This window comes from Rissa tridactyla, chromosome 1 (assembly GCF_028500815.1).
Source record: "Rissa tridactyla isolate bRisTri1 chromosome 1, bRisTri1.patW.cur.20221130, whole genome shotgun sequence".
In the NCBI taxonomy this organism is placed as follows: Eukaryota; Metazoa; Chordata; class Aves; order Charadriiformes; family Laridae; genus Rissa; species Rissa tridactyla.
In genome coordinates, this window is record NC_071466.1 from 174,506,241 (window position 1) to 174,650,419 (window position 144,179).

The following is a 144,179-nucleotide window of genomic DNA, read 5'->3' on the forward strand; positions in this document are numbered from 1 at the left end:
TCTCCTTAACTGTATAAGTCTGTTTCTAATTGAAGCTGGTATTAAAATAAAGCGATTTCTTTTCCTTAATGTCATTTCATGCAGTGCATTAGTATTCTCAAACATCTTTGCTTGTACAGTAGCATTGTCAATAGGTAACAGAACAGCTGTAAGGACAATATTTCTTAGCATCCCGGCTTGCAACCAGCACTACACCATAAGAATAATCTCCAAACTCGTGCGTACAGTGTGATCCTTTAGTGAAGAACAGGTTGAGCTCAGTATTTTGTAGACTTTCTAAAAATGAAAAGATTTTATCTAGTAGACGACTTGGTAATAGAAAGTACATTAGAACATCAATAAATCACACTGATGGATGGAACCTTGTCATTTAACTTGTACTAAAGTTAAATCCAATTTAACTGTGTGTATAGACAAGGTTTGAGAGACCAGCTGTGAATCACCAAATATTGGTCACAATTCTCTAATGTAGCGAGTCACCTTCATTTACATTCAAGTCAATATGAGTCAAGAATATTTAACTCTTTGCAGAATTGAATGATAAGATAAAGGATTATTATATTAGGAAAGAAAATTAACTGTTGCATAATAGCCAGATATAGGAGTTTCAGGGGTTTAAAACTCATGAGTCTTTTCAAGAAGATTCAATACCGCCTTGCATCTTCACTATAACCCCTTTGATTAGGACATATTCCTATAAAAAAAAAATCTTTATTTACCGTCAGAGACATAAAAACACTCCTTTCCTAAATCCAAATCAAGGGTGAGGAACAGCAACTCTTTTAGTCATTGCTGCTGAGTACTATAAGATTATGGATCAAAAGATTATGGCCATTCTGGCATCCTTATATAAAGAAATAGAGAAACAACTGTGGAGCAACTGTGGAGCTTGGTACGATAAACAAGCCAAAAAAATCTCTTTGCAAGGCATCTTTACATATATGAAAGAACCACAGCAGAGTCTATTTCTTTTTGAGATGAAGACTGACAAACTAGAATCATTCAAGGTTTCTTCTTGCAAAAGATGTCTGTCACACAGCAGTCCTACAGCAGTCAGGGAGCATCAGCTCCAGTCTCATAAAGCCAATTGCAAGCTTATGATTAATTAAGCTAAACTGTAATGTGGGTTTTCAGGTTGGGAGGGAGAGAGGGTGCAAATACAGAAAAAGAGGAAGGATACAACAAAATTGCGTAGGGGGAATGTTGGATGGGCAGCAATTTTCTAGACTGAAGTTTGCAACAGAAGTTAGCAAATTTCCAGTGTAAGTATAAGAGTGCAACATAGACATAAAATCTCATTTCCTTTATTCAAAATCCTCCCAGCTGATTCGACACTTTTCTTCTTATTTATTTAATTAGAAGGAAAAAAAATTAGACTACCAATAGCAATGAAACAGTTTAGCAACCTAAACAAGTTCTACTTTACCTGAGAGAATGAGATTTTTTTTGTTCAAGAAAAGTATTTCATTCCAGAATATAACAGAAGCAGCAAGTGGTAAAAAATAACAAGGTTCAAAAAGTATTAGGACAGGCTGTAAATGATTTGTTATTTTACACTGAGCAATGACAGGTTTCTCAAAAGCTTTGAGAACTTCCCAGTAAATGAAAGCCAAGTATCACGCACACAGAAACCAATGTACTGTAACTTATCCCTCTCAGCCACTACATGCTTCAAACCATGGATGGAGTCAATTTAGCAGAATTTCTGAAAGACTGAAACAACATCTTCCTGAGACTTTATGTACACCGCACACTTCTAGGGTAGCACATGGTTAAATTATAAAATGTCTCGGTGTTACCCATTTCTTTGAGAAACAGTGCTAGAAGGAATGTGGTACGTTTCCATTGTAAAGGCTCAAGAATCTCTTTGGTTTTTTTTACTTTGCTGAAAGGACAGTCCTCACCCTCACTGTGGGACTGTGGGACCCAGCCTGCAAGGAATGAGTTGCTGTCTCTTCTGCTGTCAAGCCGTCGAAAACCTTCTCTTGGAAGGAAGTCAAAAGTGCAATTGATAAATCAGATAATGTCACGATCTCAGTAGAAATGTAATTGCCAGTCTTCTCTGCTGAGTAAAAAGTCCAGTTTTACCTCCTTACACAAAGACATAGTGAATAGATTCTCCCCTCCATAAACTGGTTTCTCACAGAAGTTCAGCTGAGATTGCTGTAAACTAGAAAAAGTAGCACATTCATTTAGAAATTATTTTTAAATTTCCTCTTGCTTCATTCCCCTTCGCTTCTGTAACATTTCTATTTGCGTGAAAGTCTTTCACCATCTCTTGAGAGCTATTCTTGGGCTTTATCTTTCCAGAAGTGCTTATATCACATGCTAATTGGCTTAATTAACTACAAGTCATAGCTCCAACAAAAGCATTTCCTATCTAGTCAATGTGACCATTAAAAAGTGATTTGCATTACATTTGGAGCAGCAGACATTTAGCTTGTGAAAAGGGCTAATGAAGCATGTGTTCTGGGCACACAAATCAGGTGCTAGAGGTGTAGAAAGCAATACACAATTCCTTTGCAGAAGTAATTTAAAAGACTTTAACTACTTGTTTTCCCATAAAGACTGATATAATTTTTTGCAATGATAAAATAATTAAGAAAAATGGAGAACATCTTCCTCAAGCAATTTGACAATTAGAAGAAAAAACGCAGTTGTTATTTGTAGTAACTCACAGAAGTGATTCGGCGTATACTAGGCCAGAAAGATGCTCTGTAAGTTACATTTTGAAAACAGAATTTGGCAGGGCAAGTGCAGCGTTCAAGTGTTGCTAATGACCTGCAGAGACAAATCTGCACAAACACAGGGCTCTGCTCTTATGTTCAGTAACGATGCAGCACTGCAGACACCAAAAAAGGGCACTGTTTCAAGTGAAATTTAGGTCACGTATAAGTGCCAATATACAAAAATATAATCTTGTAAATCTCTGCACAGCTGCTAACAGACCTTGGACTTGCTTAAGCTCTGTAGGCACTCTTGTTTTCAACACAGACGTTCCATCGATATCTGTAGCTCTTATTCTTGGCATGTGAGTATGTATTTCATGTTGGCAGGGCTGAGCAGCATTGCATGCGCCTGGTGCTAGATCTAAATTAGGATTGGAGGGATGGGATTCAGAGCCCCCGCCCTAGGCTCCGGCACTGGTCTGGGAAGCGTTCTCAGAGCACATCTGAAATGTTTGCACTCCACACAGCATGCAGGTGAAGCAGGAAACTCTTCAGAATATGGCCGGCAGAAAGAAGCGTTTGATTGTCTCTCCCTCCTCTTCTCTTTTTGCCGTTGTTTTGTGGTTGCTGCAGCCCTGCAGATGTGAGAAAAGCTAGACTGAATTCTCCCCAGCTCCTGTGGGACTCAAGCATTCTGGCCACTCACCTTACAAATGGAGACTGCTGTGTCTTCTTCACCTTAGCTTGTATCTGACTTCAGAGTGATCCCTGCTTTGGGGGTTGACCTCCAGAGGTTCTAGCCTAAATTATTACATGATTATGTCATCTGCTACTTGCATTTTGAAAAACAGCAGTAGCCCTTGCTAATTTTCTGCAAGAAAAACTGTACACCTATGTTGGGATGCGTATCCATAATCAATAAGGGGTAAATATGAATAAAGAATAAGAAAGAATAAGGAAAGTAAATCCTGTCCATGGAGTTTTCCCACTGGTGAGATGTAGATTTTTCTCTGTGTAGATGGGTGTATGATTCTGGCACCCCTTAACTTTCTCAGTTACTGCTTTGGCACCCAGACCTCCTAAATTTGTTCACGAGCCAAAATTTCAGTCCCTAAAATTCAGACGTGACACCAAGAGGATTGCCTCTGAGGAAAGGGAACTCCAACTCTGTCTGCTCTGGTACCAGCTAATGCAGCTCCATTTCTCATAGAGGTCCATTATTCAGCAAGTCCTTCTCCAATTTTGCAGTGAAGTCTGGCAGAGTGCTCTTTCACTCCTGCCCCATTTCAAGCCGAGCAGCAAGCCGTGAACCAAGTCCCTGTGCCCAGAGGTTACGGCTCTGGTTATAAAAGAGTTAACTGAAGTTTTAACTTTCCACCTCTCTTCTTCCTCAGTTGAACATAAACTGAAAATCATGTTAATCCAGCAGAAAATTTCAAATTATTGCCCAGCCTACCTGTAAACTATCAGCAGAGTACGACTAGACTGGAGATCATGTCTTTATGAATAGGCGGCAGCAAGAGGATGTAGGTTCGAGCTAAACTCCGAACGAAGCAGCCCTGGCGCGGTGTTAGACTGTGCCAGCCATGATGGTTTCAGGGGCTGCTCAGGGTGTCAGGGTGCAGTGGGACACCCGGGGTCCCAGGGTGGCAGGGCAGGGCCTGGCGCCGGGGCCTGTCACAGCCCCAGCCAGGCTCAGGGCAGCTGGGGGACACCAGGGCACCCGCAGTCCCGGGCCTTGGGCACCTCCATGGTGCTGAGGCCTGGACATGGGCCTGCGGGTGGGCCTGGCTTAGCAGGGCCCATGGCGGGGCAGGGCAGGGCTGTGCGGAGCTGGAGACCGGCCCTGCTGCGGCGCTGGTGGGGCAGGGGCTGACAGCCCTGGGGGGCTGATGTGGGGTCCTGGGATGGGGACAGGGTGAGGGGAGCCCTGGGGAGGTGGTCAGGACCCTGAAGACCCTGAGACAGGGCCATGGACGGTTCCAAATAAGAAAGGATGGGTTGGGGTTGTTTCTTTCAGAGCAGAAGAGAAGTTAGCCTCTGGCTACAGGCTTTCCAAACCTTCTACCCAGGCCCGAGCTCTCCCTTTTCACTAGAATGAAAAATAAACAGACATAGTTTGAGAGATCATGTGGACATGTCCTCTGATAACAGCTGTTGCCTGTTGTAAGTTTACCCCCTCATACATACAAACGGATGATCTTGTCTTAATCATCTTTGGGCAGTTCAAAGGTTTTTGCTCATAGCCTCATAGCACCTTAGGCCAGGGTCTTTAACAGTTTTTCTGACGCATTATTCAGATGTGCCTCTTGCATAGCCACCTCAAACACCATGCTTTTAATCCCTGCAGCTGTAGAGACCAGATTTCCCCTTGGCCATTGGGCATTTCACTTGGCCAGTGTGGCCCAGCTGCAGCCTGGGGTTGGGGCTCTGAGCGCTGAGCAGGCACAGGCTGCCCTGCTGACCCCCACACGCCGCTGGCAGCTACAGGAGACCGATGGCACCTCACAGGGCCTTGCAAGGCTTTACCTCGTTCATTTGTGTGTGCTTTACCCTTCATTCTTTGCTTCTGTTCCTTATGCTCAATTTAAATTGGGGGGTTTTAGATCTGTATCATCTTTGGAACTGTCTGGAACAATACAGAGCTTCTGGTCTTGCTCACATGTTTATTTCTGGCGGCTGAGAGGTCTTGTGTGGATCCCTAACAGTAAGCAGAACTTTGCTGGAGGTGTGAACTGTCAGTTCTGCCAGACCTGGCATGTACTCCTTTGAGAAATACATTATCTCCTGGAAAGCATCCTTAAAATCTTCCTCAATATTTTGTTTCTCACCAGAATGCATCTTCTCGAGAAGATAATTTAAAAGAAGGAAAACTTTTTTTTTTTACAGAAATTGTGAGGTTTCCAAGTTATTTTTACCTTCATACTTAGTTTTCTTCCTTTCTTTATAGGGGAAAGATCATTCCTGTAAAAACCTCAATCTAACCATTTAACTTCTACTAACTGTGGCTTTCCTTTCAGTGATAATATCATGGTTTCTGGCAGCACACAGTCTTGTGCACCTGTGTCCAACTTAAAATGAAAAAATGTTTTGTTGGCTTTTTGACTGGTGGATAATTCATTTTGTGTTGCAATGATGTCCAAAAATTCCTTTTTCTTCATTCTCTCTTCAGACTCTCCTGGTACTGGTAAACTCTTAGAAAGTGATGTAATTACTTACAGTTACTTACTGCATTTTCTTCTGAAGGCTAGGCATTGTTTTGTTTATTGCAATGCATGGAACTATTTCATGTATGCTGATTTTGATCTCCACATGCTTTCCTTCTCCCTTATTGCGGTAATTATGTTGGAGCCCCCAACAAAAGAAGGACATCGACCTGTTAGAGTGAGTCCAGAGGAGGGCCACAAAGATGATCAGGGGGCTGGAACACCTCCCGTAATAAGACAGGCTGAGAGAGTTGGTGTTGTTCAGCCTGGACAAGACAAGGCTCCAGGGAGACCTTATAACAGCCTTCCAGTACTTAAAGGGGCCCTACAGGAGAGATGGGGAGGGACTCTTTGTCAGGGAGTGTAGTGACAGGACAAGAGGTAACAGTTTTAAACTGAAAGAGGGTACATTTAGATATTAAGAAGAAATTCTTTACTGCGAGGGTGGCGAGGCATTGGAACAGGTTGCCCAGGGAAATTGTGGCTGCCCCATCCCTGGAGGTGTTCAAGGCCAGGCTGGATGGGGCTTTGAGTCTCCTGGTCTAGTGGGAGGTGTCCCTGCCCATGGCAGGGGGGTTGAAAGTAGATGATCTTCAAGGTCCCTTCCAACTCTAACCATTCTATGATTTTAATTCATCTTCTTTCGCATCTTCTGCATCAAAATTGCCTTCACTTCTTAGAAGTAAAAATTTGAGTAAATTTTTAAAGAGCTGAAACTGGATCTCCTTTCAATTACTGTCTTCTAATTCGGACTTCAAACCTGATTTTCTCTGTAGAAACTTAACCTCCAAGATTTGAAGTGTTTCAACCCTCTGTAAATCAGAAAGTTTTGTATCTTCTCTTTTCATTCTGTGATTAAGAACACCTCTCATTTCATGTAACATGCAGCAGAGCATTCCTCCAGGTCTGTGGAAGAGTTTCAGAGCCTGCTTTCTCTGTGTCATTGTTTGTGAGGACAGTCAAGTTCTGCTCAAAGTACTCCGCAACTCTCTACGGTTTCAGATATTTTCAAATCATTGTATTTATTATTCAAGCATTTTTTTTCAGTTTGCTTCCCGCCTGGCATCCTGCATCAATTAGGAATCATAAGAATCAAAGCGCTTGACAAATGTCTGGTTTAGGCTGTAATATCTCAGTCATTAACACTTGATCGATGTATTTCCAGATCACCCAGTAATATACTTTTGATCCGGATCAGGTGTGGGCACACAACCACTGTTCCGTAAAATTAGGAGCACACAACTTGGTGTTAATGCTGTCTTTAACACTGCGGGATTTTTGATCTTGCACTGTAGGCTCTAAACCTGGCTTTAATGTGTAGTCAGACCATGACCTCAGCGCCTGAGTTGTAAGCTAACAGCCCGGCGTAACGTGAGCCTCAGCAGAACACAATGCATTCCCTGTGGCTTTCGCAAGGGCACCTGAAGTGTATAACTCCTCACCAGTTTAGGTGAGTTACATGAAGGAACTATGGTCAAAGACGAAGATGTGCAACAGTGCATTTTCGTCCATAGTCAATGATATAGCATCTCCTGATACTAAATTTAAGCCTTTGTTAAATTTTTTGATTTTCTATTATGTTTTTCATCAGTCTGTCAATTTCTTCCCTGCCTACATGTTTCAGAGTCCGAAATCGCATCATCACAATAAGCTTTGGGTCTGAACGCCAATTTAAATATACATTTAATGAATGTCAGTATATATTTTAATTGACTTTCAAACCCAAATACTTGAAATGCACTTTAAATATTACTAATTTACTCTTTCCTATGAGGTATGCCTTTAACTTATACTGTAGCTTTAATCTATGAAGTCACTGTTGTAGACAGGGAGAAGGCTGCAAGTTAACGAAAGAACATTTTACTTCAGAAATCCTGGCATGAAAAGGTGAATGTAATTGTCCTCAAAGATGACATGTTGGAGGAGAGGGCCTATTTCTTCTTTGTCTCTTCTTCGCAGAACAGTTTGTTATATTCGTCTTTATTCTCTTATTTACAAAATAGGTGTGGAAATGTATTTGAATATGCTTAGGGTCAGAATATGGGAGGAAACACCCTATGAGCATATTCTTTATGTCACTGTGAATTCCAGTACTAACCTTATTTCGTAATTTGTGAAAGTCCTCAGTGGTTGATTGGGGGATTGGGAAGATTTGAAAACTGACATTGTGGAAATTGCTGTTTTCAGCTTCGACAAGGGAAGTAAAACTTACGTAAGATGATACACTGGGATAGAGACATAAAAATATGGGTCTGGAAAGACCTTCGAGGGATCATTCAGCCCATTTGTTTCTAGAGGGTGAAGGTCACCTATTAGATTGGATATTGAGCTTACCCGGAGTTATGTCGGCTCTGTGCCAACTTATCACCTTCAGTGCCAGCATTTTTGCGCAAGAGCATCCCAATGCAGGGAAGCCTGAGTGCCCTTGGATGCACAGGCAATGGATTCAGTGGTGGATGAGGATGAAGGAGTGGCAGTCTCATGGGCGGAGGGTAAGTGGCAAGCAGGATGCAGAGACAATGCTGAATTGGAAAAGGGTGAAGTGAGCACTCGTCCCATATTAGTGCTCATCTTCCCACCAGCTTTGTGCTCGTTACTGTATTCATTGAAAGGCTGTATGCTGTGAGTCACTGTGGATAGGGCTGGAAGAAAATCTCATGAAATATGGGAAGGGAGGTGTGGAACCCTGTGCCTTTGGAGCCAGACTGTATATAGAGACATGGAAAGCCTGGGGGGTAGCATAAAAAAAGCTGATTATCTATGATGATCAATGATCTATGACACACATCACTATAAAAATCATTCTTTCCATCCCCTGTTAGATGGTCCTGCAACATCTCCCTTCCATACTCTCAGAGGAGAGCTCTGCCGATTTTCTCTGAACCTTCACAGGTATTCTGCCTGAATTTTGGGGAGAGAATCTGTGGATTTTGAACAGGAAACTTTCAGTTTTGAACTAAATCCAGGGGCAAATACTAAAATTTATATTCTGTGGGGAGCTAAATGGATTTCTGAGGTCTGCAAGCTTAGAAGGCTGGAAAATTGCCAGAAACCTGGCAAGGTGACGTCGTCATCATTCTGCAATTACAGTGGTATAACATAACCTAAGCTTTCTTGAGGGGAAAACAACCCATACTGATCTTGTACAATAAGCCTCTGTCAAGCACTTCCATTTTTGGGAAGCTGCAGTGTAGATGCTGCTTTGAACTGGAGTAAGTCAGGAGGTTAACAGAGGGCTCCATGGAACCTGAGACCATAACTGAACAAATTCCAGTGGACCAAGTGCAACCTCTAGTTCAACACTTTGAATTCATAATTTTCTTTTCCAGTAGGACTTTTAAAGTGCAGGTAGGACTTTAAAAATATATAAAAATACCGCACATGGTTACACGTACATAAGCACAAACGTGAAGTCTGAAAGAAGGGAAACCCAGGAGACAGAATCTAAGCTTCTTTTCCTGGCGCATGCAAGGATTTTACTTTTCTTTTAAGATAACTGTAACATTCCTTAGTTAATATGGAGGGAGTGACTTTAAAAGTTGATGCCTTGAAGGCTTGATGCTCTGACATTCGAAATTTGTTTTATATGGTGAAAAAGAGACTGTGCCAACGGGTTGATTTTGTACTTTCTTCTGCTTATCATGGCAATAAAAGGAGCATTTGTATTAAAAAAAAAAATCCTTAATTTAACTCTATGGGAAAAATGTATGAGAACTCGACTAGATTGTTGATAGTTGTTTGTATTAGAAAATGTGCTGTTGTCCCAGCTACATGCTGTATAAGAGGCATTAAGGAAAATTCCTTATATTTTCCACTGAGTAAAGGAGGTTTTGTTTATACGTCACACAGAGAAGAACTATGTCCTCATCAATTCACTTTTTCCTTTTCCATAGGCTGTACAGGAAATCCTGGACTGGTAGGAATACAGGTCGGAATGCTGATTATTTGGCTGGTAATTAATTTTCATACCAACAAAGGAAAATCTAAAAATATTTCAAGAAAACGCTTAACAAATTCTTAAAGAACAGCATGCACACAAAACTACATGAAATGAACATCTTTCATAAGGTTCAGAAAATCCCCTGCAGGAGGAACCTGAACTGAGGAATTCAACCGCTTGTCTCTGTTTCCCCAAAAAATTGCAAAAATGTTTGTAACTGGTCAAAACTTTGAAACTCACATGTATCTATCATGCATCCTTGGTAGAAGTGGTTATAAAATATTACCACAAAGATTCTTGTCTACAACTTGCTAACATGCAACGCTTCATACATCAGGAAAGTCAAGGTGACTTTCCTGGTGCACAGAAGTTTTTTAGCACAGGAGAAGACAGAGCCAGAGACCCTGTGAACTCCATCCCTTTCTTCCTCTGCCACTGTTTTCTGCATTGAGGTGCAGCACTATGAAATCACATTTGGCAGTTTTCCTTGAAATGCCAGTACTTGCAGTCAGGTGGTTACAAGAAAATCTCTTCTACTTTTTTAACAAGTATTGCCCGACTTAAACAGCGACTGAGCTGAACCATGCAGTTCAGATGCAGAAGATACATTAAAACAAACAAAGAAATAAATAACGTCTTTGTTCTCACCATTAAAATTATTGACTTCTGAATGCCTGATAGTCAGAAAGAGAGGGTAGGATGGAAACAGTCTCTGCTCAGACGTGAGGGGGAACAGCTCCTCCCTGGGTGTTTCACATTGTTGGCGCAGAAGGGCAATATGAAAGGACTCTCGCATGCCCAATAAATACAAAAAAAAAGCATACTCAGATGCTAGCCCTGGATTTGTCACAGGAGTTATTAGGAAAAACAGCAGACAGAAAATACATTTGAAGAAAACCCAACAGGCATTTTCAACACTGCTCCTTCCCTGAGCATTCCAGTATTAAAATAGGCTTGCATAAGGGGATGGGAAATGGGAAGAAAAAGGCTCCTGGCGTTATTATGTAATGACTTTTAGATTCATGTTAATGAGTGATATAATGGATTGAAATTGAGAAGAGATTCCTTGCATGGCAGTATTACCTCATCGCATATTCAATAGAGAGCAGTGGGAATATTTACTAAAACAATGCAAAAAGACAAGGTGACTTTCTTTTCCAGAAATCAAAAAATGAAATTGAAAATGAAAATAGAGAGATGTGGGAAAACTTAATGGAAACATTACTATGACTTTGCCTAAATTGCAACTTTGATCAAATCCTGACATATTTATAAAAGCCATGAAATATACATCTACACACAGTAGAATCAATGACAGAAATTCATCATTCTGTGCTATTCAAAGCGCCGTGCTGCAAGGTATGTATTTATACACCACGACAGTACAAGCACAATAATTTTTGTAAATCAAACAGTTATATTCAAGCAGATTTCAGTCAAACTTGTTTCTTCACATCTTTAACACCCACTGAGTTGGCTTAGAGTTTTCCCATTAGAGATAATTATTTGTAAAACTTTGTGTGTGTTGAGCATACAATGTGTAAAAATAGATACACTAACTGGAAACAATTCTCGTTTCCATTCTGCTCAATTATTTTGGTTTACATTTGCTGTGTTCCAAATGGTCAACATCTTTTTTTCATTAATTAATTAAATTAGTCTTGCTTTTGTTTTCTGTTCTAGCTAAACAAAGTCTAAAAAGTTTCCATTGTTGCTGTTGCTGTGTTTCCAAAACATCCCGTGGTATGTCCAATTCACTATACATTTGGCTATTTTTCGTGCGCTTGCTTTGCATGTTCAGCCTGCATATCATGCAATGTTCTTTCTGGCATCAAATGTCTGAATTTCCTTCCTAGCCTCTCTGCTATTGGTTCATAGCATACTAATTTGATCATGGTATGAATATAAATATTAAATGTGTATATTACACATACCAAATTTATCTTGCAGAGAAGTCTGGGGTAAATATGTTTCAGAAATGTTTACTTTAACTATTGATTTTATTTTTAAAAACATATTTCTTTGGCTTTGTTTGTGCCTATTTTGTGTACATGTTCCATAAATACTTTCCTAAATGATCTTCATTAAACGAGTAGTTACAACTGCTAATTTTGATCAGATGCTCTAATAGTTGCCAGAAATATAGTTCATCATTTATATTCCATTATTAATCCCTCCCTTCGATTTCCCATTCTTGCTGTTCTAGCTCATGATCCTCTAAGATATTCCCCACTTATTTTTCCTACAATGAAGTGCCTCGTGACCCAAACCGGACTGGAGCAGTGAGGCTAAGCAGATGAACCAGTGTCTGCAGGAACAGATCTTGCCTTGCTGCAGAAATTACCCAGTCAGAAAACAAAGCCGTGGAAAATGTAAATAATCATTCCATACCATTTGTGAACCATCTGCAGGCCAACAGTTATTCCCTGAAGAAATTAATGTATATTTCAAGACAACAAATACGAGAGATAAATATGATCTGCTAGTACAATTCACGTCGGGGGGAACTCAGCAGCAAGCAAGGAGACAGAATCAGGTAGGCATCTTGCAGGCTGAGTTTTAACTCTTCAAATAAGGTTTAAATTAGATATAAGTAGTTCATGTATTTTATACCTAGGAGCAGAATTCACATGAACCAAGTAAAAAGTTAAATTAATCAATTAATCTGTCACGATCTTTTTCTGTTCTTCTATGTGGCACATACACACTCAATGAAAAATATTCTTTTTATAAAGAAAGACGACATTCAGTCCAGAAAATGGGAATGCTTTGTATTATTCTTCTGATAGTGTTTACTGAAGCATGCTTGTTTTGTTATGGGAAGCAATTTATTACGTGTGTGCTTTTTAGGGCGTCTTCTTAGCAACAAATTGCAGAGGCAAAAATCCTGGCATTTTAAAACCCCAGACGAAATACAGAATTTTTCAGGAACTGAATGTAAATGCTTCTAAGATCACTTTCAACAGAAGATACATTGATTAGACACAAAAAGGATGGAAAACAACTTCAAAATATTACTAGGGCTGTAGCTAACTTTCATGACAAACATCAGGGATTTCAGGTTTTCATTGGTAAGTTACATCTTACATAAAACTGCCTGTCTAGAATAATCTGCCTCGGATTTTGGGAGAGCAGACCACTGGAATTCGTGTTGCTCAGTACATCACCGGTTTGTTTCTGTAAGCCATACAAATTGAAGGAAGTGACTGCGTACATTGGCATTGGAACTTTGTAAGTCTAAAAATGTTTGTAATAGGCACAGATGTTCTCAGCATCTACAGAAGAAATTTCAGATTTGTTCTCTGCATGAAAGCTTATTTAGATTACTTGAAAATATATGTTGCAAACTTTTACTTCAACTGGAAAATGGTACTTCTCTCCAACACTCCATAATCACGCAACTGAAGAAAATAAATCAAAAAGAACGGGTGAAAAGCCCATGGAAGTTAAATATTAAAGACAAAAATGGCATTTCTAATACAAATGGATAGTTTCATGAGAAGGTGATGCAAGAGCGAAGGTCAATTTTTGAAAAGCACTTTAAAGAACATTTCGTTTTGAAGAGGACTGTCAGAATGCAAAGGTAGTGATAATGCAGATAGTGTACGTCCAAGGTGTTTTTCTGCCAGCAAAGGGGGATGTTTATGATTTATCACACATAATCATACTCACCTGTCAGTACACAAATTGTGTTTATTTATTTATTTTTTGGTTTAATAATGTCCTCTAGGCAACCTGGGAACGATAATGTGCATCGCAATGTTCAACGGCAAGCCTGTGAAGTCGCTGTTCAAGGGAAGCGCTCTAAGTCAATAAGAAAATGCTCAGAACAACCTGGAACAGTTCGCCCCGCTGTGTTGCAAAGCACACTGTCACTTCTCCTAGAAGACAAAGTGAGCCCTGCAACAATATTCTTGGGAAAGAAAATGACAATTAGAGAAAATGAAAAAACATCCATTCTTTGCAGTGAAAACTTAGCAGATTTTAGTCAGTATTTTTAATTTAGCTCCTAGAAGAGGTCCACGCACATAGTTTACTTTTGATAACACATGGTACGTGTGCCTTTCCAGAAAACGTCGTTGCACTTTGCACGTTGAGCTCTGGCTGTCACTGCTGATATGCAGTAGTGCTTATATCCTCCCCCAGCCTTCCATGAAGGCAGAAGAAGAAAGTAAGTAGAAGAAATATGAAGGAAGCAAGAAAAGGAGAATTAATGAGAAACAGTCTCCAAAATGAAAACTGGAATAAGGGTTCTTAGATCCGTATTTCCAAATGGATACACCAAAGCATGTGTATTCAGTCTGAATCCCACCCACTTTTTCCAAGAACAGAATTGTTTTCTGACATAACACTTTGTTTTAGTTTTAGTGATGGAAAAGAGATCTGATACTCATACCTGGAAAGGGTTCTAATTGAAGGTATTTGAGTAAGACAAGGAGCCTTTAGATCAACAGATTTTTTGATTATGGTGTATTGTTGTTTCTGTCTACAGTGTTTAACTATTCTCTCACCAGCTGGACCCAATCACTTGCATAGAGAGAAAATACAGAAAAAAACCCACATTAGCAGGTGAGTATGTGAGGTCCTCAATCTTCAGGACCTTAACAATTGCACGCTAAAACTTTCCTGGAGTTGAAATACACAAGAAACAAATCATCCTCAACACGAGCTGAGGACAAGCATAGCTTGGAGAAGTTCGCTGTAGAAGAGAACGGTTCCCCAAATGACTGACCACTCCACTGGATTAATAAGGCTACACCCTGCAATGACTGGACACGTCAGGTACAAATCAGGCTGACTTCCACAACTGGAATCACCCAACATTTGGTGGCAGCGTCTCCCAGACACTAATGATATGAAACAGCTCTGCAGGGGCCATGCTTGACCTGCTCATCAGCCATAAGCATGCTGCAAGCTACTCATCGCTACCTTTAGACAGTGAGAGAAAACTCTTTGCCCAAAGTGCTTGAAGGCATAACACAAGCAGTGGGTGAGAGAAGAGAAGTAACAAAGCTCTTCCTTCTTATTCCTCTAGACCATGCTCAGACTTGGTGCTCAGCGGATACACGTGCTCCTCCACTGGACTATGCCGGAGCACGGCCGTACCAGGGCAGCACTTCACCGGAGTCAACTGGCGATGCTGCAAAGCATAGAATTCATTTGGGGTAATACCATATTAACAGGCTTATGTGGCCTCTGGGACGCAAGGTAGTAATATTACAGTTTTACATGGTATAAAGTGGATCTGTCTTTCCTTTCCCGAGCTGAAGAACCAGAATGTAAAGCTGGTCCCAAACCTTAACTGACTAAAAAGCAGTGAATTAAGTTGACGTTAACTTCTGATGACAAACTGGTAAAGAAACTAAGTGCTTACTGTGAACCGTAATCTTCTCTTGCATGTATTCAGATTTGTTTTGGCAGCTGTTTTTATGGAGAAACGCTACACTAATTACCATACCACAACACTCCTATTTCATTCAATAAAATTGTAAAATACTAATGTGTAAAAACATGAATGTTCCTAGATTTACTCTTCTGGAAACTTAGGTACAGTTTGCCAAGGAAAAATAAATTAGCAACATATGAAACTGCAATATTTCAATAATACACTAGAAGTGAATGAGTAATTGCGATACATTTTACACTTAATTAATTTATGTTCTCTTAAAGCTAAATGCTAAATCATAACAAACAGGAAAATTTTTTAAAATTATTCCCACTGACAACCTGAAATATTATTTTCATTCTTCACTGAGATCCTACCTCCAGTTACAAAATTGTTACAATATTTTCCTACTGGAAAATATTTTCAATAAAATCACATTTAAAAAATGTTTTCCGTAGAAATCCATTCTGAAAATATATCTTAAATGGAATTGTAAAAATCAATTCAAAATTTATGTCTCTCAGTCTACATTTATAGGTTCTGTATTGAATTCACGGTCTGTGCAGAAAGAGTTACTAATTAACATTGCTTTAACACATAGTTCATGAATAAGGGATGCACTGCCTGGAAAGTGCTGATAGAGATGGTTAATTGGGGAAACATACCATTTATATAAATTCAATTCTTTGTTTTACAATGTTCTATAAAATTTCTGCACAGAGGAAGGGAAGGAAGGGAAACACAGATTTACAGTGAAATCTTGCTCTGAAGATATTCTGTTGAAGTACTGTAACAAAAGTTGCTTTTTGAAGAATTAAGGCTAAATCTTACTTTCCTTATTCATAAAACCAGTTATAATAGAGTTCATGGGAATTTTACCATTGGCTTCAGTGAAAGTACAGGCTGTGACACGAGTTATTTTTAGGAACAATAAGTGCCATTTAACTCCGTATTACTGTAATCAGTGCTCTCATTGTTAAGGAATCAGTGAGTGGAGCAAAGAAAATCCTGAGAGTTTTAATGCATTAAAAACATACTACCTGAAATAAAAAATAAACAAAAAGCCAGTTGAACCTTCTCTTACTATATGTCAGGAAGATTTCAACGATGAACCACTGTTCACAATAATTTCTATACAGTTCCACTTTGATACATATAAATAAAGGAAGTGTAAACAATCTCTTTGCCTTCACAAATGTAAACTTGGAACTGGCTTTGTACAAAAGATATTTGATCATCCACACTGTCTTCAGCAGATGCTTTTGTATCCAAGCCTGCTCCCATGGAAATCAACAGAAATTTGCCAGTGACTCAAATGAAGACACCCCAGGTCTTCACTACGTAAGTGTATGGAACGGACTGTTTCATATTAATATCTGCTAATGTTTTATCTATGGACTTTTTGTATCATGCTGAATGCTTGGAATTGTTCTTCTTTTCTATATAGACAAAATTACAATTATTCAAAGGATGTGGACATCTTTAGAAAAGTGATGATTTCTATTTCAGTGCTATTTAAATGTCTGATTTGAAATGATCTTTTCTCCATAACTCATGATTTCAATAACTGATGTTTAGATAGATGACATTAAACTTGATTCATGTGATTAACTAGTGGAATTGGAGCGGTTATCCAAAGAATCACCTTTTGAATACATTTGCTACATTTTCTCTCACTTCTGCAATACTGTTTGAGGATAAGCATAGGAACAAAGTGGTGCTTCTCAAAGTTTTTTATTTGAATACCTTCTTTTTCTAAATAAACTCAATCAAATTCAGTTTACTAAAAAAAATGTTCAACATCACTACAGAAGTGTAAATTTAAAAAGATGTGTGACTTTTTAAAAAAGCAAATGAGCAATTCTCTAAAGCTCTTGATGGCCAGACAATTTTTACTTAAATCAAGAACCTGTCTAGGGGTAGTCTTAATGATATGCCTTTTCACCACATGACTCTGTTCTGTTACTCATATTCTGAAATTAAAGCTAAAATTTCAGGGAGAGTAAGTGTTTATATTTTTTAATTTGCTTTTATTGACAATTTGAAATCATAAACAACATAGCAACAATTTTGCTGAAATCACTCTTATAACCCTTTCTAGCTACTAACAGTCTGCCCGTAAATAAACACTGAAGAGCCTAAAATTGATAAAACTTGGTTTATGTGCTGTCCATTGAGTATTTTGTGAGTTGTGTTCTGTGAATGGATACCCATGCCTTAGACCATAAAAAGGTTAGCAAATGGCACATTTACCCAAGTCGTGTACAGCTCATTCTACATGTTTTAACATCTGTGTGTCCTCTTGATGACTTCAGCCTTTCTAAGACTAACAAGCGAATTTAGGATTTATAGTTGAGAAACAGCATGGCTGCTTCTGCCGTCAGTCTGTATTCATTACTCTAATAATAGGAGGTGTAATAAACAACATAGATTTACAACTGTACACTTTAATTATTGTTTCTGAAGGTTTACGTAATCAGGAGAGGTGATTGCTGCGCCTTCTTATTTGGAAATTTCGCTTTTGGTGCCAGACACTACTGAGTTATTCAGTAAGCAGGCAGCTTTGCTCTTTTCATCAGTGATTCATGAAAGAGTTGACAGTTGGTGTGTTAAGGCAATCTGAGCTCCAGTCTAACAATCTGATTTGTTGGCTCAGTAGATTTACTGCATCTTGATTTTCTTGATAAATTCCATGTGAAGCCCAATACCAGCTGCCGTGACAACATCTTTATCTCCGTGAATAGGTTCATATCGGTCCAGATGCAAAGAGAACGAGACTTACCTAAAACTGAGAATTTTGTAATGAACACTTAAAAGTTTGCACAGGTTTCACATGCAGAGTTTGTTGATCCCCAGATAAACTGTAGTTAAATTTGGAAGTGATACTTTGCTTTTGGACAGTCTTTGTTAGTTTTAAACAAAGATATTAAATAATTGTATCTTGTTAGCATGTGTTACGTACGAGAGGAAATGGAAAGTCCTTCCTTACTATACATTGACACCGTGACTGTAATTGCAAAAGACTGAAAAGAGAAAATTTATTGATAGACTATTAAAAAAAAAAAAAGCAAGCATAGACCAAAACTATGGACTATACAATAGGCACAAAATAAACGTTGTGTAGAAAATAGCTTGATTTCCTGGGGTGAACAGTATATCAGATTGTTGTCCTAAAAATGTTTTTCACTTTTGCAGCTAGTTCCGAGACTGTTAGGCAAGTTTACAACCTGAATCTCCTGTTTACTTGATGAAAGTTCATGCTTTCCTGCATTTCCATTAAATAAGATAATTACATTTCTTCCTACAGTTTATAAAGAATAGTAATATACTTTATGGTTAACTGCAAATCTTTGAGATATTTTGGCCATATAACCTTGCCTATGTGTTTTATATTTGTGAGTTTAGCAAATTCTGGCCAACAGTGTGCCTCATGATGTAACCTGTAAATACACTGTGCTCTCCTACCCAAGAACACACTTATACAGTACAATCTCAATTTGTTCTAAATTTCATTGGTAATCTAGAAACCGTTTTCTGATTTCCTTCGAATCCACAGTTCTTAGGAAAAGATGGTACATAGTAGGATTCCACTTGGATAAAATAACTTAAAATTACCTTAAAATCCAAAAATAAATAAATCTAGAAGTAGCTCCCACTCATAGCAATTAGTTGAAGTCATTGACTGTTTTGATGAGTAACAAAACTGTGTTATGAGAAAGGTCCACCTGTGGAACACAAACCACAGGACAAAATTTTGTAGACCTATGTAGAACTAATGACAGTCAGTATTAACTGAAGTAACTAACAGACTGAACTGACTGAAGAAGGCTGTTAAATGGATTTCAGTAATGATTTCTGGAGAAATCTTTGAATGTTAGATGTACCCATTCTAAGAGTTCTGTTGCCTTTCAACACATGCAGAGAGCAGAGTGTCATTCTATTGCAGATTTCACAAACAGCATCACTGGGATCACGAGAGAAGTGTCTCTTCCTCTCCAGTCTGATAGAGACATTGCAGACAGCCTTGAGGAGGATGCAGGTGTACGCTGGCATCTTCTAACAGTTTGGGGCAACAGCATGTTCTAACAGTTTGGGGCAAATCTTCATTACATTGGTGGGTTTCCTTGGATGTTTGAGTTTAATGATAACGTCCACTGGAATTTCTGTGAAGAAAATGCCTCAGAGGTCTTAAATCAAAAGAGACTCCTGAAGAGAAGATATTGTGCATATTATTTTTTAATAACTTATGCCTCTCAGGCTGTCTGGTGCTTATTAATCTGTCTGACCATCAGGAACTAATTTTAAGGCTTTAAGGGAGAAAGCAACAAGAAGCATAACTGCAGTGCAACTTCTCTGAGGCATCCTAAATTTCAGAAGGATTTTACTCTTTTTCTTAAAGTACCCTGAAATATGACATTGAAAAAGATAACAACCAGGGATAAGCAAATTCAGAGAAACCAACTTATTCAGCAGTTGCCTGGAGATACAGAATATAGAGCCACCAAACTGAGTTGGTTATTTCAGATGGTGAGGGAACTGCAGCTGGATCCCAGAGAACTAGGCCATGTTCCCATATGGCAGGAAGCACGGGAATTTTGGAAACTGCAAAATTTCAATGGATCTCAGAAAATAAGGAAAATAAAGTCACAGTCCTAAGGGTTAGGTGGCCAATTTAAATGTCTGGGCAACTATACTTCAGTTCTGATCTGATTACGGACACCGAATATTCTTCACGCCTCCCTCGTAGCTTGACATGGATTCCTCTCTTTCAGAGCATATGTATCAGCAAGAAGCAGGACATACATCAGTAAGAAAAAATGCATGGGATAAAAAGATGCAAAGATGCTAACAAAGACTGAGCATTCATCTGCTTCCCAGAGAAAAGGAAGTCTGAAGCACTTATAGCTTATAGAAAGCTTATAGAAGTCTGAAGCACTTATTGCACTAAGCTGGCTATTTCACATTGAGCAGGGAAGACTTTCTTGGTGCTGGTCCTGTTTTACCGCTTGCCCTTAGTATCAGTGGTTTCCGGCAATATAATGACGCAGGACGGTGTTTAGGAAAAAAGTAAAACTGAACCTGCAGCTACTGATAGGAAAGAATGCTCCAGTTAACATGCTTCCCCTGTGCAGATTTTACACCATCGTAGGACATACAGATTTTTGAGTCACAAGATTTTAACTCCATCATGACATAGCAAAAGCATTTTAACTCTAAGCGGATAGTTGTTGTTTTAACGGTAAATTAACGAATAATGTCAATGAAGAAGATAATTTGTAATAAAAAATACTTAATATTTAATCAGAAAAAAACTTGAAACTAAAATTCCAGAAACTAAAACAGCGCAAACTTTTCTTTTTTCTTTTGGGGGCGGGGGGGGGTGTTCCAAGGCATGAATCAGCACTACGGAATTAAAATTTATTGTCACAAAAGCAGGCTTGGAGAGCTTAGGGCTACAACATACTCTTGGATATTAAGGTTGCATACATACCCTGCATATAGTGTTGTTCCTCCATCCAAGAACAGGTTTCAGCCCTAAGAAAAATAAAAATAAATAAACCACTCCAAATCTGCTACTGAATGCATATGTGTGCCACAAAGAGGATCAGGCAAACACCTGAGGGAAGGCAAGTATTTCCCCTGTTCCTTACGGAGCATATCAAGACAGATAGCCCTCCGTCACACTGAAAGAAAATGGAGATTCTTTTCTATCAAAAGACTTGATCATATTTAGGATATGGTTTACATTATGGAAGAACTTCTGGCAATAACCATGAAGAAAATAGTTTTATTCACCCTGATTACTGTCAGGGATTTTTCCATTATGTAAACAATAGCTCATAGGTATTCAGGCATCCAAAGCTTCAAAACAGCTTTGAGAGCAGACAGCAACTGACTCTGCTGAATGTAAACTCGTCATATAAACCTCTTGATAGTTATTATTCTAAGAAGCACATCCCCTCTGTCTTTGCCTGCACAGACTACAAAGTACGTGAAAAGTACTGAGAGACCCTGAGAAGCTGCCGGTGGGGGGGCGGGGGGGGCCGGGCATGCAAATTTATTCAGCCCTTTTTGACTCAGTGGAAAAGCACTTGGGCTAATCCTAGAGATGTGCTTGTTATTCTAAACTGTTGCAAATGTCCTCTTAAGGTAGTCATAAGGATTGAACTTTGAATTTAGATAGCATTACACACATTGAAATATCACGCAAAATTAGCAATAGTCTGTGTACCCTATGCAATTTCAACTGTGTTCAAATTAAACCAGGTGGGGCTTGCTGAAACAAGGATTTTTGGGCCATAACAGGGTACTTTTAAGTACTTGCTTTCAGTAAGAAATTGTGCTTTCTTTTTTTGGACATCTTATATGCCTGGTTTTTAGCGTTTGGTCTGAAAAAGCTGAAGAATCAATTCATGACACAAAAAAGGCAATTTCATCCCCAAGTATATTTTTCCAACAGCATTTAAGATTGGGATGACAACGCTCCAACACTTCACTATTAATTAGTCATCATGTCTCAGCAGAACATAATATAACAAAACCTATTTTTCTAAGACTTTTGATCATCTTTTTTAACATCATGTACTTTAGATTGACTCTTTATTACTGGTTTTTTTTTCTTCCAGATTTCCTTGGAGATTAGGAAAGGATTTTATTTCTTTTGATTCCTCTCCTGGGAAAAGAATCTACCAGCTTGTTAGTTTCCTCAGTACTCTCTATATAACAAAAAGCGGCATATATGGAAGGCCTCATTTTCTTCTTAGCTCTATTCCAAAGATGCTGTGAGCACCTGCAACTTCTGCTGATTTCCTCGGGTACTGCAGGTGTTCAGCAGCTCTAAGGATTGAACGTACTGGGACCAAACAAATGTGAGAAGCTTATACTGGATCCATGGAGCTAATAAGGACTGTGAGTCCTAAAATAGACAGCAGTGAACTTACACCACCAAAAAAAAAGGTATTTCTTCTAAGTGAACATAACAAGAAAGATGTGACTTGTTAGAAAAAGACCTTACTTCTCTTTTCCTGAATGGCCATGTTCACAAGCTCTCATTATATGTTGCAGACTGAAACAGAATAAAATTTGCTCCTACTCACATCTGAATCTCAGCCTGATTCCCATGACTATTACTGTCACTGTATAATTAATACAAAAATATTTTCTGTTATTCTCATCTTCTGCCCACCAAAGTTGCCATTCTCCCCTTTTCGTCTTTAATGTTGCATTTTATTATTTATTTGTTGTACTTTTTTTCTGTGCGCTGGTAGTTAATTATGTTTTATATATGCTGGAAAATTCTAATAAAAGCACTAGGACTAAGAATAGAAACTTTTCTCTTTTTTAATTGATGGAAAATCTGCAAGTTTAATTAGGCAACCCATTGAGATAAATGCATCAACAAATAAATTTCCCACTCATGAATGCAGTACAGCCAACGAGAAACTGCCGAGCAAGTTTCAATTCATTTGGGTACCAAAGTATTTATACCCCACACATTTAGCCAGATAATAGCTTTCTGATACAACTCAAGGATTACAGAGTGAACCCTGGCAGGGCAGCTGACTCTTAAGCACTGGGAAATCTCCCACTGGATTAGAGCACACACATTTTTTTCTTTCAGCATGACAGGCAGACGAGTGCATGCCAGGAACGTTCCTGAAGGAAGAAGGGGTTAATACACAACTGCTCTTTGCAGGTGGTTATTATCTAGGCTCTTCTAGGTTGCTCTATAAATAAGCTGGTCCCGATGACCTGCAGAACAGGGAAGTACAGAGATCCTACTTAGTCTACCAACCTCTTGTTTACGGTGCAGGTTATTTTCCTGTTTCTACTACGCACCATCTCAATCTGGAAAAGGAAAAGGCGAGGCTAGTCTGAGACTGCTGATGCCAGCCGCTGGTAAAAATTGAGAAGGTATGATCTTGTGATTAGAAATATCAAGTGAAGGAGCATTGATACATGGTATAATGCCTTAAAAAGAAGAAGCATAAAAATTATTTTAAAATAATAATCACATAATATCGGTCGTAACTTTTATAATAAAACCAGATGTTCAACATTGTTTAATAACTGACATAAGGAAGCAATGGTATTTATAAAGGAGATATTTATTTCTCATGATTCAAAGAGGCATCGCACTTTCTACTTTTGCAGCTGAAAAGCAAACAGTGTACTTGAGGAATCAATTAAAAATAACAGAATAGAAGTGAGGAAACAGCAGCATCAGTTCAGAGGTTTCAACCTATCTGCAATTTGCTTCCACTTAAGAACATGACTGTTTCTTCAGAGCAATAACTGCATAGCATCTGGGGGATTTCACGGGATCAAATAACTTCACAAGTCCAGACCAGGCAATGTTGTCCTGTAAAATGATATATGAATGAAGTACATAAAAATGTGTTTGACTTAAGAGCTAAGATATGGTAATAGGTCCACATTTTGAAATACAAAATTGAAAAAAAAAATTATCCTTAATGCAAAGCAGGAAAAACACTTATCTAACAAGAAAATCACGGAAAGTTCATTGTGAAAAAAAGGACACATAAAATAGGATGTATTTTAAAGTCATTAAATGATTTCTGGCACTATCAAATGATAGCTTACCACCCCCTTCATCAATAAAGCTTTTTTTCAGTTGAACTAGAGCAGAGATATTAAGGATCAAGTCCTACTCATTTTATGCAGCACATTCTAGTACTGAAGCTAATTAACTGACTTTTCAAATTAATCAGGCCAGCTGGATCTGGTCTTCATGTTGCATATGGCTTTTATCATTTCTGTTTTCTCTTTGTAAACACATTTTGTGAATCAACCAGTACAAGATTAAATCAATGAGTATATTACATTTAGAAAAGGTAAATTAGTGCTAAATGCAGCAAGTCTGATCTCCTGTCTTGGAAATCATACAGATCTCTATGTGATTTATAACTGGTTGGCATTTGGGAAAATACATCATTATTTAAATATTTCAAATTGCCTCTCTGTAAAAATATCAGAACAAAAGCATACATTTACTACAACTCAGTTGTTCCAAGTGTACTGTGGCAGAGAATAAATTGAATTTTTACTTATGATAAAATGGAGCTGTTAAAATGAAAGGTTTATGGTGGAAAACCAGAGCTATTCACATGAATGGCCTTAAAATTTATTTCAAAATTCTATTTTGACTGTGGCCCAGAGCAGAAGCTGGAAGATGCTACTATTTCCTCCTAGCAAATTATTATTTGTCTGGAAAATGTTTACTGGTGCAGAGAAAGTATGACTGCTGCTTCTGAGTTAATCAGGCCAAGCTCAAAATTAGTGTTAGCAGAAACACTGTAATATAAATCATCATGGAGTAAATGTAGTAGCATTTGCTTATTATATCCCAGGTCTACACTTGTAAAATATATCCAGGCTGTATGTTAGTCAAATGTACCTCAGTTGACCCATACAGTTGGAAAAAGTGCACCCTCTCTCATCATTGATCTTAATTAAAAAACAATAAAAGGAAATCATAAACATTCTGGATGTAATTCAAGATTTCTTGAATTATATGTTCTAAAACATATTCATTGGAAGGTCTAGCATGTACAGCACAATGTTTGTTTAGCATTTCCAATATTCTTTTGAATTATTAAGTATCTCAATACGTTGTATAAAATGAGATTTGTTGCATATTTAATTAATTTATTTTTTACTGTCTATTGACTAGTAATTACCATACAATTAAAAGAACATAAACTTTACTGTTGCCGCTTTGCTGAAAATAAAAACATCTGCTGGGCATATGTTTATACTAAATGGCATGAACGCTTATACTTTGGCAAATATGATGAGAATAATAATTCTGCAACAGAGACTTTTGGTCTGCACAGTAATAAATTGGCTGAAATAGTCTCATTTCACTGATGTAGCCTTTAGGTATCATAAAATATAATGCAAAAATACCTGCTCCTTGAGGTAGCAAAGACGATCCAGAAGTATCAAAACTTCTATGCAGGGAGCCAGAACAACCTTCAGCTGAAAGAAAGATTATATGCTATAATGATTTTGGGAAAGAGGGACAATACACTTCCAAATGGCTACGCTTCCACAGAATAATTCCAGGAAGGTCAATCATTTTCTAGCCGTTCTGTTGTACAAATGTCACCTTGCCAATTTTCCCTGTGGGATGGACATCTTCAAAACAGATTATATTAAAGATCAAAAATACATGGAATGCCATAAAGCCAGGAAACTATGTTATTTAGTTGGTTTTGAGACACTGTCCAACAAGAAAATGATATTATTTGAAGCAGAACAATTTTAAAGAGGGAAATAATGAATTTTAACAAAAAGAATTTTTATGAAATAACTGCATGGAGACCAGTCTAGGTTTAAAAGGAGACGGACATTTCATTTTCCAGGGTAATAGTCCCTCTTGAAAAAGAATCTTCCATGTGTTTGCTTTATTATTTTACTGAACACCTAATATAGTTTTGGAATAGGATATGCTCCAAAGTTTGGAAGGGGGAGCTGCTTTGTTTTTGAGATTGCATACCACAGCGTAAGACAGTCCACCGCCACATAAAGCTTAACAGGGCTCTGTTCCACACTAGCACATATATACAAGGTAATAGTATTAATCCTACAACTTTTACCATATTAAATGCTTCAAGCTCATTCATTCTGTGCTTGTATTTTTCATAGTAATCCATTATACAGCTGTCTGGGAGCTGCAAGAGATTAAAAACAAAAAAAAAAGATATCACAGTTATTCTAGTTACTTTTTCAAGAGAACTTTAAAATGAAATATTTTTTTCCTAATTGAAAGTCACACTACAAAATGAAATCCGTGTTTTGTTTTCGAAATTAGCACTTTCCTAAGGTTTATAATAATTTTCCAATAGCTGTTTCTCAGTTCTCATTTACAATAACTGTTCTTCAGACAGCATTTTGCACTGACATGAAATACTGAGACATTCATTATTCAGAAACCTCTAGCCATTCTTAAATGAGTATTACACAGTAAAGTGGAGATAACATTCTCATTTCCATTCCCATATATCTTATCCCCTCCTCACCCCCGTCCCCAGGAGATTTATTTAAATAGCTGAGGAGTGGATTCTGGGGTGAGAGTAACATGCTTCAGTCCAGGCTCCTGGATCTATGGTATTTCACAGTACAAAACCTATTGTCAGGTTATGGAAATAATACTTTGCTTCTCTGTGCCTCAAGTTACCAGTCTTTAAAATAAAACTTTCTCTATTTACTTTGAAGTACTATATGTTCCCCTCTCCTTTTCCCAATCACCTGACGCAACACTGCCAGCACTGCCACTATGACTGTAAATGCTGCGGTTTGGGGCTGAATTTGATACAAAAGCAGCTCAAGAACTTGACTAAGCCAAAAAGCCCTTCCCTTTTCAGCCCTCAGTGGCCAGTGCACCACAGCAGGTAGCTATAGGTTCTCTATACGTCAGCCAGACCACAACATTTTCCAATTTTTAAAGGTCATTATGTCTCTACCCTTCTGCTGTCCACGGTCCCGGACGCTAAACAAGACAGCTGAGCTGGCCACTCAAGGAACCTGTCAGAGGAGTGAGAAGTAGGTTTGCAATGTTATTGGTGATGGAGGCTGCTCGAAAGAGCAGACCTGAAAGAGCCTGATGTACTTCTTCAGTATTGGGAGTCTGCAGTATGGCTACTCTGCTGTGGCTGTGGGAAGAGCTAGTCCACAACTTAGCAGAAAAGTAACGGTACCGACAGACGTGTAGATGTGGCACTTAGGGACATGGCTTAGTGGTGGACTTGGCAGTGTTAGGTTTACAGTTGGACTTGATCGTAAAAGTCTTTTCCAACCTAAATGATTCTACGATTCTATGACAAAAGACCAGTGAAGCTTTAGTGTTTAATACGTTTTTGCTCACTTTTATTAGAAAAGTCATCTGAGAGCATGTGGCTAATCCAGTTGCAAAGAAGTAAAATATCAGCCTAAAATAGGGAAACTAACTAGAGAACATTTTCACAAATATAAAGTTTTCAAATCAGGTATGTATTATCAACTTCATCCTAGGATGGCCAAGAAGGGAATGAAGTGACCTCAAACCATTACTCATTGTTACTGAGAAGTTCTCAAAGATGGTATGTCAGATGGCTAGTCGACATGTCTTTTATTATAGTCAGTTCAAATTCAATGCACTGAAAAAAATGGAACAAATAAAGAATTTAAAAACACTGAAAGATAAGCAGATGAGTAATAGTCAACATGGATTTGTCAAGAACAAATTTCAAGTCAGTCTGCTTCGCTTGTAAGGAGGGTGAAGGGATTCACAACGAAAAACAACTGGTTGCCATGTATTTTGATTTAAGCAAAATTTTTGACACCATTTCACATAAGAATTTTGTAAGCAAATTTAAGAAACAAGGTTTAGATTGAAATATTATAAAGCGAGTGAAAACTGTTTGAATGACCGTAACCAGAAAGTAGCTACTAATGTGCCTTTGAACAACTGAAAAGACCTGCTGACTGGAGGTCCATTACCAAATGCAACACTTTCATTAAGAACTCAAACAATAGAATAGAAACCACATCAATTAAGTCTGCAAATGTGCAGCAGGAAAGCATTGCTAGAACTTAAAATAATTTTCAGAAATTGGAGCATTGCTTAGAAAAGAAGTTTGAAACGCTGTACAGAAAAAGCAGAAGGGACTACGCTCGGGCAGAAATGATCAGCTGTTCAGGATGGGGAACGCCAAATGGCAGTCTGGGAGATAAAGCAGATCACAAGCTGAGCAAGAGTCACAGTTGTGCTACTGCAAAAAAAAGCAATCACCGTTCTGCGACACATATGGGAGAGCAGCCTGCAAAGTGCAGGAAGCAATCCTTCAACTCCCCTTGGCAGTGGGAAAGCTCTAGCTGGAATCCTGCATCCATTTTTGGGCATCAGATTTCAAAGAAAGAAATGAACTGTCTGAAAAAGCCCTGAGAGAGAAAAGAGATCAGAGATCTAGAAAACATGACCTATGAAGAAAGACTCAGAGAATTGGAACTGATCAGGCTAAATTAGAGAAAATTGAGAGTGGGCACAATGACAGTTTTTACAAGGCTATCACCAAGAAGCAGGGAACAGTTTGTTCACTGTGTCTACAGTGGATAGGATAAGAACTAATGGGCTTGCAATGCAACAAAAGAAAATTAATTCAAAACCTTGAAGAAACTTTCTCTCTTTGAGGTTAATTAAGGACTGGGGAGGTTTTCAGTCTCCACCACAGGAAACTTCAAGAAGATTTGACAAATATTTTTCAGGAATGACACAAAATTCTAACGCTGCCTTAAAACAAGGGGATGGGTCAGAAAAACTTTTGTAGTCTTTCAGTCATATTTTTTTAATTTAGAAAGTACTTTTTCACAATTACAGACGCAAGGCTGAGTAGCTGATCTGGCAGTACTAATGTGGACTAATAGGACTTTTTTAGTCTTGTTGCTATTTTATTTCCAATAAAGCTGTGCAAATATCTGAGGGTGGGTTTGTTTTTTTATTTTCTTCCCCTCCAAAGAGTCAAACCAACTAAAACATATCAGTTATGAGATAAACAAAACAAACCTCTGCCCTATAAGCTTTTCATTTCAACTGTGAATTAAAAGGGTTTTAGTATAACGGATTTTTGAAATTACAGGCTATTTGGAATTAAAATACAAAGATCTGTGTTTGTAGAAATGCGATTCTGCTTTTGCTTCCTTCATGTTCTCCATTTTTCAACATGAAGCATTCAAATTAAAAGAAAACAAGTTGTGAAATGTTTGGCAAGTAAAAAGCCAGGTCAAAAACGTCTCTTGGATGTTAACATACTCAAGTACTGAGCCCAAATGCTTTTCTACTCCCTCCTTGCACATTACACATTCCGACTGAATGCATCCTGCTGTCACGGATAGATTAGGTACTATTCCAAACTGTGCCTCAGTTAAAAGTTTGGTGAGTGAACCAATTGAAAGCAACAGCCCAGCTGGAAAAGAGAGAAAGTGTTGATAGAAAAGGGCATGAAAAGGGTAAGTGGTAGCTAGCCAGGTGGTCAACTTACTGGAGGAAGACTAAAAACCGGATAACATTGGCTTTGTCTGAAACTGGACCAGCTTGCCACCTGGCTTCAGTTCTTAAAAGGTACCAACACAATCTTCAGCTGTCCTTCCAAGGTGAAGTAGGAGTAAATTATTGTTTGCATTCTCAGGTACAGAACTGCACTAACACATGCAAAGCAAGCCCCATTTAGCCACTGGAGTTGTCCAGGCAACTGTTCTCTGTGTCTGTGGAGGGTTGACACACATTTGTGTATCCAAAAAAAATTCTTTAAATACATGCAGTGAAGTTTTTTTCTTACATTAAGATGGTGATACTATGAACTTATGGCCTGCGTGAAAACGCACGAAAAAACCCACATACATATATCATATGCTTGTCTTGATAATGATTCTGCACTCAAAGATCTAGCTTATGCTACTGATATTCAAGTAACATTCAATACATACAGAGAGGTTTTGGCCAGTATTTCTTTGCTGATTTAGCTACCATGTTTCCTGGTCTTTATCAGGTTGTGAACAAAAGCACCTCCTCCCTTTGCGCTGTGATGGTGGCGCATGCTTTCTTTCTAACTAATTTCTTTGTGGATTGGTCTGGCCGCTCAAATAACTGAAACAACCAAGAGGAACTAGAGGGTAGGAAGGTCTCCATTGAGCTAGCTATAGCTATCCCACATGCTGGAGGTGGCACTAAAACTATACCACAGGCCAGGCTCATCTGTTGTGAACACCAGGAGGCTGCCAACAGAGCCCGGAGAGCAGGTGAGGTACCACACGCCTGAGCACACCCAAGTTAGGCTGCAATCCCACAAACGCCGGCTGAAAAGCGAACATTCGGGGACAAGGTGTGTGACAATCAAGTGATACCGCACTTAACATTTCTCCAGAGAGCATTTTGTCAGAGTTCTGCCTTTCCCCAGACTAAGAGTATTGTGACTGAACAAAAGTGTCTTTTACTGTCCAACGCTGCACGGGCCCTACGGAGGAGAGACAGAGCCTAAGGATGCTGTTCCACAGCCTGTTTAAACAGATGTAATTCCTTTTTGCTGCCTCCAAGGGACTGCCTTCCCCTGCGCTGACTGCACATTTCCATGTTTCCCCTCTCTTCTTGTACTAGCGTTGTCATGAACGCCAGCATGAGTACAAGAAAGCAAGTAAGGACAACCCTTTCAGCAGAGCAGTGTCTTAGATCAGTTCAAAACACTTGGGAGACCGTACCATACCACAACTTTTTATGATTTTCCCATGACTGAGGTAGTTAAAAATAATGTAATGTAATGCAATACAGTGTAAAATACTGTAAAACAGACAATGAAATTACTGAGGAACTTAAGTTTACCTACAACTTTGTTTAAAGTGCATTTCAAATGAATGCAATCTATATTATTTATATCTAATTGAAATAAAAGTCACATCTCTTAAGATTCCTTGTCAGACTAAGATGTTATGCTACTGCAATTGGGATAGTGTTTTGTCTGTTTGAAAAACAATTATACTTGAAAACAGCATTACGCACATACACTTTATGGGCTGTAATACAAGTGCTACCTGAGCCTTCATTTAGTATTTCCCTAACTAACAAATGAACCGGGAAATCTGTGACCTGAAACTCCTTCTGTCCAAGAAAACAGTTGAGAAAGTCAACTCTCCAACAATTGTAAAATGCATTAGGTGTGTAAATTCATTTACTGCCTTCATTTTTTGACTGTTTAGACTCAGTTAATTGCCATGTTAGAATTCCTGGAAAGCAGCAAGTATTGTTTTGGCTCTGGCTCCATGTTTGCCCAATGGCTATACACAATAAAAAGCATCAAAATTAGAAATAATTAAAGCAAAGACCAGACAAGTTTGAGGTATTCACTCTCATTTAAAGATACAAACACTGAATTTGTGCAGGGTACACATCAAGATTATAACAAATCTCAGGTTAAAAATCCCCCTCTTTACCAATTTTTGCAAAAATTCTCATTTTTAGTTCCCAATATAGTTGTATATATTCAGGTTAGTTCATGTCTTAATGTATTACACAATTCCACTACTGACAGTTCCCCAGCCTTAAGTATGTGTTTTTCAACACTTTTTAAAACAACAGTAAAATTCAGCCACACAATTATATTCTACCTTTTACTTCCCTTCATTTGCCAACTGCATTTTATGATATTCCACTAGTCATTGCTGAGGAGATATTACAAGTCAAGGGACACTCTACGGCAAGCTAAGAGAAGCCCATCATCTCCATTTACCCAATGTCATCTTTTCTGTCTTACTGAAAGAAGTCATTGTAAACCTCAAACAGCCCTGTATGAAACGTTGACCAAAATGATGGCTGCATTTTTTCTCATACAGCAATTCATCATTGGTTCACATTATATCAATATTTTCAGGCCAGCGTGAAAACAGGATGCATTATGTGATCTACAGAAGCTCAGAAAGATCCAGTGCAGATCCCACAGGATAGGTGGCACAATCTTACTGCATCACCAGTTAAAAGATGTATCTTTATCTCTTTCAGTATCCCCCCTGGATGGCTTCCTAGAAGCACTGTGGTTTGGGAGGATTAAAGAGGTGAAGGTTGTAACATATTTAGTCAAGGTGGGCATATTATTAGCTTCATAACAGAACACAGTGCAATGGTGTTTTTAAAAGACACTGATAAATGCCAAAGAAGAGGGGAAGGTGTCTTAAATGTTTCGTTATAGCAAAAGAGACAGTCATACTTTTTTCATAGTAGCAACAGTGTCGTCTACCTTAATAATATTTCACTTCCAAGAAAGTAGCTTCTTGCAATGCAATTTACCTGACAGAAATGAAATAAAAGAAAAAAAGAGGACCATCACAAAGTTCTCAGGAAACATTCTGGTGGCACTTAGCATTCTTCCAATAAAGCTATTTGAAAACGAAATTCGTTTAGTTCATTGGTATCTCAAATAGCATACCACACTAAAACTTAAATTATGAATTTGCCACTAGTAATTCTGTAGTTAAGACTCAATTTTCAGAAAATGAGAAACATTACAGATGAGAAACGAATAATATATTCAGCCATTTGAGCTTAGGAAGAATAAGAAATCCATTTGGCTAAAAAGTTCATATTGGTGCTGAATTTAAACTTAGAAATTCTTCACTCAACCAGTCCTTTTGGATAGATTTAGAGAATCCCATGCTCCTTTGGTCAAAATCTTGTAAGGTCAGTAAATCAGAAATTCATAGGAAAAACTAGTTTTGCCTGCGAAAATTTAAACATATAGTCTATATTAAAAGTCGAAAAAGTAAAGATCAGTCTATTACTTCAGAATGTTCTCACATGGCCATGGAAACCTCATTAAGCATTTTCTAGGAAGGATGGAACTGCCCAAACACCTCCTTTTAAAAAAATGCAGCTCCCTAAATACTGTAATGCAACTTATCCTGACAAGCTCCATGAGGAAAGAGGCTTTTTATCTTGTCCCAGGCTCACTTGTTCATTTAATTACAACATTGCTTGTCAATGATGTGTATAGAGCAGTGTGTCTCTTAATTATATGGTTTAAAATTATGAAAAAACATGCAAAACATTCTGCTCAACGTATTTTGACATAGTTGTGTTCAAGTTCAATGATTCAGAAGAACATCAGAACATCCAAAGCACAGCTGGTGTAGGACCAAACTAGGAAATATACGTGATAATTTGCAAATGGTATTGTACAAGAAGCACAGATGTGGACATGGGAAGGAATATCCTCAAAGCCTACTCACCATTACATGAGTAGAACACGATTAGGGACTAAAACCAGGACAGCTCATGACACAGGTAGGACTGAGAGTCAACATGGGAGGACAGGGCTTCCACCTGCACGTTCCTCAAAAGGACCACAAAGCTTCTAAAGGCTTGTAAGAAGGTTCCTGGTTTGGTCTGGAAAGGGGGAAAATACAACCTTAGGGATGGATCCCAGGAAAATCAAGTGGTGTTTCCAAACATTTCCCCAGCCGCTCACTGTGAAACTATTTGCAAGGTGCATTTACCACTGCATTCTCGCAAAGCATTTATGTGATCAGGACATCTAATTATCTTAGGAGAAGTCTTTGAAAGTCGCGTCTTTCAGTTCTTGGCTTTGCAGTGCTTTAACTAAAGCATTTCCGTCTAATACTATAGGAATCTGAACACAGCAAATTGGAACTATTTTTGTATTAATTTTAAAAAGACCACTATTATGTAAATAAATGCAAGCAAGTACAGTATAATTTATGTCTGCTGAAAATTTATTCAGGACTGAGCCCAATATATTAAATATAGATTTAGCTAACATGAATAACTGCCTCAACTTAAAATAAGAGAAGACATCTCCTTAAACCATGCTCATTCTGCCATCTGAGCAATTATAAAAAGGAAATATATATTAAAAATGCGGTTCTAAACCAGTGATAAATCACTGTAGCTTGTAATACAATCACATATATATGCTCCAAGTGTAAAACCAGTTACTTTTAAAATTAACATGTCCTTATTTTATTTTTAAAAAAGCCAACAGCACCAGTTATTTTATTACTGTCTTACAAAACTCAGGCTTTTGACTTTATTTATTGCTTGATAGTTATAGCACCGAGAGATCACTTAGCTCAGCTACTTAGTTTTTGGGCTTTACATGTATGCTAATGTTATTGTTAGTTGTTTACTTCATCAAAATGAAAGGAAAAAGTCACATATGCATGTTCCTGTGTTTTCTTAAAAAGTGTCACTGTTTTAAAAAAATAACTACTGTTACACAAAACATGTATCAACTATTCACACTAACTATATAAAAAGTATCCAAAGACAAAAGAAAACAAATTTAGTCTGACAAAAAATAACTAATTAGTGAAAAAAATAAAAATTATATTTTCACACAAATTTTCATTTCGGTATTATCTACCAGGTTTACCATCCAAATTAAATATTCTGGAGTTTGCAAAACAAAGCCAATGTAGCACATGAAAACCATTCCAGTAAAACTGAAGTAGCAAGCCCAATGTATTTCAGATCGCTTTGGATTTATTTAATTATATAAAAAATGCAAGCATAATTCTTGTGAGAAAAGGATTATTTTATAAATGAATGATGTGTAATTATTTCAGAAATTCTTATAAAAATAAGACAAAATTACATAAAATTAATTATTAATTCAATATTAATTATAAATAAACAAAAAAGTTTTGGTTGTCATAGAGAAAGAAAGCACTAACACATTTATTTAATTAAATATACTTCTAAATACATAACCTCTGCAGAATATACATGAAGTTATTGCTTATATCTAAATTTAGATCCATAGCTACATCAAGGCTTTGAAATATTTTGAGTCCAACATTGATAGAGATAATATATCAAATATCAAAGTTGTTTAAATTACTTTAGATGATAAATGAGCCTTTTACTGGACATGGATTTCTCTTACTGTGTTATTAATGTAAATGACACTGTGATGGGTACAATTCCAGTCACAGACGGGTCTAGTGCCCTTTACTGACTGGCCCATTGAGACCTGACAGCTGTAAATCTTTTTGGGATGCTCTACCTGAAACATAGGATCAGAAAAAGACAAATGGGCAGCAGCTGTTTTTAAGAAGTCTGGGTTAGAGCAAATGGCGACGGTGGAAACTGAGCATTCACCATCTGCTTGCTGTTGCAGATCTCATCTCAGGTTGTTAGATGGGGCACCAGTGAAATAAATGACTGTTCTTGGGAAGAGCCCCACCAGCTTCATGTTAAGGGCAGACACTTGACTGTTCAAAACTGAAAAACACCAGTCACAGGAGACTTGGAAGCTTGGTTAAACACAACCAAGTAAATCTGCAACAATGCACTCGCTGACAGGCACATAAACTTCTCTTTCTGCATGAAAGCTTGAGGTGACCCTACCTTTGAAATTGCTATTGTAGCTCCCCAGCATATGTCTACATCTGAAAGGGTTAAGTGATTTACGAAGTATTTTGACTAAGACAAAGTAACTACCTTATATGCTATTAGCCCATAGCAGTAACTATAGTGTGAATATAGCAGGAGATGAAATCAAAGTGAATAATAGCTTTTCTTTGCGGATGTGTCAGGAGTGTTTCCAGCCCCGTATATCTTCCTGCAATCGGACGTGGCATTAAATAGCATTCTCCCCTTATTCCCAGACTTCACTTTACATGAATCCTGGCCAACTTCTCTTTGTTAAACAGCTCCACCCGCTGAGGCTCTCACTTACTAGCAGAAATGGTTTCCTAGCTGGGTCACGGATCCCCAGCTCTGCCAGACACACATCCATCCAGGCTTTAACCTTGTAATCGCTTTCCCCTTTTAATTACCTTAGAGTCATACACTATGAAAGACCTTTTGCTAACCTACCCCACTAACTCCAGCACACCAAGCAATTTAAGAAAGTTTTGTGGTTTTTTCTTCAAAAACTCTAGAAATACATAAATGCTTTTGCAAGGACATTTTGCTGTGGCAGTGCCGTTTGCAGCACTTATGGTCTTAAGCAACAGCCATGTGTATTAATAAAGAAGCTTCATTTTAAATCCATCTGCAAGGTGGCTACAAACAGAGCTGAAACACGTTCTGCTGAAGAGGAAGGAGCGATTGCTCTCGCTGTTTGAAAGAGGCAAGGTTAACAAATGTAAGCATGGCCAGCTCCCCTAGGAGAAAGAACAGGGATGAATGCTTCATTCTCTCAAGTGAGAGTCCCACAGTCGTGTTAAATTAGGTAAACAGTGAATAAAAGGGGAAAGAAATCTTCTGATAGAAAGAATTTCTCTCCCATCTGCGTGACACTGAACGCTCTGCCCATACAACATGGAGTGTATAGGAACAGAGTGAGCAAAGGAAACAACCAGGAATAAAATGGTGCCTTGGTGTGCATCCACACCAATGACTGAAGCCCCGTGCAGGGAGCCATGGCCCACAAAGCAATTCCATTAGTTCTGGAGCTAGAAGCAATATAACCTTACCTGTGAAGCATCAAGCTCACGCTAAAAGACCTCTCTCTGCCCTCACAAAATGAGAATATTCTGTCAGACATTCAGTAGTCATGGTGTATGTCTCAGCTTTACTATTGAAGAGATGTGTGAAAGGAACAGTCCAGTAACAAAGTCAGAAGAAAAATAGTTCGTTTGCATCTCCGTGTTTAACCTGGACTTGACAGGTCCTTCCACATTGAAAAGAAACACAATGGAGGAAATTATTTTGGCTAAGGTAATAGGAAACTTCAGTCCCTGAACAGTAACTTGCAACAATGAAGGTGACTGATAAATGTTTTTTCTTTGTAGAAAAACTATTTTACTATTTTGTCTCACTTCTGATTGATTGACAATCTTTTCATAAAGAGTCTGGTTCTTATTTCAAATAAGCAAAGATCTTCACATCTATTTCAAAAATGAAAGAGACAGAGGGGCTTGTTCACATGAAGAATTGGTTAAAGAACAGTACAGATTACTGAAAAACAAGAACAAAAATTAACTTACTGATTGGATATTTATACCTGATAAGAGTCTTCATCAGTTCTATAATTAGCAAAAGGCACGCACTTACATACATTAGTACCAAGGCAGGTTAGGTGTCTTATGCACTTGCACTCTTTATCCTACCTCCACGTATTTCCAGTCTGGAAAATGACTGGATTGCACCAGTGCTACCCCCTGAACAGGAACAGAGGCGTTGGTGTCTATAAAGGAAGCAGCTGTGATGCTCATCATGAACCACAAGTTTGGAAGGACATTTGTGTCCTACAGTCCAGATTTAGCCACAGTGATCAAAACCATCCATGACTTTATCATACACGCCAAGCTCCCAAACCGCGGCAGTGACTCCTAAAAACTTAGCGCCACTACCCCTCTACTTCCCAGTACATTTATTATCATGCAGAGATTAAACTCTCTTCAGTGTTCTCATAAGCACAGTAAAAGACCTGAGACTCGCAGTTTTCTGACTTACGTTTTTTAAAAAATATTTTTCCACACGTAAAACAGAAACTTGTATGCAAACAATTTTTTCTCACACAGTGTTACTAAGTTTTAGCTGTTTTTTTAACGTCACCTAAATAAATTTATGCATGAAGACATTGATTGTCTCCTTTTTTTGTGAATGACAGACACACTTCGGATTATTCTGGAAGAATCCTTCATATATGCTTCCTCTTGCCCTGTATGCCTCCCAAGGCATCAGTTTTTGGCCACTGCCGGAGACAGAGTAGACATTTGGTCTATGCAGTACAGCTGCTCTTTTGTTCATTTTTAAAAAACAGAGCTAAAAATCAAATTCTGCATAAATTTCCCTTTGGTTTTTGTTGTCTTTGAGAGCAAATGTTTAGGCTTCATCACATTTTTAGCTATGTAAGTATTTTTTTTCTGAAGAGAGGAATTTAACACATTCTGCAATATTATGTGGATGTAGTGCTGACTCCACCATGAAAACTGCAGTGTCAGAACCACTGTTGAGGGAGCAGTAACAACTTTCCTCTCAGTAGTATCAAAATAGCACAGTTTTGTGCCGCTGCAAATTTCAACATAGCTGGGAAATAAAAAATAATACCGTTTAGATCAGCATAAAAATCAGTCTTTAGTATGCGGCCAGCTGTGCATAAAAATGAGGAGAAATATAAGCAAAAATGAGCATTTACTTGAATCGGGTCTTTAGCAACCACACAAACATGTGCAGCTTGAAGTAGTGTTGACAGACATCTTTCTCTCAGGGCAACTTGCATTTCTTCAGACCTTTTCTAGCAAAAAGGCGGCCTGTCTAAAATCAGACATATTGACACAAAATTTCTATGCTTACTGGTTTTACAGAAAAGAAAGTATAACTCGCTACCAGCAAAGTTTAATCAATGATTTAGTAAACTGATTATTGCACAAACAACCCGCTATTGCTTTGGGATGACTGCAGACATACTGAGGAAGACACCATTTTAGCAGTTACTTTCAGCTGGGGTTAATGCATGATGTTAGTGCCTTTTTGTACACAGAAGCAAACAGCTAACTCAATTTGCGACAAGTTTTAAAAGACAGTGAACTTCAGGCATAAGTCTTTTTCTTAATGCTTATTTTCTTAAAGCATGATTCCAATGTCATTTGTGTTTACTTGTTTTTTGGGTTTGCATTTTTCTCCTAGTTCATGGTTTGATGTGCCTGGCAAATTTTAAGTGATTTGACATTTTGACTACAGATTTTAAGCACTGCTTTACCATAGACTACTACAACATTTACCTTAAATATTTCACGTACTTGCCACTCCTACTTTTTTGATTTGTACTAATTTTTTTTAATTATCAGTCTAATAATCTCTAACATCGCACAAATTGTTCTCAGAGAGTGGCTGTGACCTTCACACAGTCATATTCCATGCCTAATGCTATGTTGCCATCTGTTGACCAATTTAGCAGTTGTAGTACTAGGACAAGACACTCAAGAATGTAAAAAAATCTCTGGAAGTTTTTATAAGTTTAAATCTCAATTTTTTATTTACTTTTTTTTTGTCTATCTAGGAAAGTTATTTAAAAATCTTGATATTTATCCTTAACATTTATTAATTTAAAGAAAAAAAATAGTATTAAGCCTTCAAAGATCTTCAAAGGCTACTTAAGGAAACTGTCTAAAGACTAAAATAAATTGGAAATACTTTGGGAACTATATTGTAAGGGAAACACACTGCACTGATGGAATTGCCTATCTTGCTATAATGTTACATTTTTCAGTTTCAAAAGGTGTCCAAAGGGATCAAGACAATATTGCTGCAGAAAAAATGAAAATAAAAAGGGGTCAAAGCGTTTACTATGTGATTCATTATTCGTGTTTTCTTGGATCACTTTCAGTTTAAACTTAAGTACAGACAAAAAAGTAACATGTTTGTACAGGATAGTATTTCAGCCAGATTTAAAAGGGTGCAAGAGTTACTTTTATCAGGCTGTACGGTATCAGTACAGGCAAGAAGTTCTTCATGCCTGCTTCACTCAGCATCTCAAACGTCTATTTACCTCTAAATGACAGCATGTATAAAATAAAGTATGTATTACATTTTTTTTGCCTCAAAGGAGATTTGTAGGATTAACTTCAGAAATACTGGAAAGGCTTAAAAAAATTCTGACCATGAGCACCACAAAAAAGGATTTGTTTTATATAAAGTGATTAGAGTAAAGTAATTTTAAAACAAAATCTTTTAAAGAATTTATATATGGAGGTCTATTTTGAAAAAAATGTGAAAAACCACAACTTGGATATGGTTGGGGTTTTTTTTAATACATAAAATAAGTATGGATTTGCTCTATTACTATTAATAAAAATGAGAATGCATTATATTTTTACAGCAATATACAAACTAAAACAACTCAGCAGCTTATACATTGCATTGTGATGCTGACTTCAAGAACTTACATGGATATAAAGATTTCATGCAGTCTCTATTTAGTGACTCACCTTTGAATCATCCAGTTCCAGCTTTTTCAGAGACTTTCTGACATAATCTATGAAGGAGGATGATTTGGAGAAAGTTTTTCCAACGTGTCGATCACTGCAAATAAAGCATTGAGATGCGGGCTTTTATACATCCAACAACATAAATTTACACACTGCTAAATTAACTTTAATTAAATTTTTAATTCAGGACAAACAAATAAGCTACTACTGCCAATTTTGTAACAATTTTCCTTTTTTGCCCTTCTACTTAAAACAAAACAAGCTAGCTAATACTTCAAGAAATTTCTAGATACAGCAGCCGTACAATTGTACTATGGTTATAGAACAGTTATTATTTTACCTAAAAATCGGAGAGTTGAAGGCTTCTTTTTAATTTCTTCCTAATATTTTTATTTCCCTATGAATGACAAAATTCTTATTTCCACTGACAGGTATTTCCCTCTATACTTCTATAATGCTTCTACAATTTACTATTAATGCTGCTGTAATTTATTTACCATTAACCACTGAACTGAGCAAATGCCAAGCTGGAGTAAAAGTTCACTTTCGCTTGCTACCTTTTGTTCTTATCCTCGCAACTTTTATTTCACTAAGTGATGCCAGAATTTTCTCCTGTTTACAACTCAATGGCCTACTTTTGAAGCCAGCCAAAAACGTGGGTTCTTTCAGAAAACATGTTAAAATAATGCACGAAAATTTAAAAGACACATAGGAAGACTGAATCCTAGCAGGCCACTTACATTTGTTCTCTGTGTTTAAAATACCTTGGAAAGACAACACGCAAAGTTTTTGTTAGTCTGAATTCGCTTTCTTGACTGTGTCTTAATGTAATTCCTCTCCCAGCTGTGCAGTGCAGGAGTTACATTTCCAGCCCCAGTAGCTGTTTGTGAGTATTCAATTACTTAAAAGGAAATACACTTTCCCCCCCGTGAAATACTAACTAGAAATATATTTGTTAAAAATTTCCCCCCTCTCTAATTCTTAGTGAACCCCTTTCTCCTTGTGTAAGGATGAGCATTGACATCTACTGAAGTCAACAGAGGGACTTCGCTCAGTGGCAGTTCTAACGCCGTTTAGCTGGCAGGGATCCCCACGCATGGAAAATCAACAGCCACATGTATTTTTAAAGAAAGAATTAGTTTCTGTAGTCATATTTAATGTTCAGATGCATTTAAACATTTAGGCTGATGCAATCTGAAAATCAGTTCACGATAATGCTGTTACGTCCCTCTTTGTAAGACGGGCACCTGCCCTCCTAATCACAAGCTACAGGGGGAAAGATATTGCCTGGGTCTGGCTGGGATGGAGCCAACTTCACAGCAACCCAGGGAGTGCTTTGGATTTGTGACGAAAACAGTGCTGGGAACACACCGATGTTTCAGCTATTGACAAAGAGTGGTTGCACAGCCTCGGCCCCCCAGGGAGTAGGCTGGGGGTGCACAAGAAGTGCAGGGGGACATGGTCGGGACAGCTGACCCAAATGGGCCATAGGGATATTCCACACCACAGCAATGACAGTGTGTTTGTGTGGGGGTAGTCTTTCCAACGTAGCCATTGTGGTTATTTCAGAAGTACAATTACTTAATTATTCCTTCAAATTATGATACCTTTAACAAGGTATCTCACACTCTCACACTTTGTCTTTTTTTTTTTTTTTGCAATGTAGTAGCCATGCTTTTATGTGTTATATTTTATGTAATTTTAACGTAAACAAGAATTTCTGCTTTCAGGAGTTTGACCTTCTGAAAGGTAAGCTGTCTGGCTCTACATTTAGAAAGAGATTTGGGGATATCTGCATTAGCACTTATTTTAGAACAGGAGTGTACTATTGAAGTCAATTTTCTGATTTTGCCCACCTCCCGTGCCTTAGTTCACACTGTGGAATAGGATCAGAGCTCAAAAAAATTGGTTATTTTCAAATTAAATTAAACTGGAAGATGTGCTTCTGGATGTGCTCCAAATGCTAACAGGCATACATCCCACAGAATTAGATAAAATCTAATCCACCTACAACTCCACAAAAGGAGTATAGTGCAGATGTCAGGTCCTCAGCACCAGCTCTCCAAATCACATCCTACAAAGGCGTAGGCACAGGCAGTAAGTAGCTCTTTACAGCCATGATGGCCATTGAGCTTTCAGCAGTTTTTCTCAGGACAAATGGAAATGTCTTTTTGTCTTCTGCAGTATTCAAGCTGCCAGGACCTCTGCAACCCAGGACTGGGTTGACTTTTTCATAGAATCATAGAATAGTTTGGGTTGGAAAAGACCTTTAAAGGTCATCTAGTTGAACCTCCCCTGCAACAAGGAGGGACACCTTCAACTAGATCAGGTTGCCCAGAGCCCCATCCAACCTCACCTTGAAAGTTTCCAGGGATGGCGCATCTACCATCTCTCTAGGCAACCTGTTCCAGTGTTTCACCACCCTCATCATATAAAATTTCCTTATATCTAGTCTAAATCTTCCTTCCTTTTGCAATCGGTTCTCTTGTGAAGATGTGTTTTACCCAGGTATCCAGTACCAAAGAGGACCCATTTCAGAGGACCCACCCCTTCAGTAAAGGAAGCGCAATGCATTTGTGATGTGGATTTAGGATGAACAAATCTATCGTTCATTTTAATACCAATATGTATATACAGTCTGATGAGACTGATTCTTAAGCCCTTCTGCTTTCTAAGAAATACTTTCTCTATAGAATAGACGTGGCAGAAAATCAGAGCTTTGGTTCATATTCTGTGAATTCTGAGCTTCCTACCTTTTGGTGACACCATAAATTTCTTCTATAATAACCTGAAGAACAGCTCGATAAAACAATGATTCTGTAGGCAGCTGCAAAAAAATTTACAACAGCAAGGATTTAAAATTGGCATTGAAATTAAATTCAGAATAACAAAACCAGTATTGGCTTCCTTAACTACTTATTGTCTTGTATTCTTTACAATCAGTCGTAACAGGTTTAAGAGGACAATTTACTAATGTTCTTGCATCTAGTTAAAATTACTTTTTTGGGTTAGATTCTAACATAACCATGAATGCAAGAAAAAAAAAAAAAAAGAAACCCAAACTCTGAAGTAAAAGTTCAAAGGTTGGCAGAGGGAAAAAGAACAGAGCAAAAATGTACTGATCATGATCCAAATTCTACTATACAAAGTAAATATAACAATTTAAATAAACTGCTTTAAAGACAAAAGGAGTATTTCCCTAGTTGAATCCCCATACACTGTATGTCATGCCGAAAGTACTATGCTCACAAAACCAGAATACACTGAAAACTTCGTGTCTTCGTGTATGAAAGATCTGTTTGCATAAAAATTGTTAATACTTGCCAATTAAAAATTCACAGCAAAATGCATTTACAGTAAAAGCCTACTGGGGTCAATAGGCTTATATATGGAAAGAAGAGGTCTCTCAGCCTTGCCTTTTAAATATTTGCACAGTTGGTGTCCACCATCCCTAAAAGGATAACTTGCACAACAATAATCCAAAGTACGCACAGGGAAAAAAAATACAGGGATTAAAAATGATAACGATGATGTTTCTAACAGGTTCAAGCTTTTGTCATAACAATTTCTTTTTTAACATTAGTTGACAAAACACTGGGATAGAGTGATCCAAACCAGGGATATCAGCAGGACATTTGTACTGTATTTATATATTAGCTTAAAGATAGCAAAAAACATTAGGAAGGGTAGTTAAATGCCTTAAATCTTAAGCTGTGCTTTTTTTCCAGACTCTAAATTGTCAAAAGAAAACAGATTCACTAAGTACAATCACAGCAATAAAAATGTGCTTGCATGATGACACATGCTATCTATCAGGATTTGATGTAGTGTATGCTAGTATTTTAGATTCCAGAAATGCAGAAGTTCAATAAAAGGTCACAGATTAAGAGCATTCAAGGGGGAAAACCAAGTTTTATCTTAGAATGGCTAAAGTAAACAATATTACTTACCATTTGGCCAACTGCAACTCGCTCCAAAGCCTGTAAGAGTGAAGGAATTAAATTGCTGATATGTTTATTCTTTATCAGAACATTTTATAAACACATTGTATAAAAGTCAGAGGAGATGACATTTTAAACGATTAATGGTGTGACATAACACGAGCTTGCATGCTTTAAAGTGTTAATACCTTTAGGGACTCATAATCAGCTCGCGCCTGTTATTTTGTTTTATTTATAGGAGAAGGAATGACAACTGGCTGTATGGAAACAGATGCATGCAAAATTTGCTTGTTTTTCTTAGTATTGTAAAAGAGGATTACTTTCTATGAAAGTGCTAAAAAGAAATGCATTTTTCTTGAGTCTGTTCCTACTGAAATACAAACTATTCACTTTGCATATTCAACTCTCTTAAAGTAAATATTAGGTCAATATACAATGTCTTTAAATACTTTTAGTCCCTAGTATTCAGATAAATTGAACTTCCGCATGTAAAGTTAAATAAAATAAAAACTTCACAGAGAGTGCACACTGTGCACTATCTTTCACTAGATTCTTCATACCATAAATCCTGAGGTAGGTGTGAGAGTACTTGATTTTTATGATCCATAGTGACAAGGAATGACAAATAATTAGAACCATGGAATATTTTTCCACAGTTGAAAAGATACTGTGCCTATAAAAATTTCTACCGGGTATTAAAGATCATAGTAGAAATGAAGACAAAAATTCAGTAAATTATCTGACACTAAAAAAAATTAGATAACAGCCAAAAATGCCTCACCATTTATGGGTCATTGTCACCTTTAGTCCCCAAACTCCACTACAGTAAATAAGACCGCTTGTCTCTGAATCATCCACATCTCCTTCTCCTAGTTTTAGAACTGATCTTGTATTTCAGACTGTTCCTCAAACACAGTCCAAGTAGTTGCAGTTCCTCCATTCATGGCTTTGACCAGCTATCAGGTTTGACTTCTGCTGTACAAGCTATAGCTGTCATACCGGCATGTATCTGCTGCTGCTTAGAAGATGGATGTGGGTTCTAACATGTATTGTCAGGGTCTCGAACTGAAACTACCATCCAGAACCTTTAGCCCTTGTCACTTTAACCAATTTGAAACATGTAATAATGAACAGCAGCAATAATGCTGAGTGTCATTGCTCAGTACACTCAGTTTCTCCTAGCCAGCCATTACCATAATAACAGTAGAAATATCTAGAGACACGGGAGAACTCTTTGCCTTTCGTGAATGCTTAAACAAAAGAAGTTTTTAAATGCCAAATTTCTCTGATTTCTGTGAAATCTAAAATAGATATATATGGCACGATCAGTACTGTCTCTTGGGGGTCATTTACTTACAAAATTTATCTTCCTACCATTGTTGAAAAACAGCCCAACCTTTTTCTTTCCAAAAGAAATGGAATGGGAAAGGAAATAGCTAATGTGTCAGCTGAGGAAGAACTGGTATTGTATGACATTGACAAGAAAAAGCAAAAAGGCAAATCCCTTTTGGAAAGCACTTTTTGTGGTAAGTTTTACAGCAACATCTCCAAAATGCACAATTTTTTTCTCATACCTTGCCAAGGGTAACACATTTAAGCCTTATGAATACTAAATGACTGTCCTCCTATACTTTCTCCTGATACCATTTAGTTATCACGTTAGTTCAAATTTACACAACCTTGATACATTAGCCTATACTGAGTCTTTAGCCTATGCTGTTCTCTGTAATGGAGGTACAGCTAGAGGCTAGCCAGAACCTGATGTGATTCATCCTGATACCAGAAATTAAAAATTAATAGAGGAAAGGAATAGTGGTCTTCTAGCTGAAACAGTGGTTGAAATTTTCAGTACCTATCTGTTTTTTCAAATTAGACAACAGTTCATCATCCCGTCTTGATGAGGTTAGGTCTTTAAAAGCACTTAATCTCTCGGTGCAATGTTAAAAAGATGTTTCCAGTCTCTTAAGCCACATGGATTTCAGAGCTCTTCTAGTTTTTGGAATGGCAGGTTTGTTTAGGTTTTAAACAGTCAGAACATTCAATATTATGAATCATGTGGGTGTTGGGGGAGTTACTGATTGCAATCCTTCTACAATTACCTTGTTCCCCGCTAAGTCCTTGGCCAAGAACTATTACCCGGAGGGGTTACCTTGTTTAGGTTTCAACAAAGGTTTGGCCTTTCTGTCCACTCTTAAAATACATTTCTGTCAATACTCATTTTTTCATGCCTTCAGCAAGTATAAAATATATAAAGCTGGAAGGTCAATACTATTTTTTTTAGATATAATTCATCATGCTTACAACATTAATGATGTTATTCTGTAGAGTCTTGGATTAAAGTCATGGCTCTAGGATTAGAAGCCAAAAACAATGAATCCTGTAACATCTGGATAAAGCTCTCAGTAGGAAAAAGAAAAGAAGGGGATTCATACCAAGCATGCTGACATTCTAGCATTGCGACCACAGCACCAGCCCTTGTCCTTCAAGTACTGACACATGGGAAAACCCCACACTTCCTCTGGGGAATCTGCAAAATGGATAAAAAAAAAAAAAATAGGCACAGCTTTCATGGGCTATTTTTCTCTTACTTACAGAATACACAATGTATTGAGCAAGATGAACAGTAGTTAATGGTAGCAGAAATGCTTAAGTGTTCTAGTCCAGTACCAAAAGCCGTGGTAGTGTTATAAAAAAACGTATTTTCCTCATAACAGATGTTTTTGGTTTATGTCGAATTTCTGATAATTTCACATTTTCCAAAACAATTTTAAGTGAGTGTCTTTTACGAAAATCCACTGAAAAAACAATCCAAGGGACAAGAGAAGATTCTGCAGATACTCATGGCACCCCATGCCATGCCATTAGTCACAAGATGTAAGCCAGACAGTCGTTCACTGTAGCAGGACTTCAGTACCGCATCCCATTGGGTTCTTCTTCTATCATAAACATCTATTTAACATCACACAGAACAATGTGTATTTGTTTATTTCAGTTCTGAAGGCCCGTGCTTTGCTGCGAGGCAGAATGTTTGTTTTCCAGAAGAGAGCAGCTGCAAAGGCTCTTGCTGTTTCTTCATAACACCAAGAAGTATTTGCATCACAATCTGTGCTCAGTTTGTTTCACTATCATTAATATTTTGAATAACAACACAATTCTTCATGTTTAACACTCATGCAAATGCGGGAAAACTAAAGTACAGGGATTACTTTATAGATGTTCATAATATACAGTTTTAAATGTAGATGAACTCTACGTTTTGGATTTTCATTAGTGCATTTGTCAGCTGATTTTTTCGAACACTGAATAAGAATTACTACTTTCTTTAAAAAAAAAAAAGCAAATTGGCTAGGATCCTTGCTTTTTAGCATAGAAAGATGACTTGGGCATATTTAAAGATAAATCAATGTAACGGGGTTAAAAAAAGGACAGCAGAAACACGACTCTTCAAATTTACCAGAAGTCTGAGATACATACATGTAAGTAGAATTCATTTTGTGAAAGTTAAGCAAAGAAAAAGGAAATAAGAAACTATAAATGATCCAACCCTCCTCCCCACAGCGAAAGCCCTCAGTTTTCTAGCAGTAGCCCACAGTCTTTGCTGATCTCTAGAGAGTAACAGCAAGCAGGTAATCTTCTGCAGGCAACCTCACATTTTGCTCTCCTTTTAGCCCTGAGAAATGTCAGAGGCTCTTAGGGGATGAATACTGGTTTGGCGACCATGATTGAAGAATAGGATTTTAATTCTGGGTAATTAGCAGAAGGAGAAAGAAAATTCCTTTAGATATAAAGATGAAATCTGACAAACCAGATTGCAACTGGTTTCAGCACTACGATTATACTAAGAATTTGTAAGTGCCTCATGACAAGATATAAAACATTAATTAGCTTCAAGTGTAATTATTGAGTACATGGAATAAAACTGAGTATTTCTACTACAGGGATGGTAGTAAGAACTTACTAAATATATTATCTGCAAAGGAAACAATGACTGCCATGATTCCTATTGTATGATTCATATTAATAAGTCTTTCTAATACATATGTTAAAATATTTCAAAATAAAAATTTGCAAACTGAGTTAGAAAGATTAAATCATTGATTTTTTCAGGTTATCCCTTCTAATTTACACCTTGTCCTCTAGGCAAACTAATCATCCATGCAAGTTAAAGCTGCTACCCACTGAGCTACAATCTCAATATTAGTGCACTATACTCATGCATAATTCTGAAGAATTTATGACACCTTTGAAAAAGATAATCAGGCACAGCACCATCTTCATTTAAATTATCAAAACTGTAAAGGAGGACAAAAAGGGAGGAAAACTTATGCTCTAGCTTAGAATTTTTTGTGTATATCCAAAGTTGACCACATATCTACAATATTGCCTTGAGTTCTATTTATTTTTCCATATCCAGTCCACTCTCAAGCACACTGTTGACTTAAAAAAATAAATAAATTGTAGGATTAATATATTGCTATACGGTTCATATATTTATCAACTACATTTTAAAACCCTGGAAATTCTGTTAATGCCTGCAACTATTTTTAGATATAGCTCACTAATTAACATATTGTGCTCCTATCGGACAACACAGCAGCTATTCTAAATTATATAAATCTCCAAAAACATTCAAGCAACATTTTTAGTATGAGTATTCTATGGAAGATTTCACAGCAAGCAGCACAAGCCTTCAACAGTGCATGAAGCAATTACGTTATAATTGAATATAGAGGAGCCAATCAGACAGAATTCTCCTTCCTATGAGAAGTTAACAAAATGGGAAATTCTAGGTAATCATTTGATGAGCTGAACTGAAGCCATGCAGGGGTATAATCCTAGAACCTATCAGTTAAATAGTGATTACTTTACCTCTAAGCTAACCTCTTAAAAAGATGAGATCACACATTTAATAAAACGAATTGCTGCAAATATTGCACCAAAATAAATCCTTGCAAAAAATAGTAATTCTGTTATGTTCTAGAACAAAATCTATAAACTGCAATATAATTTTAATGTCGAGGAAGAGAACAAAGAAAGATAATAGATAAAATATAGGAAACATAATAGAGTTAATGCAGCATCATGAAAAATTGTATCCTAGTTCAGCTTTGTGGAACAGGATGTTTCTTTGGAAACCTACACAGTCAAAATATTGGTTAAAGTAGTTTGAAGATACTTGCTGTTATTTTTCAGTGTCCCCATAAATTGGATACATCTGATTGAATGAGGAAACATTCTCATCAAAATCACCCAGTTACACATAGCAGGGTAAGACAAAGTACATATTACACAGAAACATACAATGCTGAATAAAACAGAAAAGCGCAACTCCAGCCATTAGCCACAGAACTAATTCCTATTATTTCCCTCTGACTGAGTTTAGTAACAGTCATAGTTTCATGGAAGAGTTAAACAAGAGTTCAAACAAACTAATCCTGTCCTTACTGTTCTTTTTTGACATTAATGAACATTTTTCTGATAGCCAAAATATCTCCTCTCATAGAAAAGGATTTTAGTAGGAACTTTCCAAATTTTCACCCCTGCTTTTCCATTACAATTTTTTTCATTGGAAGGAAGTTTCCTTTTTCAAAGAAGGAACTTTGTGGGTCTGAAAACACAGGTGGGAGAATCCTTTTACGTATGTGCATACTTTAAGTAATTCCTCAACAGATTTACTAACTCTTCTTGTGACCACAGGGACATCTCATGACTAACTGACTAACTTCAGCGGCTAATTTCCCACTCCTCTAACAGGCAGAAATGCTGTATGCAGAAGCTGTCTTGACTTCAGTTTATTATATACTTGAAATTCTCTGGAGGAGATTAACACTTTGGGAAACAAGTGCAAATACATCCAGATGCCAGCCACAACTGAAAAATATTCATAGAATTTTTCACTCAGTGCTGTCTAGCAAAGGAGAATACAAAGCCTCAGGTCTGTTCTGGTAAAACATTTTAAATTTGAGTAAATGTAAAGTGTCGTACTTTATCATCAACCGAACAAGAATAAATTTTTTATAAAGTATGTCAGATTACCTTTCTGCTTCTTCTGGGAACCCAATACTACTAGTGGTTTTTAATATTTTGTTAGAATTAATTTCTTATTTCTTAACTTAGTCTTGGAAGTCAGACGTCATTTCCTGTCCTCTAATTATTTAGACCTTTTTGTAAGACCTTCATTAAACTGCTCTTAAGTTTTGTAGAGGAATTGGACTTCAGCACTCTCCCATTTTGTGTATTGTTTGTAATACTACAATAGCAGTGGCCTATACCATTTGGAGCACCTGTACTATTTTGAACTTTGTAAAGGATTTTCTCCCTTTCTGTTTAACTTCCAAATGAAAAAAATGGCAATACATACGGACATCTGGTACACAGAAAACATTGTACTGAGTAGTAAAAAAGAAAAATCACAACAAGGCTTCAGGCAAGCCCTATTGTTGTTACCATCCTATTCACAGATCCATTAAGACTTACTGGCTCAGCCCTGTTTCAAAGAAATTTTTTAAGAGTTGATTAACTAACAAAACAATTAAGTGTAGCTAGGAAACAGAATTTCCAAAATATAGAAGAATGAATGTTTTCTATTTATACTTCCTTTTTTGGTAGTTATAGAAAAAAATATCTGGCAGTAGAAGTAAGATGAAAGGATTTCACTGGCTAATCCTTCTGTATGTGCATAGAGGTTTCCAAGGAAGTTCAAGAGAATGGGACAAGTTTCTCCACTCTCTTTAATATTAGGTCTTACATAGTTCTTCAACTCCAAGTAAGATACTACAATTTCTAGCGTGTTAACATTTAAAACTTACTTCACACAGCTTTACAGCACTATATAGTTTCTATGAAACAACAGGACCAATAGGTTTTACTGTTACTAGACAAATGAGCTCAACTAGGCTTCCATGGGATCTTGAAGTTTCTCGTTTATCTTCCTGTGCTAACATTTAATGAAAATGTATTTGCATTTATGCTTCTCATCTTTTTACTTTCTTGCAATTCCCAACTGTTCAGAACTGCAGTTCCCATTATAACAACTAATTTGTTATGTTTTCTGCTCTTTCTTCTGGAAGAGCTAGTTTTATTGAGATAATGTATTGAACAGTATTTGTTAAACTCATCCTGACAGAAACAATCCAAATTTTGCCACGAAACAATGTCTATCCCAATGGTTAATGGAGAATTTATGAAAAAAATAATAATCAGGGCTTTGCTTCACTTTTCTGACACAGTTTAGATTATTATAATGTCTATTTTGAAATTCTTCATCTGCTCTTTAAAAACAAAGTAACACAAATAAGTTATGAAAAATGGCAAAGTACTATAAAGTAGAGGATTCTGATTTTCTTGAAATGTCCTTTATCTTTCTATTCTACTTTTAAGATTTTAAGATTTTCTAGTATATACATAACAATAACAGAAGAAATTTATTTTCTAGTAATGAAGTTCATCAGATTGTAAATAGCATGTGGCAAAGAGAAGGCAGAAATGTGCTGTCAGTGCACAGGCTGAAGTTCCCACTCTACGCATTGTATTTTATTTAAGAACTCTTATTCTCCTTAGAAAAACAACCACTCCTTATTTCATTCCTAAACTTTATCTTTACTTAGGCAATTTAGTATTGAAATGTTGTGAAACACCAGTCTCTTGAAGTGTTTTGGCATGAGAACATAACTTCAAGAGAAAGAGAGCTTATTCTAATTTAGTACAGTTATGCTGATTGTACGCCCACAGCTAGAGCTGCATGAAAAGCACTCACATGATAGTTTTTAGTGACAGATACCTTACACTTAATTTAAAAATTACCACTAAGACTGAAATCAGTTTCTGTATTGAACTTCACCTACCATTTCTTGACATTTATTTTAATACAGAAATGTATTAATGATTTGAAATGATAATATTAAAATATTAAGAATTTGAAAAGTGTTTCAAAATGGTATAAGCATTATCAGTAGTTTCTAATACCCTTCAGTGAGTTATCATGGCAATATAATCCTGTCAGTTCTAAATGCTTAAATTTTGTCTCATACCACTTAAAAGCTGCATTGGATAAACACACCTACGTCTACATTTATTTATGAAGTGTGATCAGCATCAGCCCACGTAAAATATTGCACGTAGTGATGTTATCACTTAATGTAGAAGTACTCCTAAGAGAATTTTTATTTCCTTTTTATATTTTCTTGTCTTTTTTTATTACAACAGTCACATCTCCTACTCATTTGATCCTATTTTGATATTAACATCTATTTCAGCTGATTCCTTCCGGATGTCTTAGTGTCTCATCTTCGTCTAGCCTCACAGTCTGTACCTTTAATTTCCAAATTCCACTACAGTTATGAAGTATAATTCTCCAATTTCCCTCTCTACTTCAGTATATGACTTAAGTTTTTAAGATGCTTAATTTCCACTGATTCATGGAGCTGTTTTTCAAAGGTTTTATTGATTTTTTTTTTCATTTTCTGTATTTCAAAGCATGAGAAACTCGGAGTTCAGATACTTATTAATGAACTTCAGTTGCATTTTTGTACTTCACATCCAGTGCACTTGAGTGTCTATGATCTCTTTCTGCGATCATGAAAGAAAAAGAAAAACATAGATGAAAATAAAAGAAATGCAAGACTATGCGAAGGCTCTATTTTCAACCACTCCTGGGCAGCTAGAGAATACTCAAGACAAAAAGAAACGGAGTGTCAATTGTACAGAAAAAGCACAACTGAGTGAAGATCAGACACAGCTGTCAGTGTGAGGTAATTGTACCAGGACTGCCAAGCACATTGAAAATTCTCTGTATAATTCTACACTTGGCCAACAATGCTTTGGGATTCTCGCCAAAGACATGTAGATAAGGGTAACATGACATGGCACCTAAAACCTGTCTTCATGGCTGAATCCACAAGGCTGGCACGAAGATCTGCTCTTCAGTTATTTAATTCAAAGAGCAACACTTGAGAGGTAACAACCATGGGACTTGTCCTTTCTCGGGTAGTCCCTGACATATTGATGGTCAAGATACAAAGAAAAAGCTATAATAGACAGGACTAAATTATTCCCTTTCCCCTCATTCTTAATTATCCTCTGTCCCATCATTCCTATTTCCGTATTTGAAGTTGTTAGAAAATCAATGCATCCTTAAGAGTGTATGGTAAATGGTCCAACTGCATCTTTACTCATATAAAAAGCTGTGATCTAAAAAGCCTTGGGAGGATCTCCTTCTGTCTAACTAGAGCCTTCCTTCTTCCAAAGAATATAGCCAGCATTCCTAGAAGTGTAAAACTAAAGAAAATGCAGGGCACATTTGAGAACTGTAAGTGGCATTAAAAATCAAAATCCATTTCCCTTCTTCCCTTTAATTTTTTGTTCTCCTTTTTTTTAATTAATCAGATTCTTTAAAAATATTCTTATTAAAATGTTCTTTGTAGAGAACGGGATTTTTGTATCTATTACTCTGGACACAATAACACACGATTAATAATAGAAACACATCGCTGCAAACTAAAAGGAAACCTAGAAGGGCAACACCAAGTGAAAGATGAATAAATGGTTACTGACAGTTTTATGTTAGTAGGGGCCACAGAAAGGTAGAAAGAGACCCCCATTCTTCTAGACTACTACTTGGAAGGCCTTGAATGACTTACAATCTAGACAAATCAGAGTAGAGTGAGGATGGAGATGACAAGCTCAGGTTCAGAAGCAGCTCAGTGAAGAAACAGCCTGGTCTCCCAGGAGAAAACTGTTCATTCTAGTACTACCAGCAAACCCATGGACTACCACAACAGTTGAGGTTAGTTGCTTTGACAGGAAATTAAAATAAATTCTTTGCTTATGCTGTATTAAAATATTGCTTTTTAGACTTCTTACCTAATTATCAGAAGTTAGCACTAGTCCCATTAAAAATCAACAAAAGAAACATGAAACTCCAACTCAAACACCCAGCGAATAAGAAATAAACATGGCATATATATAATGTATTAAATACTATGCCGTTTCCAATTATACGACGATTCAAAAAAGAGTAGTCATTTTCCAAACGCACAAACCAAAATATTTACTAGTAAAAAGAACATTATATTCTGGTACTCAAAATTGTAAATATAATATTAAAAATTTTACATTTTTGCAAAGTGCTAATTAAAACTGTATTAACTGAAAAGGAAAATGACCCCTAATTTTAAACTTAAATGAGCCGGGAAAAAATCTCATCTTTACTGCTAAACATGTAAATGTATAGACCCTCTTTAGTGCAAAAATATAATGGAATTATATGATACAAAATCCATAAACTGCCCTAAAAATGTATAAGCTAAAGGAAGAGTATTTTTAGATACACTCTATACCGTGATCACATATTTTTCTCAATTTTCTTATGTATAAAGTTATTTTCTTAGATTGGACAATGGACTATCCTGCAGTTATTTTTAATAAACTCCACGCAAAAGAGAGATGAATTTCAACACTGGCAAAGTCTGTTTTATGCACCAGACTTGTCTACCTCTTTCACTTAGAGAAAACTCCCACTGAAGCCAATTACTGCCTTTTCTCACTACCAGACATCTCTCTAAGCAGTCAGTTAGCAAGGCGTGACACAAATTTAAAAACATAAAAGAATGTATATCCTAAATCAGACAAATCCCATTTGCAAAGCAGGAGAAAGAGATATAATATATGCACAGACACAACATGTAGCTATGCTTCTATATCTTTTAATGTAACCAGTAACGTTAACAGAACTGTATTTTATACCTCCTACTTCTAATTCTCCTCATCCCAGTCGTCATTAGCTAGGAAATTTACGTCTTGTCTTAGTGGAAATAGGTCTCCTGTAACAAACATGAGATATGCCTATGTAAGAACTGTAGGAGTGGATATACCATTATTATAATATATTAGAAGTCTTCTGCATGACGCACCTTGTAACATCCAAGTTGGAATGAACACTCAAAGGTCACACTGTATATTAGATTTTTCTTACCAAGGCCTTGAAATTGCAATACTCAGTGCAGAATACTATGCTTAAAAGAAACCCCGCTGAAGTAATTCAAATACTACAAATTGTTTAAGCTACTTATATGTTGTAGACTGAAGGATCAGAACATGTACAATTGTTTATTTATGTTGACATTATGCTACAAAGAAGCGTAAAAAGGCAATATCCTAAGACTTATAAAAATCAATCAGTGTCACTAAAACTGTGGAAGATGTATTAAATGACTTCCCAGAAACTATTTTTCAAGATGGGAAAAAGTTTTCTGAAGTTCTGTATTTGAAAATGGCCTTTGCTTTCAAAAGAAAGCTTTCTCAGTTTCTTATAGAATCACAGAATCATAGAATTGTCTAGGTTGAAAGGGACCTTTAAGATTTCAGGCTGAAAGATTTTTTCTATTTGTTCTCCTTTGACAAACATGACAATGCATTTATTTCCCTAGTTTGGTATAAAATGCGTAATGCAAGAGATTTTATGTTGAAACAATCCTTTTTTTTCTGTTTCAAAAAAGGTAAATAGAAAATTATTTGATACTTTATTTTTTCAAAAGGCTACTATTACATTCCTGCAGATGTTACTGAAATAAGCGGTATATTGAACATGTGCAGTTCATCATTTTCATGGTATTTTGTTTCCAGAGAATTCATGTTCGAGTCCTTAATTACTGCTGGAGAAGCAGGCATTAGTTCACAACCCATAAGCTCTTTGCTCTTGACAAACAAAGGCTGACACTATGCACAGACTCTATTCTTACAGATGTCCGGGAAGGAATTACCCTATTCAGACCAGCAGAAAATATACAGCGACGTTGTGCCTCAACGTTATAAATACTACCATCCAAACAGGAGAGTAATCTTGCTTATCAAGGATTTATAGCTCTAGTAATTCTTCTGCTCTCAGTATAATTACTCTTTTTGCACTTGATCTCATAACAGTCATTATTTAAAAAAGTGAAGTTTTTCTCTTCTCAGCTGTGTAATTTTTATTATGTTCTAAATAGTCTGACTCCATTTCAGAACATGAAAGTGCTAGGGTATTATTCTGAATCTCCTTGAGGGAGCACAAGCTATTTAACTGTGTTCTACACCATGACAGAAAAAAAACAGGTTATTAACAGATAACTTTCTTAGGTCAGTAGCACAATTGGCACAGGCAAACAAAACATTTTTCTCTTTCCTTTCTTTCTTTCAGTGGTTATAAAAGTAAAAAAAAATAATTCTGTATGTTCTTTTGATAATAATTTGTATAATACATATCCCAATTTTTCTTTAATCTAAAATCTCTTTGACCTTTTGCAGACATCTGAGTATCTACAGAATTTCTTATGAGTAGATAGTAGTTGTAGGACTATCATCGTGATAAAGCTATAAAGGATTGCTCAAGGAAACAAAGCACAGAAGAAAAGCTAAAAGCAGTTCTTCAGCCACAGTGCTGCTTCACAGAAAGAGCTCATCAGATGAGATACCTAAAATTGATGGATCCCTAGAAGAATTTATAGAAAACCAGAAGTTGTAAGCAGCAAAATATTGCCAAGGCCATGTGGCATTCATCCAAAAACTAAAAACAGGTTACAATTGCCAAACTGCAGTGTGCAACTTCTTGATTAAAGCTCTTTGGTTCTAGAGATCTGAAATGTAGGTAATGTAATATTAATGCTTATAAAGAGCTCAAGGGAAAGTCCAGGGAGCTTCCAAACAGGAAGCCTCACATTTATAGGGAGAGAAAGTATTTTAAAGAATAGTCATTGGATATATGAGCAAATACAACATATTTGGGAAGAGTCAGCCTGACTTTCCTAAAGGGAAGTCATATCTCACAAACAAAGTGGAATTTTTTTTGAAGGCTTCAAGTAACACTTAGACAAGAAAGATATAGTGGGTTTCCAAACGGCATTCAACAAGAGCATTAGAAAAACTATCAAAACACAGAACCAGATAAAAAGTATTCCTATGGGTAAGTAATTGACAGAAACAAAAGATGGGAATAAAAGACCATTTTTCACAGAGGACAGAGATCAGCAGCAGAGGCCTAAGGAGACTTGTGCTGGAACAGGTTGTTGATCAAACTCATAAATGATCTGGAAAAGTTAATGGAGAGTAGGACAAAGTTTGCTGATGATCCCAAGGGTAATAAAAAATAGAGCAATTTCTAATAAAAATTAGAGATGAAATGGCATACAAAATTCAATGTAGATGAAAGTAATTCAAATTGGGAAAAATATTAACTTTAAATATACAACGAACAGCTTTGAACTGAGAGCTGACAGATCACTGAAATGATCAGCTCAGTAATAATGATAAGAAAAAATAATTAAGAATTATTAAGGAAAACAGAAAACACTATTATGCTACTATAGAAATCCATGCTGCACCTGAATCTTAAATATTGTGTTTGATTTTGTTTTTCTTACCTGTGATAACAAGTAATACCATCCAAAAAGGTGCAGAGAGGAGTAACAGGATTGTCACAAGTAAGGAACAAGTAATAAGAAAAATTAAAGCTGTGAAACAGATAATGGGGGTATGAAAAATCTGTAAAATCATGAATGGGATGGAGAAAACAAATAGGGACAGATGTGTACTGGCTTTCACACCCAAATTGAAGGGGTATAAAAAAGAAACATGTAGTTAGTGGCCCTAAAACAATTAAAAGGAAATGCTTCTTCATACAACAGGCAGTTGATTTCTTACTGTGACGTGCTATAGATCCTAAAAGTTCACAAACATTCAAAAGTAATCTGAAGGATTCAAGGAATAAAAATCCATCAAGGGTTCTTTACTGCAAATATATAACTTTGTTCCAAGAAGCTCATGACCCAAAACATGCTGGAAGCATGAAAGAGTATTTAGAGGAAGCATTGCTACGTGCTCCCTATGATTTCATACTCTTCTCTATATGCCTGCTATTAGCCTCTATGGAAGACAAGATACTGGAATAGAGAAAACTATGATGTTAACAAATTGCATGATTTCCATGTCTCTGTTATGGAGGCTGAAGCCAGGCTGTATGTTTATTTTGTATCTTCATTCCATTTTGTTATCAAAATATTATTTTATATAAAAATGAATTAGTCTTCTTTCATATCCTGATGCCAATCTGTCAAAAAAGGCCTGAGAACATTATATAAGCAAAGTAGACATTCAAACTATACTCTCAGGTCTACACATGTAGCAGAGAGAGTGTGAGAGCAAGCTAATTCATTAACATATGAAATTGATCTTTAATAGCAAAGCTAAGAATTACAGATATTCATTACCTGTAGGAGTGGAGACAGAAAGAAGTTAGCAAAATTCTCAGCTATTTCAAGGATTTACGAATCTTGAAAAACCCAACTAAACATGTTTCTAATATAACATCATGAATACGATCAAAGTTTGGTGCTTATTTTAGAGTTGGGACTATCTCAGTGGATTTATGCCAACTCAAACTAATCAAAGATCTGTTTCATAGTGTGTTTCAATCAAAAAAATAACATGGAAATTAGGTCACTCAACTTCTTCATTCTTTAATAAACTCCATTAATATTAATGAAATTACAACAAATCTGTATTCAAAAGTGTTAAGCTTGGATCATAGCCAAAGGACAATTATTTATCTTTAGCGATTCTGAAATCCTAGAGGATTCATATTACAAAGTGATACCAAAATGTTGTATGCGTTTTCCAATACTAGCACAAAGACAGCGTAATAATATTGAGTAAAGATCATTTAAGATTAATAAGTAATTCCAAACAATGATATAAAATTCTCAATAGCATCTTCTGAGATTGTAATTAAATGGAATTAAATGTAATTTTTCCTTCCCCTGAGATTTTTCAGTGGAAAGTAATTCTTATTACCCTCATCAAAATCCTTCACGCACAGCCTACTTTGCCTCTTTGTATACTCCGCCAAACTCAGTCAAGACAGTATAATGAAACACAAATAACCCAACTTGGTTTAGGTCTTCCATGGCATCTATCGTCCAAGACATAGTAGTATCTCAGTTTAGTTCTAGGGTTCCAGGAATCCAAAGAAAGGAGAGGAACTACTTAAACTGCCTTTTTTTTTTCCATGGGAAAGACTAAATCTTCATTGGCTAAAGACTTCACAGTTCCTTGCGTTTGCATTTTTCCTAAAAATCCCATCACTAAATGGGATTTTGCCAGGAGGAGTAAAGGGCAGGGGGGTAGAAAAATGTTCTTCCATTTTAGAAAACAAATCACTTGTCAAAGTAATTTTCAAAATCCAAACCTAGAGTATGCTTTGGGTACTGTGCATTGCAGAAACCTTGGCTTTCTCAATTATAATCTTTTATTGTGTACACACACAAAATTATAAATGTAAGATAGTTTCATGTTTTAATATATTTTGCTACATGTACTAATGAAAAATACTTTAATAACTTAAATAGGTCATTTAATGTCTGTAAAACTTACCTAGTTAATATTTTTTTTTAAGTTTCATATTTTTTTCAGGATCAATTTTGATAGAAACATCTGGGGTTTAGTGACTAGTTACCTCTGTCACAAATTCATGGAAATGTGCCCTGTTCAGCAATATCTAAAGATGCCTTGGAAAGGAAATCAAACTTTTTGATCTTTTGCTTGGAAGTGTTTTCCTGTGTTGCCATGGTATCAGTGATAGCTATTTTAAGACATTGGCTGTGGAGTATCTTTGAAAATATACCTAGGCAACACAGAAATCATCCATACTCTAATACTTCTAAAACACTGACTAATCTTTTCATATTTCAGTGGAACAGAGTGATATGAAGCCATTATGTTTGTGTAAGGAATCCTTTAGGAAATTCAGTTTTGAAGTTTCTGTCCCCTGAATCCCCCTATTCAAACCCTCCTCAGTTTTCACAAATCTGATAAAATTCTCTACATGAATCGTGACTACCCTTTGCATCCCTTTCAGTTCCCTTAATTATATTCACTAGCTTTTAAAAGTTGGAGCCTAACAAATGTAGCCGCAGTTTATATTTACCTAACTTGAGAATCTGAGACTTTTACTCTGCTGCAAAAGGTTTACTGACTTCTTCTGGGGTGCCTTATTGACAAGCTACACAGCTTCCAGGACAGCCCTAGAACTCTTCTGCCCAGCATATATCTTCTTCTTCCTAGAGCAGTGACCTGATATTGGAAATCCTTAAAAGAGCTGGAGTTAACGATTTGCAGTACTCATGCTAACCTCAGAAAGCGTTTCTATCAGACAGCTATCATTGAAACTACCTATACAACTACACCTATGTCTTATTTCAAATTATGAAATACCTATAAATGTAGCTCCTTAGCAATAGTAATGCTCATGTGTTTTTTCCTCAAAGCAGAGGATATCATATTGAAGAATTTCACTGTTTTTCAGACTGGTGCCGGTGTGCTTGGTGGAACAGAGGATGGAAGGAAGAGAATCACAATGCAGAAACACATCAATTCCTTTTTAAGGAAAGTCAAGTCTTTTTGAAAATATCTTAAATTTGCAGTTACTGTCTGTTAAGGGATAATCATAGTCCAGCTGTTACAGTGCCCCAGAAATGTATTAACTGAATGTAAGACAAAACAGCTCCCAAAAATCCTAAGAATAGCTCTTGAACAGAGGCACAGAGGGTTTTTTAACCTAAAATTCATTAGCAAACTGTTTTTTTTCCAGAAAAACTGACATAATGGCTCACTATCTAAATAGGTTTATGTAAAAAATTTCTAATAAACAGTAAAATACTTACTACTCTGATGTAATTGACTATCTGACGCAGTAACAGTGAAGAAAAACCCCAAAGGAATCAATTATACTAATGGCTAAGTGCATTTTATCCATAGAAGAATCTCTGTATAAACAGCCAATTCTCCTTAGAGAAAGCCAAAGTAAAATGTCTTAAAATTTTCCAAGAGCTGTCATAATATTCCTTATTAACTGAAATTTAGTATTTGGTACTGCTTATAACAGCAGTGAAATTTAAAGACAGGTGTTAAAAGTCACTGGCTTCAACTTTTTTTAACTGAATTGAAAATTGATGTTAAGCAGCACCTCTTGGTTATTGTAGTTACTAATAAACCAAAACAAATACTTTCATGATCTTAAGAATTCAAAATTATTCCCAGCATAATTGGAAATGTGGTCCCATTACAAAAATTTACAGCTGAATTTAGCTTATTTATAGACACACTGAAGTACACTGTATACTGATTGCAATATTCAGGACTGTGACTACTGGCACCTACTTTCATCAGAAATGCTCCCAAAGTATTCACAGTGGGTCCAATGGCAAACTGAATCAGGCAATCTTGCAATACCTTTACTATTTTTAGAATATATGAGAAATGTAAGGCATTAATCCTTGTAGTCAGCTCCTCAGAGACAAAAAAACCCCAAACTTGTGATAGCCAAGGTAATTCAATAGCCTGCCAAAAATAGCATAGTAACATTTTGTTGATATTCTGTCAACTCACCACCTCAGTTACAAACACTACGTTAGGCATCAAAACAGGTAAAAATTCTTCCCATGAATATCCATTAATTCCAGTTAATACAAAGTGAAAAAGCAATTTTTCACTGGCCTCAAACAAGCCTGATCTTGGTATTAAATAAAACTTAACTGCCAAACAACATACAGCCCAGCCATCTCAAGTTATGGCAACGCAGCAGCTTTTTTGTGAGCTGGCACATCTACTTCAACTAGGCTTATGAGAACAACCAGCTGCACTTCCATTAAAGAAGCAGCGAAGATGGAAAACGTGCGACTTTGGTGAAAGAGCTTTGAGGTGAACTCGGCACAGCCTTGTCCTAAAGGGTGAGCACCTCAGGAAAATAAAAAAGCTTTTAAACTGGGCAAAAAGATAATATAAATATAAAACAGAGCAATAGCATTTTAAAAACACATTTTTAAAAACTTTGAAGCCTCGAAGCTACTAAGTCAAAACAAAATAAGTATAAAATGCTTTATAACAGAAATTGCCACTGTGCCCTCGCAGGCAAGCCCTTGCTTACTGGACTGATTTCAAACAAATAAGTGATCTCCTGTGTTGCAGCAAATTCTGCACAATGCTCTCTACTTCTTAAGAAGATCCTCTATCCATCGCTGCAGAGACCTAGCCCTAAGTCTGCATCCTAATATTCTTAACTAGTCTCTCCACGTAAGGCTTCTACAGGTCTCTGCAATCTCTGGTTAATGCCTAGATTAGCCAGTAGCTTCCCTGAGTTTTGTGTCAGAGCCATGGTGAGCAAAGGGCTACCTACAGTAGAGACTGTATCAGCCCAGGGACCTCACAAGCAAACTGGAGATACACAAATGCATGTGACCCGATGGGATGCATTTCAGGAAGCTGAGGGAACTGGCTGGTGTCACAGGAAGGCCACACTCTTATCATCTTTGAAAGGTCACATCCCTCAAGGGAACTTCTTGATGACAGTAAAAAGGCAAATATCACACCCATCTTCAGCCTAACTTCAGTTCATAACCAATAAGCTTATGGAGCAAATTTTCCTAAAAACCATGTCCAGGCCCATGAAGAACAAGGAGATTGACAATAGGTGGCAGGACTTTACCAGGGACTGACAAACGTTATTGCTTTTTGTGATGCAGTGACTAGCTCCACAAACTAGGGGAAAGCATACTCACAGTTTACCTTGACTTTAGGGAGGCTTTCAGCAAGGTTGCCTTAGTACCTTTATAGACAAATTGGAAAAGTATGACTCAGACAGGTGGACTTTAAGGTGGGTAGAAAACTGATAGGACTCTGAAGCTTAACAGTGAAGCCTGCAGGTCAAGGAAAGTCATTATTCCCCCTTTATAGCGCTTGTGAGAGTAAGAGTATTTAGAGTGCTTCTTTTGGTCCCTCCAGCACACCACACTGACTTACTGGAATGAGTTCAGTAGTGGCAAGAGGACTACAGGGCTGCAGAGAAGGCCAAAGAGGGATCTAACTGCTGTCTTCAACTACTTAAAGGAAAGGGAGCAGAAAAGATTAAGCCGGACTCTCCTTGGAGGTGCGAAAAAACAATAGAGAAAGCTCCAAATTCTGAATAGAATCATACAATCATAGAGTCTTCATGGTTGGAAAGGACCTTTGAGATCATCGAGTCCAACCATACACACACACACGAAGAAAAAACCAAACCAAAAACTACAATCTCTGTCACTAGAGAAAGATATAGATACGAGGGAAAACCTTTGTGGTATGGGAAAACACTGGAATGGGCTGTTGAATCACTGCCATTGGAGATATTCAAAACATGACTGGACAAGGCCCTGAACAACCTGATCTAAGTTGGCCCAGCCTTGCGCAGTGATTTGGACCAGATGACCTCCAGAGGCCACTTCCAAGATAAATTATGTCATCACAATTCTATGATTTGGTCCATTTTGGAAGCAGTATCAAAATTCACTTGCCTCAGACAGCTTCTTGCTGTCTTCTTCCTGCAGTAGTTTACTTCTTAAACAGAGTGAATTGTTGAATCCCTACCATCTCATTAGCCACCGAGTCCCTAGAATCCTCTAGAATGCTTTGCCAGTTTGAAATCCATGCATAGGCAGTATAGGCACAAGCTATTGTCCTAATTCTTTCCCAGTTTCCCTTTGAAGAAATTTTAGGTCTTAGATATTGTTGGTCTTTGTGCCCTTACCCTTCCACTGCATATTTACGAACAAGCCATATAACAAATGACTTTACCAGGGGAATACAACAACAGCATTATAGATTTTAGAATACGTACCCTCATAGTAATAGTAAAAAAATAGCAGTTTTTTTGAGCATCACTGGAACTACTTATGTGTTCTTTTCCAAAAACAGAATACTGTAATTTCCTTTTATTCTGCCTAAAGATTCTTCTTTGAGAGTAATTTTTATCCTGCAACCTGAGAAAAATCAAATAGCCAGAAATTCCAATGTGCAATTTGGCTTCATTTCCACACTGCTATGAAACTGCAGTATCTCTTACTATCGTGCACGTCCATCTGTTTGTTTGAACTTAGAATAGGTTATCACATCTGATCCTTTGGTGGTGTCTGAGTAACAATAATATAGTAAAGCTTTATGCACTGGTCTGGAAAAAATAATCCTACAGCTAGAACAGGAAGTTGTAGCCCCCTTGCAATAACAAGAAACAACCAAATGTTTCAGACACACAACTGAATAAGTGTCTGGAAAGTTCACCATTTTTTTAAAACCCTGACGTAAACAAGCATTGTAGGGGTTTTACTAATCACATTTAGTGAATATTCCTATAACTTAGGAATCTCGATCATATCTTCTTCTTTGTTTTTGGGGATCATTTGAAGTATTGTGAAAGAAGTGAAACCAATATACTGCAAAACCTCTTAAAACTGTTGCAGAGCAAGATAAAAACAACATGAAAAGATCATTAGAACAAGCAAGCTAGCATGTGTCATGGTCAGTCTGGAGTTGTGCCTTAGCTGCCTGAGCAGACAACTGTTAAAGAGTACCAGCTGGGTTCCACCTGCCTTTCTGTCCCTGAAGTTCCCTGAAAGAGCTGAAATAAACTTTACCAACCCACCTTTCCCTCAAATTTGGTTGACATGGTGATCAGGTTCTAGGACTTCAGCAGATGGTCATTGAGATAGCTCAGCTATGTAACACTTGTCCCAGGAAAGCCAGCTATTTAGTGATTTTCATTATGCATTAAAAACAAATGAGCTAAATAGAAATGAGTATGTTAATGCATGTGAAAGTGCACACTACATGAAAAAGTAGCAGAATATGCTGTAGAAAATGCTAGGGAAAACACAGCATTTGGATGTTGAAACAGAAAGTGACAGTTTTTAGCTGTAGTCTAAATCTTTTACTATTGTATTATTCTATTTTACACTAGATCACTTTGAAGTTGATATACGGGCAGTATTAAACGAAACAGACAATAGTACTTCTCTAAACACTAGACATCAGAAACAGCGTGAGCTTTCCACGGTAAACCAAACAACCCAGGACTACGCATTCACTCCATTTGTGCACAGACAATCTATAACTTGCTGTTGTTTCAAGGCTGTACAGAAAGGTAACAATTTACCTTTCAAGTAAAGTTACCAACTTCCTATCAAAAACTGGAAAAACCTCACATTTGGAGGAAAATTCGCCTGTAGTGTAAATCCCCAAATAACTTTCAGGTTGTCTCCACAAAAAAACCTGTTATATATATGTACTGTTACGTAATGTTCTAAATTGGCAATGCCCCAGAGTGCAGCACTCAAATGAGTGTTTTTTTAAAGTAATAACTTACATTACAAGGACTAATTCTTCTCATAGTTGTACATGTACAACTCAACATAAATGGATATTGCATGCAGACAACCAAGGGAAAAATCTGGTACAAAATACTTCAAAAGGATGAAAACATATTGGACCAAAAAAGCCTCCACATTTTACAAGTAAAGTAATGGAATAAAACCAGCTGTATTCATAACCACATAAAAACATTCTGCATTAATATCCCTAATTTCAGTAAGAATATTAGGAATATTGGCACAACAGAAAAGCTACAGGGGACATCCGGGAGTGAATGACCCACATAATGTAATTAAAACCAGTACTAACTAAGCCACTGGAAAGGAACAAACACAAGGAGGTTATTAATTATAAGGTATAATATTCTCAACATGCAAACTGGCAGCCACCAGTTAAGCTCAGAAGAATTACCTTCTTGGTTTTCAAACTGTTCTGACAACAGATGGTAACAGCAGCCGACACTGCAAACTGCTTTGATTTCAGGCTTGGCAGTAAAAATTCGTAGTGTATTTGCAGCAAGATCACCACATGTATGTAGACCCACCATCATACAGTCCTAAGAAGAATAAAAGAAAAAAAAAAATTAACAACAATAAAGCATCTCCCTCTTCAACTGAAGGAGCATGAATAACAACAACAAACTCCAAAACCCAAACATGCTGCAAACAGTTATCGAGCTGTAAGGTTTAAATACACAACTCCATGAGGACTCCTGCTGTTCTGTTCTAGAATTTTTCTATGCATAAAATAAAAAGCTCTTCAGTGTTAAGAAAACATGGTGCATTGCCCCTGTGTAAAGACAGACTGCTCATCGCTTTGTCCAGGTAAGGGAACTATGCATTTCTGCACCCTACCTTCACCAGCCATGAGGAAGCAGAAGTTCAAGACTATGGATAGCAGCTGGTTTATCTGCATGGAAGGGAACATCTCCGTGTTGACTGGACACGGGCCATTTCCTCTTGTTTTTCCTAGCTTTCCTGTTATTACTACCACTGTGACTTTCTTTTCTTACCTCAGATTTACTGCTGTAAATCTGGCTGGACCAATCTATTGCATTTCTGCTACTTTAAATTGCTGAAATCAATATATAAATATAATTTGAAGAGCAGGTTTTGTATTTCCACAACTGTAGTGCTGCAGCAGTGTTGCAGTGCGCCTACTGCTATTCAAAATCAAATGGGCATTTTCTTCCACAACACAAAGTAAGAACTTCAGCTTCAGATGGTCTTGTTCTTCTGTCCATTCTATTTCCTGCTTTCTTTTTCCTCAATTTCCCTTTTCTCTCTGTTTCTCCATCCTAATTATCCCTCTTCTCACCACTCATAACAAGATTTTTTCCCTTGGAGCATTATTAGTTGGAATCTACATGGTAAACATGGCATTGCTTTGAATTTCAGCCTCACTTATTAACAAGGTTATCAACAAGAAATTAGCAGGGGCATTGAATTGTGATACCTTTCTATAATCATTTTGACTTTACATGTACATCTATTTTTGCTGCTCTATATTTGATTTTCTCACACATCTGTATTATATGCTGTATGTATGTGTGAAACAGTAAAACCTCCCCTTTCTTCCTCTGTTTTTTAATTCTTCCCATCCCCCTCGTCACCTTCCACTTTGTGCTGCTTCTCTGTGCTTGCCCTCTCCTTGTCTAAGGATACAAAATTTTTAGGTGGCAAAAGTTCTGTTTGAGTCCAGCTCAGTTTTTAAAGACCTTTTTTCCTATCCGTCAGCTTCAGCTCACCATTCCACAAAGCTTTTTACCCCGTGCAATTACAGAAATAGTGGAACAAGACTAAAGTTTGGAAGCTAAGGGAGGACGTGCACTTGCAAGGGCAGCATTTAAATCCCAGGACAGGAGAAGTCAGAGAGATTCCTGCCCCCGGCTTAGGAAAATTTGAGAAAATAAAATCAATTTATGGTTACAATAAAAAACTGTAAACATTTTTAAAACTATTTCTAAAAAATATGTTATTTCTAAAAATTATCAAAATACTTTAAAAAAATGTGAATACTTCAGAGTATTTTAATTACGCACACTCATCACACATAGTGTGCAGTTCAGTTATTACTGTTTTTTAACACAATGAAGCATTTACCTTTTCTGACAGTAATATTTTGGGGTTTTTTTAATAAAGAAAGGCAATGATATAGGATTTCTTCTATCTTCTACATCATACAAATTACATGCTAAGAAGATACAAAATCCAACTGTGCAAATGAAAAGGCATATGCTTCATCAGCCCTGCTGCTCAGGGTGTCTTTTGCAGACAGACATGAGCTTGCTCCACGCATTCTCAGATACTCAGCAGGACTTCTTAGCTCAAGTTATAAGGCCATCAGCACAGACCTGTTGTCTCAAATCAGAGATTAATTACACAGCTGAATATAATAGTTCAGTTACTACTGAACACAGACAAGTTTTCATCCAAGGCTGAATATATCTACCCAATCAATGTATGTTAGCTCAGGCATAGGAACTAAACAGCCATGCAGCTTCTAGACTCGCGTCACTGTCTTTCGGCAACTGAGCTTGGGCTTGTTTCTGTAAACACAATCCCCATCAGCTAGTGAATTACTAACTGAACTTAAACTAACCATGAAAAGTCGAAATATAAAAATATTATTTGCAAATAGGGCTCTTCACAAACTCTATATGTTGAGTACTATACACAATGAATTCTCCTATGCCTTCAAAGTTGAAATGAAATTACAAATATATAAAACTTAAAAACATAAGAAATTTCAAGAAAATTGAATTTCCAGTGCTTAATATATCCATCCACCTGGTAAATATAACTCTTTTCATAATAATTAGATGTTATCTACAACCACAAGTGTAAAATACCTGAATGTGCTAATATGTATGCTGTTAACTTTGACAAGTGAATATTATCTACCCCATAAATTCTAAAGGCTGCTTTCCATATTCAAAATAATCCCAACACATATATTAAAATAGAAAACCAATCTGTATCTGCTAGACACACTTATGCTTACTGGCTGAAAAAACATTATTGGGCCAGAATATTAATTTTCAACACTGGTAGTACTCTGTGTAGACTCAGCAAACATTACGTACATATGAAAATGGCAATATAAAGACAATAGTCAATCTACTTCAAATATTAGTAAAATAACCTCCAGGTCTCTTATGATGTCACTGAGTTCTGTTTCTGCAGTGATGCAAGAGGTCAATGGAAAATACAAGTTTGATTCACGCGATTTACTAGCTTTAGCCTTGAGAGATGCCATTTTTCTTTGCTCCTTCTCCTCTTCACAGAGTTCCCCATAGTCAGACCGAGATGAAGAAAAAACTTCTACAGCATCAGCAGGCAGAACATTTAGAATCGCAAGAACCTCTTCAGAAAGTTTGCTCTCATCAGACTGTGTCCGAGACGCCAAATCAACTTCAGTTTGTTTGCTGCTTTCAGATATACCTATTCCTGTGAAACCACAAGAAGGAGCTAAATCTTGGGTAGTCACTTGGTCCTGATGTTGAAGACTGCTGGTTTTATTTAAGAGCTTTTCAGTGATTGCTTTACAATTAATTTCACTTTGCACTGGCCTGTCATTTGCCTTTTCCAACCTCTGGCTTTCAACGTTTGCTCTTGCGCGACTCTGATATGCTCTCCAGTGTTTCTTCAATTTTCTGTTCCTTTCATGAGCACCACTAGTGGTGGTGTCTGAGGAGTCAATTCCATAAACTTTTAAGTTATATTGCATGGACAAAAATGAACTCAGGTAGCCTTTTCCAGAACCTATATCAATCACCTAAACAATGGGGAAAAAAAATAATGCTATGTTAATGAGCAACAAGATACATTTCAGCCACATGCAAAATAACTCCCTAAAAATTTAAGCATAGATTTAATAATTACCTTATAAGTTATCCCTCCTAATACACTTAGTTCGTTTGCTTTGTTGATCCACCTTCTGCCTTCTAAACACAGAATCAAGTCATAACTGATTTGCTTCAGAAAACAGACACTGCAATACTTAAGCAATGCACATGTCCTGATTCTTCTGGGAAAGACTTTGGTATATTTTTTGACACAGAGCTTCCTTCTTTTAAATAAAATAATCATAAAACACTAACAACGCAACCTGCCCTTGCTAAACTGGGTCAGGATATAGAGTTATCAAAGCAAGCGTTCACAGTATTTAGCTTCAGACACCTAACTCCCATACGGAAATAAGCATCTTCGCATTCGGTGCCTAACTTAATCACTTCAGATGTGACCTAAAGACAGGTGATACTATTACGCTCTTTTATGTCAGAATGCTTATTTATACCACTTTCACATTCTGTGCAAATGACCCATACAGCTGTGATTAATATAAAGATGCCTCTGTAACAAAACAAAAGGGCTCACATGTCTCATGTGCTTTCCACTGCCTGTTCTGGAGGAAGGAATGAATAGAAGGGTAACTGGCTGACAGCTTAGTTTGTCTCATAGTTGATAACACATGCTACTTCGGTGACTGATATAAGACAGGAAGGAAAACACTATACAGAATAGCAGTAGACGCAAGGGTAACCTGAGCAGCTCAGGTACATAATCACAGCTTTTTATCACGTGTGTTTTAATTTGTAATAAATATATAACAAAATATTTTACAAGAATAGTCAGAGTGACATTTCTCGAAGTAAAGAAAACAATACTGTTCACTTCTGTTCAGGTATCTGCCAAAAATTATATTGATTAGATATAATGGCTTCTTTGTAGATGTTCCTGAAAGTGTTTGATTCAAAAACATCTATGCCTTGTTCTTGGTCTGCCACACAGTCACAAGAAAGCTTACACTGATATTTGTAAGTCCAAATGGCAGCATACACAACATGTATCCATCTTAAACTCAACTGCGTAGTTTTTACCAGGTAAGAATACTCAGTACAGCAATACTCTTACTGAACTAAGAAAATTAAAGATTTGTACAGCCATGGAATTAGAAAGAAAAATTTCAACCAATGTCACTAAAGACTACGTAAAACAGTGGAGAATACACACTATTAAGTAAAAAGTGTTCATGCAGGCTGCACGTGGCTTTCTCATCTGCACTCCATGTGATATTGCTGCATGTTTGCCATCTAGGTACGCTATAATCCTCATATTTCTTGAATTAATTCAGTACAGGAGCGAATTTAGTGAAATAGAATTTATATAATCTAAGCACACTTTTTGAAAATGTCATTTATTTGTCACATTTATCACCCACATTCTCCTATATTATTTAAAAGTGAAGAAAAGAAAAGTGCCCAAGGAATAATTTTACCCACTATTTTATGTCACTAATATTACTACTATGCAGAATATGCACACATCCACTTCTACAAGGTTTTTAATAATTTCTGTGAAAGGCAGCATTTGGACACAGAGTCAGCTAGTGAATTATTCCTAACTCCTACGTGTGACCTCTAGTGGCTGTAAAGACAAGCTGCTGTTTGGGTAAGGTTTTTTTAGTTGTTTCCAAGTAAAAAGAAAACAGTAATATATTGTTAAATTAGCACTGGGAGAATAGTTTTAAAACGAAAGGAAAAATTGACTAAAAATAAGAAGGCAATGATCTTGTGCTAAACAAATAGACTGCATTAAATTAATCCCTGCTTTACCTTCCCTTGATTACATAAGGAAAGGTAATCAGCAATCCATAGCGTATCTGCCAAGCATGAACTTTTAAAATGAAATTTCCATGATATAATGAACTCCAAAGGTCTTGTCCACAGTGAGTTGGGTACTATGTTTAAACACAGTTTCTGGCACAGCGCAATCAAGAACTCCATTTCCAGAAGCATTCCAACATTTCCCAGCACCAAATCACAACTTTAATGGATGCTGAATGCAGAATTATATCATACTTACATTACACATTGCAACTCTCGTTGCACATGCTGCAATTTCCAAGGAAAACTTTCAAAAATACATTAAAGAAAAAAAACGTGCGTTTAAGCAAAGAAGAATCATCACTGGCTTCTTTTCAGAGTTTAATCAAGAACTTCTTTATAAACTAAAGTTCCACTTGTACGATAGGAACAACGCTTGAAAGGGGCAGTAAACAACTGAAAAAAACCCCTTTAGTTAGTTTGCTTTAATGTTTTAATTCAAATTATTAACCTAGAAGTGATTACAGTAGTAATAAAATTTTTGCTTTTATTCTCTTTTTACTGTTTATTATATTACATTATAAAATACCGCAAGAGAGCAATATCCTCTACCACCCATTATACATCATGGGTATGGAGGTGAAATGGAGGGCATTTTTCAAGCAGTCAGTGATCTGTAATATCTGAAAGAAACACCCCGAGGACACGTGCTGTTGTAAAACATGTGTTATGCTTTCATAGCTCTAGATTTTTTAATTAAATGCCGCATATATTTTGTTTTGCGAGAAGGATAGAAAAAAATCAATAAGGAAAAAACTCTCCTAAAACTTTACAATTCCTGTATTTTTTTAAGTTGAAAGGTAACCAAAACAAAAGGAGTTGCTTTTTAATAACTGAGAAGGAGGAAGGAGACTTTTTTTTTTAATGTAACTGGAAAGCTCTTTTCATATATTAGGGATTTGTAACTTTGCACAAATAAATTTCGTTACAGTGTATGACTAAAATGGAAAAAAAGTTAATATAGAGCAGTCGGCATTTCATATGCAGTGATATACTGCAATAATATTTTTCATTAAATATTACAATTTTTTTCAAAAAATAAACAGAAAATAATCCTTTGTATAAAGATACTCCAAGCCATCGGATAAAAGTGCATAATCACTGGATGAAATTGCAGCATATTGACAGATACTTAATAATGATTGGTTTGAGATTTTATTAGTAACCAGCCACATCAGGACTTAGGTTAGGTCACTAAGGTGGCTCTACTTTTTTACTCTCTGAACATGGGTTTTCCTTTCCTTTCATTCCTGAATCTCACAGGAACTAGTTAAAATCTAAATGAAAATGCTATATGAAACACCCCCTTCCAGCAAATACAGGCAACATTTAGTATTGCATTATAAGCCAATAACACTCTCCTGTAGCTTTTTCACTACATGAAAGTCTTCAACACTTGAATAACTAATACTTGCCTGAAGCAAAACGTAAGCAAGGCAAAAAGCGTGATAAAGATAGAAGAAATTGCTTTCACAAATCTGCTGCTACTATATGTCTATTCTTTACAAAGCGCACCCACTTTGTGGCTGTTGAGGGCCCCCACACTTGTCACTGTGGCTGGCTCTTGGAAGAGCTGCTGGAGAGATCGTCTTCCATCACTGTAAGCGATCACAGATGCTCACAAATTGATTGCCTCTCATCCGGTAATATTTGGCCTTAATTGCAGCGCTCTGTTTACTGGGTAATCCCAGTTGTAAGGAGAAGACTGCCTAAAACTTTGCCTTTGTCAGTCATTTCTTACAAAACAGATGGTCAGCATTCAGAGTTTTGATCTCTGTTTCCAAGGATGCCACAGGCCTGACCCCGAACCTATCAAGAGCACTGCATCATTTACATTATCTAAATTAAACACAGTCTGAGCCAAATAATTTCCTAATCAAAGTTCAGCTTCAGCAACTCAGAGCTGAATCCAAGTTTTGGGGTCTGCCCTTCAATCTAGGTACATCTCTACCAGTAAACTGAATGGAGCATGGCCACGTACTCTACCCCCAGCACGCGTCTGGCCACACCATTAATTTTTAGCAACCCCTCTGGTGCAGGTATGAAGCAGCCCAACTACCACTCTCCCACTACAATGGCCAGGCACAATACAGGGGACAAGATATACCAGAGGCCACAGTAATACAGACTTGGCCTGCCTAACGGCAGCTATCTCTTCCCCCTTACCCACATCTGATACATTAATTTTAAACTATGCTTAGAAATATTTACTTAGGGGGAAAAAAAAAAAGGCTCAGAGGGAATATGTTCAGCATAAAATCTGGGCAGATACATTATTAATCTTTGGTTTTAAACAAATATAATGTGTTCTCCACACATCTTTGTGGGAATGAATATTAGGCTGGAGGAAATTAATCTCTATTTACACTTACAGCCTCTTGTACAGAAAGGAGGTGCAGCTCAGATGTATAAAGAAATAAAATGCGGTGTCTAGAGCCACCAGTCACCTACAGTTTAAAGCAAGGATGAAGCTACATTAGTTGGTTACTAGCATTATAGAGACTAAAATGATTAGACCAACTCAGTTCTCCCACATACTTAAAAATTTAGTCCCACTGCAATAAATGTCTAAGACGTGGAATCTAACAGAAAGTTTCACATTGAAAAAGCTTACAGAAAAATCACGTGTATGTAAACTGATGAAATAGTATTGGTGTACTTTTGTCTAATAGAATGTGAAATACGGTACTCAAAACAGTCAAGTATTGTTGTGATGTTTGTGTTTTGTCAACAGATCCATAAGTAAACATCTACAAGGTTTTAATGCAAGAGCGATCTAGTGCACTGTGCAATCATAATTACATGTAAAAAACCAAAAAGGGTAAGTTACAATCAAATTTGAGAAAGGAATCCTGCAATTCTTCACTATCCGAGGATGAACTTGCCATCTGATGCATGAAATGGCCAGTTCATAGAGTGAGCGCTGGGTGATAATGGTGTTGGGTGTCCAGATCTTATACGTGTTCTACCGAAGGTATTTCATCTACATTCGGCTACATAAATCTCTGCTTAATCTGGTCTCCCTTCAAACTAAAAAGGTCATAACTAAATTCCTAATTGATAGACCTCAATCCATGTTAAATAAAGGTGACCAGCATTAAACAACAGGAAACAATTTAAATCTCTTGTGCCAGAATAAGATGAGCTTTCAAAATTTCTCAGATTTTCTGCTTTGGTCTCTATGTGGCACTCTTGTGTGCCTGACAGAAGGAGAACAACGAAGTTTTGCTCTCCTACTGACGGTTATGGTAAATTGCCAGCAATATAATACTGAAAAACACAGCAGTACCCATGCATAGCAAAAAGCAGTAAAATTTTTAGCTGCTTAACACACAGAGGATGATTATAATGTCTTAATTTTTTTCATGAGTCATAAAATGATTATGACTCACTGAAAGGCAGCCCCCATGGAACGATACATTTGTAAACAAAACTGTCCTTCAGCTTGGCCCTAAAGGCTCTTCTCTAGCTACAATTATTTACATGAAAAATAAGAACAGCAATAATAGAATATTAAAATGATGTATTCAAACACAATAAGGAGAATACCTGGAAGGTACATGGTAACATACAGTAAGAAATGCCTTCTTACCTGCTTTATACCACAATACTTTGCTATGTTGTCTACCAGCTCTGACATCACCTGCACTTCATGTGATTTCTTATTATTCATAAACTCATCAGTTTTGATACCTGTATCGGATTAAGAAAATAAATACAGGTTAACACAGCCAATAATAATACAGATTTGTGATCAATCAGAAAAAATATCAGCCTAAAAATATCCTGTAGTATTTTTATATTTTCAGGACAGTAATTTTTAACTAAAAACTCGGTAAATCATTACAAGACTAAACTTCTGAATTACAGATCAACTAGTAAAATTCAACACACTGTAAAATTTAGTACAGTTAGTGTAGTTTTTTTAAGATGCAGCATATCCAATACCTGACTAGATATTAGACAATAGCTACTACTATAAAAATGTACTATTTCTTCCTGTTCATTAAAAACTATTTATTTTTGTGCTGTTTATCACATTTACTTTTGCATATATAAGGGCAGGGACAATTAATAATCACACAGTACAGCTTGTTAATTCTGCAGATTTGCTCACAATATCAAGTGGGAAATATCTCAAATAAAAGCTATGAGTGATGCTGGGGAAATTCAAAGGAAGATGCACTTTTATTTTCTTTATTTACCCTATGGATGGATTACAGACCTGTTACATCTGTATTGTAGAAAATCACTCATTTCAGTGTTGCTGGAGAATCTGTTAATGAGATGGAGTCACTAGTGGAGTTAATGGAGTTAACTAGATGGAGTTAATGAGATGGGTTTACTGCTTGCAGAGAACACCAAACACCCATTTTCTAATCTCTACAGCCCCCAACCAAAGGAGAAGCTCCCATGTCGCTTCCTTGGGAGAAACCACACATTTATCTTAGGTGACCAACATTACAGGACCCTTGGCTCTAGTTAAATTGACGGAAATTTTTGTAGATCTGAGTGATGGTAGAAGAAACTGGACTGTTACTGATGAGCATGCTCCTAGAAATCAAGACTTTTCTACGTGACTAGGCAGATTAATACACTTTCCCATTCTCTGCTTTCTGCACAGTATATGTTCATCTGTCCAGAAACTGATCATTAGGCAAAAACTATGTTCATTCCTTGATCAGATCATGCTGGGAACAGAGCCAAGAGTGTTACTTCTTTAAAAGAGAGTGGGGAATTGAACTGAGCTCATGAGAAACCTAGTGTTTTCCCTGTTTTTCCCCAAACGCCCAGGACCTCTCTATTTCTTAAACATCTGGTTTTTTATAATAAACTGTTATGACAATACTTAAAATCTAATATAAACTCTATGAACTGACAAAAGAAAAAAATAGAGTAAATACTTTTAAACAAAACAAATAGCAGAAACAAGTGTTTGTCGTTCCACTAAAGAATCTCCTTAATTTTAAAATTGTGAAGATCTACACAGCGTCCTAAAAAACGGTATTTTAAATGAAAGAAAAAAAGACAGAAAAAAAAGAAGGGAAGGGAAGGGAAGGGAAGGGAAGGGAAGGGAAGGGAAGGGAAGGGAAGGGAAGGGAAGGGAAGGGAAGGGAAGGGAAGGGAAGGGAAGGGAAGGGAAGGGAAGGGAAGGGGTACCTTTTTTTGTTTATATTTGAACATTTTTGTGTCTGGATAGGGGCATCAGAAGAAGCAGCAGAATGGGAACAGAAAGAAATAGACATTTAACTTCTTGACAAAAATAAAAGTTGTTTGACTGTTCTCCAAAGCAGCAGTGTCACTTTCAACTACCACCACATATTGCACCTTTTACTCTTTGCTACAGTACAAACTCAAAAGACTGAACTGGGCAACGCTGTGTGAAGTACCATTTCAGAGAGTACTTAAGCCAAATTAAGTATGTTAAACATGGAAGAAATCCAGAAATCCAGAAACAAGACCCAACTTACAAAAGCTGAGGTTCCAGGTAGAAAAATCATAGTTTGCTTGTATCTGCATATATAAAGTATTTATCACCTTAGCTCCTAAAGGTCCTTAAACCCTTTTTAGACTTCTTTTCCTACCTTTTGCAGAATGGACACTCTGCTTATATTTCTGCTCAGGAAAAACTATTCCATTTACAGAAAATGATGGATTTTTAATAAATTTTCTGCAAAATTCCGATAGATTTTTTTACATTATTTTGAAAAAAAAGCAGATATATTACATTCTAACAGAAAAAACTGTATTTGGGGTTTATATTGCCAAGACAACTACAAATTTGAAAAAAATATGTATACTAGTTTTAAACAAACTGTGTAAATTCATTCTGCTATCACAAAATTACTTTCTTGAAACAAATTACTATATATGTAGATTTCCTTATTATGTGTACAACTGATGCAAGCAGAACAAATAATAATTTCAAAAAACATAAGAAATTTAGAGATCCTGCTCCTTTTGTGATGAAAAAAGTGCGTTCACAGAAGTACCCTGGATATAACAGAGTAACAGAAAGTTTAATGTTACTAATTTTAGCTGGTACAGAAATGTTGCTTATTTCCATTGTGAACCCCTAGCACAGGTAGTTGTTTTCCATTTGAAAACCTGCTTCAACTCTATAATGCCATTCACAGCTACATCTCTAGATGTGAAGATGAACAAATTGAGGAGAGGCTGTTTTTTATACAGGGCTAAAGCAGATCTTCCTAAGATCTCCTATGGCAGTATGCAGGGGTTTTACATCCCAGCTACCCATGGAAATGCAGATACACCAGATAAAAAATGAAATTCACACTCTACACCAGACAACACCACTTATGTAGAAGTTGCACTGCTATGATTTAACTCCATAAACCAGACTGAGGGACTGGGATAACTGTATGCTAAAAAAAAATGAGGCAGACTGATTCCGTCTGCCTCACGTATTCCAGTATGTGGAATTTAAAAACGTGTTTATTAACAGTCACTGCATGACTATTACCTTGGCCATAAACACACTGCAAAGGTAGAGACTATTCTTAATCCAATACTCAACCCTTGCTTCTTGCATTAGATATGAACACTGTAACAAGAGAAATTGTCCATGCTGGCTTCCTCCCCTTGGGCCGGGCTCTTCTGGATCCCATGTGCTCAGTGACCTTTGTTAGGAAGCAATAGAGAAAGCGCTTCAGACTCAGAATTTCATTCTGAGTAGTTGTAGGCACAACAAGCTCAAAACGTTTGTGCTTACCAAGAATTCTAAGGATAGCAGTATGTCTACATTAAGATGATGAAGAAGTTAGAGAACTGTACAAGTATGTGAACTGTGGGAATAGACTCATAAGCATGTTTTTCTTAGAACATGAAAATGTATTAAAAACATCTGAAACATAAATGGAATTATCCTGATGCATACTTCTCTGAATATGAGCAAGGCCATTGTAAAGTTACCAGTTTTCTCAGACTTACACTTCTCTTAACTTGCAAGCTTGAGTATGTCAGGAAATGAATATATCTTCTGAAATACAGAATTAAGTCCAAAATATCTGAAATAGCTTAAAGTTAAAAGATCACAACTTTCATTTGGCAACTTGTGCATTATGAATCCATAATTTGGTATTTTGCTTCTGGCAAATGATTACCAGGAACTTCAGTTAAGTTAATTTAACTGATACTTACTGCCAATTCAACACAAAGGTTTTGAATTATAATACCATTGTATACATTTGGAACATGTTTTATTTTTTCTATGAAGTATAATTTAGAATTACTGCATCACAAATCCAGGCCCCAGTTACCCAACAGAGCAGCACTCCTGCGAAACACAGAATAAAATATTCAGCAATTGTCTTATTCCTAGTGTTCCATTCTGCATGACAAAAAGACAAAAGATTCCTTGCATTTTTGTCTAAGAAAGCTAATCCGGGTGTGAACTCAAATATGAGTATAACAAGGTAGAACTACAGAATAACAGAAAATTTAGTAGGGAATGAGAGCATAATAAAAATGAAAAGAGCTAAGAAGCAAGCGAAACAAAAGCAGCATACAGTTGTCAAACAAGAAAAAAGGGCTTCAGATGAACTAATAGCAGGAGGAAGGAAGCCAGAAAGTAAACTTACAGTAAGACCAATGCACAACAAACCATGAAGACTATCTTAGCTATGGCATTTTAGTAATACTGAAGAAATGGAAAACTGGGGAGTCAACCGTGGAAAATGGCAAAATTGGAAAGAGAAAACAGCTGTAGAAAATGGGAGACGCCCAACATATGTAATGGTTTTATCATTTAGGATAAGAAACATCAGAGTTTTAACGTATTATAGAGATAAAACACACTAGAAAGCAAAGGCAGACAGCTGCTTAGTCTGTCTCTGAAAAACTAATGAGAAATCTGAAAGACAGTGACAAATCTATAATGACTGAGGACTCCAGGAAGAGCACATTTTCAGTGAAAATTACAGCGGTCAAAGTAAGTATAAATGCCAGTTTATCATCTGATACAAAAAATATAATCAGGGACAAGACTTTCAGTGTCCAACTTGATGCCAACTTGACAGTGTTTTAATCCCATTTCTTTAACTACAGAAAATGAAATTACTCTGGTTTTAGGACGTGTATTTGGTATTGATCCAAAACATACAGAATGAATAAAATCTTTTTTTTTTTTTGTGACATCAAACAGTTATTGGGCCATATTCAGATCAACAGCAAAGCACATATTTAATATTAAACAAAAGATGTTACAAAAAACCCCACTTGCCAGATTTTAGGGTGAGACTTTTAAAAAAAAACAAAAATAGCAACCATGATTCCTGCCGCTCAGGGAGAAGAAAAACAAAGTGAATTAACAAGACATCTCAAATAATGATGTGTCTGCTTGCCTATCTCATTCCCTTTACGACTGGATCTCAGGAAGGGTCTATAAGTACTGAATGCTGTGGTAATTTAAGCAGTAACCTCTGCTTAAATTTTAGTAAGAGAATCCATTTTCTAAACAAAGGCAATGAAGAAACTACCTATGAATAAATGAAAATTGAAAAGCATGGGGGGGGAATGCAAACTACGTTCCAAAACCAAAACTCTGCAGGTCCTATCATGAAAAATAAAAATTTAAATACAAATGTAAATATACCTGTTGTTCCTTGATTGTCTCCTCTCAGTGCTTCAAGTAAGTCTTCTAATGGGGTACTCACTCCAAGGTTAGACACAGAATAATACTGAGCAGCCAGGGCAAATAAATGTACATCAATAAGCTTCTTAGAATTTTCACAAAACACATTGGAAAATGTGTCATCATCTGTATGGAAAAGAAAAACGGAAGATTTCTGTTAACAAGGCTTAACATCTCTGTAATAGTGCTGACACAGAACTACAAGCAATAAACACACAGTGTCAGACAGAAGTAACCAGTTATTTTGCTTGCATAAGTGGAAAATTTCATTATTTTTCTTCAGCTGTATACCCCCTTCAGAACCGAGGTGGAAAGACCTATTATTATTATTAGTGTACAATCTTAATTAAAATAAGTGTTCCAGACTAGGTTGGATGGGGCTTTGAGCAACCTGGTCTAGCAGAAGGTGTCCCTGCCCATGGCAGGGGGTTGGAACTAGATGATCTTTAAGGTCCCTTCCAACTCTAACCATTCTATGATTCTATGATTCCATGATTTTAGCAGAGCTACTTTAGTATAATCATCAAGATAATTCAGTCAACATTATCACTTCTCTTTGTTTACAAACTTGCTCATTACGCATTTTCTAGTCACCCCTGTCTGACAATATATACTACCAGATTTTTTAAGAAATACAGCTGTTCAATGTACAAAATGTTTTGATTTATTTTGCTTGAAGAAGAAAATTTCAGTTTATTTTTAAGGGAGGTTTGCTCATTTAACTGATTTTAGATTTTCTGGGAATTAAGTGCATTCCAGAATATCTATAGACATTCACAAAATGAATGCAGCAGTCTGAATCAATAAAAACATATAGAAATATTTAGGTTTGATGCAGTAGGAAGAAATCACTAATCTGTCAAGAAAGAGAACAAGGTTTAAGAGATTCGATAAGCAATTATATGCCAACAATTATTGCAAAAGCGATAGACATGAAACATTAAGTAAAAAAAGCACAGAGGGATATTTTGACCAGCGATCCATTCAGCAGTTTTGCCAGGTGAAGAAGAAATCTAACTTTCTTGATAAGAAGTGGGTGTTCCACTTTTTGTTTCATTCATATTATGACTAAATGCAAGAATGCCATTGACTAGACAGTCCACTTGCACACAGCCAGCCATCATCCAAAACACAGCAAAACCACTCTCTCTCATCTCCTCTGTAAGGAATACATATTATATATCTCATTGGCAACTTTCACAGAACAATCATTGTGGAAATAAACATCATGTGAATTACATGTACAAACTTGCTACAGTACAAAAAGGAAACTATCACCCACCATGCACATACCCATCTTAGAATCATAGAATTGCTAGGGTTGGAAGGGACCTTAAAGATCATCTAGTTCCAACACCTAGTTCCCTCTAGTCCTACCATTACCCGACATCCTAAAAAGTCCCTCACTAGCTTTCTTGTAGGCCCCCTTAAGATACTGGTAGGCCACTATAAGGTCTCCTCGGAGCCTTCTTTTCTCCAGACAGAACAACCCCAACTCTCTCAGTCTATACTCATAGGAGAGGTGCTCCAGCCCTCTGATCGTCCTCGTGGCCCTTCTCTGGACACATTCCAGCACGTCCATATCTTTCTTGTAGTAAGGGCTCCAGAACTGGACGCAGTACTCCAGGTGGGGTATCATGAGAGTTGAGTAGAGGGGGAGAATCACCTCCCTCGACCTGCTGGCCACGCTTCTCCTGATGCAGCCCAGGATACGATTGGCTTTCTGGGCTGCAAGTGCACACTGACGGCTCATGTTGAGCCTGTCATCTACTAGCACCCCCAAGTCCATTTCTTCAGGGCTGCTCTCAAGCCAGTCACTGCCCAGCCTATATTGGTGCTTGGGATTGCCCCGACCCAGATGGAGGACCTCGCACTTGGTCTCGTTGAACTTCATGAGGTTGGCATGGGCCCACCTCTCCAGCCTGTCAAGGTCCCTCTGGATGGCATCCCTTCCCTCCAGTGTGTTAGCCGCCCCATACAGCTTGGTGTCGTCGGCAAACTTGCTGAGGGTGCACTCTATGCCATCTTACACTACAGTACCCTGACACTGATATGGAAAATCATTAAACCTATACCGTTGAAGAAATTTATCTTTATTTCTTCCATCTACCTTTCAAATAGCTCACCAAGATCAACAGCATAAGCAAATATTCTGCAGATTAGGAGTTCACAATATTTAGCAACCCAGTCTTCCTTTCACCTTACTTCCTGCTGATCCCACTATATCGCACAAATACAACTTATCCTGCAACTTCGGATCTTTCCTGGGTTAAAGGCTGATTACTGAAATTTGGAGTTTTCTGCTTCTTTGTCAGAACTCATGAAAAGCTTATAAACCCACCACTTGCCTGCTTTCACTTTTTCAGCACCTGACATAAAATATTATCAACTCTCCTTACAAATCTCACTTAAATGAAATTAAATGCAGTAATACCCATGTTCTATAACTTCCCTGCATTCACTAATCTGATGGAACATGAACAGAACTAGTAGGATCTCATACAAGATCACTGGTATATCGCCTGTAATAACATTCCTACCAAATTTAAATAATTGTCCCAGCTTGCCAACTAAAAGAAAAAAAACCAACTATATTAAGGTAGCTATCTGGCGCATGACTTCAAGCTATGCAATGGCAGTTGTCAGACTACGTATTATTTATGAATATTAAAAATGTTAGTTTTCTCAAAATGGTTTTTTTTGGTTGCTCACAAGATGAAACCTAGTATGGCTTTTAACCAGCCAGTCCATATATTTGCAAATAAATCTTCAGAAAGTAACATATGCCAAAAAAATTGGAATTTTAGTACAAACAGTAATTTACAGAAAAATATGAAAATACTTAAACACAGATTTTTCTGTGCCTGTGTCCAATTTACAGCAATGACGTGATAAACAAGATGCAATATGGCAAATGTCAGCTTTTTAATGTATAAAAATATAAACCCATTTTCTATATCTAAAAATGGATCTGAAATTTTCCTGTAGGGTACAACTGAAAACACGGGTTCCACCCTTTATATAGTCATTATAATGAAGAATCATCTGATGAATATCTGAAAATATTCGTTGAAACTGATTTATAGAACATGTAATGTAATGTTCTGTAACATGATTATCTTCTTGCATATAATATTGTACAAGAATTGTAATTTCTTGCTTGCTAGCTTCTAAAAATTCAGCATATGTATTTGTCAAAATCCCTATAGTAACATAAAATATTGTGCAGAATAACAGTTTTGTGCCAGTCTGCAACAAAGTTACTTTTTAGTCTGCAGAGCTATGTGAGCATGAACTGACAACTTCACATTTTCAGATCACTTCTGTCAAATGTAGCTTAAGTTTCCCTGAATTTAATTTGGGATGCCTATTAGAACAGACTCTAGAAAATTTTTCATAATAGTCTGGGGATTGTGAATGTATAAATATAAAACTTCTCAAACTCTTAGAAAGGAAAGGTTTTACCATGTGAAATCAAAACGTCATTTTACACGTATTTTGAGTAAGGTATTTGGGGTACAGGACCACAATGTCATTTGAGCATGCAAAATAAATCCACTCTCATAGCCACACTCCAAAAAAACATAGTTCTATGAATGACAGCATGTTATGAGAGCCTTTTACTACCCATTTCAAGGTAAATATAAATAATGAACATTTAAATATCTGATAATTTTGAAGAACAACCACACATACAGTTAATATCGTAGAGGAATATAAGGAAGAGTCATTTCTGTTTATGTTAGCTTTCAAGATTTCTAACAGTTGGCTTCTGATTTCTGGTGTTACTAAACTGTACTAAAGGACTCAAAGTATGATATTAAGTTTCTCAATCCTAATTTTAATACAGGCTAACATTCATTTTCAAATATGGGTAGATGTTTGCAGGTATCTTCACTGAGAAACTCATATTCTAGTAGGATGTATTTTCATCATATGACTGGTTGGACAGATACCATGCAGTCAAACGAGTCAGGCATGAACCACCATATCAGCAAGCACATGCCCATTCGATCATGGCGCCTCCAATTTTGTCATGATACTGGAGAAATTTTGGATCAAAACCTTCCAAATGTTAAATAGCATACTACAGTTTTGAGGCTACAAAAAAAAAAAAAGAACAATTCTCTTTTTTTAAAAAAGAGCAAAAATAATCCCTGCAGAAACCAAAGAAGAAACATTATATTTTAGCCACAGCATGAAGGCTTCATACCCTTCTAAAACACATGCTTCATTTTAGCCATGAATTGTCTCTTTTCTTCCAGTAATTTCTGCATCAGATTCTGTAACACGCATTTTGAAGGTAGATCATCAAATGATTTTCCGATTTTAAAATCTACAAAACAATACTCTGCCCTCCTGATTCTCTTTCTACTCTACAGGCCACCACTTCAGTGTCGGAATCATTTCATGGGCTTTCCCATAGAAACAGGTAAGATCAGGGTAATTTTCCTTTACAGTTTTCTTTTTGATGACTTCATCTAATAATTAGTTTTGTTCCAGCCTCTATTTGCATTTAATTTTATGTCCCATTGCTCTGATTCAGCTCTGACTCTGACATGACCTGTCAAAAACATTAAGTTTTTCCTAGCTGCTTCCCAAAACTTTTGCTTGCTGACTGTAACACTGTCCTGTTTCCATCTGGCTCTCGAAGTTAATTCATAATCCAGTGTCTTTTTCACGCACAAATAAATTCTGTGAGTTTTTTTCCCAGATACCTCAACCCTTTAAAAATGAGTCTTACAGCTAATATTTTGAAGATCTTTAGATCCAAGAAAGAAACGTTACAAGTGATGTAGCAATTCACAGCTCTTCAATCTCTTTTCAAATCCAAATCATTATCTTAGCTTGTCTTCTATGCCAAGAAGTACACAGGTCCACATGCTACTTTTGTGCACCCTTCCACTACGCTCAGTGTGCTTTCCTGTCTCACGTGTCATTTCACATAGCATTTCAGAGCTAATGCTGGGCGAGAGCTATCTACACCGAATAGGCTTTGGCATGATGCAGGTTTTTCTCGGCTACGTTCTTTGTCAAAGCTTTTACCTTAGTTTTGAAACCGATCTCTTTGCTGGGGCTCCATCCCCCCAAATACCATACCTTTCAGATGCTTTATCTTCATTTCTGTGCTTTGCCTGAAAGCGTATTACTGGTATGCTTCCCTTCTACTTTCCTGCAGTAAATTCAGTAATACAGTTTCATAGTTGGCCTCCTCTTGAGTTACTTGAAAATTACTAAAAATATGAAGTGCTTCTTAAATAGGTCTTGTCAGAAATAAAACTGCTTTCTGTCTTCCTTTGCCAGACACTCATTATTAGAGATATATAGGAAAGCAGTGTTTAAGCCTTTTCCAGCTGTCTTCCACATTTCCAAAGTTTCAACATTTGGAGGACTTTTAACTGTTATATCTTTCCACTCACGTGGAGGGTTTTGGGTTTTGATTCATTTTACTTCTGTTCTTCAGAAATTAGTCAGAGCGAAGGAGCCTGACAGTCGGGAGTTTAAATTCATTTCTGAACGAAGAGGATGCAATTTGTAAAATGAGACCAGCATGGCAACTGTCACTACCGAGACCCTCCCAAAGCGCAATTCCTCCCACCTCGGCTGTGCTTCATCTGAACCCTGACGGTGCCAAGCTGCCCTGCCCGAGCTGTGCGCTGCTGGGGCAAAGAGGGCCACGAGAATGGCTTCAAATGGCCCAACAGGATGGGACCGGCGGCAGGAAGGCAGCGGGTGAAGCCGTCGGAAAAAGAAAGCGGCTGGGCGGAGTGGGGGGAAATTCTCCTGTTTTATTAAAGCAAGGACAATAATTCTGATCACAGACCCGAGGGCAACGAGCGAGAAAGAAGGGGTGCCACCAGAAGCGGCCGACAAGGGAGACCCACTGCCGAGCCCACCGGCGGGCCGCCGCACCTCCCTCAGCCCCTCCCCGGTGAAGGTCCCTCAGCGGCGCCTCCCGCCGGGCGCGCCCCCCCCGCCCCGGCTCCGCCCGGACTCACCCCACGCCGCCGCTCCGGCGGCGTCCGCCAGGGAGCGCCGCGGCGCCAGGGGGCCGGCGGCGCGCAGGGCCCGCAGGACGGCGGCGGGGGGTGGCGCCACCAGCCGGTCCCACAGCCCGCGCGTGTACAGCTCCACCGCCTGCGCGCGGCACAGCGCCAGCGCGCGCTCCAGGAACCGCGCCGCGCGCCCCAGCGCCTCCGCCGCCGCCGCCGGCGACAGCTGAGGGGGCAGCGCCCCCGGAGGCCGCGACATGGCCGGGTGGACGGCGCTCGTCTCGTCGGGGCTGCCCTCCGCCGCCACCGTAGGCTACGGCAGGCGGGGTGAATCGAGCGCCGAGTGGCGGCGGCGCAGCCCGGTGACGTTGTCTCCCTGCGCGGCGCCGGGAGGGTGATGGCGGCGGCGCGGCGCGGCGGGACGGGACCGACGGGGGAAAATGGGGGCGCTGCGGCCCGCGGTCCCCGCCGAAAGCGGGTGTGGAGGCCCGTCTGGCAGCGCGGCGTCGTAGGCAGCGTCCAGGAGGGTGAGCCGGGGCGGGACAGGGGGCAGCCCGCACTGGCCCCCGGCCGGCCTGAGGTGGTGTCATGGCGGGAGGGACGGCGCCGAGGGAGGCCCGGCCCGGCCGCGCTGGTCACGCCTCTTGGCCTCTCTCCGTGCCTCCGGCCGGGGCCAGGCCTGCCTGCCTGCCTGCCTTCGCGGAGGCCGGGGACCCGTCCTCGCCCGCTGCCTCAGGGGTGGTCAAACCCCGTCATCGGGCAGGGGAGCTCCCCGGGGCCGGTGGCAGCAAGGCTGGTTGGGGGCGGCCTGTGAGAGCCGCAGCTCCCGGACCCCGGGATTCCAGAGCCGGCTCTTCGGTGGTGAGCTGCGGCCGGGTAGTGGTGGCTCTCTGTTTTAGGACTCACTTTCAGGTTTCTCTGATGTTTTCATATCGTCCTTATGTTTTCAGGACGAGGATTTGCATTTTGGAGAAAACAAAAGATTGAGAGGCAATACGGGAAATAAAAAAGAACATGTTAACGTAGGAGAAAAAAAAAACACGTTTAACTTAAGATTGATAAGTGGTTATAAAATGATGGAGACTAAAATAGTCCCTATCTGATGTTTCCTTTAAGACTAAATCATTCTATGATGTAGCGTACTTTTGAAGTTGTAGAAAAGCTCTTCCAGAACAGGTGTTGGAAGAAAGTAGCAGCAATAAAAATGCTATTTCTGTGAAAAGATATAGTGGAATAGTCATACAGTGATTTAGTGACCTTTTTTTTTCCTGTGGCATTGCAGCTGCAGACCACTTAAGGCAGCGAGTATTACTGTTATCATTGTCATCTTGAGATTATGAAACTGTTTTGGAATCTATTTTGATGTTGCTTATAAAGCTGTCAAAAGTGTGAGAAAAGTGAAATGTTAATACATCTTTTCACTGTATTCAAAAAGTATTGGTAAAGGTGTATAACGTTGAGTGTGCATTAAATAATACTTTTGAAGTGGCATGTTCTCTCAAGGGTTTAGGTGATAATTTTCAGTAAATCTGTACAAGTTACAATGCCACAGTAGGGAACAGATTTATAACAGTGTTTTTTCCTTGAATTTTTGCCTGGTCCTTATTGAAATTAGCACAAATAGTGGGATTTTTCTATTTTGGAAATAAATGGTCCTGGCAACAATTGAATTGTTTGGTACTGTTTCAGTGCAGATGTTTTTAACTCCCTTTTTCTTACGTTTTCAGGACGAGGATTTGCATTTCGGAGAAAACAAAAGGTTGAGAGGCAATACAGGAAATTATTGAAAAAGAGAAGAAAGGTCCATTCACAACAGGATGATCAGTTTACTGATACCTATCCAGAGCACTTGAAACATCTTTACCTAGCCGAGGAAGAAAAAATGCTTAAGAAACGTCGCAGGCCTCCAGATGATTCAGTTTTATTAGAAGAAAAACTTAATAAAGCAGTAGAGTAAGTTTTTTAAATATGTCTCTAAAAACAAGTAATTCTTTGCATCATTAGAGAAATATTTTTAGATCTTACACTTTACATGGATGTCAGTATGGTGATATGTTTTACTTAAAAAATGCCATTAGGTCTTAACTGTTTTTCCTAATTGCTTGAAAATTTAAACACACAGCTTTGCTGTGTTTGCATCAGAATCAGAAAGCACGATTGATGATGTTTAGGGCTTGATTCCACAGAAATAATATGGCAGTTACCGTTGTGCTTTAAGGATAAGGTTCAGCCCAAGAGCGGTGTTTGGCCAATTTCTTACAGTATCTACAAAGATAAGAGCCTGTTTTTCAGGTAGTGTGGTTTTGAGTCTACAGAGTTTTCCTTTGAACTGAGTCTCAGTATTTTTAAATGAATGTCACTTTTGAAAATAGTTTTTGCATTATCTTTCTGTTCCCAGTTTGATAAGTTATCTTCTTCATATTGCATTGTTTTTCTGCTAGTCAGTGGAGTTTCTCACTTGCTGGCTAACAGATGGTCAGACAACGTAAACCGTTTTTTCCCTTGTGTGACAGTAATTCCCCCTGAAATCTCGGTTAGGTATGTCAGTAAAATGAAAAGCATGGTCAGTCAGGTCTAATGCTATCATGGCAGTGTTTTTAAACAGCATTCAAGTGCAGTCATTGAGACAATGCCCTTTTGTCCTCAGTACAAGGAGTGTCATAAGTTTTTGAATTCCAAGGTGTATCTTCTTTCCTGGGAAGAATGCTTGGGAGAGGGGGAAAAGGCAGTCCTATCTAAGCCCAGCAGTGGCAGACGGGTAGAGTTTTGTCTGGAATAGGCAGTTAATTCGTGGGGATGTCTGAAATACCACTGAGGGTTTCTTTAGCACCTTTCTTTAAAGCAGAGGGGTTTTTAATTTTGGTTGAACTATGGTCATTGTGATTGTAAACCAGAATTAATAATTCTGCAAAAATGTGACTGTTAATCTGTGAGGTGGTGTGATGCATAGAGCATGTTAGGTAAGTTTCATTTTTCTGTGGAATGTAAAATAAGACTTTGTTTAGGTAGTTCTATTTTTAGCATATATTGCAATTAAGTAGTTTTGTACTTGAGATGATGAGGTGTCATTACACAGTATTGCCACAAGGTGGAGGTGAGAATAAAGCAAAGATTTTTATTTTTTTTTTCTCCAGAAGAGAGTGGTGGTATCTACATTTCTAAATTATTTCTTTCTTTCTATTTTCATACTTTCAAGTATGAGCAATCTCTTTACTTTTTGATTGTCTGTCTGAAATCTTGTAGATGATGATGGCTAGTTTTCAACTTTGTGTAGTGTGAGTAATAGAGTAATCAAAAACTTATTCTGTGAACAGTCATTAAATATCTAGCAAGGCTTATATTTTTCAAGTGTGAAATGTCTCCAGTACCACACTGTTTATGTAATGGCTTTATCATGAATCAGAAAAAACTATAATTTAGAACTAAATAACCAGAAAAATTCACTCATTTTTTCTGATAGTAAATGCCAGACAAATGACACTGGTTTTGTTGTACTATTTTCTTTGGTGAATGATACCTGGGCAATTTTTTAATACTGAAATTTGGAAGGAACATAATTTCAGTTCCTAATTTTAGAACATTAAGGGCAATAATATGCCAGTTCCTTCAAGAAGAAACTTTTGGAAAGGCATTGTTACTACTGTGCTTTTTCACCTTGCCATGTCAGCCTGACTTCTCTGGCAGGCAGTCTGCTAACAGCTGGCTGTCCTCATATCTCTCCAGTTGCATCCATATGTCGGAACTAGAAAGAGATAATACAGCTCTAAGCTAGTGCATTCAGTTTTTCTAGCACTAAAGAGCTCTTATGATGGGGTAAAAAAACCCCATCTTTTAGGCATTCTTTAAATTTCATGAAACATCATCCATGTGAAGATCCAGCAGGTAAGGTATATGTGTTACTGAAAGTTGTGTGCATCTAGTCTTTGGTACTCTTGGCACTGGAGGCCTTTAGTTTGCTGTGATTTCATGCAAGCTGCTCATTACTTTACGTGTAATGGTTTTGGTTATCATGTCAGAGTGGTGCAAATAGGTATCAATGCGGAAGGATAATCCTTCTGAAATCTGTATTTCTAATCACCCGCTGTAAATACGCAAGAAAAGAGTGAAAGAGTGGAATGCTGTGCTCTCATTCTGCAGTAGCTGTGGGATATATGGTTATGTCTGCTTGGTAATAGTCCATATCTGAAGTACAGGTACTTTTTCTTACAGGTCAGTTACTACTGAAGGGAAATTTAAGAGGAAAACATCCAATCAGAAGGCAAAAGAAGAGTATGAGAAAATAAAGGCTGAGCGTGCCAGGAAGAAAGAGGTAAATCTTAAACAGAGATCTTTCTTGATTGTAGACAAAGACTAAGTTAATCCATTTCTACCTGTCAGTCTTCCATCTGAACCCAAATAGGACCACAGGAGAGGAACACAAGTATTGGTATTCTTTCAGTCTTTTTCAACTTGAGAGTAATATTCAGGCATGCGGGTGTTCAAAGTTATCATTCTCTTTGTTCTTGCTATTTTTGTCTTGCAGTTGCTATTAGCAGGATTCTGTTAATGTCAGAAAAATGTAGAACTTGATCTGCATATTCCAGTGGATTATGCTAGACCTCCTAAATATTGTAGAAGGGAAGTAATAACAATACCATCACCTTGTGGTAAAAAATGAAATATCCATCGTATTTCTTATGGTATTACCATAACGCAGTCTTCATTTTACCTTTTTATGTGCTTTGACCAACGGTGAAACAATTAAATAGTATCCATGGTCAAAATCTTTAGTAATTTTTTCCCTTGTTCTAATTTAATGGGACTTATTCTTAAAGATGTATCTTAATATTGTCATTGTTGAATAACTCAGTTGAGTTACTAATTTGAGACATCCTTATTTAACTATTTTTGTTCTCTCCCAGTACATTGTTCGTTGCACTGTAAAATGGCACATATTGTAACAATGTAGAAGTTGTGTAACTTGCTGCTGATAAACTAAATTTCAGTAATTTACTGTATAAATATTACATAAATATATAGCTGGATAAAACATATTATTTCTTCAGTTTAGCTGTATTGAAAATTAGAGTAGATTTGTGCAGGGTTTTTTTTTATGATCCATGATTCAGGGTGAGTTACACGGTTGTTCAGCTGAGAGCTGTTTTTTGGAATGTTAGATACAGATCATGCTAAAAGAAATGAATGTTATGACCATCTTATTTAGAGGAAATAGGAACAGACAAAACTCCAGCAAGGCTGCAGATTTTCTTTGAGCAACAGATTAGAGTTGCTTGAGGGGAGGTGTTAGCATTTTTGGTATTATTCAAGATATTTAGGCAAAACAAACAGTAGCTAAGTGCCACAGTAACAGTAATGATTTATGTGGAATACTGGTATTGATGATCACATACTTCACACTCGTATATGTTAGCAAACACTGGATTTGCTATTCTTTACTTTGTGAAAAGAAATAAGCTTAAAGGCACGGTTTTGGCCTGCACACTATGTAAAAAAGCTAAGATGTAGTAGAGATCAGAAAAAATACAAATGTAAGTAACAACTGCCTAAGTAAGATGAATGTTCTTGCTTTAAGTAAGCATTAGATTGGTAGCTAAAATGGATGTTGTTTACAACAGTATGCTGAACAGCAGTAAAATTATTAGATAGGAAGTGAATTACAGGTAACTTAGAGTTGATGCTTCTCTGGTTTAAAAGAAAAAAGAAATGAATGATATTAATCATTGTTACGGTAAAATAAATGAAGCATTCGGAATGGAGAGGTGTTATCTTTGCAGGTTTTTTTTTTCCCCCGAAGCGTCTTAGATTTCTATTTAGAAATATTTTCTTGGGTTATTTCCTGTTAATTTTATATTCTACTTCACAGAGCATTCTTACTAATTTTTGTACATCAAAGAAGCTATCTATGCCATGGAAAACAAAAACGTCATTGATAAATTATCATGTGTTTGGGCAGTCTGCAGAAACATCTGCCTTTGTGGTCAGCATGGCACTGCATTTCAAAGAATAAGGTTTATGGGAAGAAATCATCTAAATGGACTGCAGCAGTCCTTCAGTCTGATTTGTGATGTCTTGCATATTTTGGTAGGACTGAAGCTAGTTAGCTTGCTTGTTGTGGATGTTTGCCCAAAATACTAAAACTACAACACTAGAGAAGGGGCTGTAAGCTGTTTGATAAAAGCTGAACGTAATATGATGATTATCCATATAGTGTAAGTGCCTCCATTGGTGTTTTGGTTGCATGTGTGCTGTCCCCTCAACGTGGAAAGTTTGTACAGTTGAAAATTTGGTTAGTGTTTTTTTTTTTTTTTTTTTCCTCAGTAAAGATGGCAATCTGTGTTGCTTCAAAGAGGACAGGTCACTAATAGCTTGGTTTTGATTAAGTTGCCCTAGGTAATGCTGCTTGTGGTGCTGTCCTAGTATCACAAACCTACCCAACTTCCGTATCCTATCTGCCGTTTCCATGCAGATGCGTCCAGTATCCTAGCATATCTGGATTGGCAAGACACTTACATGGGGGCCACTAGATCAGACTGTCTCTCTTGCACTCAAGGGAAGAAAGTGGGAAATTTTTGACATTTTGTCATTTAAGGAGAAAAGTCAAGGATCTCATTTCACAGAAAGCAAGTAGTAGATATTTTAGCGACAAACCTTATCGTAGGGTGTTCTACAGAAGAAAATTTGTCTCTTCTCTTGAAGCTTTAGGCAATATAATATGTTTTGATTGCAGTATGCACTGAAAGAGTAATGGTGTTTCTAGTATCAGTACAATAGCTAATTGCCAGTATATTACAAAAATAAATGTTATTGCTTATACATAGATTCATAATTGTAAAAGGTGTGTAATTATTTCATAACCATGTCTGTTTAATTTCAGGAAGCAGAAAAAAGAAAACAACAAAGAGAAGAAGCTCAACGGTTGTACAAACAAAAGAAAATGGAAGCCTATAAAATATTGTGTAAGAAGACAAAAAAAGGACAGCCAAATCTAAACTTACAGATGGAGTTTCTTCTTCAGAAAATACAGCAAAATACATAAACTTCTGCATACATCTTAATTGTAGGTTTTGAGTTACCTATGGACATTGTATTAAATTACTTTTAATACGTAATGTCTTTTTCCTTCTGTATGACTTTTGTCATCGTCTTGATTTGTCTCATCCGTCCAGTACTGGAGGATATTCATCCTGAAAATACGTATTCTGTGCTGAGAGAGAGAGATCTGATACCATGAAAATAAATGGTCTATATTTCTAAACTTAAATTCTGTTAGCTATGTAATATCCTGAATTCCAATCATCAGAGCCTAGTACCATCTGAACAGGATCTACATAGTGTAAAGCTTTTGTTTTCTACCTCGAACATTTCCTGCAATTGTGACAACTAAAATTATGCTTACCTGAGTAAAATGATATGTGTGACATAACTGATATCTCATGAACTGCCAAGGCTCAGAGTGTGTTTTGTGTGCTGTTGGATAGGATTTGGCACATGAAAACACAAAACATAAACTATACTTGGATGGCTATTCTCATTCTCCACAAAGAATAAAACTTACCAAAGGTCCAAAAATGGTTTGAACGTAAAGATCATGTAGACTTAACATATACTTTGTGCTTGGTGATTTATACTTTGGTGGTTTATTTTGTTCATAAACTAAGTATGATTTTCTAGCTGTGACAGCTCAGGTAGATGGGTGAAGGTTTTGGTATGCTGAGTATATCAAGTTTCTAATCTTGGTTCTTTGGAATGCTGTAGGAAAAAGAACTCTCTTAAATCTTGATTTGGAGATGCAATTAGAATCGTAGAATCATAGAATCTTCATGGTTGGAAAGGACCTTTGAGATCATCGAGTCCAACCGTACACACACCAAAAAAAAAACCAACCCCACAATCAAACAACCTACAATCTCTGCCACTAGAGCATGCCCTGAAGTGCCACATCTACACGTTTCTTAAACACCTCTAGGGATGGTGACTCAACCACCTCCCTGGGCAGGCTGTTCTGGTGCCTGACCACTCTTTCAGTAAAGTAATTCTTCCTAATATCTAACCTAAACCTCCCCTGCTGCAACTTCAGACCATTTCCTCTGGTCCTGTCATTCACTTGGGAGAAGAGGCTAACACCCGCCTCTCTCCAACCTCCTTTCAGGTAGTTGTAGAGGGCAATGAGGTCTCCCCTCCGCCTTCTCTTCTCCAAGCTAAATATGCCCAGCTCCCTCAGCCTCTCCTCACTCAGCCTAGTGATCTTTGGCCTAATAAAATGAAAGCATTGTTAGTAAGACTAATAAGTCTGCAATAAAGCAAGTTAACTATTTTCCTTAAGTTTATACAGGAGAATACTATTATAGTTCTGCCTTTATCTCAGTCTACTTTGGCAGCCAAGAAATAATACTGAGGTTTTTTTTGGCATATAGTAAATACTATTTAGCCATCAAAGTAAGGAATGTCTTAGAATAAATTTCTCAGGACGTGCTCTGTAAGAATTGCATTATGTTTACCATATTACAGTATTAAACTGTTTACTATATATCATTTAGAAGTTGATGTCAACTGCAAAAAAATCCTTATTTAAAATACATGGGAAAAATAGTTTTGAATTGTATGACAAGTGCTGTTAAATGAGGAAAAGTTTAGGAGTTGTCTAAAATGTTTCTTGTGTCAGTATCCTGAGGCTTTTTCAACCTCAGCTTGTTACACTTTTTGCAAGGCTTTCAATCCTTGTGCTGTGATGTCATTTAGGAAGAACTGAACACAAGTGATAAGGTAGTGCACCAGCAGAAAATGTTTGAGCTTTTCTTGAAATGGGCATAGCCGTTTCGGGAGAGAAAGGGAGCGTAAATTTGACATGCTTATTCTGTTCTATACTTTTCCTTCTATATTTTTTGCTGATAATTGCTGTAGTTACCAATTTTGTGTGGCTTCATGCTGAAACATTAAAGAGCAGAAATCTGCCAAGTGCCCAGAAAGTGGGAAGGCAAGTTTTAAGATACACAGTCTGTTTTGATTCTTGTCATTCTAAGCTGTCAGCTTGTATTTTAAAAAATGCGAACCCAACTAGTTGCAATTATTAGGTTTTTCTTTTTTTCAGTAGTGCAAAAGACTTAAAATATTACATTCATGTAACTTGTGAATTCATGGTTAAAATTCTTCCATTTTTTTGTTTGCACGTGCCTGCTACTCTATCATCCTTTGGCTAAGGAAACGTTAAACACAGGTATTCTGAATTGTCATCTTAAAAAGATGTCTTCTCAGTTTGCCATCAGTTCACTTATGTACCTACTGGGCTGATGTTTGCCATAATGTCAGCTGTCTGGAAAGATTTCGGAAAACCTTAAGTTTTAGACCAGTAATTCCAGGATTAGACCGGTCTTAGACCAGGCCATCGTGGATTACTGGTGTCACTATAGATACTGGTATACAGTCCAAATACCAGTCCACTTTTACATACGGTGTTTAGATGTAGCGCTTTTGGTTGAAGTTTGAATGATGCATTTGAAATCCAGATTTTTTTTCTCTTGTGTTAAACTGAGTGAAAGCTTAACTATCAAAATATTCCATATGCTTGATTTCTTCCTGGAGAATAGGCTAGGTAATATGAGCTAGTAAGTTAATTACCCCCCCGCTTTTTTTTTTCATTCCTCCTTAGCAACAAGAAGTCTCAGCTGTTGATTGGTGGAAAAGAACAGAATTCTGCTCTAAAAAGAAATCTCCATTTTTCTTACTTGTGTTAGTTTCTGTTTTTGTTTAAGAATTAGAATTTTGAGAGAAATTCAGGGTTCAGAGTATCTGTTGCACAGTACTGGTCATTCAAATTTAATCTTACCTCATTCTAACTTTAATTGTTGTCCTTCTCTTTAGTCTTTTTATGTTATCTTTTTATCTGCTTGTTCTTGGTGATAGCTAATGTGAAACAGACGAGGTTTATCCGATTTTCCTGAAGAGGCAGCTGAAAATGCCTCCCTGTCCCCCCAGTGCTTCAGATAACCTGATCAGACAGAGGACTTAATCAAAACCCAGTGCGGTACCTGCCCTTAGCCCCAGCGTTGCTGGTTTCAGGGAGGAGAGGGAGTTTCTGTCATTCCTCCCCATCGTTTTCTCTCCTCCATGGTTTTACTTGATTCAGAGATAAAAAGGGGCTGTGACTAAGTCCAGCTTCTCACAGACTCATATGAGAGACCGTTCTTTCCACCAGAAGTTAATTCGTGGTGTACCAGTTAGTAAAGGAAGACGTTAAAATTAGGCTTTTCCTCACACTGTCCTTTGCTGATTACCATCAGCAAAGTAGTAGCTGCTGATGGTAGTAGCTGCCCAGGACAGTCATGAGAAGCTGCTGCAGTCCAGTGTCTCAGCTGCTTCCTGAGCCCGTGCTCCTGCACTGTCAGGCCTCTGAAATTAATTCTGGAAGGCAGCGATACAGCAGTGGTGGCGCTGGGTGGCTCAGGGTCACACAGGCAGAGAAGGGAATGGAACCTTCGCTGTCATTTGCGGAGTAGTACTGTGTCCACTGACCCATCTTTTTATGGAGGAGAAAAGTGTGGAGAATGGAAGGAAGGAATGTTTTGAGGAAGGTCTCAAAGATCTAATTGCTTTTTCTGATCTGGTGATCACTAGGAAAATAGTCCAGTAGCAATTATGTGAGTTTATGGAGGCTGCCTGTAAAAGCTGCTGCTTTCAACTGTGTCTTTTAATTTGAAACATATGAGAAGTTAAACTTGTACTGTTTTTTATTAAACTTTGCTCTGAATCTATAGTGAAGATGTTGAAATGTGAAAAAGAGGAGCATAAGTCGTGTTGCCATTCTGTTTTTCTAGTCACACACTCAACTTTTCTCTAGCAGTTTGTTTTCTATTCTCTGAAAGCCTGCAGATCTCAAGTCGTTATGTCTTTATGGTACATCTTCTGAGTAGGGTGAAGTGGAAGGGATAGGGCTGCACAGTTTGAAATTTTATTCTTTAAGTTGGATAGTCAGTGAATGCAGGCAACTTCAGACATCTCTTTTTTCCTTTCATTATAGACCGGTGAAGCTGTGAATCAGAAATAAAGGAGGGAAGAAAGCATCAGGTACAATACATTCATTTTCTCTTTTTGGTTCTGAGGAACAGAATGTGACGCTTCCCTTGCTCCTTTTGCAGATAACTTCTTGTGAAATCATAATAGTAACTTAAATGGACCATCTCATTAAGCTGGCTTTGACAGTACAGGGACTTTCTCACCCTGTACCCATCTCAAAAGATTTATTTTTTTTTTACCGCTAATAGGAGAAATGTCATGGTTTGGGCTGGACTGGCCACTGAAGTGAACGACAGATGATCTACCTCAAATCAGCACAAAAAAATAAAACAAAAACTTTCATCTGTTAAGGTACTAAGGCTTTGGAAATGTGGGACAATGTAGACTTTGGATTTTTTTATCTTTACAGTCTGATAAATTATGCCTGTGCCTGTACGAAGAATTAGATAAAGAACATGAAGTTAAAAACCTGATCGTAATCTTAGTGTCTTATTTCTGCTTTCACAAAGTATTGTTTTAAATTATTAATCAAAGAGTTTAGAAGCGGTTCTAAATGGATTAATGGACAGAAGTGTTGTGACCGTAAGAAAAATGGAAGGGCACTTCATTTAGTAAAATCAGCGAGGGCAGGACAGAGCTCCGAAATACGTTTTCCATAGAATTTTTACTAACTCGTGCATGCCTTTTGGAAACTGCGGAGTGGATAGCTGATAACGAACTGAGCGCCACGCAGCTCGCTTGCTGATTTTCCTCTAAAGAAAACCTTTATGGGATGTGAAAAAAATTCTAAAGTAGTTCATTCTGAACTCTTAGTAAAATAACTGTTGCTCCATTCATAAAGCTGCTGTGTAACTGGACCTACAACATGCTGGTGGTTCTACCTTTTGTATATAGGTTTGTCACGAACTTTGTTGTCTTCTATGCAGTTTTTAATTGATAGCAATTTGGATCGTTATTTTCAAGTCTAGGTTTATTTATACGTTTTCCCACCCACATTTGTATTTATTTTTGTAATATCTTGATATCAACCCAGTTGAGGAAACACATTATGTCTATTGACAAACTATGTTTGAGGATCCCACTTTGCAATTTAAAAAAGAAAATACACATTATAAAAATAAACTAAGCTAGCTTAATGTTTTACTGACCTATTCAGTCCACACTCGCTCACTAGATGATATGAAGTGGCACATAAATTTAAACTATCTATATGCAAAAATGTATAACTTTATTTTGTCTGCTAACTGCCGTGAGACGATTTGTGTTATGAAATGCCAAGTGCTACGAGCAGAAAGGTGTGTTTCCCCAAGGAGAGTCCCTGGTTTCTGCTTGCAGTGGGTGCTCTGGGGCCGGAATCGTGGATCTGCAGATTAAATGGTTACAGCTCTGCTGCACCAAACTGCTTATGAGGTGCAGAGCGGGCTAAAGCACACCCCATTGGTGTGCTTCCCGCTGCATAAATGCTGTTCTTTGGGACGGAATGAGAAACAAACACCTCCGGTTTTGACCCTTGATAGTTGCCAGGTTATGAGAGCTGATACGGTGTTTTAAGGTGTCCTTCTAATCTAAGCAACAATTTATTTTGAAACAACAACAAAAAAAAGAGTAGTACTATTTGTTACATATATACACAGCATTGAATGTAGATATCTAGCTACAAGGACGGTGCTAGGAGAAATGATAAGTTCATCTAGATAAAGTTATTTTACCAACTCATTTAGTTTGTTTTCCTCTGCGTTACTGGAAACCTGAAGTCAAAAGCAACAGCAGCCTACAGCTAAACGGTTCTTTTATGTACTTTTTAGCATGATGATTGCTTTTATCAGTTATGTTCAAATATCACAGGGGATTAAGGAGAGTTCTAGAGATTAGTAGTTGGAGTATGACCTTTTCATTTAGGTCATGTGCTTCTATTTATTGTGACTTTAGTGACTAAGCCCGTTTCTTCCTGAGACCTATGCAGTAGCTAGAAATTTTATTGTAAATGTGCCCTGTGTGATGAAATCATACAACTCGTGTTTTTAGTTGGGAAGTCCACAGAAGTGGACAGAAAGGGATTAATCTGCTTAATCAGAAGTGATTTCAGACATTGCTGAGGATGACAGAAACTACAACATGGGTATGAATAGGAGTCGTGGTTCTCTAGCTGCCAGCAGGATTTCACTTTGAAGTAGCTGTCACTAATAATTTGGGAAGCGGTGAGCAAATAAAAGCATTATGGAAATAAATGCAGGTATGGATGCTAATTGTTCTGTAATACCCATAAACAGTACAAGTGTTGAGACGTAGGAGTACAGGAGTGGCTGTAATGTAGTAGTCTCGTGCACTGAAGATTTGACACCACGGGAGGTCTCAAAAACAACAGTATGGTGCAGTTTTTATTGTCCAATTAAGTTAGATCAAATATAAGGTAAAATAAAAAAATACACCTTTTTTTTTTCAGAATAGAATCCTAAATTGAATACTTAAGAATGAATTTTTTAATTTGTTCTTGTGTTCAAGGGCCGGTTGTAGTTTTGTACGTAGTGGTATCCACCAGACCACTCAGGCTGGCACTGTTTAATGTCCTTTCCCCAAGAGCTGCGTCCACCAATTGAGTCTTTATAATTAAAACAGTCTTCAGGCTGATATAATTTATGGTTCCTACCTACGCCAGTTTTGGGTTTGCTCCCTGATGACAGGACTGCTATATTTTTGTTGAGGATTTTCCAGGGAGGAATGGAAGTAGCTGCCCTCCACAGATGGCTGGCTCATTGGCAGGAAATTCATCTGGTCTCAGCATTTAGGATTTACTGTGCACATACAAACTCTGCATTCAGTGCATACACAGTATGTCTGATCTGGCCCAGGCTCATCAGATTTATGGCAGGAAGCTTTACAGCTGATCTGTGCAGATATTGAGCATTTGAAGCTTCTAGAAGCTTTACTGCATGTTTACATACATGGCAGAAAATGAGCTTGCTCAGCATCCGTGATGGTTGGCAACAGAGTATTCGAGTCTGCATCCAGGCTGCTGGGTGTTTGAAAGTTACGTGAAAACATTGGGTTATCAAACTTCATCAGACAACACTACTGGATACAAAACGTCCACTAACACCAAATATTTAATAACCCTGTCTGTTAATAAATTACAACCAAGCTTATTTTTCGTAAGTGCAGTAGTGTCCTTTTCCAGTTTGCATCTTATTTTCTGATGACAGCTAAAAAACCCACAACATTCTGCACTTGGGATCACAGAGCATATATCTGCTGGAGGTAGGACGTCTCCTCTCAGATATAAAGCTGTAATATATGATATTTTATGTTCCACTATAATCATTAATGTGTGTTTTTGTCATCTCAGAGAAATATGCTGTAATGTAATTTCTGCTTTTGAGTACAGCATATACATTTCATTCTCCAAAGACAATGCAGTGAAAACTCTTTTTTATGCTGTTTTGATTCCTCCAAATAATGGCCCGTCTGTAGAAATTATAGGTGTAAGAAGCATGATTTCATGCCGTGTCACAATTTGTATTGATATTTATGATTTTTTCTGCTACTTATTTCATTTTGGGTTTTTTTTTTCCATCTTTTTTCCTTACAGATAGCATAAATAAAACTGGTACCTTAGGTGTAATGAGGTAGAGTTCCTCTTAAAATAATCTGGCATGCATTAAAATACATTTAGTGGTTGATAAACCAATATATATTAAAATATCAATTTATTCAAAGTATGATTTTTATGATTGTCGTATAGGTGTCAATGTGTTGAATTGCACTGCAGATTTGAAAAAAACAAATAAGTATTTTATATACACTGTGCTCAAGATTAAAGCGAAGGAAAGGGGATATAAATTACACATCCATACCCACACATAGGGATCTGTAGACACTGGTCTGATTTGCAGGCAATTCCTTAAAATGGTCATTTTCGATTTTTAAGGTATGTCTTGTTGTCCAGGTGGTAGTGATTGCTGTCATCAGCATTAACTTAAACCAATTATATACATCATTCTGTGGTAAATTCACTTTCTGAACATGCAAGTGTATTAGCTGTTCCTTCTCCATCCTTTTTTACGGTATTCTGCTCTGAAGGCAGTCTGTTCTTTAATGCACGGACATAATGTGTGGAGGTACACTGATAAATTGCATTTGCGCTGAGAGCAATAAATCATGCCAAAAATGGCAAGTGCTTTGTATTTAACAAATATTTTCATTGGGAGTGTGCAAAGAGGACAAAACACAGTTACAACATACACAGGAACATCTTCCACTCCTGTATCGTACTTGGTAGTAGAGCAAGTTGAGACCAGCCCTGAGGAGAAGGACTTGGGGCTGTTGGTGGATGAGAAGCTCAACATGAGCCATCAATGTGCCCTTGCAGTCCAGAAAGCCAACCACATCCTGGGCTGCATCAAGAGAAGTGTGGCCAGCAGGTCGAGGGAGGTGATTCTGCCCCTCTGCTCTGCTCTGCTGAGACCCCACCAGGAGTACTGCGTCCAGGTCTGGAGTCCTGAACACAAGAAGGACATGGACCTGTTGGAACAGGTCCAGAGGAGGGCCACGATGATGATCAAAGGACTGGAGCACCTATGCTATGAGGACAGGCTGAGAGAGTTGGGGTTGTTCAGCCTGGAGAAAAGAAGGCTCCAGCGAGACCTTATAGCAGCCTTCCAGTACCTGAAGGGGGGCTACAGGAAAGATGGGGAAGGACTCTTTATCAGGGAGTGGAGTGATAGGATGAGGGGTAACGGTTTTAAACTGAAAAAGGAGAGATTAGGTTAGATATTAGGAAGAAATTGTTTACTGTGAGGGTGGTGAGGCACTGGAACAGGTTCTCCAGAGAACTTGTGGATTCCCCTTCCCTGGAGGTGTTCAAGACCAGGTTAGATGGGGCTCTGAGTAACCTGGTCTAGTGGGAGGTGTCCCTGGCCATGGCAGGGAGGTTGGAACTAGATGATCTTTAAGGTCCCTTCCAACCCAAACCATTCTATGATTCTGTAAATTGTCAAATTTTCAGCTGCATAAGTGGGCTCCAGCCCACATCCTCACTTCCCATCTCTGCTCAGAAAAAGCACACTTAGGAATGGGCTTCATCTTAAATCAGCCTGAAGTTAATCGTACAAAATAAGAGAAACTAAAAAGGAAAATAAAAGGCTACCTCGTCCATCTTCTGCCCTCTTATGTTGTTCGTTTTCTTTTTTCCTTGAGTTGGAACCTAAGTCTCATGATTTGTATATATTTCTGGCAGCGTGCTTTTCATTACCTCACACCTGACTGAACCATAAAAGCAAATGAGCAGTGACGTGGTGTTTGGCAGGCACATTAAGAGCAGTACCATGCTGGAAGCTTTCTGAAACACACGATTTTTGAGTGCGTTGTCAGAAGATGTCACAATTAAGCATATTTCTGTGGAAAACCTGAGCTAGCACGGGCAATAAATAGCACGCAGGAGGAATTTTTAATGAAAGTTTTATATTTCAAGTAAATTCTGAATATTGCTCATACCCTCACCCTTCACAACTGCTGAAATCCTAAGGTTTTTTGAATAGAAGGTGGGCCTACACGCTCTATATCCTCCGTATATGATGGAAATGAAGACTGTTTCCCAAATTTCTTGATTCTGAAAGGTAGAAGTATTTTGCAAAAAATAATATACAGGCACAACTTTCGTAGTAGCAGCCTTAGTTTTTAAATATTTTTAACTTTCTGAAGATTCTTGGGCTGTATTGTAGACTCTTTCACAATAAATCATCACCTTCCTTGGATTTGGATTCGCAAAATAAAAACACGGGTATGGTGAAGTTTGAATAGCTATTATTTAAAGAAAAATTCATGACTGAAAAGGAAAAAAAAGTAATCAGAAGTGAGCTTAACCTGAAACTATAGTGTGCAGGTAAGACTCGTATTTCTGTATTTCCGGAGAATGTCATTTGGCAAGTGTGAAAATAAGCTATCTCTGACCTTAGACAGCTGTAGACAGCCCACAACACCACAAAACAAAACAACAAAAAACCAACCCAAAAAGCAGGAATATCCAGAAGCGTCTCTGTCAGTCAGTTTGCATTAGATGTCTCTCAAAAAGGTGTAGTCTCCTGAGAATTATGAACTTGATACAGAAATGATTCTTTGACCTGTGCTCTAAAAAATGTCAGAGTAGATCACTAGTGTACGAGATGTTTGCAGTTTGAATTATTATCTAATATGTTTGGGGTATTATTCCTACTCCACCCAAATCTAATTTGTACCGAACACTGCAGCCTTTTGCATCTGTTAACAGTTGCAGATTAATTACAGACTGAAAAGCTTTTCATTATCCTTTAATTTCATTGTCTTTTAGCTTCAGTTCTATGGTAGCATTAATAAATCGTAAACAGTTCTTTGCAGATTGTAGCAGGGCTATTGTATGTGAAAGAAGAGATTTATTCTGGAGTGGTTTTGGTATTAGCTGTAAGGAAGATGCCGTTGTTAAAGTGATGGGGGGTCAGAGAAATGTATTTTCTACTTCTCTTAGCAGTGTGGAGGATGAGATCTTGGTCTTCGTGGCTTGGGACAAAAGTGTGTCCCTAAACTGTGTTTTCTTCATTGATGTATTAAGAATGCACTTCCTCATAAACCTACATTTTTTAACGGAAGTGACACAGTAAAGTTGAGGGCCCAATGGAAAAGAAAAGGATGGAAGGCACAGACAAGTGGGAGAACTGGGGCTTTGAGCAGCCTGGTCTCATGGGAAGTGTCCCTGCCCAGGGCAGGGGGGTTGGAACTAGATGATTTTTAAGGTGCCTTTTAACCCAAACCCTTCCATGATTCTATGCGTGTTTCTTAATGTAAACAATATTCAGAACACAAGTTCAGATGAACCACTGTTTTACAAATCCAGTGCATACATGTAATGAAATAACTCATGTAAATTAAGAGAAGTTCACATCTACATAACTTATTTTTTTTATAAGCTTTTTAGGGTATATATCCAGGATATTACTTTCAGCTTATAACAGGGATGCCATTGCAAGTAGCTAAATAATCTCAATTGGGAAAAAAAATTTAGAAAATACTTTTCCTTAGTTTAGTGTTGAAAACAAGTACTACAAAGCAAAGGGTTATTTATTACCAAAAGCCACTGTTGTAATCTATTTTTTATTTATTTTAAAACTTGAAGCTAATTTCAGTTTTTTAGATTTAAAAAAAACCCAACCCACTCTGAAATTTAAGTTTTCCCTGGTGGCAACTGGATTTGGATGTTTCCCAATGACTGTTTCTATAGCAACAGCAAGCATATTATGAAGATAATTTAAAAATATTTTTAAACATCTCACATTTGTGGTTATGTAGCTTCAGAAGGTAGTATCAAATTCCTGTTTACATTTCAGCTGAGCCACTCTGCAGAAAAGATGGAAAGAAATAATTTGCAGCACCCATGCCTCCACTGGTACTGCATGTGTGCGAGCACTTTTCAGGGGCTCTTTTTGTTCTTGGTTAAGAAAAGCCCACAGGGGGGAGGCATGGAGCTGAATTTCATCGGGAGACGGCAATTCATAGATTAATAAGTGAAAAAAAAAGGAAGGGACATTAAGATCAAAACCTGGTAGATTTGTTTAACGAAGTCTGTAAGACTTGACTCCTAATTGAAGTTGGGCACACCTGCCTTAAAACCCACTGATCATAATTTGAAATTATTTCTGGCATTAGGGGATGGAAAACTTTTGTGAGCTGCTCAGATGTGTCTCTTATTTTTAATTGTATGCTGTCCAGTTACAGTTTTGGCCATATCCGGCTTTAGCTTTGCCAGTTAGATGAAAAATACTGTGACAGTTACATGTGTAACTACTCTTCCTAATCTACATAGAAGGAAACCCTGAAGTCTTGCAGTATTGAGTATATAAATTTTTGGCTCTTCTGAGAGCTAATTGCCAGGTTATCAATATTTTTCTCTGAATAGGGGCACCAAAGCTGAGCAAGGCTAACTGTTCTGCAAGCTATTGTAGGCTGCACAACACCTTGTTTTCCACTACGTTATACCCTTATCCCGCGCTCAATAAGAGACTTGGCCACAACCCCTCAATTTCTCGTACGAACTTGCTGCCCAGCTAATAGTATTAACAAACAGCTCTTCTTGCCAGAGAAACTGAGCGCAGCAGCAGAAGCTAATCACAGCTCCACAGCTTCCCTGGGCTCAGCTGTCTCCCGCGGGTGCTGCCAGCTTGTGGCTGCAAGTTCTGGTGGCCCCAGTGTCACAGGCAGCTCAAATGCTCTTAGCCAGGCGAGCCTCTGCTGCTGGGGACCAACCTGAAAGGACGCAGAGGGTGTGCCTGCATCCCCCTGCAGTGGTTCAGCTGGAGGAGTTTTCAACTGGGCTGGTGACCTCGCAGGCGGAACTAGGGGTGGAGGGCCAGAAGCAAGCCTGCCGACATCCATTTCATGCATGCACACAGGGATTTTTAATGAAGCGCTGTGAGGTGCTGGGATTTGCTAATCTCTGCCTAATCTGTTTTCCTGAGCCTTGGACACGGTTTCAGCCCAGGACCTCTATCTGTCGGCGGTAATAATAGTGACGTCTGCCACTGGCTGTTCCTCTGTTGATATATCTCAAAGTAATTTTATATGAGGTCTTCTCTGTGGAACTGTGCGGGAAGAAAAAACAAAGTCAAATGAGACCTAGTTAGAGGCTTGACAAATATCCTCATAGTCAGCTCTAGTTAACGGAGGCACAAGTACCACAAGGTCAGACTTCATAATTTTGTCTCTAGATGCCTATTCTGTGCTCTTTCTTCCTAGAAAATGCTTGGAGAAGGTCTCCAGAGGAATTCCAATTAGTAAGTGGAGTCTTGGTAAATATTGACCCATCTGTGAGACAAGTCAGTGCCCCAAGGTTAACCCAAGTGACTGCTGTGCTGCTGCAGGGCTGTTATGGCTCTTCTTTGGCTTGGTTGACTCGGACGTCTTCAGCCAGGCACAAAGGCAGTCTGCAGTCAGGATATATGGCCCTTTAAAGTACAAAGCGAAAATTTATTGGTTAACATACAGGAGATAGCTAGGAGTTAATGAGCTGTTAGTCTAAGCATCAGTGCGCCCACCACGTCTGGTATGAGGAATCTTTGCTGAGAGGCTGGCATCAGTCAGGAGGGGGAAGGGTTGGACGCCACCACACATCCTCTATGCTTCAAGTTGCCGTCTGCCACCAGCTGCATGACACTGACATTTTGAGCCAATGCTTCACAGCTAGTGCCCAACCGAACAGACCAGCCTGTCTCACCTCCCTGCTTTTTTTCCCATTAGGACTTTAAGCTTTTCCATGCTGGTGTTTTCTCTCTTGTATCTTTGAGCTACTAATGATGCTGTCTCAACAGTCCTACCCCTGGGTGAGACTTTTATCTTTTCTGTCTCTTTACAGACCTTCTCACAGCACTTTCACAGCAGTCTGAGCCCAGGTTATTCTGCTGTGCCACGTGAGAGCTGAGTCTTGGATGCCTGGTCCACGGGGGAGAGTGGGGGCAGCCTTTGGATGGGTTTATGGAGAAGGAGCCTGTGCACTGACCCAGGGAAACCTGGGCAGGAGTTCATTCCTCTGCAGAATTAAATTAATTGTATTACTGGTTCTAATCTGCTGCTGCTTTTCACAGCCCAGTGTAAATTACAAAAAGACTGGGAATTTTTTGTTGCTTGAAGTCACTCTGGATTGTGGAAGCAGCATTTTCATCCACGTCAAGGTGCTCTGCCCTCAAGTTCAGGAGTGGACCATATGGTGTGGTATCAGGTTCTTCCAGCCCACGTCCAGGACTCTCATTTGTCCTTGCCCCTAACGTTCTTCATTGCCCATTCGTCCAGCCTGCCTGGGTCTGAATTGCAGCCCTGCTTTCAAGCGTGACAGTTGGTATCCCATTTTGGTGTCCAGGTCACTAATAAAGATGTTAGACATGACAAGTCCCAGGACAGAGCTTTGGGATACTCCACTTGTCACCAGCTCCAGGTGGCATCACGTGACCCTCTGAATGCAGTCATCCAGCAGCTTTTTACCCAAGTAGTAACCTGTTTAGTAATCATTTTTTTATTGGGAAATACGCAATGTGTATCTCATTTTGCTTTTTCCCCAGGTAGTCAGTAGGAAAATTTATTGAAAATTTGGGCCCTTTATGATTTTTTTTTGTTCCTGAAATAGCATTGGTAGTATTCCTTTTGTCCTAAATAGACCTTAGATTAGTTTTATTTTCCTTACTGCCAGCTATAGAGCTTCCTTTTTATCCTTTAATTTCCTCTATTGATTTTCTAAAATTTCTTATTGATATTCATCTCACTACCTCTTTTTCTGCTCTCTTGAACATAAAAAGGATTTTTTTTATTAATCTGTACAACTCTGTGATGTATACATGTAATAAAAATGAAAATGTAGAAGTACTAATTTATGTGCATAAATTCAGCTCATTTAGTATTACTGAAAATAATGAGCATCATAAAAGAGGCAGTGATGCTCCACATAAAAATAGTAATAGCTGTTAGACTTGTAACACCTAAGAATCCTGAAGTACAAGAATATTTTCAAGAGTATTTTTTACTGTTTTCTACAATCCACTATGTCGCCCTGGAGAGCCCTAAATGTATGGTATCTAGAGGGGGAAAAAGAGGCCTTTCCACTGAAGATTTTAAAACCAATGTTATCTACTGTAGCAAGATTATTCTAAGAATCTTATATAATTATTTTGGAAATAATTTCATTCATCTCAGTAATATTAGGTCTTGTCCTTCATTCTGACAGATCACAGTGTTACAAATTTTTGTAGCTTAGTTCCAATGATTATGACTTGATTGTATTTGTTATGTGCAAAATACCTACTGAGGAAGCAGTATCCTTATAATGCTTCCAAAGATGCAGTACTACCCTGGCATGCACTTGCTATTCAGGGATCTTTCAATTCTAGCAAAATATTATAAGATTATTATAACATAAGGTTATAAAATAACTAGATAGCTTGTTTAGGATATCCGCTACTTTTACCTTGTAGATTAACAATGAATGAAGCCAATCCAGATATTTAGCAGATAAAGCGCCCTTGTGCATTCATGCAGATTTTTTCCTGGCTGTTCTTCCCCTGAGACAAAAAATATATATTATACATAAATTGCGGCAACTTACAAATTCGATTTTTCTCATGAGTTTTGTGGGTAAATGGATGTTTTCCAAGTGAACTCATCACCAAGAGCTTGTTTACATAATTTGATTGACAAATACCTCAGTACAATTACTTACACACCGTGGAAAAGTTCCTGGGGAAAAGCATAATTGAAGGGATTATTTTGTTTGCTGGAGCTCTAACAGTGTTCTAACAACACTGTGTATGTACAACAGGGAATATTTTATGTAACGGTGAGTGTTTTTTTAAATGTCAGGTTTCATTCCAGATGGTTTTTGAAAACACAGTCCTGGTAGACCACTGAATTTGAGTTCTAGGGACTGCGGTTTCTTCGACACCCGCTCAGGATAATTATGCTTATTTGTGGTTGGAATCCCTAGGTAGGCTAGAGCCATACCTGAGAATGTAAAGTAGCAATTGATGCGGAGCTGGAGTGAGGGACGGTGAAGAGGGCCCACCCAACCTGGCCGTGTAGCGTCCGTCATGTGAAGCATGAAAGGTGGTCTCGGTTTGAACAGGGAGAGGGTAAGCGAGTCACCACCTCAACGCCTTTCTGTAAACTTCTCCCACTTGCCAATATTAAGGGATGAGCATGATAGGTGGGAACAACGCTGTCTTGGCACTGCTCTCTCCTGCGTGGTGTAGACAGTCCTTTTTTCTTTGAACAGCATCCAGCAAAACCAGTCCATTAGCGGGCGGCAGAAGAGAATGGGGCAAATCATAAGCAACTCTCCTGTTTTCTGTTATATCAGTTATTCGTCACTGTTTACAAAATGCTTTATGGAAGCACAATTCAGCCTGCACATTATGCACATTTTCTTCCATTCATGGTGCAATTGAATCTGATATTATATATTTATATCCTGATTGTTCTACCAAAACATTTTAAATAGCAGAATGATTGCTAAGTAGTAGGTAGCAATGACTCTTTTTTCCTAGCGTACCTTCGTAAAATGAATATGAGTATTTTAGGATTATCTGTAGCATTACATGTTCTACAGTCTTCCATATCTCTGCAGATTTGACCTGCAGAGAGAAAGAGAGAGACTAAAAAGACACTACGTGTGTGCGTGTGTGCATGTGTGCCTGGGTGTGTGTCTGTTTAAAATGTGAAGTTGTTACATACCCAGCAAATACCAAAAGCTTTCCGTTGTCTGATTTTTACCCTGGATCCATACAGTCATTAATCTGTTTTAAGAATGATCATTTCCAGGGAAGTAATCACGTTCTTTACACAGAGGGATGAAATGAAGTTTTAAAACAGATATTAAGAAACTGCTGTAGAGTTGAGGCCACACCACCACAGTACTTGATCTCCTTCTTTGCCAATCTGTTTTGAAGGCTGCTGTTATTTTTTTTGCTGTACTCGATACTAATGTTCAGATGCGTTTCCTTTTCCTCTAATACTATACTGGATATATTGTTTCACTACCTGAAAATTGGAGGTAAGATTGCTTCAGCTGGGCTTATCATAGCCTGGAATTGTTCTGCTGGAAATCAGGAAAACTGATGTTCAAGACTGAAGATGCTGCTTTTCCACTCTGCTTTTCCACCATCATATGAAGAACTAGTTTGAAATTTTTCTTAGGCTGTCTCTGAGGACAAGTAACTGTCAGACAAAGGCTAGCCCCTGGGGAACAGAAAAAGAAACCAATAATCTTATGTGATGTTTCTGGTAGCTGGCCAATTTTCTTGAGTGAATAGAGTGTTCTTTCCAAGTCAATATCTTGATTATGCTTCTTGATTTGGGGTTTTACTGGCTTCCAAGGCAAAAGAGAAGGAACACCAACTTTTTTTCTACTTTTCCTATAAATAGTCCTTTCCCACAGAGCTTCACGACAGTATTTTCCCCAGAGAGCCTTAAAACAATACATCTTTTTCCAGACTGAACTGCTTCTTCATGTTCCTCTTCCAATCAGCACAGCCTGCTTTCTTGGTCTCTGCCTTTTTTCAACACGGAATGAAGAAAAATCTCTAAGTGATGAAGCAGACTCATTTGAAATCGATCCCTATTACAATTTTAGCTTTGCAATTTACTGGTGCGCAGTCTGATCCTCGCAAAAAAAAACAAACCAAAAAACAAACAAAAAAAACCCCCAAAACAAAACTGAAAAAACAGTGCTGTGAAGTAACCTCCCTGGCTCCAGTCTCCACTGCCGGATCCGCCTGCACGCCTCTTTGCAGACACATGTACCAGGAGAGGAGTCTGCAGTGGCTGTTGTCTCAATGGAAAATCAGACCATTACTCGTAACGGGTAGATTTCCAACAGTGTAAAAGTCATACTAGGTAGCAATGTCCTGTGGAGTCGGCATCTTGTTTATCACATTATATGTTAACATAGTATAACAGTTACGATATCTTCCAGAAAATAAAGTAACGAAAAATAATTCCATTATTTTTAAACTCACTAGAACTGTTCTATAACAAAACGTCAGGGTTTTTTTTCAGTTTGTTTTGCTAAAAATAAATTTCTGTCATAACGACATAGTAGTGGTAGTAAGTAGTAGTAAAATTACTCAGATACTTTAATATTTAAAAAATAGACATACACTTAGGTGCGATGATTAGTCATAATTGAAGCAGCTTGTATTAACTTTATTGTATTTAATTGATTACTGGGGTAAAATTTTGATCTACTGAAGGCAATCAGATTTTCACCTTGTGTTTCCAGCATGACAAATTTTCTCCCCCCCCCCGTTTCTTTTGTTAACCTTTTTTGCCCCCATTGCAGTCTTTCATTTTTTTAAAAGATAGAGTTCAGAGATCTGATCTCAAGACTTGATAGATCTTGTGGACCATAGTCCTTAATTTCATGTGTCAGTAATTTTCAAGCTGTAAAGGCAAGCTTGCTAGATCTCCAGATGGGCATATTTTATTTCTTTTTGCTAGTGTCTGAGGATGGTAACACCAACACAGTGCCTCAAGATCTTGCTGTCTCTGTGATAGAGAACACACAACTTTTTATGACCTCAAAGAAAAATGCAGTCAATTCATGTCAAGCCACTGATTTCTCACTACACTCCCCACTTTTCAAATAACCACAGCTAGAGACTTCTTCCTCTACTTGGAAATACCAAGTATCAGTGCACAGGGAGTAAGTAGTACAGCCTGTAACAAGCATAAGTCGCCTTCCCTCTGGTGTTGAGGAACAAATGCCTCACCTCGGATGTGCACCCAGGGCCATGTCTTTGAAAGGCAAATCTGTTTGGTGGTGTGACAACGGTACAGGAAAGCATTTTGTAGAACCTGCTGCTTTCATGCAGCACGCAAAGGGCATTTCAGGGCATTTTGGAAAGAAAATAAATTCCAACAACTCCTAGTTTTGATGCTCTCAGTTCACTTTAGAGGGAGATGAATGAAACTTTCTTGTATCCTTTGTAGAAATGATAAAGTACAATCTTAGCAGAAATCATATGGTTCCAGGTTTCCTTTGCACATCCCAAACAATATTTTCTTGATAGAAAGCCAAAATGTCATTTCAAAGCACTGTTAACAAATGTATAGTCTGAATAAACATGTGTCTCTGCATTCAACCACTAGGTCAGTAAAACATTTACAAAGCTCAGTTCTAAAAAGAAACTGCGAACTTCTACAGAGGAAGCTCAATACTTATGTAGTTTCTAATTTTACTACTTCATGTGTTTAAATTCACCAGTGGATTTCATACTAGTGTAAAATGAAGCCTAAGTTCAGCCAAAAATTATATGTATAGGTTATTTATATCCTCTAATGTCATCATTTTTTACTTATTACAATCCTACTGTTGCATTATGGGGGGTGTGAGGAGTGTGTTCTTGTGTCCAGTTGTGGACTACATGAATTTTTCCAGTGATGGCATAGAATACTTTAGAAAAAAAAAACGACACACAGATTGCTGCACAACAGTATATGACACTGGGGTTTTTTAAGTCATATTTTGTTAGTTCCCTAGAAGTAGTTCATGGAACATCGTGAATGTGTGGGTCACAAGCTGGAAATCAGTCCTTACTATTGACCAGTCCCACTCCCAACTGGGGTCTGGATGATAAAGTCAAGTCAGAAGCAGCTGAGGGTTGGAAACCAGCACCTACAAATCACATTCAGGAAGGAGGGAAAATAAAGAGTCAGGAGAGTATTTCAGACCTTTCGCTACATCTTTTGACTTATGTAGTGGTTTCATAAATAACATTTTGCCCTGATACAGTACGCAGGATTTTCTGAGAAGAGGCCATTCAGGTCACCTGGAGCAGGGAGAGTCACTTTCAGGTAGGAGGATTTATTTATGGGCATTCACATGAGGATGATAAGGAACAGCGTCTAAGGAAGAAGAGCTGGATACACTCTAGGAGTCCTTCATCACATCGGAAATTAGTCTGGGAAATCTGGGATTGCTTGCAGGGAAACATGTATTGGTTTTTTTTCTGAAGAAGGGAAAGTGTTGGTTCTCTCATACATCCCTCTGCTGATGCTTTACTCAAGACCTTCCTGCCATTTGCATGAGCCTTTTCTCTTTACTAAATGTTTTGGGGGTGTTTTTTGTTGAAAGACCTTGGTGTGCCACTATATGATACTTGACACTTCCTCTCTTTTGGTGAGGCACCTAGCTAAGACTTCCAGGATCCAAGAACCTCATGAGATATCAGGGAACACAAGCTGTGGATGAATTCAGATTTAACAGACCTGAACTTCTGTGCAACTCATGTGGTTTTATTCTTAACTAGGAAATGCAGGCGACATTGCAAGCAATACATTTACTGCTCAACAACGGTGTCAGGCTTTCATCAGTCTGAAGTTGTCATAATAAGGCCATCTTCATGCCATAAAAAGGAAGGATTGTTCAGTAATGATATATGAAGACTGTGAAGAATATAACAATTTCCTACAATATCTTATTCCATCAGGATCACTGCTAGTGTGACCTTTTAAAACCCATGGAAGGATTTGTTTGGAACCAAATCCTGAAACTGGATATTCATGTATTATGGTATTGCATTTTAAATGGTGATAATAGCAAGCAATGCTTCTTCTTAAAGGCTTTTCTGCTTACATTTCATGATTCAAATGTTTGCGTTGGTTTATATTTTCTCTTGCATTGCCTGCATGTTTAGAGAACTAGTCAAAACTATGGAAGTTATGCCATACTCTTCACTGCAATAATGCCCTTCCTAAGAGAGTATTTTCCAGTGACAGAAGCAGGTCATTGACAAAGAAAGCTGTATTTTTATAACAAACCTGATTTGGGCCTTCTTGAGGCAATTGCTTTCCTTTATGTGGATTCCTGAAATGTGACACGTAAGAATAAACAACTCTTAAAAACAATTCTCAGCAGAACTTGGGACCTTGCTTAGTAATAAAAAGTTGCATTTTTAGAAGGCTGTGTTTCCTAACATAATGTCAGTTTACACATGACTGAGATCAACAGTACTTTCAGTCACTGACTGGGGAACCGCAGAGTTCTTTTGGATGCTGTGTTTTAGGTAAGAAAATACAAAACCATTTCTTCCTGACCTTACCAGTATTTCTTTCTTAGTGAGAGTTCAAATTATGTCAGATTTAGTCACAGAAAACCAATAGAAGAAATATTAGTAACATAAGTCAGTGAGTTGGGAGTGGAGATAGAACCAATATAAGGCTCAGTAAGTGTTCTTCACAAAATATACCGTTTCCAAAAAGGGGCTTCACTTTAATTATTTTTGCTTCAGATTTCATCCCTTGAATTATGAATTTCTTACAAGAGACTTAAAAAAAACATGTTTCACTTCTCCAGAGAAAACAGCAAACTGTCTCAAATAATGAGCTGCTGGATTTGTGGAATTGCCTCCTTTGCTGTCATGGAAACTAAAGTTATGAAAAATTGAACGAAAGAAGCTGATGATGCCTCCCATAGTTTTCCTATAACTCTTGGAGTTGTTAATGTTGCTTAACACAGATAATTATTTGTAAATACTTTGGAGCAAAGGATGGAACAGTATGGAGTTTTGTTGAATAACTGAATATTTACGTGCATAACTGGAGTATACTAATGCTTGTTAATTAGTATCCTACAGAAGAATATTATAAATTGTAATCCAAGTGAAGTTAGTTAAAATTTACTAATGAAAGCAGTAGGAACATAATTCTACAAATCCCTGGGAATTTCCACCATTGGGAATTAATCTCCTTCTAAAGGTTAACTGACAGTTATTCTAGGACTAAAACATTCTTCAACTGTTGTTTCCACAAGGCCAGTGTACAATACCCTTCCAAAAAAAAAGCAATGCACTGTCTCCTACAACACGAGTCACCTGAACAAAATCAAGTATCTATTTTGTTTAAAAGAGCCGTCTTGTGGGATCGGCCCAGCAAAATCCTCTGGGTCAATCAGTCTAGCCAGTTTATAGCTATGGTCTTAATTATACCTGTAACTGGCTTCTGAAAAAGAAATCTGTAATTTAGGATACTCCCACAGTTCATTAACATGGGCATTTTACTTTGATAATCACCTAGATCAACTTCTTTATTAAGAAGGTATCTTGTATCATCAGGGAAGCAGCCAAATCAGAAGTACTTTGCTTCTGAAAGATACAGTTGTTTGTTGGGCATCAACGCAAATCCTAACTCTGGTTTATCTTTTCTTGTTGATTTGACAAGTAGTTATCCTCTTCTCTTGGTCACAGGAAACTTTGTAAGCAAATATTGGACATCCCAGTTCTGCTTCCTTCAAGGAAAGCCAGTTCCCAACCCTCATAGACTTCTCACCAAGACTATCAGCAAAACCTAGTTTATTACAGTGGCTATTTTAATAATCTTAAAGTATCTGGGATTTATCCATGGATTCTTTGAAATTATTCTAAGAACTACTACTTAAATAGATATCTACAGCTCTAAAAATTGAAAGAAAGGAGGAAAGAGAAGGAATAGAAGTCCAGACCTAAACACTGGCTTTCTTAAGTTGGTAGTGAGAGTTCTTTCAACCATCTCTTTCAACTAATTTAATATTACGTGCTTTCATTACCTTACAAATCAATACAGTTAGTAGTACTTAAAAATCAGTCATGATGAACCCCACCTTTTACAACATACCAGCTTGTGATACCCCTTTCTATATAGTAGATGAATGGTTAGAGCACTGGATATATAGCTAACATCTTGGGTTAATTCTCCTCTTCCACTTAAAGTAATTAAAATGTAAACTAATATACATTCTGCGCAAGTCATTTAACTCCTTGTTTAGAGGCTGGGTGAAAATACCCCCCAGCTTTTCTGTGTAAGCTGTGCATTCTGCAGCAATTAACTTATTCTCCTCTTAATGGTGAATGGGCAGCAGGACCACGATGGACCAGGATTGTTTGGGTGTTCCCATGTGAATGGGTAATCCAGGATTTTTACCCTCTACTCCTATGAACAATTGCACTTTTCATTAAAAAGATTTTGAATATACGGCAGAAGCATTTCTGAGAGGAGGACTCCAGCCACAAGGCACACCTCTGTTTTCTGCTTGCTGTGCTAGGGTCTGTGCCTTCCGCCTCCCAGCCGGTCTGGGGACCTGTCTGGACACCGTGCTGGCAAGTTTGCACTGGCCATCTCAGGTGTCTGACTCATCCCAGCAACTCTATAAGCAAAGTGTTTAATTCAAAGCTGGTTTTTTTTTAATTCATTTTCAGACACCAGCAAATTAGTATTATAGTACCTAATATAATGCCAGTTTAATGAACCTAAATATTTTATTGAATCTGATCCTTATTTTTTTCTGCTTTAGTTTTGCACTGTTAAGTGATGATATTACTGTTATATTTCACTGCTATTATTCACAAAGGTACTGTTAGAAAAAGCCTATAACTTGTCAGGTACTCAGGTACTAAATTAATGAGTGCCATAAAAATGAAGTAGATAAGAATAGACAAAATAATGCAATAAAATGTATCATTTCAATTTCTGAATCTTAAAAATAACTTCCATAAACTAAAGATCCGTTGAAAGATATTTTCATGCAGTCCATGAGAATAGGATTTCATATGAAAATACAAATGATAAAATTATAGGTAGTAGATAGATAGATAGAATGATAAAACATAGGAACAACAGTGCAAAAATAAAACTGCTCTCTGTTCATTGTTTATAAAAAGGGTAGGTCATTTAGAAATGAATAAAAAATATACCAAGTGCAAAAGAAAAATCAATTAATATCAATAATAGTTTTGTATTGCTTTCAGAGAAGTCAGAATTTTGCTTTGTAAGGTTCTTTTTTGACTTCACTTTGACTTTATTCAGAGTTGTTCATCCTGATTCAAATCATGCTCAACTTTAACTCTGTCATTGAAACCTAAATCCAGGATTACTTGAAGGACATGTTTGAGTGCTTTCCTTAAATCATACCTTTGCCAGATCTCCTGGTTTAATCACATTGTTTTTCCAGAACCATCTCCTGGGTTTTTGTTGTGTAGTTGTGTAGTTAAGTAAGAGTTTGAGCTGCAAGGTTTTTCTGTGTGTCTTCTTTATTAAGCATCCTGTCTTTATAGAAGAAGATAAAAACTAGAAAATATGGCTTAAAAAGACATAAAGGCACACATTCCAGAAAACAAATAAAAATAACCTCAGACGGTTCTTTTTATAGCTGTTTTTTGTGACCTAGCCTCTTCGAGGTTACATCTTCAGTGATATAGGATCAAAATCTCAAGACACACGTAGGAAACACAACGTTTTTCAAGACAGATTTAATTTTGTTTTAGTGAAAGGAAACAAAAAGCTCCCTAAGTCTTTCATATGAATGCTTTTTTCATTATAAAAACAAGGAAACAAGAATTTTGCTTAACCTTAGAAGAATGAAGACATGAGAAGTGCTAACTCAGGTTATACCCTGCATATAATTTGCACTTTTCAGACAATTTATGAATTGTGCTTGATTTATGACCACATATAATTCCTTTAACAGGATAATAATATCGCTAATGTTAAATGGCTTGGAAATCTCACATTTTCTAGAGATTGAAGGAACAAGGGGGCTTTCAAACATTAACATTTTTGTTAGGACCATTCTACACATACCTTTAAAATACAGTCCCCACAAGGCCAACCTTCTTCTACTCTCCTGTGTTTCTTCTTTAATTGACATAACTTTTTCCACTGTTCTGGGGTGAAATTAAATTAAACATATACTGATACAATTAAACATAAACATATCTCAGCGATCAGCATATCTCAGATGAGATGAGGAAGCTACGTTTAACCACTGGAAGATTTTACAAAACCTCATTCTCCATCACTGTAAGTTTCCAGGAGGTTACCTGAAAGAATTCTTAGCTCTGTATATAATATCTTTTTCAATATCTGCAATTCTGATTCATGAATAATTAATATTTTGAATTCAAGATTTTTTTTTTTTTCTAAAATGCATGCTTTCATTCAAATACTATGTATGAAGGAAAAAATAATTAAACCCTGTGGACTGTTGCTGCAATTCTGAAAGTTGGAGGGGATTAATCTCATCCAACTTTCATTTTCTTAAATTTAGGCACCTGGTCTAAGTTAATTGTTTAGAATCCCTCTATATCCCATGAAGAAAATAGGTAGTGCCAGCCACTGGGTCCTCTTGCTGTAAGACAGGTGTCTAAGGCAGGACAGATAGTGTGCTTTCTAGCAATTCCTCTTTCTCTGCCCCATGGTTGACTGTGGTGGTATCTGGATGACAAACATTAAGCAGATGGTGGCTAAGTTTTTATTAGTAAAATGAAAGGCAATGAATCTCATTCTGTAATGAAGTTCTTATCGTAGTATTTCAACATCAGGAAATCCAGATTCTGCAAGGCGTGTTTCTGTGCTGTATGCCGGCACTGGCAGCAGCCCCTTTCCTAGCTCCATAGCTCCCCTCTGCTGGCTCTGTGACCTGCTGTCCTCCCCGTGGGCTCCCAGCTCCACCTCTGCCACAGCTTGTGGGGCCATGCCTGCCTCTGCCGGGTGCCAAGCGAGAAACTCGCTTCCTCGAAGGAGCAACTTGCCGCATATCGGGGTGGGATAACACAAATTTGGCTTCTCAGCCGATACTAGTGGTCCCTAAGGAGAGAGGAGAAATTATGGAAGGGCCAAGAAACAACTTGAGGGAAAAAGCCTGAAGAGAAATGGAGAAACAGGAAATGAACAGCTGTAGCAGAAGAAACAAAATGTGGGGCTTATTTGTGCATGCCTAAAAACAAGGTGATATATTCTTCTTCCTATACCATGGAGGAAGAAGCTGTTGAAACAAAGAAGGAGATGTAATTCAGATTTTATTTTTAAGATGGACTTGAGCCGTCTTTGAACAGCCTGGCTTGTGAATAGTTAAACTGAATCTCTTGAATAACCTATAGACTGACATTTGTTTCCATAAATTATTCACTGAATACCTACAAATAACAAACTCATTTGTTGTAACTGGCTTTCAAGCAAAAAAAGGGTGAAATTTTCAATACATTATTCAAACAGCTGGAGTTCAGATATGTTTTTATGTATGTCAGCCACAAATACACTTGAGGTGTTATTAGATGGCAAGTGTGATAAAACCGGGCATTTCCTTTGCATCAAATGTTATTGATTGCTGAGCTCGGAGAGCCATTGTCTGCTGAAAATGTGGAGTATTTGAGCTTTTGCCAGTTTCTTGTTGCTGAGCAACGGCATTTGTCCCTTCCAATTTCTTGTGTGTATGTAGCTTGTACATATGGATTAAACTGAATGTAGAACGAAAACTATCTTAACTATTTAATGACCGTATAAAATATCTCCTCTGTTTAAAAAGTAAGAGATGCCAAGCAGTATGTTTTCTGGATTTTCCTACACAGCTTGGGGTGGGGAGAGGACACGGCTTCCAGGGAGCAGCCAGAGCAGGGATGGGGAGCACAGGCACCAGGGGTTCCTGAGCCAGCCGGGCAGGGGCTGGAAGCCAGGGCTCAGCCCCACCACCAAGCAATGGAGCAGGTCAGACCCAGAGATCATGGCCAGGCCCAACCAAGGGCCCAGATCATAAGACTGTATCATAGTGATGGGGTGGGTCCAAGGTCCAACCAGGACATCAGGCCAGGGGTAGACATGGCCCCGGGATGGTTGGGCAAGGACATGGACATGGAGACGGGCTGAGGCCAGATCAGGACATGGGCCCATGGGTGAGCTCAGCTCGGCAGGGCCCATGGCCAGGCAGGGCAGGGCTGGAGGGAGCTGGAGACTGGCTCTGCTGCAGTACCGCTGGGGCAGGGCTGACGGACCTGGGGGGTTGACATGGGGTCCTAGGCCATGGGCGGGTAAGGGGAGCCCTGAGGGCTGACGTGGAGTCCTGGGTCGCGGACAGGGTGGAGAAGCCCTGGTCCCCCCCAAGTCCCTGACAGTTATGTTGGTAAACATCTTTAGTGAGAGTCACTTGTTCTTTCTGCTGTATCTGGATTATTTTATAATAGTGAATTTCTGGTCAAAAAGTAAAGATTCTTTCATACATTTTACGCAATGCTGCATTTTTTGTTTTTCATTCCATAATGACTCTGCAAGCGAAAAAATTAGTACTCATTAACAATGAGCATGTTCTCCAAAACTTAGACTGTCAGCAACATCTCACCACCACGGAAAAATGAAAGCATTTTTGTGAGATCCACAGATAGGTAAAAGTAGGATTCACATGGCAGTGCTAAAGATTATTTTGACCTTTTCATCAGTCATTTGGAAATGTCAGATGTTTTCAACTGGCTCCACACAACACCTTTAGCTCCATTAAGCACCTGTTTTCGATCTGATATTTTTTAGATTTTAATAATGAGTTCAAATATCTGCATGTTAATTAACACAACAAAAAGTTATTTCCCTTGTATTTCCAAATGGGAAACCTATAGGTAAATTCAAGTTCACTTACATTCAAGTATGAACTCATCAGTGAAACCAGCTTTCAACTCTTTCAGCTCCTATAAAGTCCACAGTGCTTAATTAGAGCATTTTCGTAACTCACCGATGAAGGTCAACAGCAAACAGCCTAAGTGTGATGAGAAACAGTCATGCTGGATTGAGTTACTCATATCTGAAAGTGTTTTGGTCAAACTCCAGTTCATCTTATTTTAGCAGTTGTAACTGGAGTCTTACTGGTGTCAGCAATATAACTTTTGCCTACCAGCTGAAAAAAGTAATTAGTAGTAGTACAGCAGATGAAGACTTCTCTAGAGTATATCTGATTTGATAACTAAAGAGCAACATTGGCTTAAACTTAAATTTTGAAGAGATATTACAGATTTCTATTAAGAGGTAAGGTTGCCCCAGGAAATGCTGGCCATCGTTTTCTCTGTTCATTCAGTGCTGTCTGCATCAACATCTAACTGGTGGCTGCTGTCTCCTTCAAGAATAGCATTACATGTACATGAAATCTAACTTTACAGGAGAATTGTCACAGTAAATAAAGTTAAGAGAAAAAATCTAGTCAGCTGCAAGGTTTTTCTATGAAAATGCCTTTTCAGGGTAAGAACAAGAGATTGCAAAGGATAGGTAGAAAGTGGTGTTTAAACAAATCACAGAATCACAGAATCTTCAGAGTTGGAAGGGACCTCTAGAGATCATCTAGTCCAACTCCCCTGCTAGAGCAGGATTGCCTAAAGCACATCCCTCAGGGCTGCATCCAGGCGGGTCTTGAAAATCTCCAGAGAAGGGGACTCCACAACCTCCCTGGGCAGCCTGTTCCAGTGCTCTGTCACCCTCACTGTAAAGAAGTTTTTCCATGTATTTGAACGGAACTTCCTATGTTCTAACTTGTGCCCATTGCCCCTCGTCCTGTCACTGGGAACCAATGAAAAGAGTCTGGCACCGTCCTCCTTCAACCCACCCTTTAGATACTTGTATGCCAAATGAAGAACACTTATTTTAGTTTCATGAAACCTGCAAGTCTTCTGTTTTCCATACCTCCATATGGAATAAATAAAAAAGACATGAAAGAATTTCTCATATGCAGCTCATTCATGAAGATGATTTCTGTATGAAAGATCACAGAAACTTATAACAAATAAGTTAATTATGTACATCTGACTTCCTCAGCCCCTCTCTAGACACAAATATACGTTCTTTGGGCGTATCATAGCACTTGGAACGGTTTCAGAAATTCATTCATTACTAATCGTAAAACTTCCTTCCCTCCTGTTCTAGACTAATGCCAAGAACAGGCAAGATTCAGGTCTGCATCTGTTATCATTTTCTCTGAGGTGAAGAAAGCACACCCAGAGTATCTTCTGGAGGAGGCTGTAACTGGAAATAGAGATTCCGATCTACCCAGTAATGTCCATGTTTTCCCCCAAGATGTGACCATCCTTTGTGTGTGTTAAAGTCATTTTATGTTACTTTGGGGAATATGATTGTTCAGTTTAATGCATGCAGCACGAACTCCTAAATTTTAAGGAAACTGGATTTTTTTTAGTGAGGAGTATGAAAACAGGTGTGTTAAAATAACTCTTTAAATACTCCTATTTACATTTCCCTAAAAACAGTATTGTGGTTTTCCTTTTTTTTTCCCTCTGACATATGTGGCATATTGTAGAATAAGTGCAGGTATATCATATGAATTTTATAAACAGCCATTTCTGTTCTCCCAAACAATCTGCATTCAGGGTCTCCCAGAATGGAGGTGAGATGTGTAGGAGTTAAGTTAGACAGCTTATCAAGTGGAATAACTTGGTGTAACATTTTATTCCTTGGCCATTTTGGCTTTTGATTTCATTTCTTAGTGTCAAGGGTGTTATGTTCTTAGCTATATATATATAAAAATGTAGTTTGCATATGTACTTGGATTTATATATACATGTATGTACATGCATGTGATGCACATGATGATCAGTCATGGTCTGGAAATAATTGGCTAATAAGGTTTCTTCATAAACTTTAAATTAAGGCAGTGTCACTATAGCTAATCTATTATAGCCATGCCCTGTTAATATAGATTATTATATATGATTCAACAGCAGTGATTCTACTCTGTAATAAATATAGGAAGACAGAACTGGATAGGATGCATTAGGAAATTAAGCTTTCGGGTTCGTAGGTTGAAACTCCCAGAAACAATAAGCCAACTGGTATTTTTAAATTTTTGTTAGAGAAATGTAACAAATCATCCATATTGAACGTAAAATTGGACATAAGGCTTATCCTAGATAATTCAGGTTAATATTATAACAGAACATTTCTGAAGAAAAAGGGTATGGCTGCTGAATTAATAACATCATTTCTTATGCTGATATGTTGGTCTCATCCTCTGATTTTTCCACAGTGATTTCGTGTGCAGTTACCTGTGTACCAAGTTCCTTTCTTCAACACTAAGCACTTAACAGCAAGAGAAAGGTCTGGAGAAGTACAGAAAGTAACAGGGATATGGATATAATGCAGATAATACAAATACTATAATTCAATATTAATAATGATGAAAAGAAAGTTTACAGCTGAAATAATCTCAAATCCCTGCTGAATGCTAGAAGCAGCAGCAACGTTTACCACTGCAACACTATTGCTACAGCTCAAAACTAATAGATCCATTCCATTCTGCAATGTGAGTCTAGCAGCCGCCTTGCTGAAGCCAACTTCTGTGGAGAGTGCTGGAGTTCTGCCTTGATTGCAGATTTATCCAAGCATGGATTTACCTACTGAGTTAGATCAAGCTAAATTAGGATTTACCTAGAAAATTAATGGAATGTACATCTTCCCTCCAGTCCCTCATAACCATTATTTTGTATTGTGCTGCATACATTTCTTGGTCATATGACGTAGAAGCGTCTCTGAAGTCCCACAGGATCTGTATTAAAGGTGGTACTCAGTTACTTGTGAAGGCATCAGCAATTGTGCAAGGAGAACTGGAATGCCGCTTACCTGATCCAATTCATACTTGCAGCCAAAGTCATTTTAATTTACTTCAGCTGCTTGCCCAGAATTTGTGCTGAAACAAATAGATTATACAAAGTTCAAAGCTTTATGTTCAGAAATCCATCCAGCTATCAGTCTTATGAAACTAACATTCATATGAATTTGCAAAGCCAAGTGTTTTCTGACAGTATGAATGGAGGTAATGATTGGTGGTGAATATTTTGGTACAGAGTAGGCATCGTTATTTAAATAACTTACGCTTTTTTTATAAGCTTGAATTTGTAACCAGTGTTACTGAAGGAACAGAGTAGAAAGAAGACCCTACTTTAGTTTTGGAGACAATATCATAGAATTCTCTTGATAAACAGAGTAAACTCCAAGTTTGAAAATCATGAAGTTGTTTAACTCCTGTTACAGCTGTAGAAAAGATATTCTGGAACTGTACTTCTGCAAGAGGCCTTCTAAATTCTAACCAAAATTTATTCATGGCCAGTTTGTTTCTATTTGTTTTTACGACAACATTGTCCCTTCGATTAAATAGTTCTTATTCCTCTCCCTTGTTTATTCCCAAAGTGTTTAGAGAGAGTGACTGTATTCCCTCTCAGCTTTTGTTTTGCTAGGCTAAACAGGGCAAGCTCTCTTGACAGATGGTTGGCCAGAACCCAGCCAGGCGAAGCTGACACACCAGCTTCAGAAAGCCAGGAGCACTCACTCTTTGGAGGCTACCTCCAGACTCTAGTGCAACCCATCAGAGCTTTGAGGGCAAATAAACGTTCTCTTGGGCTGTAGGCGTCTCACTTCTTCCCGTTCCCCGATTACCAATACTCCATGAACTATTTTTTTGTTTAAATAATTGTCAGTTAGAAGCTCAAACCTTTTATAGACATGGGAATTTTAATTCTAGTCTGAGTTGACATGGCTGGACTACTTTTGATCTAACTAATTTGTACACCAAAATAAATGAAAGATGAGGAGTCTGAAGAGAGGGTAGTAAAAGGCCATCACGGATCCCAAGTTGTTATTTCACAAGTTGAGGTATGGTAAAATCTTTGCTAACAAACAGTGTTATCGCTTCCTCTATTCAAAATGAACTTTCCCGTATATATATGTGTGTGGCAGTCATGTTGAGGGCTGCTGTGTTCATGTATTTTCCTCTGCTCCTGAAAAAGAGCTCTTTGAATGCTTATGGAAAACCAGAAGTGTACAGAAATCACTGATAAATCCTGGATATTCCCCTCCCCCCTCATTTCTTTAATATGGACCTGGCAACAACAATTAATTTCTCCTTTCAAGCTGCAAATGTCATGGCCAAAATTCAAACTAAGGTATTTATGTGCTGCCAGTGTAGAAAAGGAATTGCTTGTTTCAGATTTAAAGTCCTTTCCCATCTTAAAAATATTTTGCAGTCATCAAGTGGCTTCTTACCAACAGTGCTGGCTGCTTGTCAACACGGGTGAGGTAATCCCTACATATAGTGCTCAGTTTTAGGAACTGGCTAATCTCCAACCTGTAAAAACGAATAGGTTGGGCCGCTGAAATAGGCTTCGACGTCTTGTTTCTGTTGATCTTACATGGGAAAAATATGGGTTCTGCCACCTATGGATAGTCTTATGACTAAAAAGCCTGGTCAAGATTTGCCCCATGTGCATGTTTTGCTTCTGAAGAAGTCAAACCTAAAAGGAGTGTTTCTCAGGACCAATGATCCATACTTGGCTGCTTCCCTCCCTCCCTGCTGTTGTCAGTGCCTCCCATACTTTCTTCTTTCCTCCCCCCACCCCCTCCCTCCCTCCCTCCCTCCCTCGATCCCTTCCCTCCTTCCTATCCTCTTTCTATTGCCCGGGTTTCTCTATTTTATCACGCATCGTGGGATGATTTCTGCTGCTCAAATGTTTATATGTCTGAATGAATCAGGGGCGTAATTCTCAGTGCCAAAATATGTCCAGTAGCACATTTTCTTGATTTATTAGGATATATATCATCTACTTACTTTATGCTAAAATTTTCTGTGTTCAGTTTATCAAACTTGTTCTATTTCAACATAATTTTTCCTTACTTCCCAATTCATCCTATTATTCTTTGGTTTTGTGTTAAAACTGTATTTAAAGGAATTGGAGGAATATGAGATTTGAGAAAATATATTCCATTTGACACTACTGACGTTTTGCTTATACGTTATGTCATTTTCCCATATTTTGTCCTTCATGTGAGTGAGCATGGTTAAATCCTTCAGCACAAACTGAAGCTTTGTTGGCTGTGGATGGACTTTTGGCTTTTCAACACTATTGTAATATGAATAATATATTTATTCATTACACTACCCTGAAAAGAGAATGCTGCCACACAGAGATAGAACTTTTACCTTACGCAGGGGTCTGCTAACTGGGTTTTGCAGCTGTATGAAGTTCCATTTCAATGAGTATAGCTGCAAGAACTGGACCCAAATATGTATTATAACCAATATCTTAGTAAACGTTCTTCATACTATCAATTAAAATGCTGCCATTTTCATCAATAAAATTCATTTTCACAGGAATTCAAACAGCAGTTTCTGTTACGGAGACTTCAATATTTGCGAGTGTAATTTTAAAATAAAACCCAATTTTTTTAAAACAAGCAAGGAAGACCTGCAAAATATCTAACCAGTTCACTTTGAAAGCTGAAATTCTTTAAAGTATAACATGGCATTATCATGTGCATAAGACATTCATTGAAATGCCTCAACTCTTCAGTGCATATGTGTGGGGGTAGGGGCTGGGTGAAAGACTAGTGCAGGAAAGGCAGCTGCTACCGGTGGAGAAGAAGAGGGAGAAAGCAGAGAGAAAAGATGGGAGAGGAGAAAAGGAAGACAAAATATCCCAATCAAACAACTTTCCATCAGCATCTTCAGAGCAGCAATAATGAATGGCCTGAGCTGAGGGCCACAAGAAACTGGGGTTGAGAGATGTTCAAAAAATCCATCAAATGCAAGCGCAATGCTAACCTGCCTGTGTACTGCTTGGCACAGACAGCAAGCGACTCAAAATGATTCCTCACATACAGGTATTCACAATGCCGCCATACACTTACTATTCCTTCTTTAATGTTTCTCTTTGCCTGACTGGATTTCCACATGTCGTACTCTGCCTTACTGCCATATGGTGCAATGAAACGTAATAGCTTCTTCATAAAGTTGTATGCAAAGCATTCCTTAATCAGCGGAAGGATCACATTGCAGTCTTTTCGTTGTGAATAGCCCTGTCAGTTTCTGGATGATCATCTAATCTGATTTTTATTCTATTTACCTTGGCGGCAAACACATATTGCATACTGACACCGTTTCTTCCCATTTGTGTTTTCAGTGGTTCCCTGGAAATGTTTACCTCCCAAAAGCATACTTTTGCTTTGGTTTTTCATTTCATTTTCACTGTTTTTTTAATCTTGGTTCTTCTCAATTATAAATTTAACAGTGTGCTAAAGTATTTCAGCGCTTAATACTCTCCCGCGCTGAGGTTTTAGAATTTCAGTGACCAATTCTTGATTATTACAGGTTTAGCACGACAGGCTATTTAAAAAATCAATGAAACCCCAGGAAAATAATGGGGAAATGACTGATTAAATTGAACCATTTATATGTTTCATTTTTTATATTTTCCTTGCTTTAGAGCTTTTTCTTTGTGCACTTTTTGTGCACTTTTGCTACATATTTTATTATGCATATATATGTTAGCACAACAGCTTCCTCAAATGGGATCGTCAGACGTGCTGTCACTGGGAGAAACACGCCATACAGGCAAGAGCAGTTTAGAGTAATTTCTGAAGAAATAACTGCTAGAGGCAAAATTCCTTCCAGGGGCTTCCTGAAGGTGGTGTAGCTGTTTAATCTTCAAAATGGGTTAATTGTTTTTGTATGCAAGAAGACAAGGTCCTATTCTTGTGTGCTAAGCTGCCTCTTGAGTCTGCCAGGGATAAAACCGAATAATTGACCAAAAGACCTCACTTTCAAATCAATTCAATTTTGATAGTTCAAAGCGAATACTGAAACACACAAATCCGCTTCCTCTGTCAGAGCATGGGGAAGGGAATATGGCTGGAGTGAAGATGCACGTGAGCAGAACGTTCCTATGCTGTAGATAGTCCTGAATTATTAAGCTTTACACAACCCTGAAATGGGTTGCTGCTATTAATGGAGGTGGAAAAGGTAAAATGGCATGGTTTTAGACTTATTTTTTTTAAACTTGCATTCATTACCTTTCAGTTTGACTGTAACTATGGTGCACAGTGTAAAAAAAAATCCATTTCTCGTTTCACTCATTCTGGAGAGAAAAGAGAGTGCTTTGTTCCTTCAGAAATGAATGTAAAGCATTTTTTCTACTCTTTTTTTGTTTAGAATTGATAATTATAAATAGTAATGGATTTTTTTATAATTGATTTTGCTTTTCTGTGCTACCAGATTTTGCCTATCTCTCCCATTGCAAATTCGTTTGCTATACCTCTAGCAGTATTTGCTCTATATTTATATTTCAGCTTGTCTCTTTTTCAAGGTATACTACTATTATATTAGGATTATGTGTCAAGTTTGACTGATTTGCTGTCTTTTTATTGCTAGTATCTCAGATTTAGCAGGTAGCATATACAAGGTGTTCATATTGCAAAAACTATGTCTCGCTCCATTTGAAAAGCTTTCTCAAGGAAGATTTTGTAGCTTTTTCTGCAAAGCACAGTGCTTTAGATTTACCTTCTCTCATTTGAAAGTTTCTCCCTATAATTAAATCTTAGAAATTCAGGACATCATACTCAATGGGACTTGTAAATTTAAGGTGTTGTATCCTCTTAACATTCAATCTACAAGAAAAATCTCTGTTCAGCATTACTTGCAGCTACTTGTGCATGACTTTTGCAATACAATGTACATTCCAGATTTAAAAAAGCAAATCTTTTCCTTGGTTTACTTCAGACAGAAGGGATTTACTGAATTTCTTTTGTTTAAAAAAAACCAGTTATCTCACAGATTAATTTGGCATAATTTAATTCTATCTATCTTCTGCTGCATGTTGTTTTATTTTTCTTCAGGTATTATTTTTTCTTGCTTTCATAATTTGTTCTAAGATCTTTCATAAAATTGAAATCAGACTACAGGGTATTAAGTCAATGACTGTCATATCATTTTTCTTCCCTCTTTTTAACATTTCGTGTTTTCCAGTTAAACTGAGTAAACCTCGCAGGCCATATTTTTCCAGAATCCTGTGATGTAAGTAATCAATGAACTCTTTCAGTTTTGATTTGTTTTGGTTGAATCAGTCCTCAGTCAAAAACATTCTATTAGCAGCCATTATTTAGACTTTGTGATCGCAAGTGCCATAGCAGAGCAGAACTGGGTCCCAAATTCACAGACTGGACTTTGTTCTTCAGATAGCTGGCTCTTGGACTATGAGTTGTTCCTTAAACATCTATTGAGAGATGACTGGGCTTTGGTCAGATAAGACTGAGCTCAATGTTGTCTTAAAGACACAAGCTTAAATATATAACATATATTTAGGAAATAAATGAGGTTTTGGATAGAGTGCTTTGAGTTGTAGCAGTTGTTTTTCATCATGCCCCACTTTATGAGGTGTTGTTAAATGACAAAGCAAAATATGTTTTTATATGAGAATATTGTAGCTCATGGCTTCCATCTTCCTTTAATGCCCACAAAGAAAGTGGATGCACTGGAAAACAATGGATATATACACTTATTAGTGTATTAATTCAGGTAGTAAGTATTGCAGTAAAACGATTAGCTTTTCTATTTCGCATGCAAGCTCATTTAACCACTTTGGTAATTCTGTAGATGATTGAAAGTTTCCAAATTCTGAACTGTTTATTGTAAATGCCAAACCCAACCTAATGGTTATTTCCTGTCTACAGTGAATTCTCAGTACGTGGAGAGAAGTGTTTGTTTGAAGTACGAAAACAATTACAAACCAATTTGTCTTCTAATAGCAAGCACTCTGAAATCAGAATTCTCTTTGCTCCCATAAATAAGTGTGTACCACAAAAAACTCCCCTGAGGACACTGGAATTACACATCTGGTGCACAGGAGACAGGGACTCAGTTCTGAGGAGTAATCCTATACTAAACATTCAAGGAATGCAATACCAACTAGATTTAAAGAAGATGAAAGGGTGGCTTTTACTAATGTAACTGTGTTGAGGCTGCTCAACATGCAGAAAAACAAGACAAGGAGCCGATTTAGTTTGATTCCACTGTTGGGTTTTTGTTGTTTTTTTTTTTTTTCCTTTTAATCTGGTTTGCCATATTTTACAAGTTAATGACATTTTCTGTGTACTGAAGACTTTCTGCCAAGTTATTAATACCTTGGGTTTCTAATGTTGCATTTAGCAGGACTAGAACTTTTAAGAAGTCTGCTCTAAGGTTGTTCCTGCTAAATTTTCGACTTGCAAATAATAGAGAATTTATATTCAGTACTGTCTCCATTTCTATTATATTAGTCAGGATATTGTACAAAACACCTGCCAGCTGCCTGTTTGTAAAATGACATTTTTGAATGTTTATCGTGAGTGTAACAGTGATTGTGACAACACTGGATGCATTTCCCAGAAGTGGACAAATTTATCTCCAGGAAAAGAGCAAAAATATGAAGATAGCTTTGCAGCATACTCCTTAGCAGATGTTGCTATGTGATAGACATTGGTCCGTGGGGAAAGCCACAGAAATTTGTTTGTGCGCTTAAGCAGTGCTTTATGAGAGACAAGAAATGTTGCCGCTGAGCAACAGATACAACCCAAACTGTATAGTCTTTGTGGGAAACTGGGTCTCACGGACAAATAGATCATTAACGAGAAATAAAAGGCGGTACTGATTGAGAATATATTGCTCCAGAAATCAAATATCAACATGTTCTTAAGAGACAGAACGCCAGTTACATTGCTGCTAAGGGTACATTCGCTGGAAGGAGCTGGCTGTTCTAATGATTACATCTGGCATCTGGTTTAAAGCCTCTTAAAATGCACAGGCTGGCTCTTAAAAGTTATACTGACGACTTCGAAGAGAGAAGCTGATGAGCCACTTGAAGTACACAGGTTCTGATAATATTTGGTAAAGTATTCTAACTGGGGATCTTGAGGTAGGGATAATAAAACATTATAGAGACAGAGATGAAAGAGCAAGAAAGGATTTAGGTTATTTTAGCTAGGTTTTCAAATAGGCAATTGTTGTCTGTGCATCTGAGCTGCAACATATGTCAGGACTCCCAATTAATTTTGAAAGCAATGCTGTCAATGAAACTTCACAAAGCAAGTGCATTAAACTTGTTCTAATATTTGTTGCACTATGATTTTTTTATCACAAGTTCTTTGATATCCATAATCTGCCACAGCAGTTGCAATCCATTTCTTTGAGACAATATTCCTGAAATTTAATAGCAAAAGCACCAGGAATTCCCAGGGCTTTTTGCTGAGAATGCTCTTGTACCAACATCTAACACCGAATTTCTTGTGAAAGTAGCTTGAAGGAAGGAGAGACCTAGTTGTCTTAAGAGCCTTGTTTCTTTATTTTTCTATATGCAGAAGACACAAAACAGACTGTGCACTTATGGATATGTAAGCTGAAGAAATTGCAAAGATATATTTGTATAAATCACATATTCAAAATAGTAAGTTTGAGGTTGAAGATTAATGTTTTGTTACAATTCCTTAAAACTAGAGTGAAAACTAAAATGAAAATTGGATCTTCAATAATGAATTATATTCTCTTTAATGGGTTGGTTTTCTACAGCACTTAATACTCTCTTCAATTTTTTCCCTTTATTATTGCTTTAAAAAGTCTACTGCTATGAACATTACCTACAGCTAATAGGTGTGGCTCCTTCTGGTTTTGATTGCTGAACGCAGATCTCACCTGATACCTTACATTTTGACACTTGATTTAGCCCTAGGAACCTGATTTTGATAGCTCCTCATCTCAAATCCATCTGGGATCATTTTAGCCAGTTCCACCTCTCTGAAGACAGCTCGTACTGCTTTCTTCCTACTAATGTAGTATGCTAAGTAAACCACCGAGACCATTACATTGGAACATAATCCTACAAATTTGTATCCCCAGTACTCAAAAATCCATTTTACAGAAAAAAATCTTCACAACAGAAGAACAACAGCTTCTATGTGTTATTTTCATTCTGCTTGGATGTGTTCAATTCCCTGATTTAGTGATTTTAGAGTTCTGTTTACTTTGCACTGGAGGAGCAATTCTACTGCTCCGACACTTAATGCTATTAATTAGCAATAATGCATATAACCATGAACATTAGAGCCAGATAAATGCCTCCTACCATTTTAATTATCTTAAAAGAGACGAAAGACAGACCTATTTATTTAATAGCCGAAAGAAAAAACATTTGTCTGTTGGCCATACATAGCCTTTGTGTCTTTGCTAAGAATATGAAATTACATAGTTAAAATAGGCTGTCGAAACCAAATGCACGTAGTGAGAATTTTTATACTAAAAATGCAATTAAATGCTTTTATTTATTGTGTTTTAGTTCATTAGCCACAAAGATTTTTCTCTTAATATGCAGCAAGCTCAATTATTCTTAAGTAGCTTGTTTTACAATGTTTCCACTAGAATAAAAGGAGGAAGATCTAGATTACTCTTTTCTTCAGCAAATCTCTCATAGCTAGACAGAATATAGCCTATTTATCTCATTATTAAACCCTAATTGCCCAGGCTTTAACTATGGACTTTCACTATAGGTTTCTTAAGCTACATAATACATTACCTGTCATAGTAAAACTCAATATAATTTACCTATGGATTTTGCTTAAAATAACTCTGATTCTGGATGAGATACGAGCTATATATATTATAGGTGTTAACTATTGCAAGTTAACATACGCAGTATCTTAACTGATGTTTGAATTTTTTCAGGCTGTATTTGTGCCAAAACTTGGCTTGTGTTCCACTGCTTAAGGGTAGGACATGCTCAGGGGAAGAAGAGGATTGAAAGGTAGAGAAGGCTGGGGATACATACAGCCCTAAAAACATCCACCCATATCTGAGCAGAGCAAGTGGAATTATGAGTAAGCTGTTTGCTGTCTGCCTTTGAGGCCCTGGTGTTTTAGTTGCAAGTTAGCCATCTGAGAAGGCATCAAAGCCATCTCTCGGGCACTGAGGGGTTTATTGGGAGACTGAACTTAGACAGCTCTTCTACACTGTCATTCGTTTCAGTGGGCAGTCTGGCCCAAATCACAACTGTGGAGATACCATCCAACATGGGCTACCTCCAGGAACTGAGTAAATTTAGATCATGCTCAGTAAGAGTTTGATTCTCTGATACCACAAACCTGATGGTAGTCACACTCGTACCACCAAGGCTTGTCATCACATACTTGAGATGGAAACTTAGCAAAGAATGAGCATGCTCCTCAGCCGGAAGGCCCATCTCTGGAAAAACTCATGGAACACAGAGTGGCCTGAGGGCCCATCCCTAGCAGTGGCTAAAAAAGTGAGTGAGAGGAGCGAGGCAAGACGTGGCCAGGAAAGCCAGGAAGGAGGTAAGGCACTGCTGCAGGAGCGGCTGACAGGGCACACGATGGCATGAAGCCCAGTGCTGGAAGCTCTGGCTGTGCGAGGGGCAGCCAGGCGAACAAGGAGCTATGCAGAACTGCTCCCCCCACCTTATGCCTTCAGTTGCTGCCAGGCCTTGCTTCCCTGCAGTACTTAATGATTACAACTGCGGAAACCAGCTGACCTAGTAGTTGCTTTCCCAAATGAAGCGGAGCATAAATTGTTATAGTTACCTTTCAGGAATTATAACTCTGCTTATGTACCTTGTTAAGAGTGCTCTCCCTGCAATCAAAAGATGAACATACTTCTGTTATTCTGCATAGTACAGATCTTTATGGGTGGTAGGCAGTCACAATAAATAGCAATTTCTTTTAATGGGATTTCACTGTGATGTTTTACGTGTTCGCACTGAAGCTCTGCCTGCAAACTATGGTTCAGGCTTTACAGTTCCCTGGTGCCTTATGTGCATGCTCGTGCTACTTCGTGTTGTTGACTGTTACCTATGGGACTGTCTAAATATAGGTCATGTTTACTTTTCATAAAACACTGTGGACTCTATTCTGCCACGGAGTTTTGCCATCAAGTTGCAATGTGAGTAGAAATGGGTCTGGGTAAGACAGAAGGGGGGCAATACTCAGGAAAATGGTAAGCAGGCACCCACAGCTTCCTTAAACATTTCTAAGCTGCAGTATTTTTACCCGCTTAATGTGGCTTGTTTGCTACCAAGTGCTTTGGCCCAGAGTATTTAATGAAATTTTACAGAGGACAGGGCTCTAGCACCTACGGGAGCCTTTGGGAGGTCACTGGTACTATTAGAGGGAGCAGATGCCGACTGAAAAACAGGGAACTTACTTGCTTCACAATCACTTACTGTCGGCTGGCTCACAGACCTGAAAGGGCAAAACAGCAACATATCATGAAAGGTCCTCAGTGCTAGCCTACTGAAGAAGGGACACCAGCTATTGTCAACATAATCTTGCCAGAATTATCAAGCTTTGTTGTTCATTAAATCTTGTTTCACTGGCAGTGGCTCAGAGAACCAGTCTTTTGGGTATTTGCAGATACACAGAACAATTTATACAAATAAGCATAGTTCAGATAGATAAACTGTATTTGAATCTAGACATGGATAGGAACCAGGGTGTCCAGCCTAAAAGAATTAAACATATTATGGAATTTTATGTGAAAAAAACAACCACCAACCATAAAAAAAATCTTACATAAAGCTTTGTTTGTGATTTTGAGATTTAAGAATTTCCAGTAAAAATGATTTTAATTTAAAAAGTTCTTTCGGAAATAAAAAAATAAAAATTTCAACACAGAAAAACTGGTGGGTTGACCCTGGCTGGATGCAGGTGCCCACCAAGCCACTCCATCGCTCTCCTCAGTTGGACAGAGGGAGAAAAATACAACTATAGGCTCATGAGTTGAGATAAGGACAGGGAGATCACTCAGCAAATACTGTCATGGGCAAAACACACTCGAGCTCGGGAAATTAATTTAATTTATTACCAATGCAATCAGAGTAGGATAATGAGAAATAAAACCAAACCTTAAAACACCTTCCCCCCACCCCTCCCTTCTTCCTGGGCTCAGCTTCACTCCTAATTCTCTCTACCTCCTACACAAAGTCATACAGCGGGATGCGGAATGGGGGTTCTGGTCAGTTCAACACATGTTGATTCTGATACTCCTTCCTCCTCACACTCTTCCCCTGCTCTAGCATGGGGTCCCTCCGGTGGGAGACAGTCCTCCATGAATAAACTGCTCCAGCGTTGGGGGGTCACAAGTCCTGCCAGCAAATCTGCTCCAGTGTGGGCTCCTCTCTCCGTGGGTCCACAGCTCCTGCCAGGAGCCTTCTCCAGTGTGAGGTCCTCCATGGGCTGCAGGTGGATATTTTCTCCACCGTGGACCTCGATGGACCACAGGGGGACAGCCTGCCTCACCATGGTCTTCACCATGGGCTGCAGGGGAATCTCTGCTCCGGCGCCTGGAGCACCTGCACCTCCTCCCCCTCCTTCTTCACTGACCTTGGTGTCTGCAGACTTGTGTCTCACATATTCTCACTCCTCTCTTCTGGCTGCTGTTGCTCAGCAGTTTTCCCCCTTCTTAAATATCACAGAGGTGCTATCACCATCGCTGACGTGCTCAGCCATGTCCAGTGGCAGGTCTGTCTTGGAGCCGTCTGGCATTGGCCCTGTTGGACATGGGGGAAGCTTCCAGCAGCTTCTCACAGAAGCCACCCCTGTAGACCTTCCCCCCACTACCAAAACCTTGCCATGCAAACCCAATATGTGCTGAAAAATGTGATATAGTATACTACTGAAATTCTACGTTTTGCTTTTAAACAAGATACTATTTTCCAGCCATGTTTTTCTAAATGTTTCTCTTTTTGTGTAAATAACCGAAATTTTCCTTAAAAAATAAGAGGAGCAGCTATAGTTAAGTAAACCAATCCCATCTGATGCACAAATTGACTTGTGATGTTTAATATGTTGGGTTACAGAAGATATCAGAATAGGAAATTCATAGGCTGATTCAGGCCTGATTCTCATCTTACACACTTACATACCAAGCTTCTATTATCAGTGCAGCTGATCATTATACAGTGCAGCAGATTAGGCAAAAATTGGGCTATTAAGTATGCTAGACAATAATTCTAATCACATTCTATTGTTAAAAGTTAAACAGAACAATTCACTCTAAAAAGTTTTTTATCTTTACTTTGAAAATACTCTTGGTACCATTAAAAAAAGATGAAAACTACACCTTACAGTTAGCCATTTTATTTGTCCTTACTTGTTTATGAATAGATAAAAAGATTTGCAATGATAACACTATTTTAGTGAGCAGTGTATTAGTTTCAGAGGGATAACTCAAATTTGTAAACATTGGGGATTTGTGATTCTCTTATAAATCAACAGTATTTTTCGGTATAGAAAAGCTGCTGCTGTCAGCTGCCAAAAATTGCTATAACCCATCAAAGTCAGTGAAAATATGGTCACATACACCAGCTGACAGCAGGATCAGAAGATGCAGCTTCAGAACCATTTGAAAGAATCAGAACTGCCTGCATGAAATAGCTACCGGAATAGAGTACAATGTAAACTCTACTTTGGCATGAGATGAAATAACTTCAGAAAAAAATATACCTAGAGATGTGTGCATATAATTAGAACCCTTTGAAAAATATCAAGAAAGGCAGGAAGAAATACAGTACTCGAACAAAAATAGAATGTAAACACAAAAGTAACTTCTGGGTTAATGCAATAGCTACCAAACAGCCAATGTGACAAGCAGCGAATAGGTCTGAACCGTGAAGACTCCAACACTCACAATAGTGGCTAAGATATGGGTGTCCCCTTCCTTTCACCTGCTCACCGGATAATTTGCTCTGATGCTTGTCTTAACTGTGTGCACTATTACTCTTTTAGTATTGGTTTCCAAGAAAACTAAACTAGCAACTCTCACTTGAACCATTTCTAATTTCTAATTCTGATTTCTACATGTAATCAATACATTACTTGCAATGGGTATTTTTGTTTGTCTTCTTCAGTCCTCGTGTATTTCCCCTTGCAGGCCTTGCTGGAACCTGAAAATCAGCTCGCCTTTCCCATAGTTTTCCATTACCTGTGGAATTGAACTTTTGTGTGATAGATATTCAATATTAATCTACTTAAAATAACTTCTGTTATGCTTGCGTAAGAACAATATGCTTGCTTGTAAAATGAAGGAAGCTTTGCCTTCTGGTTTTGGTATACAATAAATCCAGTTAATGAAACTAATTTTACTTTTGTGCTAGCAGAAGGTCCAGGTCAAGTAACTGAGAGATTGCACTAATTCCAGCTGAGTTAATGAAGCTGATATGCTAGTTAGCAGAAAATTACTGTTAATTACTAAGGGTCAACCTCTGAATAAAAAAAAAAGATTACATTCGAGGAAAACCTGTTGAAAACTAGGACGGTGTGAAATGCAGGTTGCAGTACTAATAAAACAGCATTGAACTCCAAGAAACAGACATTCAAACCCTTGTTCTCTGGTTGCATCTATTTTGACAGATCAACAGTCCACATCAAGTCCACTGAATCCATAAATATAAAATATTACTTAATCCGACGTCATTTTAGTCTGTAGTATTGCAAGACTTCCTATTTAGATGGATTCCTGAGCCTGTGCTAAACCTTATGGAGTGACTGCCGGGGTTTTTTACCTTCTAATCCCCTGCTGCGTAGGTACTTTTCACAGCTGCAAGTGCATCAGCTTCAGTACACTTTGGATTTATATCTTTGAACAAAAGGGAGAAAGGACTGCACATAATTTCAGCCATCTAAAAGTTAGGTTTCCAGCCCGTTATCTATCTGTGTTCTTTCTGTAGCAAGACAGATAGAAATGCACTGTCACCTAGTAACCATGGGACAATTTTAAGGAACGTGTTTTAGGATCTGGTGAACCTTAAGAATAGTTTGCCTAAATTTTTGTTTGATTGTTTGTTTGTTTTTTAAATGCAATAAATGCTCTTGCCTGTAGAGCTGTTATATACAACGACACTAAACTCCACCGATGTGAGAGACATTGTGATTGCTGGAGAGAAAAAGGTAGAACTCTCTCTTGTTTGAGAAGGAAAAAAGCAGCTGAAATCATAGAATCATAGAATAGTTTGAGTTGGAAGCAACCTTAATCATCTTGTTCCCACTAGACCAGGCTGCTCAAAGTGGCCTTGAACACCTCCAGGGATGGGGCATCCACAACTTCTCTGGCCAACCTGTTCTGGTGCCTCACCACCCTCGCAATAAAGAATTTCTTCCTAATATCTAATCTAAATTTCCCCTCTTTCAGTTTAAAGCTGTTACCCCTCATTCTATCGCTACAATCCCTCATAAAGAGTCCCTCCCCATCTCTCCTGTAGGCCCCCTTTAGGTACTGGAAGGCTGCTATAAGGTCTCCCCAGAGCATTCCTTTCTCCAGGATGAACAACCCCAACTCTCTCAGCTGGTCTTCATAGGAGAGGTGCTATGGTCCTCTGATCATCTTTGGATCTTCCTCTGGACCCATTCCAACAGGTCCATGCCCATCCTGTACTGAGGATTCCAAAGCAATACACCAGGTGGGGTCTCATGAGAGTGGAGTAGAGGGGTAAAATCACCTCCCTCAACTTGCTGTATTTAGTTGTAGGCATAGAAGAGTAAGGTAATACTTGGTGACTGATAAATTAAACTTCAGATCTTGCTAAGTAAAAAGAAACATGGAAAAACCCACCTCAGTGGAGCAAGGCACTTTCTACAGATGAAAGCTACAGAAACACAATGGCAGACACCATGCAGCAGTTCAGCCCTCTTGGGTGAGCAGGGGCAGGTGAAACTATAAAGATGCAAATCATCTTCACAAAGAACAAGGGAAAAGAAAGCACTGCAGATAAGAAAGATTTTCAGACTACCCTGTCTGAAATGCTAACAAAACTTATGTGAATATTCAAAGAACTACCTATACTTTTAGTTATTTCTGCTTTTAATTGCTTCTGGGCTTTAAAAAAGCTGCAAAGGTGCTGCAAAATACACAACAGATAAAGGAGAATGTATCAAACTACAAAGTGTAGTGGTTATCAATTATACTGACTGAAAAGAGGAAACAGAATGACAGGAAGTCTGCATTGATTGAATACTACAAAGACACGTTGCTGTCTCCAGCTAATGGGGTTATTTAGGAAACTATGGGTTCTACTCCCAAAAGTACCTTCTCATAATTAATTTATTGCATTCTACTGCTTCTGCAACCCATTAAGAAAGAATGTTGTCACATGGAAACCTACATTGTTGGCTCTTAAATGATGACTGCAATGCTATTCATGACCACAAAGGAATTTGTTTGGAAATTATATGAGATAGGAAGAAGGATAAATATAAAACAACGTTGTACAAGCAGTTTAATACAAAAACAGAAAGATAGAAAAATGCCATTGAAAAGCTTTTCTGTCTTTTTGCCCAAACAAGACATAGTAGCTTTTGGAGACAATCATGGAAATTTTTTATATCTGCATGTGACTGAGTGTTCTAAGCTAGGCATGTAAAGGAGTTTGTACATATATTCTATACTGACATGTATAATTAGTGTGTTGCAGGTCATATACTAAACCCAAAAGTGAAGCTGGAGGAAAGTATGTTCATTCGAACACCAGCACAAGGTACATTTTAAGATTCAAAAAGAATTGTTTCTAAAAATAATCTTTTTATTCCCTGTGCTCTAGTATATTCTGCAAATTCTGCAAAGTCAGAATTTCTCTAGTCAGTGGAGTCAGTGGAAGTTTTCCTTTAAACATCTCAGAGCCCAGAAGTCAAGATTTCAAGAACTGTATCTGGATCCTCACAACATTTGAAATTAATATGTAGATAAATATGTGGATTAGGAATTCTGAAAGTGCTCCAAACTCATAAACTTCATAAATTTAGGAATCACTTGAAGCACAGACATAGAAGATTATGAAGATTATTTTAGTATAAAACTGCATAAAATAAAACGCATAATTCATTCTGGTTAGTGTATCACTGTGAACAGAAGTAGCTTCCAAAGTAGTACCAGCGGATAATTAATACAGAATGTATATATAGATGCTGATGAATTTGTTCTTCATTTTCTTACGCAGAGAAACTAAATAATTTGAAGTTGTCAAATAAAAGGATGAATTGCTTAACTTCTTCAGGCATTCATTTTTGACATCAGTAATGGACGACCACACGACGACACTCATTTCATGATTGAAGGTTGAGCCTGACTTGGTTGAGAGCCCAGCCCATCAAACGGTTGTGCTGGGATCTCTGAAGGAGCAGCATCCTGAAGCAGCCATGGCAGGTGGGAAGGGTCAGCAACACCTTAAAACTGTTGCAGAATATGAACCTTCATCTTTAGGCCTTATTGACTTTGGTGCTTTCAAAAACGCGTCTCAAAGATCTGCTGACTGTTGCATAAAAGCCCTTTGTTCATCTCGGGGCATGAGAGTGTTTCTATGTGTATGTGGACGAGAAAGATTCAGGAGGCTGTAAACACGTTTTTACAGGGATTTCACCCAAAGCAGAGGCAGTATTGCTCTTTCAATCTTTTTTTTTTTTCCTAAACTATTGTGATGTCTTTTTCAGTGCAGCTCTTAATTGCAGCATTGCTGTCTACATTTTCTAATATCCATAGAAGTATAAGAAATCAGTGTAGATGGAGGGATATGTCAAACATGTAGCACAAGGCATTTTTTCAGTAAATCATTGTGTCATTCTGTAAATCATTCAGTGTATTTAGTACAATTTTAATTTAAGCTTGGAAAGATGTAGACTTTTATAACTTTAGGACTAAATGAGTCTTGAGAAAAAGCATTGCAAAACCTAGCATGTATGCAATAATTTATCATTAAGGAAAGATAATCAATGCTTGTTTAACCTATTATCACCGCTGCTAAGTAGGTAATTCAACAAAAGTTGTTTTCTTGCTATTTAAGAGGAGAAGTTTTGATTAAAGCAATAGATTAAAAGATTAAAGCAATGATTCAAGCAATATAAGAAAGAAACCAATTCTAGTTTATGAAACTCTTACTCCTTCTTGCAATCACTTCTGTTTACATCCTCAGGAAATTAGAGTGATGTCTGCATTGGTTTTGTGTTTAGACTTCACAGGCTCACTAGTCATTGCCCTGATAATTCTGCCTGGTCACATCGGTCAGTTTGTGCAAGGACATAACTGTGCGCAGTGCATCACAGAGCTAAAACATCAGCCTTAAGAGGATGAAAAATAACCTGCAGCCTGAGGGACTCCCAAAAACACGGTTTCAGATGAACCACACTCTGAAAAGAAAATTGAAATAACAGTTTGAGAGCATGTGTCGAATCTGGTTTGTCCTTAGGTGTACAAAGAAGAGGACAGGGTAACATTTCCTTCAGCTGCAGCTGGTATCACATTTCTGAAAGCATGTGTAGTATTAGCAACGTGTCAGATTCCAAACACTCTTACTTTTTTTGATGTGCAAGGAAACTGGTGTGTGCTCAGGATGAAGAAATAGGTTGGTCCTTTGTACAGGAATTTGAGTCTAAGGTGACCCGTGCATGAGGTCATTGCGCTGGTTTGTTTTTAAATGGACTTAGTTTAAATCAATGCAATCCCCCACTCAGGCACTTTAAACAAGTTACATGCATAATTCTAAGCACAAAATTTTGGCCTCTAAGCTGGATAGCCAAAATAAAGCAATGTGAATCCCCCCTAAATCCTTTTGATTTAGATTGTATTGATTTTAAAAAACTTCACACAAGGGTAAACTATATGATTTTTAAAGTGATTTTAATTATACAAAAGTAATTTTATGTGCAAGATTTTGTAAATATTGGCCCCTCTCTAGTAGTAAGTGACACTCATATTCTTGCACAAAGTAGGGCAGTGGCGCAAGCACGGATGTCCTGTTGTCCCCTGTATGGTTTAGCGCTGCTGAGCCTGGCTCTGCCCAGGCTGCTGGCAATGCCTGGGCATGGCATGGAGTGGGCAGTAGGGAGGAAGCTAATCTGGGAGCAAAACCCCAAATCTGGCCATATTGATACAAGCTGTGCCACACAACTTGTCCGCAGCGCCAGAGAGTTACAGCCTCTTTTTTCACTAGTGCAGAACCAAGGGGCATTCCTGTCTCTTCCCACCTTTCCTCCTCCTCCTTTCAAAATCAGGCATTAACCCAAAGCTGTTCTTGAGGTTTGTCTTTGTTTTAACATAGTTGTGTTGTATCGTTTAACTACTGGGAATTTGTATTTACTTTTGTATATTTAATAATGTAGTTACATTAATAGAGCCTTTAGATATTAGTATAATGGTTCAGACAAGGCAATAAACTCTGTCAAGGTAGTTATTTTAATATAAATGAAATTGTAGCTGCGATGAAAGCAAATAAGACTGTATTTCTTTGTGTATATCATTACAGTTAAAGCAATGCAAGATGCACTGTGTACATTACACTGAAAAATGATGAGGAGGCAGAATGGTAAGGATTGGAAGATATGTAGAATGATATAAACACAATTGTTGGCAAATAGATGATGCTACCTCCCCCACACACCTTGGCCGGTAAATCTTGAGCTACCTGAATGCATATTTGTAACTGAAACTCCTACATTCTTTTATTCTATTTACTTTTCAGCACCAGACATAGTGGTTTTGTCATCAGACTGGAAATACTCATCCTTCACACTCCATCAGAAGCTCACAAAATAAATTGTCAATAAATGCTCTGCTTCCTTAGTAGCTTTACGGCACAACCAGCGTTACTATCCTGTCAACAAAATTCATATACAATTTCACTGAATTCAGATATACTTGAAGGCTTATCTTTAGCCGAATAATATATCTTGCTGCATAGATGTTGTGAAGCTTAAGACGCAGAAAATTTAGGAAGAGATTTTCAAAAGAAAATGGCTTTGCACCTATGTGGAAATATTCTTGGAAAACAAAACTGTAGTCATAGAGTACTTAACCACCCATATTTTATAGAACCTGAAAACAGCTTTCCATTATAATATTACACATATTTTCCCATTCATCTCATGTATCAGAATTCCAGGAATTAGTCATGTAAGGAAAAAATATATTTTCTGGGAAGAACCCAATGAACGCAGGCTCTTCACAGGACGTAAAATCCATTAGGAGGCTGTAAGGGTTCAGCATGGAGAGCCGCTGATGGTAAGAACAGTGTGACAGAGAAATTAATTTTCTGGTTTTCATTGGAAGGGTTAACTGTTTTCAAAGACAACTTTCCCATCCTGTGGCAGACACCCGTGGGTCCCTCGGCTGACACACTGCACAGTTTAGGGCAGCCTCCCAGCGGCTTCACTGTCTGTGCTGTGTAGTCCCACTCTGTAACTTCAGGCTATTAGTGGGATCTCTAATTTTAGAAAAAAGGTGGATGTTTAGATGCTGCAGTGATTCATTTGAGTTTTCCTTTAAAAGATACTACACATATTTGCAATGTGTAGATATGAAAAACCCACGTCCTACAACTTCGTTTACATGTGTATCATATACATAGGCACACACACGTGCCCTGTGCATGTATAAGGTGTGTATACATATAAGCTTGGCGTGGCTTCAAACTTAGGAAGGGGTGATGATATCAATCACAGGCGGGGTACAAGCTCATCAAGGAACTATGTAGAGAGAGGTCCTTTTGTAATTCCTTGTACTAATGATGGTAAATTCAGCCTCCAAAGATGTTAAGTTAAAAGATTATCTTAAACCTTTTATTAATACAAAGTTTCGTTTCATGTCAATAGGATATACATTAGTATATACTTTATAAATAAATATGCAATATATCCTCCAGCGTGCATGGCATATGTGTCTTTGTCAATAAATTAAGGCCTTGTTGGTGCCGTACAATTGTTCATTCTTACGATCACCTACTTAATAGACTTACTGTTTTGCTTTACTCGATGTCAAAAACCAGAAATAACAAATGTATGAATTTAAAAATGTGTAATTTGGAAACACCTTATAATAGGAAATTAACGGGTTTATGTGTTGATATATAATATAACAAATGCAACACAATTCTCTGTGACCAAAAAGATTATTCAAGGCATGGAAAAAGACATTACATGAATTACCTTAAACGCATTTCATTTTATCTGAACATCTTCTAAACCATAAATAAAATAATCGAAATCAAAATAGGCACTTAACGCATTTCTGAAACGAACCTAATATACGTGACTGAAGATAGACAAGGGGATGGTTATACAGCAGTCTGTAATTTTGTTAAATTAATGTAATAGGGATTTTTCATTTAAGTACAGTAAGATCAGAAAATTGGACCATTTTGAAAGAGGATTGTAATATGTGTCTCTGGGGACCAATTATCTTCAACATATCAATAGGATTCCCCTCAATCTTTAAGCCTTTTACTTGGGACAAGGCTGCGGTACTAAAAAGGTAGTTTTATCCACCAGGTCCTTAGGTTTTCCACTGCTCATTCACACTTCCTTAGTTTCCTAGCACCTCTACTATGAAGCTACCCAGGGTCTACCTGGTGATGCTAAGAATAGTTAAGAACCCTACTATGCCTCTGTCAATTTTGTCACTAACCAAAAAAAATCGTTTCCTGACGCCACAAGTATTTAATGATTTCTTTTCCATGCAGGATTACTTTTTCAGAATAATGTTTCCTTTATTTTATTGATCATGTTTAACATTAAATAAATAATTAAACTAAAATCACACATCAAATTGTATAACCCTTACATAAATGCATCTGCCATGTATAGTCCACAAATCGTATGTACCTCTCTCAATAAAAATTAATAACTATGTTGTTTTGGAAGTTAAATAAAAAAGTATTAATGAGATTGTGCCAGCAATGCAGCTCCATATTACTCTGTCAAATGTGTCATTACTTATTGAAGTGTTCTTGCGTTAATACAAAGAAAGAATGGCTGGAACTGGTTAATTATGATAAGGTTTTATCCGCTCATAACTTCTAGATAGCTGCATTACCCTTCCAGATATTATTCCCCTGACATATTAATAAGGTCCTGACTATTTCACCAGTGTTAATTAAAGCTAAATCTTTACCTGAAATTTTCAATGACTATTGAACTTACATGTAAATTACTTCGGATCTTTAAAGAGAGAACTTTTATAATTTTCATCAGTATTCTTTTCAGCTGAGTTGGGATGGTCCCTTCAGCGGTTCCTGCAGGCATGGTAAGGCAATTTCATCATGCATAGGACTCAAACTGCATTGAAAATAAAATAACAGCCATCTCGGAAGCTGTAAGTTATGGTTTTCATTTTTGTCACAGTTATGGGATTGTTTAATCATACAGCATTAAAATAAATGCCCATTACTGCTGCCATTTTTATTGTAACGTCAGAAAAGTTTATCAGGAGGAAGTTTTCATTTTTTTGTTATCTTGTCATGAGTTGTGGAAAAAGTTTTATTTTGTGTGTAGGGAAATAACAGCCCAATAGCAATTCAGGAGATCCATGAATTGTAGTCTAAGGCTCACAAAAAAACCCCAACAATGGATGGTCTTGAACGATGAATATGAGGGAAGTCCACACACGCATAGGCACACTCATATCTATCCACAGCACTGACAAGGTTTCTGCTATATTGTTAAAGTACTGTGGAGACAGGACTTATGTTAGAAATATTATTTTAAAGTTACGAATGCCACAATTTCTATATTTTTAGAACTTAGTCTTGATCTGTAAGAAGGGAAATTTTCTGTCATCTAACATTAGCTAAGTCATTGCCGCACCAGAAGACTATTTGCATTACTGACTCTTCCACTTTAACCCCATGTGCCCACAGACAATTAAATTCCTGAATTACCAGCAGCTAAATGCACTCTCCATTGGACCTTCTTCATTACTGTGATGAAGCTTTCACGTTGAATGACAGTGGGGCTTACAGCAAATTGCAAACATTTCAAGAATAAGCTTCTGTGACATAGCATCAAAGCCACCACCAATGGATCTCTCAAGATGATTTGAAATTTCATTTGATTTAATACAAATGATATGTATATGATTATTAAAACAGAATTTCAAACCACATTGTTTTGAAATGACGTTCATGCTTCATGAAGCCCAAACTGATTCCAATTAG

The 144,179-nt window shown here is 37.8% G+C and overlaps 2 protein-coding genes across 10 annotated transcripts; one reads left to right on the plus strand and one right to left on the minus strand.

Moving 5' to 3' along the window:
* Positions 1–16,465: 16,465 nt before the first annotated feature.
* METTL25 (methyltransferase like 25) lies at positions 16,466–85,363 on the minus strand. Of its 7 annotated transcripts, XR_008466091.1 has the most exons (15): positions 85,111–85,363; positions 79,073–79,237; positions 74,051–74,151; positions 67,935–68,567; positions 65,202–65,346; positions 46,019–46,113; positions 43,596–43,625; positions 42,399–42,472; positions 39,646–39,739; positions 25,824–25,898; positions 25,132–25,203; positions 23,444–23,563; positions 22,997–23,049; positions 20,693–20,736; positions 16,466–17,989 (listed from the first exon to the last, which is right to left on the minus strand). XR_008466091.1 is itself a non-coding variant. In XM_054199547.1 (12 exons), the coding sequence occupies exons 1-12, from the start codon at positions 85,361–85,363 to the stop codon at positions 23,465–23,467; spliced, it is 1,836 nt and encodes a 611-aa protein (XP_054055522.1). In that variant the 3' UTR covers positions 23,292–23,464. The 7 variants fall into 7 exon arrangements, 5 of the variants coding, with proteins under 5 accessions (XP_054055522.1, XP_054055556.1, XP_054055538.1 ...); XM_054199547.1 differs by lacking the exons at positions 16,466–17,989; positions 20,693–20,736; positions 22,997–23,049 and having other exon boundaries at positions 23,292–23,563; XR_008466092.1 differs by lacking the exons at positions 16,466–17,989; positions 20,693–20,736; positions 22,997–23,049; positions 23,444–23,563 and adding an exon at positions 32,974–33,130 and having other exon boundaries at positions 25,151–25,203.
* Positions 85,364–85,371: 8 nt separating this feature from the next.
* Positions 85,372–99,929, plus strand: CCDC59 (coiled-coil domain containing 59). 3 transcript variants are annotated; one of them, XR_008466095.1, is made up of 6 exons: positions 85,372–85,631; positions 86,832–87,057; positions 89,314–89,413; positions 91,979–92,161; positions 96,119–96,165; positions 96,363–97,701. XR_008466095.1 is itself a non-coding variant. In XM_054199616.1 (5 exons), the coding sequence occupies exons 1-4, from the start codon at positions 85,502–85,504 to the stop codon at positions 92,138–92,140; spliced, it is 618 nt and encodes a 205-aa protein (XP_054055591.1). In that variant the 5' UTR covers positions 85,372–85,501; the 3' UTR covers positions 92,141–92,161; positions 96,119–99,929. The 3 variants fall into 3 exon arrangements, 2 of the variants coding, with proteins under 2 accessions (XP_054055591.1, XP_054055577.1); XM_054199616.1 differs by having other exon boundaries at positions 96,119–99,929; XM_054199602.1 differs by lacking the exons at positions 96,119–96,165; positions 96,363–97,701 and having other exon boundaries at positions 91,979–92,365.
* The last annotated feature ends 44,250 nt before the right edge of the window (positions 99,930–144,179 follow it).

What these genes read in the sequence shown, in the direction of transcription:
- METTL25 (XM_054199547.1), bottom strand. Translation starts at nt 85,363, where the DNA reads ATGTCGCGGCCTCCGGGGGCGCTGCCCCCTCAGCTGTCGCCGGCGGCG. An exon ending in TGGAACTGGATGATTCAAAG is followed by an intron (nt 25,899 to 39,645) that starts GTGAGTCACTAA and finishes AATCTCTTGCAG; the next exon opens with CTCCCAGACAGCTGTATAAT. An exon ending in AGCTTGAAGCATTTAATATG is followed by an intron (nt 25,204 to 25,823) that starts GTAAAAGTTGTA and finishes TCTTTCTTTCAG; the next exon opens with CTGAAGGTTGTTCTGGCTCC.
- CCDC59 (XM_054199616.1), top strand. Translation starts at nt 85,502, where the DNA reads ATGGCGGCGGCGCGGCGCGGCGGGACGGGACCGACGGGGGAAAATGGG. An exon ending in CGTAGGCAGCGTCCAGGAGG is followed by an intron (nt 85,632 to 86,831) that starts GTGAGCCGGGGC and finishes TTACGTTTTCAG; the next exon opens with GACGAGGATTTGCATTTCGG. An exon ending in AAACTTAATAAAGCAGTAGA is followed by an intron (nt 87,058 to 89,313) that starts GTAAGTTTTTTA and finishes TTTTTCTTACAG; the next exon opens with GTCAGTTACTACTGAAGGGA.